At 38.3% G+C, this 144,179-nt stretch overlaps 3 protein-coding genes and 1 long non-coding RNA gene across 4 annotated transcripts; 2 read left to right on the top strand and 2 right to left on the bottom strand.

Annotated features, from left to right (window-relative positions):
* Positions 1 to 11,025: 11,025 nt before the first annotated feature.
* On the bottom strand, positions 11,026 to 76,980 carry LOC116707856 (LHFPL tetraspan subfamily member 6 protein). The gene is made up of 4 exons (XM_032545519.1): positions 76,668 to 76,980; positions 74,107 to 74,607; positions 18,497 to 18,595; positions 11,026 to 11,808 (listed from the first exon to the last, which is right to left on the bottom strand). The coding sequence occupies exons 2-4, from the start codon at positions 74,489 to 74,491 to the stop codon at positions 11,690 to 11,692; spliced, it is 603 nt and encodes a 200-aa protein (XP_032401410.1). The 5' UTR covers positions 74,492 to 74,607; positions 76,668 to 76,980; the 3' UTR covers positions 11,026 to 11,689.
* On the top strand, positions 27,836 to 28,328 carry LOC116707858 (uncharacterized). The gene is made up of 2 exons (XR_004336576.1): positions 27,836 to 27,995; positions 28,080 to 28,328. It is a non-coding gene; the product is annotated as an uncharacterized LOC116707858 (long non-coding RNA).
* Positions 76,981 to 77,884: 904 nt separating the features above from the next.
* Positions 77,885 to 105,992, top strand: cog6 (component of oligomeric golgi complex 6). Its single transcript, XM_032545869.1, is given in 20 exon segments — positions 77,885 to 78,083; positions 78,480 to 78,623; positions 79,071 to 79,142; positions 79,470 to 79,528; positions 88,379 to 88,421; positions 88,423 to 88,491; positions 89,314 to 89,396; positions 89,877 to 89,947; positions 91,441 to 91,534; positions 92,850 to 92,978; positions 96,141 to 96,232; positions 96,492 to 96,556; positions 96,671 to 96,762; positions 97,257 to 97,374; positions 98,128 to 98,259; positions 98,517 to 98,684; positions 100,075 to 100,182; positions 101,330 to 101,383; positions 102,022 to 102,101; positions 105,407 to 105,992. Coding segments are annotated over 20 exon segments (1,956 nt in total). The 5' UTR covers positions 77,885 to 77,948; the 3' UTR covers positions 105,555 to 105,992.
* An 8,519-nt stretch (positions 105,993 to 114,511) lies between these two features.
* Positions 114,512 to 121,363, bottom strand: LOC116707960 (uncharacterized). The gene is made up of 4 exons (XM_032545666.1): positions 121,177 to 121,363; positions 119,670 to 121,071; positions 114,739 to 119,231; positions 114,512 to 114,633 (listed from the first exon to the last, which is right to left on the bottom strand). The coding sequence occupies exons 2-3, from the start codon at positions 120,853 to 120,855 to the stop codon at positions 114,991 to 114,993; spliced, it is 5,427 nt and encodes a 1,808-aa protein (XP_032401557.1). The 5' UTR covers positions 120,856 to 121,071; positions 121,177 to 121,363; the 3' UTR covers positions 114,512 to 114,633; positions 114,739 to 114,990.
* Between the last annotated feature and the right edge of the window lie 22,816 nt (positions 121,364 to 144,179).

A 144,179-nucleotide genomic window follows, 5' to 3' on the forward strand; every position in this document is an offset into this window, starting at 1 on the left:
ATGTGTTAATCACTTTGTACCAAAGTCTTTGTTGAGAAATCACAACCTTGATGCCTTTTGTGTGGAGAACAGAGCCACATGAATTCCTCAGACAGCTTTTCTTTCTTTTTCTGAAACCAATTAACAGTTTACTTGGGTGTGTTGGGGAATGTTCTCTTTAAATCCACACTTATTTCATGTTGATATTCTTGTCAGTAATGTCACAGTAGATTTATCCATCCATTCCTTACTTAAACTATATGAAGCCCATATGATGTAAGAAAGCCCACACCAGGATGTTCCCACCTCCACATTCGTTCAAATATTCTGCAGCAAACTTCAAGCGTGAGTCCGACTCAGTGGAACTCTTTGCTATTAGTATGTTCTGTAAAGAATGACTAATTTTTGCCAACTTCTCTGTGCAACATGTTGGTCTTGAGAAACCTTTTCTTTAGTACATGTTAAACACAAATGCTTTCTAAATACTAATTGATTCCTGCTGGTTTCTTGGCTTTCCATGCCTTTTTTTTTGTCTCTTCTGTGTGTGTTAAATATGTATTCCTTTTAATGTTTCACTTCACAAAATATGACATCCGTTTCTGTGACCGCTTTGCATGTAAACATTAACCATGTTGTTGTACTAAAAATGTATTTAATGTGAAAAAAGTTAAGTTTAAGATATAATTAAGCAACACCAGTATCCTCTGCTTTTGTGGTAAGTATGTATGATAAACAGGATTAAGATATAAGAACGGTAGATGAACTAGTGTTTGTGATAAACTCTTTACACACCAGTAGTTGCAGAAATGCTTATACTGGAATTTACTTTTATCAAAGACCACCTAGGTGGAGGAACTCAGTTTGAACAACAATTTGAAATATGTTATCAAGTTAAAAGCAAAAAGAATCACCCATGCCTCAATACTTTTGTTGCAGAATAAAAGCCCCAGCATGTTTCTCGTGGGAGGTCTCAGTTGTGGAGAATGTTGATAGCAGAGTTGATTACAACAAACAGAGATGCAGTGTTGTACCAATTTTTAGATAGCAGTTTAGAAAGTGCTGGTTGTGCAAATCTTCTCTGTATAGGTCTCACATTATAGCCTGCCAGGGTCCTCAAATATTATCGCTCCTAATTATCTTGTGTTGAAGCACTCTATGGGTTTATGTTCTTTGAACAGAGACAAGGCTGTGAAGTGGTTTTTAACAGTCCAGTAATGGTCAGTGTTTCATGCAAAATGACGATTTTGCTAACTTAAGAAAGCTTAGTGTAAACTACCAAGAGATTAAATTTTTAATATTTAATATGGATATTACTGAACTTCCATAATAAAGAAACACTAGACCCTGCTGCCTCAGTATGAATTTAAAATAAAAAAGCTTGATCGATCAGACATCTCTAGGTGAAGAAGGAAAATACTTCTCATCTGGCCCTCAACATACCACTCCTCTATTTGAAGCAATTTGGAGGGTATGATGAAATAAAGTGGTGAAGAAGAGGAGTGAGGCGAAATGGAGGCCTTTGGAGATTTGGTTGTTTATCTCATCCTGAGAAAATTGATGTGTTTTTCATGAAGTGGTCCAGACGCGCAGCCTGCAGGTTGATTTAATTACAGTTGTCAGAGACAAAATGTCAAATTAGCAATGTACAAACCACACAGAAACATGCGTGGTTACATATTTTACCGTTTAGAGCAGCAATAAAACATTTCTAGCAGTGTTTTATACATCATCCTGTAGAATATTTATCCTATTTCTTATGAAAGCATTAATATTGAGATATATATGTATTTTTTTATAGTAGCTGAATGATTTAACCCCCTAAAATAATTATTTTGTATTGAAGGACTTTGAGCTGTTTAAAGACATTATAGTGTGTTGCTAAAAGTTTCATGGCCCTTGAACTTAATTACATTTTTTTATTCTATAACTAGAAAATTCTCTATATTTTGTTAGCATGTTATGTGATTGACCAACATAAGGCGGTGCAAAACTATGAAAAGGATAAAAAATAATTCTTAAAAATAAAAATCTGACTGGGTCATTGTTACACATAAGCATGTGTTCATCTGACCCCTTCCACTGAAGTGATTGCTCAGGGCTGGGAATATTTAGGCTCTTCACAATCCAATTAATTATGAGTCAGAAAGTTAGGATTAGTTCAGTTTTTGTCTCATCTGACCAAAGCAGCTTTCCACATGTTGCCATGTTGCCAACATGGGTTGTATCTGACTTTCTGTGTTTTCTCCCCAGAAATGGTTATTTTATGTAAATCAATAAATCAATCAGTTGATTATTTGCTAATTACGTGACTTCTAGTAGTAATTTAGTTAGAGGTATCAAAGTAAATTGAGGAATGGTCCAGAGACTTTAAATATTTGTGCAAAGCAGTTTTATTCAAAGACTACGTGGAAAAACTTTTATTATCATTTGGAGACTTTATAGTGATTCCATGTCCTGTATATTACTGAATGGTTTTCACATCATACCTGCACATTACAATCCAGGCTGTACCAGTAACCTGTTAGCTTAATGAGTGTTCGATTTTTGAGAGGAGGATAAGGCTGCTCAAGCTCAATCTTTCTTGATTCCCCTTGTTGGTAATAAGCCTGGCTGGTGTGTGTGTGTCCCAGAAATGAGGATGAAAGCAGCAGGGTAGGACTTTCAACACAAGCTTTAAAGTACTTGGCCCACTTGGCAGTCAACTGGAGTCAGTTTTTGCCCGATCCTCAAAGCATTGCATTGTCTTTTGATTTGATGTCTTTGTCTGTGCCAAACATTTGGCCTAGTTTCAAGTCTCCAGCAGAAGAAGCATAACAAAAATATGATGCTGGCACCAACAGATTTTCCAGCATGTTTAAAAATTTCATTAAGTAAAAATAGAATTAAATAAAAGTTTCAATGTTATTTTCCTTCCCTTTCAAAACTGTGATAATTTACATTGTTTTATTATGATAACATACAACACTGATAGAATTCATGGTGTATGCCTCTTGTTGGAAGTATAGCTCGAGGTTTAGGATTGTCATGTGAGGAAACAGTGGAAAAAGTTCCACGGGCATGAGTACTTTTTCAATCAACCATGCCATTTTGTCATTGTTTCCTGGCACAATGACTCGTGCGTTTAGGGATGTTTTTGGACAGATGTCCTGGCATTTTCCCGGAGTATCCTGTGGAATAAATCTGAATTCATTCCTCCGTACCAACGATGGCAAACCATCCTGGCTCAGATGTAGACAATCAGAACCAAATTCCAGTTCTTTAGAGAGCAGTGGCTTCCTCCCATTGCACCCCAGCCATTCTTGCCATTGTTTCTCTGTGTTCTCTTGATGGTGGACTCATGAATATTAACATCAGCCGAAGTGGCAGAAGCCTGTAGTCACTAAGAAGTTACAGAGGAATGTATTTGCACGATATAAGCCTGACAGTGTCTTGTTTTATAATCTGCACTCAGTCTTTCTCCTGAGATCTTCCCTGGTGCTGTGACTAATTTCCATGAGCTGGAGTTATGTAGATTACATAGAGACATCTCTTCGCTTTAAATAATGGCGACTGGCAAATGACACATTATAATTAATGTAACGTTCAAGAGTGCTTGACTTTCGTCCATAATTGCTTGATATCTAATTAACCTGCTTAAAAGCTTTTTCCAATTAAGTTGCTTTAATCTGCTTTGGTAAAAATATAATTACAATCTCTCTTGCCCTGTTGCTTTATCTGAGACAGTTTTATTTTAGGTATCCTAGACCAACAATAAATTACCAGTACACTGCAGTGCTCAGAGCTGCCTCATTCTATCCCTAATTGCAGCTGAAGTGCTCTTGAGCAGTGCACTAAACCCCAAACATCTCCCCAGGTGGAATGAAATGTGGCAGCCCACAACTCTAGGAGTCTTCACTGCCTCTTTAGATGCACTTGGCTGCTCATTAGAAGATTTGAAAGTGGTTTAAAGTGCTTTGATGAAATAAATTTTTTCTTGATGTACATTTGATCTTGATGAGTTTGTGATTATAATGTAACAACATGTAGAAAAGTATAAACATGTTGAAAAGCACTGCAACTGTGAGATAATTACTATTTTCTCTAGGAAGACACTTTATCTTAGAAGAACAATACATTCCTGTTGGTTTTATTGTTTTGGTGTTACTTACAGTACATTGACCCATTGACACTGCATAACAACTTTCTGGCCACTTGAATGAAACTCAGCAATGACTGGTGTTATTACAATTCTCTGAACTTTGCCTCCTGTCAAAAATCTTTGTTGACTTTGTTGGGTCTCCGGTGACCTAATGCAACAAGCAATATCACTTCACTCAAGCTGGAAACACCTGTGTGTGCACAGGTGCACAAGTGCACATGTTTCATAAATAAATCGTTGCTCTGTTGAAACCGAGCATCTTACCCTGCTCAAAAATTCGTTGCAAGTTTGCCCTTTACCTCTAGCTAACTTCAAACAAACCGCTAATTTAGAAATCCTGCTCACCACAAGCCTGCACGTCCCTACGGGTTAACCAGTGAACCTTGAGATCTAATCCGTCCATGCTATGTGTATGTGAGCTTTGAGAAACAGCCTCTGATTCTCGTTGCTGAACTGGTTTGTCTGGTGTGTTATAATAGATTCCATGTACTTTCATGTCTGTTTCAACATGTTTTCGTAAATCATTAAATCCAAAATTTAAAGCTAAACGGCAGATACTTTCAAGGGAAGAGAAAGACATATGAGTAGGTTTTAAATGAACTCTTTCCGGAGTGGAAGTGGGTTAAAAGTGGTCATGCATGCAGAGTGACAATACTGAAACCAAGAAGTGCTTCATAAAAAAACTGAATAGATGACATCATTCACACAAACACCTCACATCTGTCTGGTTGCTGTCTGGTTTGACCTGGTTTGATCTGTCATCAGCCACAGCTGAGTTTCCAAGAGTTCCTTCAAGTTGCCCTTGTTAAACTTGTAAATCTACGTAAATAACCTTAAACGTTTCACATTAATGACTTTTTTTAATGAATGTCTTTTGTTACAAAAAAAAAAAAGTAAGCAAAAACATGTTTCTCCAAAGAAAACTTTAAAAATAACCCAGGACTTATAATAAACTGAAATACTGATGACTGAGTTAAAATTGAAATGTTTAGCTGTCTTTTCATTTAATGGAATGATTGCATCTCGGACATTTTGAATGACAAAACTACCTGAGTTATAAGATATATTTACTACGGTTACAATGACAGTTTGCTGAAATTTTTGACCTCTGTCTTTTGTCTAAAGAAAGCCTTTTGAGTGGAATCTCTATTCATAAAATGTCCCATATTATTAAAGTAGAACTAGTTCTTGTTCTTGATTATATTGAAGTATCCAGAAAATAAGATCAATGTATAGGAAAGGATCTTAGATATGATAATAGTTTAATGTAGTTTAGTAATGCTATCCAATGACAAGGAGTGAGGATGCCTATTTTGTTTTGCAGTGATTGTTGAGTGAATCTCATTACATTCTTGTGTCATAATAAAAACAAAAACATGTCCTAAAAGGAATTAAGTTACTAATTTATTGTAAGCTTCAAGATTTTATCCTTTTTTGAGTCCCAGTTACTGTGATTCAGTATGTTGTGCATGAGTCACAGCCTGTACATTCAGCCACTTTATATGTAAATAACTTGCCAGGGGATGTTCAGTGAATTTCACCTGTATTTTTTTATTTATTTATCTGTTTTGGTCCAGCTCAGAGAGAAAGTCAGCTCAGCCCTTTGAACGGAGCGTAATTCCTAATCTGAATTGAAAGACAAATCACATTTGAGTGCAATTAACTAAATATGTATTCAATCCAGTGACATCCCAACTTGTAGATATGGATAAATGAATGTTGAAAGTTAAAGATCACAAAATGTTTAAGTTCTAAATGGTTACTCTTCTGGTGTAATATTCACTTTGCAATTTTTAATAGTTTTAAACATGAATAGTTCAACGTTTCCTTTTGAGCAGATTGGCCTTTAAGAGCAGCAGGGAACCATCAGGCAGAGGAAATATTCATTATAAAGAATCAACTCATGTAGATTTTTTAGTTCAGCTGCAAAAGTTTGTCTCTCCAAACGTAATTTTGAAATCAGCCATGTATAGGAAGGTAGAACACAAATCAACACAAGAAACTTACAGTCCTGCACACAAGTGTTGAGCTATGTTTCTTCTCCTTAGATTTTGCATCAAAGGAAAGAAACTTTCTTGATTTTTAGTCTCGAGATACAGTATCGCTTGGTTTTTGAAGGTGTTTCAAAGTGTTTCTTTGAGGACTTGCTGTTTTTAAGATTTTTACCCTTTCTAGCTGAAAACAAGCAAGATAAACAAGAAAAAAACAAAAACCCAATGGGGCTTTCTATAGCAAAAACATAAAGAAGGCTTTTAAATGTATGGAGTATAGAACATTATTTCTACATGAGCAAAGAACCGAAATTTAAATTGTAATTTCTAGAAATGTTCCTAAAAGCAAAACTTAATCCTGTTTTTTGGCTGGATCTAAACAGCACAGTCTGGAAACAACTTTTTTTTTTCCAAAGACGTTACTAGCCAAAACATTTTTGTTCTTCAAAAACTTTATCTGCTACAAATACAATTAGCATGAACATTTATATTTTACAAAGAAAATGCAGCTAATGAAAATTATGCAATAAGTAAAGGCACTTTATGATTCTAGTCATCCGTGGTCCATCAAATCTAAACTTTAAAGCTAACTATAAGTAAAAATGTGGAATTCAAATTGCTGCATCCTGGTCTGTGTGTGGACGATCTTTCCCTATGCATATTAAATCTCTTTAACAGGAGCATTAGATTAATTATTAAGCTCAGATTTTTATCACTACATTTAAACTTGGCTATAACATCCCAGAACTGATTTGGATAGTGCACTTAGTTTTATTCTTGACAAATTTCTCCAAGTCCCTCTGAAACCCAGGAGAGAGAGAACTGTTGTAAAATAAATCTATTATAGTTTCTGACTCAACTTGAATAAAGCACAGTTTTCATCCACATACTTAAAGACTGATAGTTTTTGTTACAAGGGTAAGTCCTGTGCAGCAATTTTGAAATTAAGCTCCCTTACTTTATTTGAAACGCAGTATTGAAAATGAATCATCCAAGTTTTCCTCCACTTTATATTTATACACTATGCATTCCAGGACACCTTTCCTTTGGGTGACACCATACTCGAATTACATAGGACTTTCCTTGTATGCTGATTTGAGCATTTCTTGTTCTAGCAAACTTTTATATAAGTTATTTGCAGACTGAAGCTTTGATATTAAAAGTGTGCTTCATTAACTTAGCTATGCCTGAAGGAATGGCTTTCACAACAGAGGCAAACTCTTGGTATTTAACTGGAAAGCACTTACTTTTCAGAAAATGCTAAAGTTTACATTTATCCCTAAATAACTCTGCAACAAATATTATACTTACATAACTTTGAAAGGTTTACTGGTAACTTAGAGACAGTAAAATTGCAACTTAGCAAACGTTTGACCCTTCTACCATATATGTTGGTTTATCTGTAAGAAACAAAACTGTGTCATTGGCAGTTGAGACATCTTAACTTCTATGCCAAATTAAATTATGACTGAGTTGTGTGAAATATTTGAGAATACAAGTTCAGTAATGATAAGGAAAAGCAAGAATATGGGGAGGCCTCTCATACACCTCTTCATATCATAAACCTTGTTGGAGATAATATATTTAAGCTGTTTATTTCATTATAAAACATTTTAATAACCTTGATAAATAACTCTCCAAAACCTAGAATTTGTAGTGTGTTCATTAGAGTCAAGTTCCTTATAAAAGTCAAAGAAAATTATCAAAACAGCTAAGTTTATAAAATTTGAAAGAACATTGCATAGCATTCAGTCTAAAGGTGGATCTTTCACTGGATTTTTTTAAATTTTTGTTTTTACAATTTTTCTTTCATTTGGAAATTGCTTTTAGATAAGATTCCACCTGCTTCAGAAAATATTACATAAAGTTTAATAAGTATAAAATTACCATATTTAGATCATCATTGAGGACAATTTAGAGAAACTTGTTCAGAATTCTATTAAACAATAAATCTAGATTTATTGTTTAATAATTTATTGTCAAAGCTGTCAAATATGAATTGTGTGTAGAACAAAACTAAACAATGGCAACATTTAGTTGTATTCTCCTCAGCTATAAAACTAACTTTCTGAAAACCTTAGATTCAAAAGCAACTACAAATCAGGATGGAAAACATTACTGTTTACTGCAGCTTTCTAAACTTTCCCCCTTTTTTTGTTTTGGCTTTTTTCTATTTTTTTCTATTATTTTCTAACTGATGAGCAAGTATACTTTCAATGTACTTCTTCCTTTAATTGTAATTCCTTCACCTTTGTTTGTTTTTTTTCCTTTTAATGCACTTTGAAGTACATTGTGTTGTTATGATTCGTAGGCGTTTGAACGTTCGGGTTCAGTTACTGTCTGCTTTGATCATTTCTTCTTAGTTTATTTTCTTATATCTTTCTATTTTAGTTTATTCATTGGGCAAAACACAAAAAATTCTCATTGTTGTGTTTTGGATTTGTTTCGTTAGATTAGTATTTACCTCTGTCTACTGTTCATGTTTAATTTCCTGTTTCATTCTCCTTGCGACCTGTCCCATGTGTCAATTATTTCTTCAATTACCACAGCCTGCTCCCTTCCCCAGCTGCATCCACTCACCAGTAATGAGCTCTTCTGCTCCCTTTAGTCATTTCCACTTCTCCTTCTAGTATTTGAGTTCCTTTCTCCCCTTCTATGTTTTCTGGATCTTTTCGTTTGCTCCATGGTTCCCGGTTTTGTTTTTATTTTCCTGAATGTGTGCCCTGGCTCCTGATGTTTTCCCATTCTCATTTGAAGTTGTTTTTCAGTTTCATTATTAAATACACATCATTATGATCCTACCGAGCACCAGTCTACATTTTGGTCCTTCCTCACACTCGCACATCATAATGTGTAGCCTGGAAAGATGTGAGGCAAAAACATAAGTATGACTTAACTTTAAATATCTTAACATTGTTGATCTTATCCTTCACCCGAGGTGGCTTTAAACGATCATATAAAATTTTGGCTCATATGAAGCAATATTCTGAGAATAAAGGAAAGACCATGAGCTATTTGCAAAGCACTAAACGGGGCACTCTGACAACACAGCACTCTTTTAAAAATGTAAGGCTTTGTAGAGCTAATTGAGTCTCTCTTCAACTTCTGTGTATCACTCAAGAGGGAGCAGAAGGTTGGTTGTCTGTTTTGAACAGAATAAATTTGGTGATGACTCAGTTCATTCGTCATAGTTGACTCTCCAAACAGACACAAATAAAATTCCGTTTGAAATATATTGAATCAAAGAAAATAAACTTTATCTAGGATTCATTTCATTTCAGAAAATGTTACATATAAAAGATGATTACTGGCCTGTTGAGCTTGTGATTTGTCTTAGTTGAAGGTCTAACATGAAAGCAGGTGCATTAAGTAAAACTGACTTTTTGAGACTAGCGACAGCAGCAATTAGCAAACACCTTAAACTGCATGTCTGCTGAGCTAAGAATGGAACCATTTCTCAATCCATTGCTCCTATGAACAGCTGTAAATGACTTAATGAAAGATTATTGTTATGATGATGACGATGTTATCCTACAGGCAACGTGTCGGGAAGAGTAAGAGCTTTGTAAAGAGACAGGACTCAATTTTAAGGCGTCAATTTACAAAGTCAAATTTCTTTTAAGTCATGCTTTACATGTACAACTACTTCTGTAAGGTAACTGAATGTAACGTAGTTACTTGATTGTGCTATAAAATGGCACTATGTGCCTGGAAAATACATATTGTACTTTTAAATGTTTATCAACTAAGACAAGGCTAAAAGTGATGCCCCCTTTTTAAATCAGATAGTCAATTTAAAGGACATGTCTTTTAATAAAAGAGGAAATAAACATCTTTGGGATGATCTGTGTATGCAAGAAATGTGTGGTCCTCACTACATAACCAAATTATTCTGACTAGAGTAAACGCATTCACTTGTCAGTCTCCATTCATGACTATTGCAAGGGAGTTTTAATGTTGGTTCATAAGAGCAGCTGTACTTTCAAGTTTGCACACATTTTACATGTTTTAATACAATCAGTCGCCGATTTCTCACACTGAAGGGTTGCACCCTGTCAGTCTGAGGTACCGGGTGTCGGAATCAAGGAGTAAGCGCTCCAACTTGACCCCAATATGTCTGCCTTTGCTGATGAGGCAGCTGGTTGACTCGCTGCAACAATCGCTGCTGATATCAATCAGCGCCGTAGATCAGAGCGAGAGGGAAAAGGAAGCAGAATGCAGAGGAGCTGTGCTAACATATTAAACATCAGATCGTGCACCCAGAGATATTTCTCAAGTGAGAACGGAAGGGAGGGGTGTGTGTTTCCATTTTCTGCTCAGTGCTGAGCATTGTGAGAAAATGGAACTGCTAATGAGGGCCAAAGCACAGTTGCATTGTAAATGAGCTGACTTTGTGTACACGCAGGCGGGGATAAGGTGTTTGTTAATCAAAGGAGGAAAAATCATGGAGGAGTAAACAGCTGAAAATAGAAGGTGAAAAGCTGGGTGCAGCTCGCTCCTCTAATGACACATAAGGCCGTGGTAACAGCTACCAAGAGGTTATCGTTATTGTTATTCCCACCATGCATTCAGGTTCAGGAACTGTGAGATACCCCCTGACATTGAGCTGGTAGGCTGCTGGGAGCAGAGCTGCTCAATTTCCCAGGGTGTGATTAGATCGCAGGCTTTGTCTGGACCACTTTAGGGCTTTGAAGCTGAGAAACCTGATCAAAAAGGCAAATTCTCTGACTAGAGGTCATAAGATTTAGCTAATTAATAACAGGAAAAAGGTTAAATTCACAGAGCTCATATGTAGCAAATGCTCCTAAGATAAGGAAGTTGTGGGAAAGGCTCTTTAGGAATGCGAAGGCCTTCCCCATTTTGCTCCAGGGCGTGCTTTAGTCGCTGCAGGATTTGTGGAAAAAACACACATGAAAGCAGGATTTAATTAAACATTTATTTACAAAACAAAAAGCATGACAAAGAATATTCTGAGAGTGAATACAAAACACGTGATAACATGATAAAATACATTACCATACACATTGTATATCTTATGGATGTGTTAAATAAACTCTGCTTAAATGTCTGATATTTGAAAAAAGGCTGAGCCAAGGAGGGTTGGCAGCCAATTTTCTGGACTGCTTTACATTATTACAGGTATTATTGCATTTCAGGTTGTTTAAGGCAAGAATGGGAGACACAGAGGAGGTGGGAACACTTCAGGAATAATGAGGGAATATATTTTCTGCTCTTTACAGGCCACACCATCACATTAAAATTAATGAATTGAGAAGATATAGATAACAGAAATAAAGGAAAACATAATGTAACAACTTTACTAATACGCTTGGTCCATACATCTTTCATTTAGGAACATCTTTTAAGAGAAGTTTTCAGAGCCATGTGTGTGCTGCATTATGAAACAGTCCCTGCAGTCGTCAGATGAGACGCGTCCCGAAGATTGTGCAGAGCACCGTAATGACTTGGCGTCTGCGGTGCCTGATGTGCTGTACTTGTCTGAGTCCACACAGTTGGAGTCCCCTCCCTTTTGTCATACCGCCCAAGGTCTCAGTCTGTCCCTTTCTCTCCGATTCTCTTGTCAGTATGGGTAATGCTTCTGCTTCTTCCCGGCAAAGCAGGACAGCCAGGTGCAAAGGAGCATGGCAGTGGCCGCACCCGCCCCCGTGCAGTAGTATGCCCAGCCGATCTGACAAGAACCTGCAGAACAGAGCAAGGGATTAAAGGAGAACATTTTTTTTTTGGTCTTGATTTCAGCTGCCTGTGAAGTTGGGTAGCTTCTTCGATGTCAGATATCTAAGAGAAAAATTTTGTAGATTGAAAGATATTTTCTAAAAGTTGTATAACCAGCAGGAAAAAAAGTCAAAAGTGAAAACTTTGACATAACATAATTTGATGCAGTAAGCGTCTTTATGTTGTCCTAGCTACACCACTTCTGTCTTATTTCAAAGGTTTGTTGGAACAGTAAAACAATGGTGTTATATTTCTGCTCATGTATTACATGACAGACGGTGGAAGCTTTTATAATGATGGTACATAATAAAAGAATAATGCTATTTTTCTGCTAGTATATATCATGATGAATTACAGATGGACCAAGTGGAGAGTTCCCCACCACATTCACATCAATTATGCAGAGCCTGCACCTTTTATAATGATGTAATAGACTCTCGGCTTCAGATTTCCTGCACCACAAAAGCTTCAACACAATAGTTGTTGTTGTTGTTGTCACAGTAGTAAAGTTACAGCGCTGAACTAAAATTTCACAATTAAAAACATTTATTCTTCCATCCTGGCAAATGAGATATAAGACTGTTAGTATTTAAATACTTGTTGAGGTTTAAGTTAAGCTATATATATATATATATATATATATATATATATATATATATATATATATACAGTACAGACCAAAAGTTTGGACACACCTTTTAATTCAATGAGTTTCCTTTATTTTCATGACTATTGACATTGTAGATTCACACTGAAGGCATCAAAACTATGAATAACACATGTGGAAATATGCACTAAACAAAAAAGTGTAAAGCAACTGAAAATACCCCTTATATTCTAGTTTCTTCAAAGTAGCAACCTTTTGCTGTGATTACTGCTTTGCACACACTCTGCATTTTCTTGATGAGCTTCAAGAGGTAGTCACCTGAAATGGTTTTCACTTCATAGGTGTGCCCTGTCAGGTTAATAAGTGGGATTTCTTGCCTTATAAATAGTTATAAAAATAAAGAAAGCCCATTGAATTAGAAAGGTGTGTCCAAACTTTTGGTCTGTACTGTATATATATATACAGCATACACTAAACATACTGTATTTTATAATCCCGAAAACTATAATGGTCGTTAGCAAACAACTGGATTTTCCACATATATCTCTGGGTATTTAAGAGAACATTTGGGGAAGGAACATCAACATTAATTATCCATAGTTTTATAATTTGGTGATTGTATGTATGTTTTTAAACTGAGAGTTATATTGCTAAAATTAATTGTTTCACTATATTGATTATTTTTCTAACAAACTGTTGGGGAATCTATTATTACAAAATAAAATAAATAAATACAATTTCTGACAGGTGTGCTGAAACTGAAAGATTCCCTGCGTCTTAAACAGCAGCTAGAAATGTTTCATTAAAAAATGCATAATATGGTGTATAATCTGTATGGTGTGTCTTGGGTATACTGTAGAATATGTTTGACCCTAACATGTTAGTGTGAGTTGAAAGGAATGGAGCCAGATGCTTAACATTTTTGTTCAGGCTGCTCCTACATTTCCCTCTTGCGTGTGAGAATCATTAAAACAAAAGTAAGGAGCAAAGTTTAACCTCATTCTCCAACAGTCTGGTATGCGACAAATTAATTTAAAGGACTTTTAGGAATGCTTTTGAAAGCACAACATTACTGCAGCATGTGGAAGTAACTTTTAGAGAGGCACGTTTGGAAAAATTACGCAACATTCGCATTGGCTTTTGATATGTTGTAATTGTTGCAACAACTTTCCATAACTATGTTGCTCATTTTAGAATTCTGATTTTTTGTAAAAAATGGGACAGATTAAATGTCTGACCTCATACAAACACATCTGTTGTACTAGATATTGATTTCAGGCCACTAATTTAAGTAATATTTTGGCTAACTGAACTGTGTTAGCTAAAGTTGATGCATGCATAACCAATAAGATATACACCATAATGTTATTATCAAATAGAGAGGCTTCAAGAAATTGGCCAAAACTTTAAAACTGAATCTTTTCCAATCAAGGAACGTACCAAACCTAAGAGTTTTCAGGTTAGACTAACAACAACACACTTTGGTCCCAATGCTGCTAGTAAGTGAAGAAGACTCAAATTGAGCTATTTTAAGCACGTAGCACGTAAAAACCTCAATTTTATCTGACATATGCAGACATGTTTACACATTGTTGAAATAAAGAGAGAGAGAAAACGTTTAAAGCAGAAAGCAGAACACAAAAGAGTAAAGTTGATATTTTATATTTTTGAGATTTTGACCTCTACTATTAGACATGCTGGATTTGAAAATCTACATTCTCAAAAGAATACATATAGACAGGTGTTTCGATATGACTAACTAACTAACCAACTAACTAACTAACCAGCTAACTAACTAAAACATTAATAAAATAATATTTTTCGGACTTTCCCTAAAACTCTGAATTTCCATTTAATTAAGCTTTTCTGTGTTACGTCTCTTCCTCTCTCACATAATCTCCTGGTGTAATGTCACCCCAGCTTATGAATATTTAATGATCAGTCACAGTTAGACAGATTTGCTGAATTGCACCAACATCAAATAATATTGTTGGTGGATGTCACAGCTTTTCAGACCGTTTTACCAACATTGTACACCTGATAAAGCCTTGGAGTCAACAGCAGCTGCTTTTTAAAAATATCATTACATTCTGGAATCTGTCCTCCCCATTTGCATGAGAGTATCATTCTGATGCATATTCTGTAATAAATCTGGTAAATATAAATAATTGTGAGGAAATCTGTAATGATTTCAGCAATAAAATTTAAGTGCCTTTGTGGTTCAGTCATACTGACACCTTGACCAATAATTTAAGAGTTATGACCATTTAAATATTTAAATTCAGATAGTGGGTTTAGAGCAAAATTAAAAAAAGCTGAATAGGAAGCTGAATTGCCAATTATGCAAGAAGCTTGTTTTAAAAGATATTATGACCTAAAATTGGATGGAAATAGTAAGCATTGCATGAATAAACCCTGTCACTTGTGTTCTCAGTGCAGAAAAAACCTTCAAAGATCGAACACAAGGTAATTATTTTGCTTCATTGTCACACTCCATAAAAAATAATGGACATTATTCATAAATATTTTTTTGTGTTTATAATTTTAAATGATCAAAGTGAGAATATTTCATTTACAAATACCCTGTCTGGTCAAAGCAGAGAGAAGTTTTGTTTTTTTATGCTTTTTCATGTTGAGATCTTCAGATGCAACACACACACCCAGCGTTGGTGATCTCCAAAGGCATTTTGAACTGTCGTCTACACTCCTCATGATTAATAAATGAGAAAGAGGAATTAATTTGTGTGAAGATCTGTGTGAAATCTGCTGCTCGCATGGGACAAAAAAAAGAGAGAAAAAAATCATCAGCCTGTCATGTCGCTTACTAGAGCAACAGCAGCTACAGTCTGAAACAAGAAAAAATTAATTTGCCAGGAGCAGCAAATGACACTCTGAAGCAAGCATGCTTGTTAACAATAATGCTCAAACAGTCTGCTATTTCAAAGAGGAAATCACAATGTGAGAACTGGATACCAAACATAATTACTTCTGATGGCATGCTCTGGATTTAATTGGGAAGGTAACTAATCAATGAATCATTGAGTTGATTAATATGGAGAAGGTTGTTATATAGATCCCGTCAAATTCAAATGTAGACATATTGACAGCTGTTGACTATACGAAGCTGTAATTTGTTTGACACAACCTTTTTTTTCTGCAGTGTTGGCTGTCTTTGAAAGCTGCAGAACTGCAGGAGAACAAGTATAATTGGTGTTTTTTGTCTTGTTAAAGGACACAGTGTTCACTGATCTTTCATCCAGCTGTTCTGGGTAATTTGTCAGAACAATTACTGACAGAAGAATGTACTCTCATGGCAGTTTGTGTAAACCGATGCAAAATAAACCTATTGATTCATGTTCTAAAACGTGACTTTCTTTGTATTCATGTCAGGGAACATGAAAAGGGGAAAACAGGTTGTGGTATAGTTCACGGTAATGAAGAGATATGGTGTTTGGAGTCAACCGACATCTGTCAGCAAGCTCTGCGTGCTTATATATAATCTATGATGTTGTCTGCTGAAAGAAACCAAAAGGCTGGTTAGCTTTAGAATTAGCACGAGCCAATCATGGGCGGGTCATGCCTAATAAACTGACCTTTACTTTATGTGCCCTTTTGGTTTTCCACAAATATAACATTAACCTGAAAGTTCCTCATGTATCTAAAGCTAATCAGCAGTTGCTTACAAAAAAGACTAAAGGCCAACTGGCTTGCAAGTGATAAAGTAGTAACTCCAGTGAGTAAACAGAGCAAAACTTATGAGCTCGTTTACATGTTTATTGCCTCTCAGAACTTACAGTCCAGCAGTGGCTATAAAGTCTGCTTGTCTTCTGTGACTTATTTGAATTTCAGAAAGATGGTTCTTGCCTGCCGTCCAGAAACAGAAGTGACAACATGCAATTATTGCTGGCCTATTTGAGGTGAACTAAATATAGCAGAGTAGTCTGGCATGTCACTGTTTTCACCAGGGCATTTATTATTGCTAAAGCAGAGGTCATGTCATTATTTACTAAACTGAAATTAAAGCTGAAGCAGATATCAAGAGGAGTTTAAGTTCTTCTAATCTGTCTCATACGATACTGTCTCGACATACTGACATTATTAACAAATATTTAGAAAACGTTTTTTTTTTTTCTACAAAAGTTACATATTGCAGCTTTAATTTAATGATGTAAAGTACGCCCCATTAGTTGACAGACACATTTGACTTGAGAATGGAGAAAGAAAAGCATTTATAGGTTTGCCACCTTAACATGATGGAGGGGTTTGTGATTCCCCCATCATAACACCAATAACACCATTATTCCTTTAGAATATTAGTCTAAGAGAAAAGGTCAGAATAAGAGCTACTATTCAGAGATTTTAAGGGAGAAAGACAACATTTGCTGGTGTACCCAACCCAGAATCAGCACTAGAGGGGGTTCGAAATTGTGTTTGTGATTCTGGGCCCACAAATGGAAAAGTGGCCACCTCCACATAAAGCCCACAGGAAGAAATGTGGACTAATGGTTGACATAAATATCGTTCTGCCTTTATAATTCCAAAAAGCAGTGTTAAGTATCTTTCTAATTGTCATGTAGTGAACTTCAACATTCACATTGCTGAAACTTGAACAGCAAAGTAAAAGAATAGATATTTTAAACTTGAGAATAATCTTTCTCACTGAAGAATGATGGACTTCAAATACTTTGGGGATGGTCTCATAATCAAGATTGATAGGTCATAAAATTGTGTTTCTAAGATCATTGCTAATGTCTTTCCTCCGTGACATTCATTGTGTTTACACAAACCTGTATACTCCAAGACAGGCAAAAGATAAAACTCTGTTTTAATGTACGTGGTCAGACAGATGATGGTCAGTTATTCGTGTGCATTTGGTTAGAAGCAACTGTACAGTATATTGAAATGAAAGTTTTTACATATAGCTTTTCCTTTTTTTTGTCTTATTTTTGTTTAATTAATAATATAGATGTGGAAATTATTGTGTATTTTTAGACAAAGTCAGCTGTTTAGAAACTAGTAAGGGACAAATGAGTGTAATTATATTCTATTTAATGGGGATTTACTTTATTTTTGAAGAACTAGAGTGTAATGATACTGTCAACTAAAATAAGTTTTCTTTTTCAAGTTCCAACTGGGCACAATGGTAATTAAATGGTTGTTTCTGATCTGTGATGTTTCAGTGGCTCTTGGTGGTAAAAGCACTTCCTAAGAAACATTTTATGTAATTCATAACACTAAATAAAGGTTATTTTTTATAGAAGCAAAACTACATATAATACCAGTTTATATTGAACATTTCCAATGTTGTGTGGAGTCTAAAATCCATTCTCATACAAGTGTCCATTAGAAAAGACTTGAACAAATTACAGAATTAATTTGAAAAATGTCATTAAAATTCAACACATAACTGCATTTTCTATTTAAACACAGCCTGTTTGTCAGTTGTACAATCTGAGCTCCAAATGTCGACTCTAAACACAACCCAATCAAGCCAGCCTAATGAAAAATTTCAAAATGGATTGTCTTGCGTTATTTGTCTAAATCCTACTAAATATCTCTCCCTTCTCCCCTCTGAAGTTTGCTGATGAAGCAGTTCTTAATAAAATATTTAAATGAAGTAAAACATTCAGCACTATTTGATTAGCATCAAATATAGGAGCAGTGAGATGAAAAGATCTCCTGCCTCCCAAGTGTCTGATAAAAAAGCATATTACTGTCTGTGAGTTAGACCTGATAATGCCAGCTGCATACAGAGCGCAAGTCGAGTTCCTAGTTATTCTCGGCACATATTTATAGCTGTAACCAGCAGCTCACCAGCTAGAGGAGGCTCGGCTGACTTTATATCATGAATTTTAAACACAAGGAAATCACGGCTCTACAGAATATGACAGCAAGAGAGGCAGGTGTCTGTTTTCTGAAAAAAAAATGGATTGTATGTCATTGCTCAGACAAAGTACATATCTCTTTCCTAGATTCTTCGCTTATGGGACTAAAACACCCAGTAAACACGAGACGAATTCATGAATTAATGAATTTGTAGTTTCTTACCCAATTTAAATTGGCCTGAGCTGTTGCTGCAGGTCTGCTGGACTTCTTCACTGTCCCATCCCAGTGGATAGAGTGCACAGCCCGACCCAATGAGCAGACCTAAAGAAGAAGATGATGAGAAAATGATGAGGCGGCTGCAGTAGAGGAGCCCATCACAGGGGACTCGGAAATATCACAAAACATGGCTGGAGGCTGAGAAGACACGGCTTATGAAAGGAAACCTGCATCAAGGACAGACTCTCATAATTAAGCTCCTGGAGGACGGTTGGCATTGCTTTATGGATGGATCCCTCAGGGTTTACATAATTTGGAAACCTGTCATTGATATTAATAAAAATACAAAGCAACATGTTGCGTTTTTGACATCATTATTTCATTATTAACAGTTTGCAAAAGTGTTCATGCCACTTTGACGTCAAGTTCAATTCTGAATATTCAATTTAATTTATCTGGATTTTATGTAGTCGACTTACACAAAGTATCACATAGTACTAATAATTCAGTTTTATTTTTATACACTTTTTTTTTTTATAGAAATAGCATACCATGAATTTATCTGGACAAGGTATTTTTTAGTTTCTAAGATAGCCCAAGATTGATCGACTGAAGAAAACCATCTTGAACATGTTCTGTAGATTTACTGCCTCCCCAACATAGTTGGCAGCAAACTGTGCACACAGTTTCCTACGGGTTTCTTCTATCTACACTTGGTAAAGGCCAGATTGTTTGGATACATGAATAATTGTTGCTCTTTTAATAAATTAACCTCATTCTTACCTATTCAACTATTCAGACAGTGATTCTTGAACTGTCTGAACTATAGTGCAAGCTGCACTTTTGTGAATGATTTTTGTAAACTCTTTTCATTTCACTTCCCAGTTATGCACCACCTTTATTGTTTATATGATAAAATTCCAACTAGATTATTTGCTATCTGTATTTACAACATGTCAAAATGTGGAAAAGGTCATGGTTTATTCTTATAAGCAACAGGAGAAAGAAGGATTAATTTTTATTCTTTGTTTTGTCCATGTCAGATACCAGCTTGGGCACAGCAAGCCCTAAACCATTCCCCCAAAAATTCTTTGTAAAATGACACGGATTGTGATTTCACACTTCATTCCATTTTTACTGCAGCAAAACAAAGCACTCCTCAGCCAGCAAATCATCAAACTCGTGCAAATTAACAGCAAACATTATGCAAATCGCTTGGCAATTTCTCACACAGGCAAGAGTGAAAAACACAAGCGTTTTTTTCCCCCGCTATGCAATAATTACTGTAAAACTCAGGAGAATCCTTGAGGGACTGCTTTATGTCAGTGATTAAAGAGACTTATGACTGTGCTTAAAGCTGCTCACAGAGACAAGAGTAAAATCTAGTCAAGGCCATTACATTAAGGATTAATATCCTCAATATTTGCCTGTAGCCAGGTCCTGACAAGTTATTCCCTGAATGTCAAGGACTGTCTCTTAAAATTATCCTGTGGGGGCCCCTTGTAGGTGGCTCTGCCATCACATTAGCCTAATCCTCTCTGATGCGTCTGCCCTGCTATCAGTTTTGGGATGTGAGGATGGCAGCTGAGGAGAAAAAAAAAAAGAAAAGCAAGAAAGCACTGCCTTCCAACATGATTAGCTGTACCATCCAAGGCTGCCTTATTACATCTAGACTTGATAAGAAACAGAAATTAATCCACATGCTAATGGAGATGGGCCGAACAAACCGACTAACATTTGGGGCGGAGTGGGAAAAGTGAAAAAGACATCTGTGTTTTCTCCCTCCCCATCAAAGTGCAAAAGGACAACGTGTTTCTGATGCAGTTGTGTGAGAAAAACAGAGTGTTTGACTGTGGTAGTGCTGCTAGAAAATCAATTCAGTGAAACTCTGGCATACTGATGAGAGCAAGGGGATATAAAACAGGCTTTGGCCAAGTCTGTATCATTACAGCTGAGTATCAGTGGGGGGATCCAGGGATATTCACATATGCAATAACTCACCCATTTCTCTTCAGAGCTTTAAGAGAATTTCAGATTAGTCTTTGCTGCACCCCTGAAAAATTACAACATTTAGCTGAGCATGCAGGAAGAGTAAAACACAAGCAGGGCGCATTAATCCCTTGTTCAAGCAGCCACCGTGTTACAGTGATAAACCCAACACCCAACATCCTGCTAGGTGGAAAAACACCCATAAACAGCAATTTGAATATTTTCAGTTATATAGTGTGATTTAATGTGCTAAGATTCAAGGTTGTAAGCATATAGACTGTAAAGCTTGCCAAAGTGATTACATATGCATGACTATTATTAAAGAAAATCTCCAATTCTCTTTTAAGTGCAAGACACAGATGCACCAGCATGTAATCAAATTGAATGTCTCTGCAGCAATACAGAAGATAAATAAAAACAAATGTGTGATTAAAAAAAATATTTATGTAAGCTTTCAAAGAGCAAAATTTCCATTTCTTTAAGAGAAAAAGCTCAACATGTCTGCTGAAAAACAATCAAACTATTGAGTCGCTGTAGACACAAAACACACAAAAAGCAAATAAAAACTTTTTTAAATTGTTTACAATTTTAAACAATTACAATTTTAATTTTAAAAAGGCAATCATTTGATTTTCTCTCTTAGACCGCAACCCCCTTCCTCCATTATTATTATTATTATTATTATTATTATTATTATTATAGTAGTCACAGTTCATGATTACAGACGCTCTCAGTGAGTGCTGCCATCTGGAGACATCCTCGAAAGCTAATTTTAGGAAAGGGGACCAGAAAAAAAATCAGCAATGAAGGGATTAAGCTTCTCGGCATCCCTGGGAAGGCTTATTATAGGCACTGGTTCGTGAATAAACAACTGTGGGAGAATGACAAAGAATTTGAATTCTATAAATGTCAGAAAGGCTTAAAAAAAAGCACTTGCAAGTTTTTTATACCCCTGTTTTAGCTGAGTTGGTGGAAATGTTTGTATTCTCAACTGATAGTCAAGGTCTGAAGCTGAAAAGTTGGAGAGTTGCTGCTCTAGCTTGTTGGAAAAAATGATGCTACTGATTGTCGCACCTAATTTACACTGCATGCTTCTCTGCTCCACTATGTAATGGACTCCACAGTAATTAGGCACCCATTATAGTCAGGGAGAGCGTTTATACTGCCTCCACAAAGCTGCGCATGACAGCGCCATGTGAAGCACATCCACGTTGCCATCCGTCAAAATTAGGACTGAACTTATTTTCCTGGACACCAGAGCAAGTATGGAGTCCTGTGGCCTCCTGGCCATGGACATTAACCAGATCTTACCCAAGCAAGACTGTATGGTCACTTTTCAGATTTATGTGTGTTTTCTGGATGCTTACATCCTTGTTCTTCAACTGAATTTGAGGGGGGGGAGTATGGGGTGCCCAAGATTCTTTTAAGTGCTACTCAGTCCCCGTACAACCACAGAAAGACTTGTGTCTACATTCTCGGCACAAAGTTGAGTGTGGTTCCAGCGGCCGTTGGATTCTGTCAGGACTGCCATTTCTCCCCAATTGTTCTCTGTAGCTTTTCTGGACAGCATCTCAAGGTTTACTGTGGAGAGGGAGTTGTCTGGCTGGGGAACCTCTGGGCTGAACTTTGATGTTTTACCTATGATTTGGTTCTGGTTAAATCAAGCGAGGACTTTCAATGTATGGAGGAGTGGTTTGTAGTCTGAATGCCTCTTAATGGAAAAAGGAGGACTGCTTCCTCCAAGCAGGGGGTTGGTCTTTGAGTCAATAGGAGGAGTTCAATTGCGTTGTTGATGATAAATAGAGTGAGAGCTGACTATGTTGGTTGGGGTCGTGTATGCAGTAATACAGGTCTTGCATCAATCTGCCAAGATGAATGAGTAGATACTGTAACATGATGTATACATTTCACCTCTAAAATCTAAATCATGAATGAATGGATGGATAATTTAAAAGCAGAAGGAGAATTCTCACAACAACAAATATATTAGTCAATTTCTTTCATTTGGCAAAATCAGAGCAGGTCAGACTACAAACAGTTGCTGCTTCCAGCAATTTTAAAATGAGAACTCTCTGATCCTGCAACATTTGAGTGGGTGAAATCAACGTAAGGCCTCACAATTCACCATGACACCATTAAGACAGACATGGCATAGAACAAATCACTGTGGGGGCAGACAAATAAAAATATGAACGAATCACTAAGGTGCGATTCAGGTCTGTGTCTAATGTGGTCCCACGTTCCTCGTTTGGCTTTTATCTATTCGATTTATTTATTTTTTCTGGAGATGGATAAATCCAGCAAATCTCATCCTCCACACTCAGTATGCGGGCTATTGAAAACTGGAGGTAGGAAAGCTGCAGACTGGGATGTGGGAAAAAGATTAGTAAGAGTATAAGACGTTCTTTCACAGAATGTTTGCGAGCCAAAATGTTAAAAACATGCAGAGCTTTCAGAGGCAACTACCTTTAGGCTGTTATTCTGCATGCACGCTGCTGTGCAGAGATACTTCCTGTCCTTTTCACCAAAGCTGACACCAACACGCTACAATTTGCACAAAAGAGACATTTGGGGATTTGTTTCATTTCACGTGTGCTTGTCAGCTGCTGGAACACCTAAGAGTTTCTGTAGCTGTTTGAGCCACAAATGAGTGCAGTCTGGGTAATTTGTTTCTTTAATGAGTTTGATAACCCACCAAAACTCTATCTATCTATCTATCTATCTATCTATCTATCTATCTATCTATCTATCTATCTATCTATCTATCTATCTATCTATCTATCTATCGACATAATCGAAGCATTTTTCAAATTTATAGTTTACTTTGCTTTATAATAGAACTTTGTTTTATAAATAGTTTTCTCAAAGGCATGCCTGGAAAAAGCTCTTTCTGTCATACAGGTGGAGAGTTTATTAAACTCTACAGGGACTTAAGGTAAAACTGAGTGCTTGGGTCAGTGTATGGGGTTAGGTTGCTAGCTTTAACTTAAAGTGATGTCAAGGTAGCTCTCAATCTACAAGTTACAAGGCAGGATCCTTTATTTTGGCTGTGGTCATTGGGTGTGGGGGCTTGCAGTGTTTGGGTGCTTTGGGTTTGTGAGGTGGCTTGCTGGGTTGTTTGCCCTCTGCTGCCTCATGGTGCTTACTGCTTCAGATTTATATCTGCCCCGTGCTGCTGTATTTGTAGGCTTGTCGAGATTAATTGTATGATAAATAAAATGAGCTCGATAAATCAAAATGTGGTCGATAGTTTCAAGGTGCAAGATTGATTGTGGGAACTCTCGCATCGGTTACTAGCCAGGCTCATGGAGTGGTACCACAGAGTGCAGTATGAAAGTCCCATGAGCAAGAGCAAGCCAGGAAAATGCTGGTTTAAAGTGAGGGAACACATCTGAATTCAAACCGAATGGCCGTGGTGAGCCACTTAACCTGCGGAGTCGGCATCTTGCATTTGTTGTAAAACAGAAGCAACTAAACATGGAAATACAACAAATATGTATCAGCACTAAAATTGTAATCATCTGATTCAGATGTCCACTGCTTGGAAAAAATAAAAATAAACTACAACCAGCGGTAGACTGTCTTACTGACAGTCCACCGTCAATGGGGTGTATAAATGACAAACCAAACACAAAAAGGCCAGCGCAAAATTAATACCGTTTATTTAAACGATAAAAGATGCTGCCCTTTAATCCTATTATAAAACCAGCATTTCAAAAACTGCTACAAATATTTGACACCCAGTACACAGTAGTAAATGTAAAAGTTTACACTTTTTATTAAAACAAAAGTCCTAACTGGCACTAAACAGTCTGTTTTCCCAATCTAAGCCTAACGATTAATATATTTTGAAGGGCAAGTTTGTTTACAGCGACTTCATAATCCATTTTATTTGTTTTTCATTTATTTTTTGAGATATTTAAAATGTCTTCCAGTTCCAAATCTAAATTTTCTTCAGAAATTAGTTCCTTGATCTTTGAAAGAGTGTATTTGCATTATTATGGCATTTTATACTATTTATTATTGCCCAGCAAAATTTGCTACAGTCAAAGGTCTACATGTTTGTTCTTCAAATTTGCTGACTTTTAGGGACTGCTCCCAGGCTTGGTTGAAGTGCCTTTGCTAAAGCCTCTATACTTTGACTTCAGACAACATCTGCCTTCATATCTGTGCGTAGATCAATAGAGGAGCATGTATCATTACATGAACAAACAAAAAAGCATAATCCAAATCAAAAAGCCAAATCAACAGAGAAAATTTTCACCAGACACAACCCAAGCCTGTATAGACAATCCAGGGAGATTGTGTAAAAAGGAATGGTCAAACATCTCTTTTTATATAGTCCAACTTTGTAAAAAGAAGTAATAGTCAGTATCAAAAATCATTTTGACACCAGGGTTTTTGTTTGAAACAGTTCTTATCTTTATAGAGAATTGTTAAAAAACCAATTCTCCCCTGAACTGAAATGAAAGAAAAATGGGTGGTATTTTCGGATATTTTATTATGAGACCATGCCAAGAAGAATTCATTTTAAAGCTTTTTACACATCTTTACCAGGGGGACCAATAAATGTAGCAAGCACTGTACACTTAGTTCTCTTGACTCACACTTTCTGAAAACTGCAACATGAAAGCAACAAGATTGAAACAACACTAAAGTCTTCATTTTACCACTTGCAAACCAGAGGTTACATTTAGAGTTAAAATTCTAATTTCCTTCAGGCTACTAAGAACATCCTCAGAAATAAAGCATCATCTATATGGACAACCAGATTTTTTTGTGTAGTTTTGTGTCCACAAAAACACAGACTGGAAATCTCCCCTTTTCACAAACAACTTAACTTTGCTTCAAGCAAAAGGTCGTCTCATGATGAAATTGTTGCAAGACTTCACAAAGCTACCACGAGAATAGTTCAGGATAAATTCAACAGAGGGCTGTTTTATAGTCAACGCGGCTGCTCCATCACACTGCAGAAGAGGACGAGTTATAAAAACTGACAACACTGTACTCTTCCTGAAAGGTTTATGGTGACTCCAAAGAACTAGTTTTCTTTAAAAAGCATCAATAACAACATCAGTTAAAAGTTTCATTTGCCTTCAGCTTTCTGGGAGTTTAAAAACGGGTCCATCAACACATATCTTGGAGAACTGTTTACTTTGCACTATGTGTTTTGCCAATAATCAATTTTTTTTTTTTGGCTCAGTTGCTATGGCAGCCAGCTGATACTTGATGGAGTTCAGTGGAGGAGGTGAGGATGAAGAGGAAAGGGTCAGAATGAGTGTACCATGCAGAATATAAAAGGGCAGGCCAGCTTATTCACAGATTGAGTTTCAATTGATCTATGCTTAGTCATTATCAGGCTCACTATCACAGGCCTAATGGCTCCTATGAAAGACTCATGTATGGACTGTGGAAGAAAGAGAGTTAGGTTGAATAGACTTAACCTGATACAATCAGCTGCACATATCCAACATTCAGTTCATGAGTTCTGCTCTAATATAGCAATCTTTATTCTTGCCTCAGATTTCATCATCATAGTCGAGTTGAGTTTTGAAAGGGAGGTTTGAATGCTTTAAAAAGCACACAGAGAACAGTCTTATTCTTCCAGGGCTGCGCTCTTTTTTTCTGTCAAAGCTTTTTACCTGAATGAAAAACTAACCCCTTTTCGTATCCCCTCACATTCTCTGATTTGCAGAGTTGCGATGCCTTTTGTCCGGCCCTCCTGCTCTCTTCGTTGAGACCCCAGGAATTTCTTTACCCTCCTTCATACTGAGACAATGCCATTCAAGGTTATCATTCAAGAGGCCAAAGAGGGCAAGGGGGAGAAAAGGCAGTCTGTTAAAGCTGGGGAGACTTTTGGTGGCCAGGGAATTGGGGTTGGGGAAGGGCTTGAGTAACCCGGATTATTGTAAGACATTCCCTTTAGGGTATGCGGGATTAAGTAAGGAAATCTGAGAGCAACTTCAAACGGCAAAATTACAGACCTGAAAAAACCAAAATAACTTTCACTCTAATATATCATTTGCTCAGACTTTATTTCACTTTTTTCTTTATGACAGCTAGTGATTTAAAAGTCACTGAAAAACTGCACATTCAGATCAGTTTGAGTAGATATTGTTAGTATATCAATGTCAGACTAACATTATCCTGTCTCTTGAAAACAGAAGACAGGAGACATTTTAAATTAAATACTGCATTGAAAACTTTTCCTATGTCACTCACATAAAGCTTTCAGAAGTTATTTGACTTGCCTGCTTTAAAAATGGATTAAAATGGACTAAAAATGTTTAGTCCATTTCCATCCGATCCAGTCGTCCGACAACCTTTGCAATCGAGCTGAGTCTTAGCCTAATTGCGGTGCATTGTGTAGCACTTGGGGTAACAAGAAGTGATTAACACCTCACAACTAGCTCTTCATTAGCATTCGTATAGTGGAACGTAAATCAAACCCCTTTGAAATTCTGGTGTTGAACTTTAGAAGCAGTGCCACAAGCCAAAATTATCTGAAATTCTCACAAGTCACTCACTGCAATGCTTTACAAGGAAGTATACGAGTAACCTTGCCTACTATGATTAAGTGCCACAAGCAATGTAATATGTTATAATTATGCCTAGATGTTGCCTGCTTGAAAGTGGACATGCGAGTAAAAAAGACAGGCAGAAATTTGAATATTTGAGATTATGATCTCAACGGAATATGGAACATTCTCTTCTTGTCAGATTTAAAGCTACGACGTGTCGCAAACACTTGTACTGTACAAACCGCCTTTGAGTCCTGAACATTGGGTTGTGCAGTGTGAGAACATGATTTGTGGGTTATAAATTATTGAACCCTGCATTGTGGTTGTAGAGTTTGAGCTGTAGTTGAATGCAACAACTGAAAATATGTCAGTGTAAGCACAGCCTAAGGAACCCTCTCGGCATGTTGAGGCCTGTCCGCTCCCTCACTTGAAACCCAAGGCACACATCAACATGTTCAGCATGCACACCTACATTTCTTATCATGTTTCAATTCTCTCTGTTGCCCGACTTGCATCAACACAGTCGCTTTCAGAAGGGCTTTAAGCCATGTGGCCACTGCTTCCAGGGAAAGCTGAAGAGCTTGTCTTTTTTTCTCTTTGAGCGAGATGGGTATCTGGAGTTTTGTTTGAATAAAGGAGAAAGAGATGGTGGTTTGAGTGGGTGGGAGCAAAAAAGGGAAGGATTTATTTAAAGTATGACAAGAATGTGTGATAAGTAATGTGCACAGCAAATCATTTAGCTGCATTATGCTACCAATGACAAGGACTAAGTGTCATTTAGCCAATAGTCTAGGCATTGATGTTGTATCAATACTTATTGATTTATAAATCTATAATTGTCAGGATTCAGGTTGGAGTGAGGGATCTTTCCAGAGACGAGCTACGCGGAGGAGTTTGACAGCCTGACGCACCTGCATTGGATTCCGGTAACCAGCGGCTGGCTTCTTAAGAAGCGGTGGAACCACCAGTCATCGCTCGATGGTTACCACTTGTTGGTCAGACTCAGCCTTAAGTTCTCGCAAAATCCATGTTAAGTATTGTCCAGTCATTTTGTCCTTTTTCTCTTCGTTACCTCTCAGATCTTGATCCCGCTTCCTGGAGCCAAGCCTGGAACTCCACCGGTCAGGCGCGTCTCGTTGGTTGGCACCTCCAAACAGTTCTGATCCGCTGCGGCCCGGGACCCCCGAACCTACCTGGACTCTCGTTCCCTCCTGACGTCCCCCAGTCTCAATTCTACCTCATTAAAACAAACCCTCGTAACCGTAAAAATCTGTTCTTCTGTGCGCACCTGCATGTGGGCAAGGAAATTAAAATCCAACATGACAATAATACTTTACTTCACAGCTGCTGCACATCACTGAAAAAGAAAATTACCTCAAAGGACATCCACTTTTCTTTGTTCTTAAGTTGATTTTTAAACTCAAATGAAAATAGAGGAAACAATATCTGACCAAGGCACCAACCTCAGAGCTTTGACACAAACAGCCTCCGACAGATCACGAGGACGGCTGCAATTGTCTCTAGGAAGCAAATCACCCCACTGCCACCAAAAAGGTCAAACTGATGAGTCAGACAGTGAAATATTTGGGCATATTAATATGAAATCCTCTTTTTCAGCTACAATATTACAAAAAATAACTGAATTTCATGAACTTCAGCTAAAACTGCTGGGAACATAAACACTTAGGAAGAGCATTTTTACTTTTTACAATCCTACTACCATCATACTTGGGAGGAGTTTGGTTTTGTTTGACACTTTGGGTTTAGGTTTTGTGCTATTTTTGATTCATGTTGTACTTTAATTGCATTTTTAATTATTATTATTTTAAAATATAAACTTAAAGTAAAACACAAAAAAACAACCGAGAATACGAAGTGGTGCAGCTTGGAATAAACTGTATATTCTGATAACCGATTCTTTAAAACACTGTTCAAGATTTGTGAAGCATTAATGCTAAAATATGCAACTAAATTATTTAAATTTGTCATGAAGATTTCAGCTCAATATATAGTGATGTTACTTCTTTCACAAAAATCTAAAGAAAACACAAAAGTGTACAGAATAAGCCAATGTAGTCAGTCTAATATTATCTACCTATGCAATAACAATTAATCCGACAGCATATACTGTGTACTTAACACAGTGTGTGATAAATACACAGCTGTGTGTATTTGCCAAGGGTCAAAAAAGTTGACACTTGGCACAAAATACATTTTACACGAATGTTGAGTGCAAATGATGCCTAATGTGGCTGTAAAAAATTCTTTTTTTTTCATTTTCACCTTATGGTTGAAAAGGAACGTTTTTTGTGTCCGACATTGTTTTTCAGGTTAGTTATTTAAAAATAAAACAAATTTAACTAAGACTTTTCCAAATAACAAATTACACCTTATGCTAAGACACTTGCAGGTTTTCTGCAATCTTCCCTAAGTGCCAACACGCTTGCATGGCTGTGACATCACTGCTTGTTTGCTTTGATGTACAAATGAAAATCTGAACAGCGCAGCATTTTTTTAAGGTGAACAGCTAACCTGTCAAATGACGAAATGAAATTATGATTATAGCTGTCATTTATCTTGCTGTTAACTGTTATCCTTGCACCCAAAACCTCATGCAAAGCATTAAAGTATGAGTGTGCTGTTTATAACAGTTGCTTTTAAAGAGGAGCCTCTTACAATCAAAAGTACTTGAATGTTAAACAAGTGAAGTTTTTTGAAATAAGCTGTTTTTATTCTGTCTCATGTGGATATTTTTCAGACCAAAAGAATCAAATGAATTCCAAAATTATGCCCAGTATGTGTTCACCTCATGCCTTTCAACTGTAACACTTTTGTTCCTTTTTTCTTGTTCACCCATCAGTCACCAGTGGTGGCCCCAGGGCGGAGCGAGCTGTTTGTTTCATTGATCTCAGTTCAGTGCTATTGCTACAGGCATTTGGGTAAAAGCTGGTCTTATCTAATCACACTATTCATTTGTCACAGCTCTTGCCTAAAACCAGCAATTAATAAACACACCAATTACAAGAGCAAAATTAACTCCTGCCTCATTAAGCAGTGGTCAAAACAGAATTAAAGGTCTACAGCTAAGGAGCACAAAGCACTGAAGGGATCTCACACAAATTGAAAACGGATTGCTCTGAGTGTGAAGGAAGTCATTTAATGGAGAACATTTTCTAACAAGGTAGGAAACAGAAGGTTTTTTTACTTAAGGGCATAGATTTTTTTTCCTGTTTTTTTCACCCTTTCCAAGAACACCTGGTCTCATCTGATCTCATATTGCAAATTGAACATTCTTTTTCCTCCTTAGGAGACATCAAATCAAAACCTGAGAAAGGTTCAGCAGCATCTAAGAAAAGATCCTCTCATTACTTCTACTAAAATGCAACACATACGTCTTTAACGATGTATAAAGGAGAATCGGAGGCATTAAAATAGTGAGAATGTTTGATTTAAAGTCTGTTTTTGCAACTGACTGCAACTACACTCTGTGCATTTTATATTCCTGTTTCATTTATCCCGGTAAATAATGAATTTCAAAAACAAATTGCTGCTCAAGTTTTAATTTAAAGTGGACTCACATATACATGGAGGTTGAGGACCACAACTGCCTGCATAGTTGAAGCCTGCAATGACTCAAGGACCCCCTCTGAGAATGTTTATAGCAGCATAATTTTATAGTTCAGACACCACTTATGCCCAACATACATTAATATATAGGAGGAACCAAATTAACACTACAACGGACGCTAACATAATTATTTATGCCTATTGCAAAAAGCAGTTAATCAATTAATTACATGATAAATAAAATGAAATTGATCATTTCAATTTTGATGATTTTTTAAGGTTTAAGGTTTTTAGTTGTGTTTGAGATCCTAGTCCAGTTGTCCACCATGTGACTGTCATTAATCTGAAAACGCTAAAACACTCTGCACAGTAAAGCCTGTTTAGTATCAACAGTCATTGAGTGGGAAGCTCTACTTCTACTGACATCTTCACGGTAAACTTATTTTGCAGCTGCCTACATGGACAAGCCAAATGCCTTCAGGGGAAAAGTGTCATGGCTGTCAGTGTTACTGGTGCATTAGTCAAGGCTAGCAGAATAATGAAGTAGGACTAACTCCAAATTTCTTAACTGGACCTCAGTTTAACAGGAAGATTGTTGAAATTTGGACACAGTTAGGTGTTCCACAAGGACAATCAAACTAAACAAGTATCAAAATGATTTTAGAAATTGATAAAAGATTTGGCTTCCAATCTCAGCTTTGTTAATAATAGGTAAATAATGCCTAAGAGATCCATTCAATTGAAAATTTATTTCTGAAGGATGTACAAGCATCCAGCTAGGGTTATGCAAGAAGCTTGTTGATGGCTAGAAAAAGAGTGTGGTTTGTAAAACATGATATGAAATCTTAAACCAGATTTTAGTGGGTGTGTATTTACATATTCAAGCTTTTTGGACCATTAGATTCAGACTTATGCACCCATTTTTTTTGACAAAGTTGTATGATCCTTCCCTAAAAGATGCCAATTTAACTACATCTTTAAAGCCCCACACTTAACACAACATTTGTGCCCGTGATGACTGCAAGCAAACGCTACAAAAACTGACACTGACATGTATACCAGACTGAAATGAAATTCAAAAATGTGACAAGGATTCTCTCCATGAGGGAAGAGAGTGGAGTGAAGAGAAGTTGAGATGCAAACAACAAAGCCAAAGGGTATGAAAATCCTCCTCAGGGTAGGATCCACATTATAGGGTCCTGGAAGTGTAGCTGTTCTAACTGGGTCATGTCTGATATGTTGAGCTGCAACCTCCTCCCACTGACACAGCCTGATCGAGAAGCATGGCAGTTGGGTAAATATACCTAAAGCAAAGCATTCCACTCTTAATTACTCTTTATAATGATCTGTAAGCATGCTAATGCCAGGCCTTCTGGGGAGAGGCATATCAAAAGATGCTGAAGTCAACAGTGTAATATTCATGGTAATCACATCCAAATATGCAATGAATGTTTTAGTATCCACCACGCATTACCGCCAGACTTCAAAATGCCTTTCTGACAGTACTGGGGCTCATCATGTGAGCAGCTTCATACCACAAACACAAAGAGCCTCCTTTCAGAAGACAATGCAACGCTTCAGGGATCGAGCAAAAATTGACTCCCACTGGCAAGTGGACTAAGTACTTCACAGCCTGTGTTTAAAGTCCCACCCTGCTGATTTCATGCCTGCTTCTGGGACACACACACCAACCAGGCTTAATAACCCCAGGGGGAATCGAGCTAAATTGTGCTTAAGCAACCTTACCCTCCTCCCAAAAATCGAACATTCACTAAACTATCAGGTCACTCAGACAGCCTGGATTTTAATGTCTGGGTGTGATATGAAAACCATTCTGGAACAGTAGAGATCTCAACAGGTCATGAGCCAACTCTAAAGTCTCTGAATAATGCTGAAAGCATTTCCATGACTTTAAATAAACTGCTTAGAAAAACGACTTAAACTGCTCTGACTTTTCCACATTTTGTCACATTACAATAAACTTTAATGTATTTTGGGGGGATTTTATGTTATAGATCAACAGAAACTTTCGCAAATTGATAATTTTCTTTAAAAAAAGAGCAAAAAAATTTAATCAAAAAATGCTAGAGCCTGCAGTAAACTAGAGATGGACTCAACCAGTTGTGGATGTAACTGCAATGGTATGTGGGTTTACAAGGAACTGAGGGAGTGTAAGCACAAATTAATGTTATTTTTCAGATTTTTCTTTACAGAATATATATATTTTTTTAAAACGTGCTTTTCCTTCTAATTCATAATAATACACAACACTGTATGATCTTATAATCCAAAATAAATGCATTCAAAATTGTGGCTAGAATGAGGCAAAATATAAAAAAGTTTCTTTGTTTATACAATTTTTGAATTGTACCCAGTAGAGCTAAAGCATTAAAACCTATTTAACATTATGTTTAATGTTAGATAAGTTCTAACAAAACAATTTTATTCACTTTCTTTTGACAGCTATGTCTGCTTTTCTGATCCAAAGATGTTCCTCAGTTTGTGACGTTGTTTTCTTTTTCTTTTTTTTGTCACACCCTTTTTGATCTGTACAGGAGAAATAACCTTTTTTGAGTTATCTCTTTTGCATTGACAGAAAGAGGTTATGCAGAAGCTCAAGTAGCTCCTCTTTCATTACACGCTCTTATCGTGACATTTGAGAGTCCCTAAGAATAAAAGAGAATGGCAGAAATAAGAGCATAATATATACATGTCAAATCATCTGAGAGCAGAACAATAGGGCAACAGGAGAGGGAGACGGAGATCAGGGTGTGCAGGGCATTTTGTATGGTATTGAATTGGAATAGCGATCCTATAATCATATATAATATCTGGTTATCCTGTCCGCTCAAGGATAAAAGTTATTTCTGCTTCAGTGACTCCACAGATTGAAAATAAACAGATGTCAAGAAAGGCTACCAGTTCTACTTCATATGCTTTGCGATTATTATTCTGTTTATGTAGCCATGCGGGGAGGTAAACTGAAGGAAGAAAATGTTACTGAAGAAACTATAACCTGCTGGCGATGGCTTACAGTGCTTTGACAAAGTGTTTGCCCTTTTACAGATTTTTCTGTTTAGATGTTTTCAGTCACACTTAAATGCTTCAGGTTATATAAATCCTCCCTTGTGAAACAACAATTGCCCCCTAAACCCAAACATTGGTTTAGCCACCCTTAGCAGGCAGCAAAAGCTGTCATCGAGTCTTTTAAATACTTGGTAAAAAGTATTTTCCATGTCTGTGGAGGAATTGCAATGATCTTTGCTGAATTGTTGCAAAGGTAAGGCATTATGCAAAATAAACTTTAAGGTTTTTATCATGTTACAATGTCATTCCCTCATCAAAAGCATACCCAGACTATTGCTTGGACTCATTTATACAAATTTGAGAAATTCTTGAATCTCCTGTATGAAGCATTTGGGGGTGCTTTAATGCACACTTATACAAAGATCAGTACATTTTACCCAAAACTTTGCCTTGGAGCTGCAGTCTCCAGCAGAGCTTCTGCCTCACAGAGCATCCCTCCTCACCCTACAACTCCCCCCACACAGCTCCAACAGACTAGCAGCAGTAGGAATAAGCAAACATTTGGTAAACTGAGCTTGTCATAAGGAGAAGTGATGTTGTGATGACATGCTGAAGAGGGAGTGTGCTGAAAAGGTAGGTTCTTAAAGAGACACAGGCCAATTTCTAGGTGTCAAATACAGCTATGAAGTGAAGTCAATTTTTTTCTAGGTTGTTATTAATATTTGCAGCATTTTCATTGTGGTTACCACTATGTGTCTGGAAAATGCATAGTACAGTCCATTTAATTTAATTTCCAGAAATAAAGTGTATTATGCATTTTAGCAATATTTCATTCTTATTTAAGTCTAAACTTGGGCTAGGACACTCCAATTCAAAAGTGAGAAGGCTCTTTATTCTCCAGTGGTTTAGGCATTGGAACACATCCTTGCTTTCCATTTTTACCAAGATTATTTTCTGTCGGTCAAATGCTCACTTTAAACAAGGCGACTGAGGCCTGCAGTGTTTTTGAAGGTTTTCTGGGTTCTTTTGTGACTTCCAGGTGAATCAACGATATGCCATCTTGGAGTAATTTTGGTAGGTCTGTTAGTCCTGGATGGTGCACCACAGTTCAATATTTTCTCTGTCTGAGCATTATGACTCACTGTGTTTCACTGCAGACCCAAAACCTTAGGAAGGACTTTTTAGCCCTTCAAAGACCAAATAGAATTAATTTACTTTGCTTTTCATCCGTTCTTCAGTGTTCTTAAATGTGTCACTTTATAATCTTATCCTATCTTTGCATACTTCATGTTGTCAGACAAGTTCTACTGAACCAGATGGAGTTAATCACCATAAATTAAAAATTTAATAGGGGGGCAATTACATTTTCATATAGGATCAAATTCATTTTAATAACAGTTTGTTACTTAATAAATGAAATAATTGTTTGAAAACTGAATTTTTAAAGTTTATTTATGTAGGTAATCTTTGATGTTAAAACCTGAATATGACAAACAAAACTAAAAGCTAAGGAAAGCTGTAGAAATCCTTCTACATGGCTCTACATCTTCTTGACTGAACTTTTAAGAAATCTTATATACAATAATAAAATCGACAAAAGAATAAATCAAGACATTTCATTATTACTTGTTTGCTTTGCTTTGGGGATCAAAAATGTCTTGTGATACAGCCTGATGACGTGTATAGACCCTGCAGGGCTTTTTTCTCAATGAAGTGTTGTTTTCTCCCAGCCAAACATGATGTCTTTATTCTTGCTTTAAAATGTTTCTCCATATGAGTGTTTATGCAAACTGAAACTATAACATTTATGGAAATCAGGCTAGCTCGATGCGAACACTCAAGTTGAGTACTTGCAGGTGGTGTACTGATGGAGCAGTTTCAGTGAGCCATTACAGAAAATGCAGAAAACACACCCGCGACTATGCGAAATGAATCCACTGTTTTTCTTCTTAATGCTCCCCTGTCTGCAATAGGAAAATGTGACTAGTTATGATGTAAAGCTCAATAAACAAATGAAGTGTTCTTCAGTGTGATGTTTTTTAATGAATCTGAAACTTTTAATGGGAATGAGTTCTGGACAAGTTTTCCGTTTTTTCATTTCGCTTTGCACAATAGAGGCCAAAACACCTTTCCTCCCACACAAACACATGGATTCAATCATGCAGAAGGCTTTCATGCCTTACGAGGCACCTTATCACATGATCCAGAGTTTAGAGCACAGCCAGAAGAATGAAGAGAATCGATATTTTTCAAAGCCCCTTTGAGATTCTATTTCTAAGAAATGTTCTAAAGTAAAAAAGAAAAAATGAAAACATTTAAGATTTGAGAGCAGTCCAACTTTCTACTGCTAAGCTTAATCAACATGGCAGTGAAAGTCAGGAAAGTTATTCAGATTTTGTTTTATCTGTTATTTTGTTCAGTCTTTCATAGAATATTTCATTTACTTAAAAAAATAAATAAATTCATTACACACTTGTGTTTGTTTCTGTTATTTAAAAAGGTCTAAATATTAGAACATTACTTAAAACACTTTATTGAGCCTTAAAGCAGAATGGTAATACAAACTTCAGGCAGAAAGAGCCTCTTGCTCCAGGGCAATAGTGCTACCAACTGCATCAATGTGCAACCCAGCTGGAAACACATTTTGTAGAAGATATATAACTTTGAAAACAAATTTAAAACTGGCAATCTTACAGAACCTATCTGAGGATCACTTGATCAGGCTTATTTGGTGAACAATAAAAGCCTTGAAAATAAATTAAATTTGTGATTCTGCTGAATTTTATCCAGTTAACATCCAATAACCAGGCAACTTCCAATCTTATTAAAACAGAACAGACTATTTCAGAGGTGCAGATAGGATTTGACAGAACTTTTTTGATATAGTCATCATGTATGTAATTTGTGACCTGGTGTGATTGACAATCTCCAGTTTGTTTCTACGGAAACCAACTCCCTAAACAGAAAGATTAGTGACGACATGCTAATTTTTAGCAATTTCCTGACAGGCTTATTCTCTTGTCTACTATTTAAGTGGTTTTATTTGCAACTTCCTCGAGATGCTGTGCTAAAAAGCATTACTCTATGGCAGTTATATGCTAGAAAGTGTTTTGCTGAAAAACTACCACTTTTAGTCACTCTAAATCAGTGGAAATGGTTTCTGTTAAGAAAGAAATCAGAAATTAGCTTCAAAATAGCTTGAAAATCACACATTATAGCCAAGGGTACATCTTTAGGGGTCAGCATTTTTTAAACATTATTCCTGTATCCCCTTTAATGAGACGTTTGGCAGCGAAGGAGTAAATTACAACCATGTCTCACATTAAGATTAAAATTATCTGCGATCTTCCTCAATTATACAAGTTACGCCCCAAGTTCGACTTACATTACAGAGGCAACAGAGCTTTATAAAGTCTCATTATAAACTTCCATCAGTATTCATGAACATGTGCGTCTCTCCCTATAGCTTAAAGTGAGAGATAAAATATGGGTTTGCTACACTGATGATGTGTTTGAGATCAGCTTTACTGGGATAAACTGTGCAATTTCACACTGAAATTAACTTTTTCGTTATTATAGAACTCTGGCAGATGAGGCAGAAGAGCTGTCTGTAATGTCCACAAAGATTGTTGTTCACTGTTGAATGAAGTCATTCATAAAATCTCCTCCTGATTGAATCAATTTGAGTGCTGATTGCTCCATGACTGAACCGCCCAAGATCACCCCACCCTGCATATCCCAACTGCAGACTTTCAGACATGATTATTATTTTTGTTTCATCCGCCGTGAATGTTGATTACTACACCTCAGTTATGGCAGTCTCACAGCCACTAAATAGCCTGCCAAGGACTGTCGAGAATGTACCGCTAGAGATTTCAGGGCTGGTCTGTGTGATTGATTGAGCCATAAAGTGTTTGTCCATGGGGCTAACAGGACTTGGATAAAAGATTAGAAGTCTGGTGAGTGTTGATTAATGCTACAGGATATAGAACTCTGGTCAGTGATGCTGAGAGACTTATATTAACAGGGTCTCGGCAGCAAAATACATCCAAGCTCAATTGAAGAGATTTGAAGTCAGAGAGAACACAACAATTGCAGGGTATCCCTGAGACGAAAGCTAAATCAAAAACAGAGCTGTCACAAGGTCATAATGAAACAAACATGTGAAGTAGGACAGCAGGGAATAAACCAAGCGTAGAGAAGCGAATGGCAACAGTCTGTTTTTCACCACACAGTGTCACAATTTTTCACATTATAGCCACAAACATGGCTATAATGTCTGTGTATTTTATTGGGATTAAATATGCGCAGATAAGAAAAAATATATATGGTTTTTCTTTTGTTTTATAAATATAAATCAAAAACATGTCTTATGAATTTATGATTGCTTTGACATGACTAAATAAAATTTGTGACATCTATCTGTCTGTCTATCTAGAGCAGTGTTTCCCAACCCTGGTCCTCCAGGCACACTGTCCTACGTGTTTTAGAGGTTTCCCTGCTTTAATGTGCCCGATTCAACTGATTGCAGTTCAACCAACGCCTGTTAATTAGTCATCAATTGAAATCAGCTGGACTGAAGCAAGGAAATACCTAAAACATGCAGGGCAGTGTGCCTTCAAGACCAGGGTTGGGAAACACTGATCTAGAGGTTTGTTAGTCAGTTTCTTAGACGGCACGGGTAATAAACAGTATCAAGAAGACAGAGGAAAGAACAAAGAAACAGTAGATAGCTCAAAGATAAAGCTTCAAGTTCCTTTCAACTTGTGGAGAAGTTCAAAGAAAGCTCAGGTTATAAAACAAAATCCAGAGCTTTGAACATCTCACTCAGTTCAGTACATCATTTGTAACAGGAGAAACTACACATACACAAAGACCGGGCTCAATGCCTGCACTGATAAGGAGAGCATTAATCAGAGAAGCAGCCAGAAGGACAACGAGGAGCTGCAGAGATCCACTGCTCAGATAGGACAGTCTGTTGGCATGAACGCAACCAAAGAAATCTTCAAAGTGTCATTTGTCACAGGCCATGTAGGGACACAGCAAATATGAGAGAGGGATGCACTGGTTACATGAGAACTAACTTGAACTTTTTGACCTACTTATAAAACATCATGTGTAGCAGAGCTGTAACTCTCTAAAAAACCAGTCCACAGTGTGAAAGTTGATGGAGGTGGGATCACGCTGGGATGCATTACTTCAGTATTTAACTAGAAATTTCACATCCCATCAGAGTTGATGGGAAGAGGGATCAAGTTAAATACAGGGCAATCATGGAAGAAAACCTCATAGAAGCTGCAAAAGACTTGCAATGTAGTAAAGATTCGCCTTCCAGCACAACAAAACTAAACATGCAGCCAGAGTCAAAGCCTAGACTGATTAGGAATCTGTTGGTAGATTTGAAAACTGTTGCTCACAGGCCCTACCAAGTCAATCTGACCTACACTGAGCAATTGTACCAAAAAGAATGGGGAAAAGAAAATTTCCAAATTATCCCAAAGGACCTGCAGCTTTGCTTTTCAAGGTGGCTGTGATCTTATTGAGTCAGGGAGGTTGAATACATTTGCATGTCACAGTTTTATATTGTGAAATAATTTGAAAACAATTTCATTATTTTACCTTCAGTTCTATGTACTACAATGTGTTGATCTGTCACATAGAATTTAAATAAAACATTAACGTGAGTTTATGGTGGTATCATCAAGAATTGTGAAAATATTTTTTTTCTTGTACAATGCATGTTTTTATCTTGATATTGAAAATCTAATGGGGAAAATATACATTTCTCTGCATATTTATACAGAACCCTGTCTGTGTCAAGCAAGGCCCCACCCCCTGGACTTAGGCTGCCTGATTAGTATTCTGTGAATTCATTTAGACACAATCGCTGATGTCTGGGAACATGGGAGTTTTTGATGGAGAGGAGGTGGAGTTCAGCCCCCCAGCATAAGTCTCTATAAAGAGGGGGGAGAAAACACCCCTTCCCCCAAACCTGAAGGTCACCCTGTCCTTACTCTGCTACTGATCTGATGATTAGACACACAGCAGTTTGGGGGATAAAGGCGGGGTTCTGTGTTAGAAACACATTCATCCATGTTGTGCTGCCAGTGGCGAGCATGATTCTGAACATGGTCAACTTCTAAGGGCAATCACTCAAAATTCATCACCCAGGAGTTATCGCTTTTCTTTCTTTCTTTTTTTTGATGCACAAATGAGATTATTTCTTCCTGTAGAGAATCCATCACTCACATTTCCCTAACAATTAAAATCAATGTTGAGATGAACAGTGGGAGGACGCACAAAAGGAGGAGAACGCCAGGTGAACTATTTCAGCCGCTCAAGCGTTTTATACATTTGGGAGGGCGAGAAGAGAGAGGGTTGCTGGGAGCTTTGGATGCATCCCAGCAACTTGGTGATGAATCATTCCTCAGGGAGGCACTCACACATTTCAAGCCAGATTAATAAAAAAACACCAAAAAACCTGTCCCACATGAGAGCTTTGCAATAATAAATCACAGGCATGCAGCCACGCTGCAAGAATCCAGTAAAGTTTTGCTTGGCTCTCCCCTCGCTGCTGGACTGTCAGTCTTGTGTGTGTCCCTCCTTTCCCCTGCTGTTATCACTTTGATATACTGCATCTCTTTTTCATTACCTCCCTATCTTTGGGAATAAATTCAAATTATAGGAGAATTATCAAAGAGAAGCTCAAACACTTCTCGGTATTGCTTTTATACGCCTTTTTGTCTTCCACATCAAGTTTATATTCTTAGGTTTATGGCTGCAATAAATGGTTGAAAACCTACGGAAATCTCAATACCTTTTCCATTAAGGTAATTACTATAAAATATAACAAGAGGGAAAGAGAATTCTGTGTCATATCTTTTTTGTTATCACTACAGGGAAGAAGTTCTTTGATCCTCTGTCTCTCACTCACCGAGAAGAGAAAAAAACACAGCCAGGAAATGGGAGCTGGACAATTTCCTTAAAGGGAAAATTAGCTGAACAGGGGAGGAAAAAAAGAAGTGAGAACCCCCAGCAGCAGAAGCATCCCTGACAGGAAAGTAAGCTGCTGAAGCAAGTGTCAAGCAAAATAAATTGTTAAAGTGTTTTGACAAACTTTGTGGTGTCTGAATTTGTTATGACAAGAGTGAAAATTAAGTTACCGCACACAGAGGATGCCAAATAGTGATCACAGGCATCAAAGTAATGCTGACTTCATCAGTAGAGCCAAAGTGTGTGAAGGAGCGAGCTTATGTGTGAGAATCAATTCATAAATGTGGCCCTCTTTGTTCAGTGCATGCTTGAAATTCCTTTCTGTATCTTAGCACAGTTTTTGTCATGGAGCCAAATCTAAAAAAGGTTTCCTCTCAGCGAGCAGCAGAGCATTTTGTCTCCAAAGGTCCCTTTCCTGCTTTTGCCTTCAAAGCCGAGGAAGGGCAGATGCATCAACTGAACAGCTCTACAGAGCCCTACCTAGGCAGAGCACTTTCATTTAGGAAGAAGGCTGCACTTCAAAGGTAAACCTATGGGGTCGAGAGGGAATAGAAGGAATAAAGAAGATCCTTTGCTGGGTAAGAAAGTATTCTGAGACTGACTCAAGCTGATCCATTAAGAACGATGGCAAACAGAAAAAAAGACAGCTGCAGCCACTCAAGTTCAGGTGAGAAAAACTAGATTTAAAGTGCTATTTAAATTGGTCTTATGATCTTTACTTTTAGTTTTACTGTATCCTGCAAAAAGTACTAAGAAGAAACATTTGAACCCACAAACCTCAAGGTAGAACACGCTTCAAAGTACAGTAAATAATCACAATTATCAATCAACCACATGAGTACTTTGTTGAATTACTCCTTTTGCTGAAGATTCATGTCTTTTGTGCTATGTCTATTCCTGTTTTGCACATTTAGCTACAGCAATGCCATTCTTCTTGCAACCTGAATTGTGGATCTCTGCAGCTCTTCCAGATCTTCCATGAATCTCTTCACTGCTTCTCTGGTCTCTGCTCTCTTTGCCAGTCTTTCAGTTAGGTAGACAGCCATGTTTTGGTAAGTTTGCAGTTCCATTTTTAGACTGAACATTGTTCCATGAAGCATTTATTAGCTTGGGATACTGTTTTAATTTTTTAAGGAACAGATCCTTTAAAAATCTTTGAAAAAATATAAAGTCAAACCACAAAAAAAGCAGAAGGTGAGATGTAACTATTATACAAAGTCTATCACGGTTGATTTATGACATGTATTTGAGCAAAGACTGCAACAAAGAAAGCTGTGTGTTCCTACAACTGTGACTAAGACGAGGGGCATATTGCTAAGGTTTAAAGGTAGCCATTACTGCTGAGAGTTGCAGCAATGGGATTAGAGGTACCCGGAGGGCACAGATGGCACTGAAATCCTTTGAGTCGTTATGAAAAGGTCACTCATAACACAGGAGCAGCCACCCACCCACACCTACTCGACCACCCACTGCCTGCTACCAATGGACTCTTGAGGCTGGCTCTTAGATGCCTCTACAGTCTTCTCAACAATGCTCCAAAGTAAGTCTTTAAAAGAGTCGGCAAAAGATATGGATTTAAAATGGTAAATGACAGTAGCTTGAGCCTGCAGTGTCAAAGACAAACACTGAATTCACTGAGAAGTGCCTTAGAGGAAAGAGACTTGATCAGATAGCTGAACAAAAAAGGAAGCAAAGATGCATAAAAGACACAGGTTCTGAAAGAGCAAAGAAATCTACTTTTGGGAACCTATTAACTTAACTTGAAGGGCAGGTTTGACCTTTTCCCATCTCATTTACACTTTAATTTTTCTCCATTACACTGCAAGAAATTATATTGCATTTGTTGGGTTACGTATCTACAAAAAGGAGACTGCCCTGTCCCTACTGTTTTGTTTTGATATACTGCTGCGCATGTTTATTTCCTGCTACCATACGGGTGCCTCCTCCCTGGGCATGGGTTCCTCCAGCAACACCATATGGCAAGGCCAACGAGGCAGGCAGTGCTCTGAAAGGCAAGCTCTATGTCTTAGTTGTTTTCTTCAGGGAATCTATTGTCATTTCCAGGTAATACGATATCAATCCAAAATACAAGTAAAACCATTTCATGTGTGAGCTACTAATAAAAATGATACAATTCTATGTAGAAACACTGAACAACAGCTGGTGACCCTATTCAACTTCTAAAAACCTGGTGTATTGCACATAATAATTTCTTTGCATCTAACTATACACCTCATCACAGACTACTTAACCTTTCTTTAGACAACGCTCTTTCCTAATGATCTCAGTTCCACGTCTAAATGAGCACTCTTGGTGATTTGCAAAACATCTACAATCACAATCAAACCAGGTCACACAGGGAAGCCTTTATGTATCAATTTCATCATACCAAAAGCCTGAACTGTGGCTACTCCTGCTGTTGTAAATGTCACAGAAATGTGTTTTCGGTGGAAGAGGCTATTACAGGGACACATGATCCACATCATAAAGGAATTCTACAAATCACACAAACATTTCTTTAAAAATCTGAATGTATCCGAAGTCAGAAGCAGTATTGTTGCTGGTTGCTAACATGTTTCCTTACCTGTGACAAAGCATTTATGTTAAAAATGTACCAAGAGATTGGATAGTGTTGGTCTATTTTCGGCTCAGCTCTGACATTAAGTGGCTAGTAGGAGACTCAAAATTCGAATCTTTTTCCAAATAATGAACACCCCTTACTGAGGGTGTTTCCGTACTTCACCCAAAGCCAAACAGTCAGCATGGGGTCAAGTGGTTGCAGGGCGTTCATATTTGCACACACCTTTCCACTGAAGTTGGATAGATGACCGGGGGACATCTATCCCACTTCAGTATACATCACGCTCTAAACATATAGATAAACGGTCAAAGCGCCACACCTTTCTGCAGACAGCCTCCTCTGTGCATGACTTTACAATTTCCATCCAAGAGTTCTGAGCCTTTTGACAATCATTACAGATACATCCTGAAGAATCATACAAATGTACATAATTCCTAACTGTGTCTGATAAACACTCCTCAAAAAGTATAGTCATCTGCAGATACAAAATGAGATAGTCGAAGCAGACTAGTTGAAGTAAAATACTAACAGTACTGTCAAAGCACATTTCTGCATAAAACATGGCCAAAAATTTCCTACCAATCACACAACACATTGCAGCTGCCTCACCCTGAAGTAGAGCTGGGTGGTGCAGGTTGTGCTTTGCCCTCAGTATGAAAAAGGCTTAGAAAAATTTGCACTTTTAATCAAACCTCCTATAAAAACATTTACCAACCTTACATCTTTGATACAATATTACCATGATGGGACAAATTTCCCCATGGAATTATCACTCTGACCTGAAAAGTGACAGCAAGTTGGTACTTTGCTCTAATTTCTGCGAGGTTCATTGCAAGATATTTTGTTTTTCACAAGTTTGTCTCAAAGTATCAGAAGTCACCTGATTTTTTTATCTGTAGCATATGGATTTAAAACTGACAGCCAACAGCTGCCAAAAAAAATCAATAAACCATTGGGAGCAGTACCGATGAAATAACTCATATTTACATCTACAGTAAAAAAAATTGTTTCATGTAGCTGCTTGAAAGTGTTGTCAGTGTCACGCTGTATATTTCCTCCCGTTTGAATTTGAAAATCTGATGTAAAGCATAATGTCAGCAGAGTGAATGTAGACTTCATCCAGTGAAGTGCAGGGAGACTTGAAAGTGAGCTACAGTACATGAGTGAAAGAAAGTACTGTCTGTCAGCTACAGCACAGCGTGGTTGAAATTCTTGCCAGGCCACACTGAGCACACTGAGTGAAAGTTGAGGCTTGGCACTGGGAGCAGACTGTTTCTTCCAAGACGCAGAAATTACAAGGTGCACTGAAACCCTATTTTTTGCTCATTGCGTAATAATAAAAGTTGGACTCAAACTTTTGCATATTACCTGGGGAATATTGCATCTACGCTTTGTCCCAGTTAACACCATTTTTCCCCCTTAATTTATTTTGAGAAATACAGTTTGTCCCATTTTGGTACAGCTGATGTAACAATGGAACAAGTTTGTGGAAGGAAGTGTGAAACCAACTTTGAGAAGAAACTCCACAAATAGATTAACTCCACCCTGCTGGCCAGACAGGAATGTGGAATATGTCTTTTTTATTGTAAAGACATAAGGATGATTTGGACTCCACAATTAAACTTTTCCTGAATAAACAACTGTCAACTGGAAGCTCATTCATACCAGTAAGGTCTTACCACAGCATGTAGAGTTTATAGATGGAACATGTTTAAAAGAGAGTTCATACATTTTAAGAAAAAAATATTAATGTTTTCTTTTCCACACTTATCTGAATGTGAAGATTAATTTTAATTAAACATTAGATATTAAAGATTTGCAGACATCTCCAGACAGCAACAGTCCCCCTTTTAATCACGAAAGAAAAAATATCTTTGCTGTAAAAAGATCTATGGTAAAATTGGGACTGTCTAATTAATTCAGCCAGTCCAGATTACATCCTCCAATGAACTCCTACAGTGTGAAGACGGTGTGATGGAGAGGCAGCACCACCCCTGACATCTGCGACAGATTACGAGTTGTAATGTGCCAATGATAAACGTGTTAACACGGGGCGGTGATGAATTTGACACAGTTTCCCTGTGGAACATGGATCTTCCATAACACGTCTTTTTACTGTCTCTACCTCCTGACGGCTTAATTGGTCTTCATGAGGACGCAAACAAAAACCTGCAACACAAACATCTAAAATTGTAAAACTCGCTGTCACAAATTGCTTTCTACTTTCCTTTTGCCTCTTGTTAAACATTTATTTGAAACGTAATTAGGCCCTGAGCCTGCTGTAATATCGGACCATAAAGTGGGATGATGCGTTTTATTACCTGAGTTAATTTTCATTGGGAATAAACTGTTTTTGCACAGTAAAAAACATGAGAATACAGCTCCCAGACTGATGGCATCTCCTGCTGCCAGGGATGTTTGGGTTGTGCTCCGTGCTAAACTACACGCCTTCATGGATGACTTAGGAGGAGAAATCCAAAGCATAAAAAAATGTGCTCCTTTCTATCCACGGTGGTTGACCACAGCATATGCTGCTGCTTATTATCTTACATGTCGGCTTGTTGTGCATTGTATTTATAGCGGGGAAAAACTTGATTTAGACTCGCTCCATCTGGTAATGTGCTGTGGGGATGGGTGCCACATCTTCCGTTCTTCAGTGTAAAGCATCTCCTCCTCCTCCCCCCATCCTTCACTGCTTCCTCGCTTTTATTTAAAGAAGACGGTGAGCAAGATAAGAGGGCTTCACTCTTCTCTCTCTGTTTTTCTGACACCAGCTGCTGCACCGTTTATGATGCTAGCTGGGAGGAAATGGGGAGGAGGGAGTGAAAAAAAAAATCCCTCCCACTTTCTTTGGTGGTATGTAAAGATTCCACAAGCGGCCTCCAGAGCTCCTTCCCTTCCCCCAGCCTCAGATCCCATCAACCTTCAGCAGTCCCTGAAAGCGAGTGGAAAACGGCAGAGGTAAAGATGCAGAGGCGAGGAGTGAGAAGGAAGTATATTAAATACCTTTCTAACCTTTGAATTCCACTCTGAATTTGTTTTGCTTGGAATAAAGAAATATGCAGCTGATTTGTGATGTTTTTGTACCTGTAAAGGTAACAAGAAAAGGCATCAATTTCTTCCATCTAAATTTGCTCAACAGGGAAGGTGAAATTATCATCTAATTAAGTGTCTTAAGTTACATATACAAAAGCTGCACCTTCAAGGGGAAAAACAATTAGATAAGTAAAACTGTAATTAGGGACTGGTCAACTCTCAATATGAAACTCAGATTCAGATTACTGACTGCATCACTCTAATGGTTACTAGGTTGCCCAGACAATAACACTTTTCAGTCTGGATGGTTTTACTGAGGGAAGAATATCTAGATTATTGTTAATATTTTCTTAGAGAAATTGGAATCAGCTAAAATTCAGTTCTTTACAAAAGCTGGAAATCACAAATCAGTCAAGTTCTTTTATTACTTTACCAATAAAAATAAAGTGTTGTTCACTTCAACCACTTAGACATGACCCCATTTCCTCTGTAACTACATTTTAGAGGGCATCATAATACCTCTTAATGGGAATGAAAGTCATCGCAATGGACAACTGGTAACGTGATCTTCCACCCATGACTGACACTTAGTTGAAATCTTTCTGTAAATGCTCTTATTTCATTACCCTCTAATGTATTCTTTACTCAGTGTACTAGAGCAGAAATAAGTGATACAGATGAAGGAAGGGAAGGTTCAGAGAAGAACTGCTATTACAAATGCCTCATTTTGTTTGATAATTGTCTGATGATTAAATAAAAGAGCTGGAACTGAACAATCTCTAATTTCTAATAACACAATCAGTCAGCATCTGTATTCAGTTCAAACAGGCTTCCTTTCCCCACATTGTTAGAGAATCAAATTTACTTGGGCTGTATTTGACTTTTACCAGGATAGTACAAATGCAGAGCTCTGTCTCCTTGTTGGGAATATGTCATTAATTTTATTGCAAAAAAAAAAAAAAACTTTTATAGAGTAGTTGCCAAAAGAAAGAATTCACAATTGACTCTGTCTGGATGTCACAGTTTGATAGAACCTACATTTTGACATGAGCCAGTATGAGATTTAGACTTTTTAAAACTTTATATACTGGACCATACTTGGTATTTGAGAAATGAGCAATGTATCAAATCATATTGATCAGTGCAATATTAGCCTGGATACAGTACAGTATTTAGTAGGCTAATTCAAAGTGAAATACATTTCCAGCTTATGCATTTGACCAGTTGGATGGACTCACACCATCTTTGATATGCATATCCGAGATAGTGTAGCAACTGAGATGCTCAGCCTCATTAATATTTGATGGAAAAGAAAGAGAAGGAAAATACTCCATCCATCCATCCATCCATTTTCTGTTCACCCTTGTCCCTAATGGGGTCGGGAGGGTTGCTGGTGCCTATCTCCAGAAGGAAAATACTCTTTAGTTGCAATTGATATTGTCAATGCAATATTCAAAAGTAATGTTCAAAATATTAATGACTAAATTCATTGCCTTTTGAAGTCTAGTGAGTGCACTGCACAAGCTAATCAATGTCTTCCAAATGGTAATTTGTTGTAAAATCTTTGCACAGTGAAAAACAAACACAGTGATGGGGAGCATCTTTTGCAGATTCTCCACCATCTGTATGAGTCTGCATGCATTCAGGACTGATTTGTTTGCTGTAAGCTACCAAGCTATGACTGAAATGTACAAAACGAAGAGAATATTTAAAATGTTTCACCGAAAATGTGCAATGTGTGAGCAAGCTTCCAAAACAAACTGGTGGCAGACATGATAACAGGAAGCTGCACAAACAGCCCCCGTTAGCGAGGCTTCCCAGGCTATTTGCTCATTGTCACCTCAGTGTGTGAGCACCGTCACGCCTGCTTGTTTCCTCTGAGGAGGCCATTGGGGGGGAAAAGGGCCATCTTCACTGATTTTCTTATCCATGCTCACCAAGAATGTGCTGGGGAAAGAGACAAGTCACTGGTGGCCAGATGAAAGCTTTGGGTTCAGCATCCCCTCATAACTCTGCATATGCAAGCACAGCAGGAGAGACATGATGCTGGTCTCTGCCTGTCTTAAAGACAAATGAGGTAGTGGCAATGGGCCTATAGGGCCCTGGGTTCCCTGTAGGTACCCCACTATCAGGCTGGTAGATTAGGTCTGGATCACAGTTGACATTCCACAGCAAAAAGCAATTGGATAGTGGAGAGAGTGTAGCGTTCTTCAGTGTGTTTCTTAAACTGGGTGTTCGCCCTTTGATTCGACATTTCACAACTATTGTATTTGGTTATAATAAAGATTAATTTAAAAAACCTTGGTGAGGTAGTGGCTTGTGTAAAAAAAATACAAGAGATCTGAAATTTGTCATCCATGAAAAACATGAAGATATTATATTATGCAAAGTAACAGAATTTCCACTGCATGTATACATAAAGGTCCTTTATATTTTGCTTTCAACAAGCAATTCCTTTGAATATTTTTCTTTTTTTAGTTTTCCTTTACATTTTAAGCCCAGTTTTTGTAAAGGATAGTTTGGAGTGTGTGCTTAAAAATGAAGGACAAAAGAATTGAATTAATCTCCTGGCTCTTAAACTGTAGCACAAGCATCACAGGTGGTACTTTTAACACAGTTAAAGAGTTATTTGCTAGATAAATACAAACCCAACAGCCAAAGGAAAAAAAAAAAAAGATTTGTTAAAGCACATTGACTTTGGCTTCATTATAAACGTCCCTACAGGCCATTGGAGTGAAAAAAGACCTTTGAGAACTCCTTTTGTGAGGTGAAACAGATGAGATTAACCAACATTTATCTCTGAAGTTGGAATGTGGGTTGTGGATGGATATAAAACCCAACCAAAATAAAAACTAGGTCCAAGTTTGAATGCCAGTGGGATTTACTAATTAATATTCTCTGCAACTGCTGTACCATTAGCAATACAAACTAAGAGCAAGGCTTCTTTGCTTCTTTGAACTTTCAATTACAGTGGCTGCACGTTCATTAAAGGAGGTTAGCGTAGTACTTTTTTAAAGAAAGATACACCAGGATAAACATTTTATAAATTTCAAGCTTCTTTCAATGAATTTTAAGTTCAAATCTGGAGTTAAAATGGCAGTCCTACTTAGGTGTAACCTCAACCTTACACCTAAGTAGGTGTAAGGTTTTATGAAATATAAATCCTGTTCATTGATTGTTATAAAATGTCTGTCAGGATGATGGTAGTAGGAAAAGCTTTTAGGTGGTACTCATAAAAAGTTTGAAAACCATATTTATGTGTATTTATTTAAATTGCAGCCAAATAACTTGACATTCACAGCTTCACACTCAACATATTCTGCATTACACAGATTGCATGTAAAAAATAATGTCTGCTGAAAGCTGTTGGTTATACTGAAGATATAACTGAAGGTTATACTGAAGCTATATCAGGTCAAGGATGTTGCAGAATGCATAATTCATCCTCTGCTCTAGCGAGGCCTCCAAGTAATTAAATAAACTGTCTAAATTGTGTTTAAAAACATAATGTCATTAGCATTTTGCTAACTACTCAGCATGAAAACATTATAAAATATTGTGACATATTTAGGAGTCTGTGGCTATATGTGTTGAGGCAAATATATTTTTAGAAACAAATGTAAAAACTATGTGTGATTTAGGTAACATATTGACAAACGATAATGGCAGTTTTCTTCATCTAGCTAACCCCAAGTTGGAGTTGCACATTGGGATGCTCTGCAGGAACTGTGGAAGGTGCTACATGTTCACACTGCTGATGTAGGACATGTAATACTGATGAAATACTGTGATATTTCTATGTAAAGTCTTTTCTGGTTGTTGGTATTGACAAATTTCTGTTCCCAAATGCCTATTTTTAAGAGGCTATTTCCAAATGATGTTGTGTTTGGAATAAAAATAAATCCAGTGTAGATCAGCCCCTTTTTTCAAATACACTCGACCAAGAAATTAGGAGGAAATTGTGTGTCCAAAGATCTAACAAAAATTTGTACATTTCTTTTTGTCTGATAATGGTTGGCAATTCAAGTAAAAATTAGTAAAATAAAAAGTCTGTGAAGCAAAAATCTTATTTAGAACAAGAAAAATGCTTGGACATTGATATATGATTACAAATCAAGTACCTGCCCTGGGAAGCCTCAAGCTTGTCATTTGTATAGTCTAATCCATTAGTGAATAATAAAATCATGTCCTATTCCCTAGTGTTTAATATCATTAATGAGCGTCTGCATTAGCAGTCATCAGTCCATTTTCACCATGTTCATTTTACTACCTCCACCTATTCCTCTTTCCCTGAAGATATACAGCCGACCATTTACATGCCAATGAATCACAGCCCTGCTCTGCACACGACACACCGCCCTTGGTTAGGAGTTACTTCTCAAGATCAAGGTCTAGCAAAGGGGTAATTATCACACGGGGTTGAGATAGAGAAGGATGTCAAAGGATGATAAGTTTAGGTAATGTGTGAGTTTGTCTCGTTAACTGCACGGCACATGGTGTGGAATCAATCGTTTGGTGCATTTTAAAGTCAGAAAGGGAAGGTCAATAGATGGGTGGCAGAAAAGGAATCAACAAAACGCTGCATGTGAAGAATGCAGATTAAGACGTTGGTGAGATGGAGAAAATGAAACATCTAGGCATAAAACACTCACTCCTTGCTCTCAGTATGTCAAATAGTGCTCTGCTGGTAGCTGAGGAGAGACTGTAGATCTCTCTTCACAGATCAATGGGTCCTGCAGATGCTGCTGTCACACGCCTGAGCCTGGTGCCCTGTTTGTGTTGGTCTCCACCCTGCACTGTTCCCACAGTTGCCATTGACTAACCACAGGGCTCACTAAGTAGAGGAGAAGAGTTGACTCAAAGCAATAAACCCTCAGAGAGAGGACACTCACGAGTTTCCAGCTGACAGATCTGAGCTTTGATCGTGATTACAAATTGTTGTGGCTCAGGACAGGTGTCTTCGCAATTCTGCAGTATCCTGCTGAGAGCCTATCAATAAGGAGTAGGAAAAATGACTGTCTGGACACAATACTTAAGCTACAACAAGCCCTCAAGCCCTTAAACCTGAGATACTTCTTTTTTACTCGCTGTTATCTTTAAAGTTTTCAGTTGCAACTAAAAGGAAGTTTGTAAAAACCCAGGAGGGTAAACTTTACTTCTGTGAAGGAAAGTACAAGGAAGTTTTTAAGAAGCCTGGTTACTTTGTACCTCCATTGGGGTTTTGTTTTCAGCTTTACTGACAAGGATCACATTTCAGCAATGAAAAGACACAGTGACCACACAGAAATCAATTGTAAAACTCCAGTGCCTTTTTCAGTTTGAAGTTTGCAGCGGAGGGTGTGTGCGTGTGCGCAATCGAAACGTCTCTCTTCAAACCCAACGCATGCCGCCGAGGGAAATCTCCACACACCAGTTGCCAGTAACTGGCCAACAACTGCCAGGGAGAAAAGTGCTGAGCTCCTCTGAAGTCTTTCACGGCGAGTATCTCTGAAGCACAGAAAACAAAGCCGTGGAATGAGCGGTAACCACATATTTACCATCTTCCTTTGGTGTATGCTTTCTTTATGTGGAAAGGATAAAAAAAGCAGCAGGGGACGTGAATCTTAAAAGAGGTACATGAAAGCTCCAGACTCAGGCAAATACAGTCGTTTAAAATGATAAGCTGTCAGATTTTCTTAAGTACCTTTGACTTTTTATTTCAAACAGTCCCCCTCCCCTTCTTTCTTGCTCATATACTCGTATTTTACACCCTAATTTTAAGATTTTAAAAGTGCTTTAAAACTTCGCTCAGCTATAAGCATGCTGGAAACTTTGAAGAGATAAAACACTAAAAGGGCATTAGTGGGTTGCAGAAATTGTTCAGCAGGATGGCAGAAAACCTACACTATGTGATGCTATGACCGTTTTTTAGCTGAATACTTCTGTTCAACTGTTCACACAACTTGAAATTGTTTTACTTTGTTTTGCAATCAAGCCACAAACAATTTATTCTACTGAAATTTTATGTCATGATCACAAAGCGGTAAATAACTTAAAAGTGTAACATGCATGTGTAAATCTGACTCTTTCACTCTGATGCAATTAAATAAAATCTAGTGTAGCCAAATACCCCCGGAAGTCACCTAAGAACTATATACAGGTCCTACTTCGCAAATTAGCATTTTCAGAATGAATCCTGTTATTTTGTGAAGGCCTCTGAGGTTTGTTAGAGATGATTATTAAACAAGATAAGGAATAAAACTGTGAAGAAGTTTAAAGCAGAGTTTGATTATAAAAGAACATACCAAGTATTGATTGTCTCAAAAGACAAAATGCAATGTAAAATATGCAAATGTCAGAGGTCACTACAATGCCCACTACTAAATAGATACAAGTCTGCAGTATGTGAGTACATTCTCCTACGCGTTTCAAAAATGTCCGGCTTGAGATGTCTACTAATTTAGTACATGTAGCTCAATTGTTTTTGTGAATGCTGCTACAAGCCTTGGACAGCTAAAGCAAACATGTAGAAGAAGCTGCTTTGGTCAGATGAAACCATCATGTTATGTTTTACCAGCATGCAAAATATTATGTGCACTCCACCACACCTGATTCAAATGGTTGTATTACCTCATAGAATGATTCTAATTGCAGCAGAATCACCCACTCATTTAAGCCAGGTGCACAGCAGCAGGGAAGCACCTGAAACATACAGGTTAATGGGCCCATAGGACCAGTCCTTTGGACCTCTGGTTTTGATCAAAGCAAATGCATGTGTTGGAACAGCCCTTTTTAAGTCCAGACCAAATTTAAAGCCAATTAAGAATCTGCGGCATGACTTGAAAGCTGGCATTCATATATAATATTCACCCAGTCTGACTGAGTTTGACATATTTTAAAAGAGTAGTATGCAAAAACATATCTTCTGTATATGAAAAACTGGTAGAAACATAGGCAAAAAGACTTACAGCAGTAATTGAAAGGTGAAGGTAAATTTTCTTTTGGTAAAGTTAAAGAAAAACATTTATCTCTTTTCCTTCACTTTACAGGTTTGTGCTACTTTGTGTCGGTCTCTCCAAGAATCATAAAATCTCCTAAGTAAAAAGGTCTAAGTTGTGTGAATACTTTTGCACGGTGATGTTAGTATTTCTTGCACATAGTTTCGAAAGAGGACAGAACATTTAATCAGGCAGAAATCCGGAGTAGGGATAAGAAGCTTCTTAAACAATACAGCTCACAAAGCTTTGTGAAGGTAATGAGAACATGCAGCTCATGCTGTGCAGTCTGATCACAAAGTTTGTTTAATTATACAGGAAACATTTGCAAAGATCAGTGATGATATTCTGCTTAGACCCAAGACGATGTTGCTGCATAGATTAGCAGCAAGTGAGCCGTTCCATCCACTGACAGAAATAATATCTAACTTCTTGTGACTGTATTAGAGCAAACTCTGAATTATTGCAGAGCTGCAGACACAGGCAGAAGGACACAATGCTAAGATAATGACAGTTACTCTCCAAAACCCAACTGGGTATTCCAGGACCTCTATATACCACATAACGGCCAGTTACTGCCTTTATTGACATTTTGTGTGTGCCACTGGAGTCAGCTAACAAGATATCTTTGAAAATAACCTTTCTGACGCTCCTTCCTTTGGGTGATAGCCATTGAAATCTACAAAATGACTCATGTCAAACTTACCCACCTCTGCTATGACCGCCACAGCCAGCATTACTAAGGAAAAATATCTATCTTGGTTTGTCAACTGAGATAGAAAGATGCTGGTAGAGATATGAAGCAGACAATCAGAACAGTAAAACCCACACTTTGTCCGCTGGCTTAACAGCCTGCGCCGAGTTAGTGCTGGTGTCTTCTGAACTTCCGTTATCTCCCATTTTGCACATGACAAGCTATTCGGCATCCATCGTGAACGGGGCTGAACGCTCGAGCCCACACTCTGGCCACTTGCCCGGTCTCGGTGGTTATCTTCAAATGTCAGGTGGTGGAGCGCATCACGGTCAGTCAGGAACACGTTGAGCAGAGCGGCTTTGACGGATTTCACGTTTTTAGCCAGCGGCTTTCACGGAGATTCAAAGATGTTCCGAAAATTAACTTTGACTTCTGACCTACTCTCCTTTTGTAGGAACAGTTCAGCCAGTAACTGATTTAGAGGATCGTTGTGAAGACAAGAGAATTGACATAATCTTCTTTTTATTAGGTGTAACTTATCCTTGAAAGAATCAGTTGGCATGGTTTGCTTAAAGAAACCAAAGTACCCCAAGGTTTTTAAAAAGGAAAAGTTTTGAAGTTGCTGAAATCGTTCACTGTAACATTCCTTTAAAAGCCTTTTAAATGAGATTCCAAAGGATGTGGGCAAGTAAGCAAAGTTTTCTCCATATGAATGGCATACACACAGGGTAAAACAGCTCTGTCCATCCCCCACATGTTTCTGTGTTGATGGGTGTTTTTTTTCCACTTTTCCTTTGATTTACAAGAAAGACAAATTTGAATGTCTGGAAATGTATCCAGTCCCAAAAATATTTGGAATCAGAGTCACATTTAAGCCATAAAACTAAAGGCTTCTTGCTTAACGTAGACTATACAGACTCTATACTCAGTTTTTACTTAAGATTTTAACCTCAAATCTCATGAATCTTTATCTCCTCTAATGCTGGGTAAAAGTAAGTGGGCAATATGGATCACTTAGGTAAGTGATTAATATTACCGATATGATTTGTCTTAAATAAAGTATAAATGACCAGTGGGCATGGTAACATCATACATACTATTTATGGGTTCTGTGTGGTGTTTCTCGACAGTTTGTGTCATCAAAAGGATTTAAGAGCAAGTTTGTCTGTTTTTATTGAACACTATTACAGTAAATAAGCTACACACCGCAGCTCAGTTTGAAACAAGAACATTATTCTGTTAAAGGATGTGTTTGTTTTATCAACCAGAGAGATTTGTGCACCCTGGGTTGTTGATGGGCAATAAAACCTGTTCCAGATAGGTATAGCTTTATAAAAATGATCACTTGGATATCTCTAAAAGTGAACGCTGTGTCTTTGGATCACGCTAAAACAAAATAAGCTTAACTTGAGTGCTACTGGCACAATGTTAAGATAATGTCTGCAAGGGCATTTGGTTCTTCAAAATAAATGTACGACCTAATTGATGCATTCAAATTTTTTTACTTTAACTGATGTTAACCTACATGTATTGTTTATCTTCAAAGATAAAAGCACATTTATAATTCCAGTTGGATAAATGTTATACATTATTACTTATAAAAAATTTATTTTCAAGATTTATTTTTTCCTACTTAAAAAAGCAGTGAAAAAGATATGGACTTTAACAGTTCATGTATTGAATTAGGATTACAGATAATGGTTTAAATTCAGAACCTATAACTACTTTGTATTTTAGGCAATCTAGATGACATGTGTCTAATGAAAGAGTATTGATTTCAGTGATTAGCACGTGAGATGTGACTTAGGAATAAAAGTGAACATCTCTGCTTGTATTACGCTAAAGAGCAGAGGGGACTGAATCTGTTCCATAAGAATTTGAAAACTACCACTAACTTTATTGCTAATTCTATATTTAGTCTATCCTAGTCACAATAACAAAATAAAAATGCATAATAAACAGATAATATTATAATTGTGTATTTCAAAATATTATTTTGTTAAGTTTCAGATGGCATTATACATTTTTTACAATTTAAACAGTGCAATATAAATATGTTGCAGATAAAAGCAAACTGTACTGATTTGAATTAAGTCTGCTATGGTAGAAAACTGGAAGATTTTCTTTCACGGTTATAATACCTTGAGAATCTCACACTGGCCTATGTCTGCTTTAAATTCGCAGTATACTATAAATGAGGCAAATTCAATTTCACTTTTGTCTTTGGTTTCCCAGCTTTAATGGGGAAAAGGGACGCTGAAGGAAGAAGGAGTGGGAGTTGCCTTGAGGGGAATTCCAGCAAAGAACAAGCATTAGACTACCCCTATCGAGACAGTCATGACAGAGACACATTCAGTAATGATCAAGGCTTAGCTGCCAGTGCAGGAGATAAGGAGATGTGAGTGATACCTCTGCTAACGGAGCGATACAGTAAAGCTTTAAAAGACCTGACTCCATATATAATCACCCTATAATTGGAAATCCCATATTCAGCCTCACCTTCACAGGTTTTGGTCTCAGTTATAACCTTGCTGCTTCCTGCCCAATTTGCTCGCAGTGTTACAAAGTTAGGCAATAACACCTTTGGACTATGTGACAGGGCTTATGATTTCATTTTAGAAAAAAAAATCTATACTCTGTGCTGAAATCAAAATAACTCAGACACAACAAGAGTAGAATTAATTTGATTTCATTTTCACTTTTGAACAGATTGAGATTACTTTATTCTGCCTGGCTTTAGTCACAGTGAAAGAAGCAACACAAACAGACAAATGACGGTGGTCAGTGTTTGCGTTATCTTGGAGCTTCTCAGCAAAGATTGGTGTTTTCATTACACTGCCGAGTCTATACGAGCTGAAAATAACTTCTACTTAATCATTTCAACTGATCCACACCATCTCCCGCATGAGACATCAACTCATGGGCCAGCTCAAGCAATAGCTGGAATATGTGATTAAAAAGGCCCGGGTTCAGGCTCTGTATGAATCTAAATCACACCCAGGAAAACTCTCTGCAATATTTGGATGTAACTAGAGCCAAGTTGCCATGGCATTGTAGGGAGCCCACTATGATAGGCCTGGGAACCACAATGGAAATCACAATGGCTCAAACCCAGAGACACAGCAGAGAGCAAAATCATTCTAGAGGATCAAAGAGCACCTTTGTTCCCACATTCCCCTTGGAACCAAGCCGAACTCAACTTTTAGCTGTGGTTCTCTGGGATATTTTGTTTTCACTGAAGCAAAATGAGCCTAGACAGGAGTGAAGCAAGAAGTAAATGAGGGAGCATGTGACTAATGGTAATAAAGTGGATGAAAGTGGCAGCAGTGTAGGTGGAGTAGGCATGGAGCGCAGACTTTTTTTCTAATGTTCTCTGCTCTTATAGCAGGTGAAAAAAACCTGCTACAAGATGAGGTATCACAGCTGACATCAGCGTCTGCCAACAACCACGAAGCTATTTCTAAATCACATCTGACTCAACTCATCACAGCAACAGTTTGGTTTATGATCCAATATGGATGCGTTTTTCTAATAACAACTGTTTGTTTATCAATAATCGGTTCCACACAGGCAGTTTTTCCTATATTTGGCCATCAGCTCTCAACAACCTTTATGAGTGCATACAAATAAGGGGGAAGCAGTTCTTTGTCCTGTTTATAGCCTCCCCCGACCCTCTGGGAAGAAGCTTACTTTGTGCATTCCAGAAACCTTATGTTATGCTTACACAAGATCTTATTATGAACCGAATGCCTTAAAATACAACCAACCACTTTGTCATCTGGTGAACAGCGTGGGGATTCCGACTAAGGGGCCTCTTATTTCAGAGTACTTTTGCAGCCTTTTCTTGTTACTTTGATACACTGTAAAAATCTGTAATCACAAAAAAATTATTTGGTTAATTTTTAGGACAGCTCGGTTATGGTGTTATTTGCATTCATTTTTCTAAAAATGCATTGATTTATTAAAAATGAAATCATATTTAGCTAGTTACTACATGCTTATTATTATTCAATACGACAAAAATAAAGAAATTTGTATGGAAATGTCTTAAGTTTTTCAGGTGTTTCGCAAAATAGACGTCGTCGTTCATTGTTGTACTCAAATAAGTCAAGAAGTTAAATATCAACATGCATTCCATCTCAAATATAATTTTACTTAAGTTGCTTAGGCCAATGTGGTAACCTAACATTATGTAATGTTAATTTTGTATTTGTGTCTCTCTATCTCTATTTTTTTCTATCAAGAATGTGATTGTAAAGTTTACAATGTTCAGTTTTTTATGGAAATCCAAAATTCTTTCTATATCATCCATATTTCCAAAATAATTTATTTTTTTACTAATTACAAAATAGTTTGGAACCTATTTAAAATAAAAAAGAAAAGCTAATAGCCAAACCACCTAGCTCTACCTTGTGAAGTATATGTAAATAAAATAAATTTTAAAAAGATTCATCAGAATTTAAATGTCTGCTGTAGCATAATGTAAAAGATAAACATAAATTTAACCAGTTCTGTTTCGTACAGTGGTCAGATATCCTGCCTGACTCATGCTAGAAGTTTGTTAATGGCAGGAAGAAGTGCATAATCAATATGCAACTTTGTAAGAAGCAGTTAAAAAAATATCAGTGAAGGTGTATATTTGTATATGAGCCTATATGTATAATTTTGAATATACAGTGTTGGGTCTCCACAGGCGTGGCTTTAACTGGTTGCTTCCTGCTTAGCCCCAGGCTAGATTCGGATTTATATGCCAAATTTAAAATAATATGAAAACCCCTTAACTGTGAATAAACAGAGGTTTAACTCAGAGACTTTAACAGAAACAGAAACTGACAACACAGAAACAGAAACACATTGGGAGACTTAGCATCATATTAAAATTACACTATATTTACTTTTACAAAGTAGGCTGCACAGCCAAACTGGAGTTTTATTGTTCAGGTTTGTTTATGTCTTCATGCTGTTGCTAAATATTTTCCTCTTATTCAAGTTCACTTAAAGGGCAGTCGCCACAGCGCCGTTTAACTGTTGAAGCCTGAAAACAATCTGCCCTGAGGAGGACCAAAATAGACTCGGGGAGCAGAGTGTACTGTTGGCAGAATGGTGGCCTGTTGCCTCCGAATCTCAAGGCAACTTGCAGCTCAAACTGTTTATCTTGAACAGCAGATCTCAAGCCATTAGAAAACTCCAGGGACTTTTCCACATCTTAAAACTTTCTCCATTTTCTCCTCTGTGTCTGCACCCCATGCTGCTGTGGAAACAGGATCCTATTAGAAAAGCCCACCCAACTGCTGCTGGCCAGCTGGAATGAGAGAGAACCCTGGGAAGTAAAGCACAGCTAAGTTCTACCCAAACAGTCAAAAGATTCCCAGAGTCTACACCATATACAGCCACAAGCTACAAAGGGGTGATTATTCACCAGCTTATGCCAGACTCAGAAAAAAGAAAAGGGAAAAAATGAGGGAAACACTTTTTTTTTCTTCTCCCAACATACTTAATTTCATGCGGCACATTTGGAAGCTGTCATTCTATGATAGTGATGAGAATGACATTTTGCTTATTACTGCAATTCACCAAAGTGCCCTTGGTGTGTTTTCCCCCCCGAGAAGCTTCGAAATTAACTTTAAAAAAACCCCACAATGTAAATGTACCAATTTCAAAGACATTCTTATTTGTATTGATCACTCGACAAACAAACTCAGTCACACTGTCTCTCGGGGGAGCTGTCATTTCTACTTCACATGAGCTGAATATGTAATGGGAGAAAAGAAGAAATTGTGGACTCTGTTATCATTCAAATCACAAACTAAACAAGATGTACGGATGTTCATTTGAACATCATGTCCCACTTTAAATGTGTGGTAGTGATCTGAGGCAAGCAGCAGAATATATTTACCCCTAAATTCCCAACATTCCTTGAGGCAGACAGGAGAAGGGGATGCCAGTCTCAGCACAGAGGTCATTGATACACTAAACCAAATGCAGACCCACAGTGGGTATTAAAATCTATACGCTCCTGTTACAATACCTTGTTTTTGTGATGCAAAAAACTGATTCCATGATGAATCATTTTAATACTTTTTCCACTGTTAAAGTGACATATAATCTGTACAATTCCACTAAAATAATACCAGTCTCTTAAAATACAATTCAATAATTCAATTTATTAACTTGAAATTACTTCTGGTGACGCCATTTTCATTTGCACTCAGAGTGGTCCCTTCTTCTTTGCCTTTCTAGTGGACAGCTAAAGGGTCAAAACTGAATAATTTGCAAAGTTTGGTTTCAGTTAAATTATGCAAAGGAGCAAATATCCAAATTTAAGGACAACTGAACTGTGTTACAGGTTAATCAAATTCACTATTATTGAAAGCAGGTGGGAACAGAAGACTACTAAATGCTGGAATTAGAATGTGCTGACTTATTAGCCACTGAATATTTACAGAGTCTTTTAAAAACACACTCAGAGATACGAGAAAATTAGCAATTCTCATTTCAAAGGGTAAACAAGCCTTTCAGACCTGCAGCTGCTGACATCAGATCATGACAGGATGCCTGACAGACAAACGCCTGGGCACAGGTGACCCACATCCCCCGCTGAGCTGATCTACAACTACTTTTTACGCCTTCCTCACCTGTTGTCGGTGTCTGGGAGTGTGACGGCAATTGTCTGGGTGACCTTTCCCACTGGAGTAAACTGATCTAATCCTGCATAAAATGGTGGAAACTCATTTATATCTTTATATCACTGAGAATCTTGAACACTTAGAGAAAAAAAAAGCAATAAAGCATTCCCAACTTAAAGGGAAAAAATGACTCTCTCCTATGAGAGTGTGTGCATTACCCTGTAGGATTATGAAGTGTATTTGTATCAGTAGTTTTTAAGGTTAAAAAAAACAAAACTAAGAGAGGAAGAACTGAGGCTGTTCTTCAGTTGATACAGAGTCATCTCTGCACTGTGCTTCATATTAACCTGTGAATTTGCCTCCATATATCCAGCACCAGTTCTGGTTTCTCATGGCTCTGCTACTTGACCTATCAGAGGGCAACACAAAAGAAGTATTGACCCCACATTCCCCTCTTCAGGATGAACGAGATAATTAACTGTAGAGTTAAAGGCATGGTGCCTCTGAGACTGTAAAACCAGGCCATGAATACTGAGCAAACTACTTTATCCCACAGGACTTATGGCCAATCTATACTTCTACATTTATTCAGTCTCTGACTCAGTGGAAGGTATCTGTAACGGGTCAAATGCGGGTTCCCCCGGTTATCTCGTTTATCTGCTATTTGTTACAACATGTGGTGAATGTTTTCCTCCTGGTCTTCCGTTTGTTCGCCTGCTTGAAAGGACTTTGTTCTTGTTTCCATAGGTGACTAAAGTATTGCTCACTGTGGGCGCAGGCTCCAGCAGTGGCATCAAACATGCCCTCCACAATGTGTGTCACCTCTGATACAGAGACGTGGAGCCTCCACCATCTGTTAGGCATCTGTCTGCCGGGTGATTCATCTCCTCACACATATTCACTGTTTCAGGTGTCTGTAGCAAGGATGTGACAAGTTAACAGCTATTTCCTCTGTCTTTTGGTCCCTATCACTGTTTTCTCTTCAACCAGAGAGAGCTAAAACAAACCCTCCCACACAAAGAGATTTTTAGCATGACTAAATTAATACATTATTAAAAAGACCAAAAAATACAATTCTGACGATGCAAATATTGTGTTTCTAGGCTACCACTTTGGCCCAAGTGACTTAAATAAAATAAAATCTGAGATTGATTCACATTAGTTGCATGTTAATGGTTAACTTCTTGTTTATTAGCCCAGAATCATTAAATTAAAACTCTATTTTGTGCAGCGCCTGTAAATGAACAACATTTCTGGGCACATTAGTTTGTTTTTGTTTTGTATATAATGGTAATAAGGATGCAATAACAGACTGAACATGGATATTTAAAAATGAAGGTTCCCGAGTCTGAAAATATTCAGATTTCAGCAGTGTCACTCCAACTTCTAATATTAGAATGTAAAGGCAAAAGCTGGAACTCCATAATATAAAGAAAACACTGGATTAAAAAACACTCGCTTAAAATTGTGACAAAGACACTGATCACGATTCACCATTTTTCTCTCTTTTCTTCTCCCACTCAGATAAAGTTCATCCAACTGGCCATATGCAGGGTGTGGATTCCTCTCACTTTAAATACAATAACCTACAAAATATTGCATCTAAGCATTCCTTGGCAATTGCAATATTGCACACATTGAAGTGATGACAGCTGCAATTTAATTTACTGTGCAGCTCCAATAAAAGCAGCGCTGTACAAAACTAAAGCTGCTTTCTATACACAAAAAAATGTAGCATTAATGGCTTTTCAGATTGTAGAGGTGTCTAATCTAGTGAGACCTAATGCCAAAGTCCTCAGATTTTTGTTTCATCAACATGTTTACATAAAACTCGGTTGTGAAATCTCTACTGGGAATGGACCAGAGAAACTGTATATGGAATGCCTAGCCATGCTGCCATACTGCCTCAATTTTTTTTCACTTTTTGTTAAGCTGCAGTCACAAATTTTATTTTATCTATATTTTATATTTCAAATCAACATAAAGTAGAGCAGAGCTGTAAAGTGGAAAATCTAAAATTCTGTTGCAACTCTGTCTTTTATTTTGGATCATTGTCCTGCTCGAGGGTGAACTTTCCCCCAGTTTAAAGTTTTTTGAAGCCTCCAACATATTTCTTTGCAAAATGTTACTGTATTTTACTCCATCCATGTTCCCATGAACTCTGACCAGCTTTCCTGTCCCTTCTGAGAAACAACATCCCTACAGCCACTACCATATTCCAAGTTGGGGGAAGTGTGTTCAGGGCAATGGAAAGTGTTAGTTTTCTTCCATACATAAAGTTGCTAAAAATGCTAAAAATGTGAATTTTGGTCTTTTGACCATCCACATGTTTGCCGTGTTCTCTTATTTGAACTAAACATCCAGTCAACAGATTCTCCCACCTGAGATGTGGATCTCTGCAGCTCCTCCAATGTTGCAATATACTGTACGTCTTGGTTGTTGTGTAATTAATGCTCTCCTTGCCTGGTCTGTCAGTGGACAGCCATTGTGTGATACTGAAAGGGTATGAAAACTTTAAAAAGGCACTGTATAGGTTTTTTCCTATTTTAACTCGGTAGTAAGAACCCTGAATGGTTTCTTACACCTATAGTTAATAACACAATGCTCATCAATCTGTGTTAATTCCAACTCCCCTCAACCTGCCAAAAAAAGACAAAACACATCAACAGAGCTTTCTACCCATTTTCTCAGCTCAGGTGTTGTGATAAAAGATGCTGCTGGTGCAGAACAAAATAAAGCAAGGGTAGCACGACTTAGCTTATCTTTAATGTGACAATATTCCATTCTAACACGCTGCCCTAAAAATGATACCGAAATGTTACAAGGTACAAGCTGAAGCTCTTTCGCAGAGACACACAACAGATTATCACTACTTGTTCACAGAAAACCGCCCACGTCCTCCTATCGACAGGCTGACATGCTCAGCTGAAAAGCAGCGCATATCTGAAAAGAACCTTGCAGCCCAGAACCCGCCACTGTGCCACTGTCTGTCATATTTTGGGTATTTTTTTGTTGTTTTTTGTTTTTTTTGACACACAAAAAAGGTGCAAAATAAAGGTTGTTGAAGGTTGATGAGTTTATGTCAGAGATATAAGTACAGATGGGGGATTCTGGAGGATTTTAAAAGGCAGACTAAAAAATATGATCTCACTGTAAGGCCTAAAAGGGTCTTAAAAATGTTAATTTCTTAAATGTCAACCTTTCTCCAATTTTTTTGGTGAGAAAATCCACTGGCAGAAATAATAGTTTCTGCCAATTGATATTTTAAAAAAATGTGTTGAGAAAACTGACAATGGCAAAGCTTAAAGAAAAATCAATGATTGGAAACCAAGATAAAAGTTTTAATTGGGGAATCTTTAGATCTGACTCAAAAAAAAAAAAAAACCTCACAGTAGCTACAATACACCACTAGATATTTTGGTTATTGATTTGTTTTTAAGCCGTTTTCTGTGAACAAACCAATCCTTCACTAGATTATTTTTTATACACAACCAAATTTCTATGCTTTCTGAATTCATTCTTCTGCTGTCAAACTCCCCCAGCTCTCTGTTTTTACAGCTGCAGAAATGCCAGACATGACTGCAAACACACCAGACATGCTTTCTGGACCAGTTTTGTACCCAGTGACAGAAAAAAAAACAGCTCAATATGCAGCACGCCTGCTGCTGTACCAGCAACAACAATGACTTAACAGAGGGGTTTACTGAAATAACCCTTCTGTCTCTTCTTTGGTTCCACACACTTCCTGTTTGACAAAACTAAATCCCTGCTGATGCCAGTCTTTCCGCCCTTGTCTCTGTTACTGTCTCTCTCGTTGTTTTAACATGATATTTTTTGTATCTTGTTCTTTTTGTTCTGTGTTTCTGTCCGAACCCTGGTCCATTCTTTGGGTCACTGGTTGCTGACCTCATCTGCAGGAAGGAGGAGATGAAGGAGCAGAGCAGAGGGACAAATGGGTGGACAGAAAGCAGGAATAGGGGGAAAGGTGAAACCAGAGCTAAAGACCGAAGGAACTGGAAATAATACAGAAGAAACAAAAACCGATAAAGGACAGAAAGAGGAGAATCTGAAGAGAAAGTGAGGATAGACTGAAGCACTGGGGAGAACAGAGCGCCTCTGGCACACAGGCTACGTTTCACGGCTCTCTGACTCCAAACATCCTCGTAGTCGGTGGGGGTTTGAGAGAACTGTACATCCAGAAAAAAAAGGCTACTGGGCTGAATGAGCATATTACAGTGCAAGAGTGGTCTGTACTTTAGGTGATCAATCAACCCAGAGGACGATAGATCCACTTTATAACCATTAGAGGCCGGAAACGTACCCAATGAAGAGCGAGAGAGCGTTCTAAACACCATTACACAAAGCTCATGTCCACAGCAAAAAAATAAAGTTGTGGTATAAATATATGTGCTACTGCAATCTCATTTGCTTTATGCATTCGCTGCACGACAAACAAGACAACGCCGTTCATCATCATCATCTTCATCCCACCACACTGGCAGGCCTGTAAGGAGGAAGGAATACAGCGCAACAGGGAAATGTTTATCCAGTTCTCCGGAAATGTGTTGAGATGTGACACCATTAAACAAAGAGTGTCAAGAGACACTGTTCCAGACAGAAAAATGAGCTCTTCATCCTGGAGCCTTCCTCATATGGATGCAATTTCATGTTGTTGTACCTCTTGAAAATGAGAGCCGGCGGTGAGAGGGGAGTGGAAGCGCAACATTCTGGAGCTGGGTGGGATCCAGCTGGCAAGAGCTCCCAAAGCCGGCACAAGGACAAAGCTCCTGGCGGCGCTGGTATAGCTCTGACACAGGACAACACGAGACGAAGCCAAACAACCTTTGGCAAAATTATGGTGGCAATAAAGGCCGCCCATCTGTAATTTATAGATGTGTCTTTATAACTATAACTCGTGCTCATGCCCTTGGTGTACCCTCTGAGCCTCAAAGGGAGTGCAGACAGACGTGGAGCAGTTAATTTCATGTGGCCTCGATGGCACATGACCAAACTTCTATATTACATGTTGTGTTTAACAGGTCACCTTTACTGGCAGTTTAGATACCTGGTAAGTTCTACATCTAAAGGGGTAGTTCAGGTTTTTGAAATGAAGTTTAGTTAAAAGTTTGTAGGCAGTAAATATCCAAATTGTTGGACTTGTTTGTTTAATAATATTGGAGTTTAGACAGCAGGGGGGGTCAAGAACAGACCATACTGCTACTGTCATAAAACATCCCTAGTCTCTAAAACAGTTTATATAAAGGATATTTTATGAAGCTTTAAATATCATTATGTTTGCATTGGCCACTTACTTAGTATGTCGTTACCCATAGAAGGAAAATATGAGACAAAGAGACTTTTTTAAAAACTGGGGATTTGTCTTCAATTGAAGAAAAGAAAATATTTAAGCTGGTTGGGGAGACTGCTGAAGAAGCTGAAAGCAACACCGAGGGAGCTTCAAAAGTTTACAACAAGTACTGGTTGTGTTTTACATGTAACAAAAATAGTTCATATTCTTCATATGTCTAGATTAAGGAGTACGGATAAAATACTCTATGGAAAACTTTTAGACGCAACAAAAAATCTCTCTAAACAAAGTGGCAGTATGTGTTTTGGCCTGAAGAATCCAAAGTAGGACCTTTGGACTATGACTCATGCCAAATGATCTATTTGGTACACAACCAACACTGTATATTACAGCCAGAATATTTTATCCAGAGGGAAACATGGTGGTGGCAGCATCAGGCTCTGTAGAGACTTCTCTTCAAATGGAACTGAGGTGGTTAAAGTTATGAATTGTTCCAAATACCTGTCAGATTTGGCCTGAAATCTTCACTTAAATGATTGCAGGTCGATCTCTGTGGTATCACCTGAAATGTGGACAGCATATGAAAGATTTGGAGACCATTTGCAAAGTGGAGTAGGCAAATATTGTCAAGTCAAGATGTCGAGTACTGACAGAATCATTCTAAAGATTAACTGCTGAAACAGAAAAAACGTTTTTTCAAAAGGTTTTAGTTTAAAGGTGTACAAAGGTATGCTACTGAGTTATCACACAGATTTTGTTTTTCATATTTCCCCCAACTAACCCTTTGAATCTTTTGTTTTGAAGATCCACAGATAATACTCTTGTGTGACTAACTGAAAAGAGAATGAAGCTTTTCCTGTTAGAGTAACTGTCATACATAAAGCAGAGTAGTAGTAAAAGCATTAAGTTTAGAGCAGCTGGAGTATATGAAGTATAGCTCCAAAATCCTCAGCTACTCTTTTTAAATAGGCATAAAACTCAGGCGAAATAGTTATATCTGTGAATCCTCCAGGCATATTGTTCCTTTCCCGACATTCCACACCAGTGTCTGCAAAAACGTAGCAAACAGAAGTAAACACAACCATTCAACCAGAAAACCAAATGGAGAAGCTTTCCCAAAAGGCACTACAGCCAATTATTTGATATTTCAGATCAACTGCAGCTTCAGTGGAGGCGGGGTGGGAAGTATTCAACCAGAGCTGCCAACAAATCTGTTCAAACTCTGGAGGTAAGAGCCAAAATGCTGCACAGTTTCCCTCCACAAACACAGCCTTTAGTTCGGGAAAAAAAAATCTGTGTTTTATCAGCTTTGGCTAGATGATTTTTTATTTAAACCTATTTGAAAGTTCAGACACTTTTAAGGTCAGAATCTAAAGCTTTGCAAGTGTTCAAAAGATAAATACGTGTCAACTGAAAGACAAGTTTGTCACTTTGCTCCAGAACGCTTCACAAGGAAATGGAGCCGCATGAGAAAACCCACATTTTCTGATGTGAGTTTATCAAAGAGCTGTCAGAACTCTTTACTAATGTATAATGTAATAGACATTAAATGCCTCTAATCAATAATTTAATCTCATCGCACCCTGACGACATTAAATTTCCCCTTATAAAACCAAACAGCTCTTTGTACTTTACCCAACGTTGACAGAAATATTCAGATTACAGAATTCCCTTCTGACCACAGCCCTCCCTAATGATAGTGAAAATGCTGCATGGAGCTATTTCAAACCTGAGCTTCATCCCTGAGGGACGCAGCACCTCGTAAGTTCACACAGCAGCAGCCTGTAAGAAAGTCCTCTGCGTCCCCACCGCAAGCTGTCCCAACAAACTCCCGGAAAAGGCCGTCATGCATTGCAGTGTTTATCTTGTTGTTTTCACCTTCATTTTCTGCAGACTCAGCAGTTTGTACACGTCCTCAATGAAATATGGTTTGCACCCTCCAGCTTCGAGCGGCCGTCTCGCCTGACATTTTTATCAGGACCTAAAATGAGTTTGGTTGCACTGATATTCTCTGCAGGTCAAAACAATATTTTTGAGAGATTCAGTCATGTTTTGAAAAAAATGTTTCAATTTTGATTCCTCTGAACCAGTACTGTTCAAATAATCTTTTTTTTTATTCACTGTCTGAAAAAGAAAAATAATATTTTTTTCACATGAATTAAATCCATTAGGTATCATATTGTTCTTGCTTGTTCCTGAATGGATCCCGATGCATGAAGAAAATAGGCAAGTTCCTGTATAAGTATTTAATGACAAAAAGGCTAAAAAACTCTCTTTTTTTAATAAATAGGTTTATTTAAAAACGTAATTGCTCCTAAACTTTGGCAGCAACATCTATCCACATGTGGATAAATTCTGTTTTATTGGTGTGATTGCTTCAAACTCAAACACACCTAAGTTTTGTTTTTTTTTAACATAAATAAACAGTTTAAGGTGACATCACATATCAATCAGAATTAACATCATACTTTGAATAGGCCACACTACATCCTTCATGTTGTTTTCCTGAGCCATTTATGTGGCTCAGGAAAACATTTTTATTTGCTGCAAAACACAAGTGACAGCCGACGGGCCAAACATTTTCTTTCAGACTTTTCTTTTTGAGGATATATCATGGTTACTTAAAGGAAGTCAAAGTCTTCAATTTCCCTAAAACAGCAAAAGCAGCTCCAAACCATCACGCTACAACCTCCATGTCCAACTGTAGGTTTGATTTTATTTTTCAGAAGAGCTATAGCAAATGCTCACCTTTTGTGTTTCTTTTTAGTCAGCAATGTCAGTCATTTTTGCTATACCCTCTTTTTTTATTGATGAATCATGGAAACTGTCTTTAACTACAGCAAGTGAGTGGTTCCAATTTTGTTTTGGGTTGTTTCTTGGATGAATCATCCATGCTTGTTTTGGACTTGTTTTGATAGACCGAACACTTCAACACACTGTTCCCTGTTTGTGGTTAATAATTCTTATCATGGTTTCTGGAATCCCAAAGACTTTCTAACTATTTATAGGTAGCCAGATTTCAATAATACGTTACTCATCTGTTCTTGAGTTTCTTTAGATCAGTGTGATGAGTTACTTTTTGACATTATTTAACCTACTTCACATTACCGTGTAAGTTCTATTTAAGCAGCGTCCTCATTCTACAGGCATAAAGATAATCAGGGCACTTTGGAATTTTACATTTTTTCAGACTATCTTTGTATGCTATTAAAATTTGATGGACAATCTGAAAAATTTAAAAGTGACAAAAAAGAAAATACTTTTTCACAACACTGTACTACAAAGGATAATGTGGATAAGCAGAACCAAAGGAAATACAGAACTCAGACAAAAATAAACTCAAATCCACGTGAGAATTTTTTCTGAAGTTTCAGTTGATTGTTTTTCTCAACAAGATAACCATTAAAATATGCATTGCTTTATGTGCTGAGAACAGATGCTGTTGCCTTTTGTTATTTTGTCATGCACTAATTAGCCCACCATTATTTTTGAAAGCAAAGCAACAAGGGCTCATATCAGGTGCAATGGAAAAATGGGTCAGACTTCTGGGCTTCTGGCATACACCTATCCCTTTCTCTGCCAGTTTGAAATTAATTTTGAGATTTAATTTTTAAGCTATCATTGGCTTTGGCATCTAGCAAATCTACAATATAAATCCCTTAAAGCCAGTCACACAGCGAGAGAATTAGACTGTCTCAGGCAAGGTTTGGCGATCTGAGGCAAAACCCCAGATGTCTGAGCCAGTTTGCAGCACATTTTGCTAAAATCGCCCCATGTAATCAGTTCTGAGAGGCAGCCACTGCTAGGAATTCAGAATTTGGAAACATCTGCAGATTTTATACTAATGAAAATATTTAACATTTAGTCTGCAGCACTTTTTGATGGTTAAACAAGACGACAATTTGTCAAACCTAGCTGAATAGGGAGAAAGAAAATTTTATTAAAAGTTCAGAGAAAATAACCTCCAATGAAATTTAAAAGGTAAAAACATTAAACTGGAATATAAAGAGATTCATTGTTCCCCAGCATATCTCTCCCCCATCACAGCACAACTGTGTTTGAATAAAGTTTAGCAACTGTTTTTGAGCCCTAACTCTACCACAGCTATTTCTTTTTGAGAAACATTCCTACAGAATAGGAAACAGATCAGATACCATCTCTGGTATAGCTGTGAGAGGTTCTGCCAGTCAGAAATACTTCAAATGAAAACTGATTCTTCTTATTACTATATAGTATTTAAAACTGTCTCCTATGGTTTTTATAAAATCTTTGATACCTGAAAAAAGTTGCTCACAAAGTTCCACGAACGTGTTGTGTTTCTGGTAGTTCCTAATTATTAGAATAAGAAATGTAAAACTGTCACTTATATTTAGGTAAAACCTGCAGTGTCTCACATGTCTTTGATGGTTTTTTTTTCTTGTTCAAGTCATGTGAAAATCAAATGTTCAAATGAATTATTCATCACAAGGCCTTTGCAGGTCTTCTCGGGCCCATGAGGAGGTTTCAACTATTTGGTTCAAGCATACCACAGCAGGGACAAGTCCTGCAGGACTCCAGCCACTGAGACCTGGAGTTGGACACCCCTAATTTAAACCATTCGATTGTAGCTCTAGCTGTAGGTGTGTCAAAAGTCACAAGTCTTTTCTAGCCACAAACAGATTTTCTTCCAGAATTCACTCGGACTAGCTACATTGTTTTTCTTCCGCTCCACAATAATGTGCTACTTTGTTTTGGCTTATTGCACAAAATCCCAGTAAAGAACACTGAAGTTCGTGGTTACCACTTGTCAAAATGTCAGAAAAGTTTAAAGGTATACAAATAATATATTGAGCCACTCTTGAAATGGACACACACAAGTACTTATTGTGATAGAAGGATACACACAATGTAGGAAAAATGGGGTTGAGTTGGCCTAAATCGTGACTGTTAAAAACAAAGCTTAAACAGCTTTTCCTCCTGCTGTGTGCGGTTCTGCATGAGGTGCCCGAATAGACAGGGCAGGCCTCTGCGGGAGGGGGTGAGGGACCAAATCCCCTAACAACCAAATCCGAGTCAAGAATCTTTAAATGTCTGAACCGCTCGCCTGTGCCACATCCGTTCCAGTGCGTGCACCGCTGTGGATGACTAAAACAAGAAACTGTGAAGCAAAAGGGGGGAAAGCTGTTTAATGTAAATCAGATGAAGCTCTCAGGCCTTTGATTTATGAATCTGATAACATTCCATGCTGCGACTAAAATCCACAACCATTAGCAACATTCACTTCCTTGTGCTGGGATGAAGCAATTGGAGAGTTTTCCTATCAGGAGCTGCGGTTAATCAGATAAAGAACTGATGAAACCTTTTAGGTCTGATCTGTTTCATAGAAATGAGATATATTGCAAGACAATCTCAGCTTGATATTTTATTTGTGGCAACCTCCACAACGCCCTGTCCTCTCTTAATTAATGGTCCTCAAGAGGTTCTGGGAAAACACAGAAGGATGTACAGGATCACCATCAAACAGCCAACCGCGAGGCTCACACTTCACTTTCACTGCTCGTCACATTTACTTTCTCTCCCTGTTCCCGCTAATCACCGATATCTGATCGCACTTCTCGGCCCCCACCCCCACCGCTTCCCTGCGGATCTTTATTTCTCGCAGCTAATAAGAAGCGAACGCCAAATGTTTCAATCACTCGTTTCCCCTCGGCCTCCGTCGCCCGCCTGAATATCTCGGCACTCTTTTGGAATTGACAGAAGACAATGCATGCAACAGCCCACTGAGCTTCTCAGTTGTGTCACTTCCAATTAGCCCTTCTGAGACATCTCTGCCCTTTGGCTCGCTATAGCATTCAGGATGAAAAGACCTGAGCGGTGTCTCTTGCATTGTATGCCGCCTTTCTTCACTCTCCCACTGTCTAAATTCATGCGTGTCTGGATTTGTGAGTCTGCGAGAGGAAAAAAAACTGCAAAAAAAAAGACAGACAGGAATTTTTTAATCCTGCAACCAAATATAGCAGCTTGCATATAGCTGTGAAGCTTAAAAGAAGCTTTCCTTATGTAAAAAGGGGAGACTTCAGAGTAACCCAAGCAGCCTTCACCTTAATCATCCGCCTTATTATACATCATTAATGCTAAAGAAATTCCCGAGAAGCTAAGCCTTTTAGAATTAGGACATGCTAGTCTTCTGTAGATTCTTTATTTGTCCTTCTGGAAAACGCAGCAGCTCCGTCAAATCAGCAGCTCGCAACCTGCTTCTCTGTCCCGTCACGTTTTAAACCCAAGCCGAAGTGATGAGGATTGTAAACAGCAGAGTGGTGAGCCACAGTATGCAAGCAAACGTTTTCTGAGTTAATGAGAGGGACTGGAGCGCCACAGCTTCTTAAACTGGGGCGAGGGGGAAAATTTGCAGCTTCAGTGGAAGCCTTCCCTCAGACCTCCTGTCCCGAGAGAGCACATGTGCAAAAAGCCAAACAGCGCACGCACACAAACAAAAGCTGGTGCCAAGCCAAGCTGGGTCTAACTTACTGCAAACAGACAAACAAAACGTGGTTTCTGCAGCGTCTGTTTCTCTGAGAGCAAAAAGAAAAAAAAAAAAACAAAAGGGCAGAGACTTCTTTAAAACTTAAAAGAATCAAACGGAGAACCGAATTTGAGCTCATTTGATGGCTTTCCATAACTTCACAAGGCAAGATTACCAGACGCAGTCCAAATGTTTCAGTGAACGGCAGCCAAACACTTGCAAACACAGCAAGACATTTTGCTTCATTAGAAACCCAGTTTGATGTGCAATGTTTAAAACTATTCTAACAACAATTTTGCTTCATTCCAAATATAAGTCTGCAGAAAAGAAAATGGAAAAAAATCTAAAAAGAACTTCAGAAGCATAACTAAAGCTCACAAGGAGACTTCATTTCCTGTCCAGCAGAGAAGCAGAGTTTACTGGGAAGTCAGCAGACCTACAATATGTATAAATCTTTTATTTCCTCACTAATGCTTTGTTGAAATCTCTATAAAACTATGTTAATAAGAACTTAAATACAGCCTTTAAAACTTGAATAACTTCCTCTTGAACTTTTTCACGTTTTGTCACATTGCAAAAAACAAACATTAATGTACTTTATTGGGATTTCATATAATGTAACAACACAAAATACTGAACAATTTTAAGGATGAAAGAAAAAGATACATGTTTTTACAGAAAGCAAAACTTTGTAAAACCACCTTGAGCTACAAGTCTTTTGGAATGTACCTCTTACTGTTGTGCACTACTAGAAGTTAACATTGTGACCAGCAGTTTTCTGATATCACTTGACTTTTCTCTTAACTTTCCACAGATTGTCAACTGCACCTAGGTCTGGACTTTGACTGGACCATTCTAACAAATAAATATGGTCTATTCCATTGTAACTTAGGCTGTATATTTAGGGTCATTGTCCTGCTAGGAGCATGAACCCCAACCCAGGTCTCAAATTCCTCCCAGCTTCTAACAGATTTTCTTCCTCCCATCTTTCCATTAAAGCTAACCAACTTCAATATCCGTGCTGAATCAAAGCATTCCCACAACATCACCCTACCACCACCACGTTTCAGAGTGTGAAATATTGATTTAATCACATCACCTTCTTCACAAACACATGTTTGTTGTGTTCCTTACACATGTTATGGCAAACCTTGGACTAGATGTCTTACAGATATTTTTTTCTACAATGAATTTTTACGTCCAGTATTCCATAAGGGTCAAATTGTGGAGTGCTTTGTCCACAGATTTTTCCACCTGCGCTACATATTTGAACTCTTCTTGTCCATTTGGAGTTGCTCTCCTCAGATATCCAAAGTTCAGAACATTATTTGTTTATTTTTTTTTTGTGTTGATTTTGTTTCTTTTTTTTTGTTGCTAATATTACAGTACGTACACACTAATGGAGTCTATTTTCTAATTCGGTAACTTCTGATGGTTGCACTGTATTATATTTAGTAGTACTAGAGTTGGGAAACTGAATACAATTTAAAAAGAAAATGAAAACCCTTCTTAATTATTCTTCTTTGTGTTGGTCCATCAGATGAAATCTTCATAAAATACAATGAATGTATTTGAAGTTACAATTAAAGGCAAATATACGTTTATAAAAATTCATGGCGAATTTCCAGACCAATAAGTTTTTAAATACAGTGAAAAGTTTTTTTTAATTTATTTATTTTTTAATTTATTTATTCATTTATTTATTATTTTTTTAAATCAAACTTAATAAGCTTTTCCTAAATATCAGCCCAAATCAAAACAGGGAAACCAGAGTTCAGCTTCACATCATTTTGCTCACCTCCAACAAACTGGATTCCACCAGCCACACGGCCAATCGTACGGGAGATGAGGTCAGAGATGCAGCAGCCCATCAGACCTGTGAGGGCCACCAGCAGGAGGAGGCCACAGCCCACGCCCGTCACCACCGTGCAGATCCTCCAGTGCAGGCTCGGGATGCCGTGGAAGGACGCGTAGCGCCCGCACTGCTCCAGCATCACCGTGATCTGCTTCTCCTCGTCTCTCACCGGGTAGGAGCAACGGCGGAAGGTGCCAAAAGACACAGGCTTGTCCATCTGCGTCCCCAGCAGCCAGTAGGGCATGAAGAAGCCAACACAGGAAGCAGCGGCACATAGCAGGGACAGCAGGGCCCAGATTACACCCGTGCACGTCAGACTGGACGCCATCGTAAATATGGTCACTGAGCAGGACAGCAGTTAAACGAGCAGTTGCTGTGTCGCTGGAAGGCTTGAAGCGAGCATTTAACACGTGCAGTCTTCACCTACTCATTGACTCTGGATCCCTGTCAGGAGGAGGAGAAACAGCCAGATTGAGTGCTGACGCACAGACTCTCCATGCAAACAAGTTGTCGGGTTGTAAAACAGCGAAAAAATAAATAAAATTAATCAGCTGGGTAAGGGGAAAAATAGAATTGCGTTATCCGGTCATTATAAAAAACAGAAAGTGTCAAAGAGGTTATTATTTCTAATTAACAGCCCTCCTCTAATGGTTAACTTTGTGATTAATTGTTGTTTTTTGCTATAAAAAGTAATTAAATATAGACAGAGATATAACAGAAATTGGTTTGCTGTTTATGTTAAAATCCAACGCCTTATGCAGTATAGATTAGACATAATTGTGATTTGATTAATAGTAAACAAAACGGCGTCATGATCAAACTCAAACAGCTGCAAATGGTTTAATCAATTCAACTTAGATGAGCAAATTGAAACTATTATTTTTGTATTTCATTTATTTCCATTTTTATCTACCGCCAAGTAGAAATGCTTTTTTTTCCTGACAGATATAGATTTTTTCTTTTTTTTTTTGACTCTTATTTTGACCACTTTAGATTTTTTCACATATAAAGAGGAAAAAAAGTACTGCAGGTTATTTTATATAAGTAATGTTTTTGAATTCAGCAGCAAATGAAGATATTACAAGATTGTCCTTATTAATGCATCAAGCACGTCAAGATAACTCCTAACTGATGTTGATTAAACTAAAAAAAACACTAAATTCTTGCTGTTGGTTGATGCACTCAATCACTGAAACCTATGGGATTTCTTTCTTTGATTTGTTTAGCAAATGCCAACAAAATGTTGATTGTTCAATATTTTACCTACCTAATACTGACCAGAGTTTATAAAGACAAATTTTAGCTGTTTCTGATCACTGAGTGACTGACTGCTGCTTCAAAGATTATTCACATATGTGTGATTTTTGTTCATTACTCAAACGGTTGCAAGATAAAGATGCACCGGCCAGACTTCTCTGGGCCAATTTAGATTTCTGATTTTCTTGGAAGTCTGACTGATTCAACTATTCTGTTTGTTCTTTAAAGGGCAACACATTCAACAGTTGAAATCTGCAGGATTTTTTTTTCATAGTAATGGTTTTGAATCCAACAGAACATACAACACATGCATACCAATCTCCTAACTATGTATCCAGTTTTTCTACAAAACTAAAAAGATTACATAAAATTACATGCTACTGATGGGTGTGTTTGTTGCACCAATAATTGTGGGACTTCATAGTTTTGATGTAACTAATCAATGGGAAAAATAAATCAAATTTGTCCAGCAGATCACTGTTCAGAGTCAGTTAAAGGAAAATTGGACAAATGTGAGCTCTAATTGATAGATACAACCCTGCAACATGAGGATTTAATTATTTTTCAGACTTTTTCTGACCTATAACAGTTTCCCAACACATAGGAAACAAAATCATCTTGCTTCAAGTTTTGATAGAGGAGGTATTTTCCAGCACAAAATTAAGGCATTAGACATTTCTTTCCATTTGCACTTCAAAGCATATTTGTCCTCAAACTTAATCTGATTTTTATCCAACTCGAAAAAGAACATCAAAACACATGCTCTTCTACTAAATAATAATTAAAAAAACTATGCTTTTCATCATTTGACAAGCTCTGATCAGATCAAGGAATTGGCAGATTCCCACCTCTGGCTGATTGATTGGTGCATTACTACAACAATGTCATGTGAATAATACTTGTCAAAACTTATTCACATGTTTGATTTGTTGCCTTTGCATACACGTGTTAGACATGTTGTTTAATACACAAAGTTACAGATTCATGATAAACTGTAGCATTTTATAACACACGCACGTGCCATAGAAGAACTTTAAACACTGTGCCTTATGTATTGTTAATTAACAACTATGCACCACCAACATAACCTGATCCTGAACACATTTAGCTGAGAAATGGGACTTCAGGTCCCTGCAAGAGCTGCCGCTTCTTCACGAACATGCAGGGATCTCAGGGGTGACCTCATGCTACACAGATTAGATTGTTTCAATAATTAAACGGCAAAATGAAAAAGGGTGAAATCTTACATGTTGGAAGAAATCCGATGTAAGGTGCGCTAGATGTTGGACAGGGTGTTTACATCTGCAGAGTCCAGCTGTGTTTGGGTCTTAGAGGAAACTTTTCTCCAGCCGAGCAGGTGAGAAAATTATTCCGATCGAGTAAAGAGTCCAAAATGCGACATATACAAAACGTCTCCGCAGAATCCGCACACAAATCACTTCCTCCTCGTCGATACAGGCGAAGCGTTGAATCAATGATTTACTCCTGCGCTGCGCGGAGACAGACGAGCGGAGCGGCGCTCACTGACCGGACTCCCGATCACACATTCCTGCTCCCAGAAAGAGAGAGAGAGAAAAGAGAGAGAGAGAGAGAGAGAGAGGCGGGGAGGAGGCTGCTAGGAGGTGACCATCAATCAGACAAATCCCCACCCAGGGGCCAGAGTCAGCGCCCCTCCAGTTGCATTTACAGATACTTTGAAAAGCAAAATTGTGTCATGTATTTAAGTGTTAAGCTAGAGGAACTTGTCTAAGAATATTTAAGAAACTTTTAATTATACGGAAGAGCTTTCATTGATAAGAACTTTTAGCCATGCAATTGTTTTAATTGAAATTATTAAACGAGTCCATCACATTTTCAAGATTGTCAATGTAGAATTTTTAAATGTACCTAAATATCTTAAAGTGTCTCTTATTGTGTCACTCTGTTCTCATCAAGCAGGGAACTGCATGTTTTATAAAAATCTCCAACATGAAATTATGATAGTTATATCTCCCACTGTCCATAATAAAGCATATTGTGTTAGATATATCAAGAAACCTATAGCAGTGCAAGAAAGTTGTTTGGTATAAACAACTTAGTAGGGCAGAACTCAGAGCTGCCAAATTTTATGTTTGTTTGGTCAGTGTTTAATAGATATTTTAAAAATAAGTAAGTAATGATTAATACACAAGATATTTGTAAAATTGTTCAATTTGTTTGGAAGCATTCACTTAATCAAATCAGTTTGCCATAATTTCTCCAAAGTATTTTTGTCCTATTTGATAATGTTTCCTCACGATATGACCGTTGAATGAATCTGTCATTTTCTTTCTGAGCTGAACCATCTAAAATATATGGATAACACAGAAAAAGTATTTCTGTAATATTATCTCTTTAATGTAAGTATTTTCACAGCACTATGTTTACACAACACAATGTTAGTGGCAGTCGGAACGTTGTGACGCTCGCCAAGCAGTCCGACCGAACGTTAATTCCACACGGACCAAAACAGTCTTCGGATTCAGTTGACGTGGAAGTAGATTTTCAGAATGGCAAATACTAAAATAGAAACTTCAGTCGATAACGCGACTATATCTTCAAATTCAAATATGCCTTCTCAGCCTAATAACCCACTATCGAGGAAGCTGAATAAAATCCTGGAGACCAGGCTGGATAATGACAAGGTATGCTGGAAGAAGTTTAGCTTCCTGCTAGAAGGCTAAGAGCAGCTGCGCCTGTAGTTTATCGTTTTATTAATGTTATATGCTCATGACAAGCATTAAATACATGTGAGTAATTATCTTCGCGTTAATATATGGTCTTTCGGACGAATAAAACCCAACCGAAAGGCTAACAATTGTATTTTAACTATTAGCATTAGCGTCGCAGGTAATTTCTTTTGGTTATTTTATTTACTTAAGACATTAAGAATCCATCACTGTGAGAAAGCACACACAAGTCCCTGAATCCGAGCTACCATTTATTTATCTATTTATTTTAATTGGTGTTTTTTTTTGTCTGTTCAATTCTTAATTTAAGCACTTTAAGTTCGATGGATATTTTGTTTGATATGTTTTCAGGAGATGCTGGAAGCTCTGAAGGCGCTGTCTGTATTCTTCACCGAGAACAGTCTGCGCACCAGGAGAAATCTACGAGGTGACATAGAGCGGAGAAGTCTGACGATTAACGAGGAGTTTGCACGGATATTTAAAGAAGTTAAAGAGGTAACAGAATTCCAGTTTAAAAGAAAACATTCCCTTCCGGTTAGTTTTCTTCCCCTATTCGTTCCCATGCGTTCCATGAGAACGAATGTTTTTGCTTCTTTTTCGCTTCGTAATCAAACCATTTTCTACCCATGCTGGTAGACATTGCTTGTCTTTTTATTTTCCTGGCTGTTTTTTTTAAATATATTTTTCGCTCACTAATGGGATCAGACCTATAATCAATGGAACTAAACAATAAATAAGTGATGATTCGTGTAAGTATTTATTTCCAATATTAGTTTTCAAATATCAGTCATGAAACACCTGTTAAGATTGATCTTTTATGTTTTAAATGTTCAGTTTGTATGAACCATGCATTCAGTAAGACAACCTATCATATTTATTGTATTTATGAACACTTTTTCCAACCAGACTTTGTTACCAGACTTTGTTATTCATTCTCTGTAGGAGCTTGAAAGTGTCCATGAGGATGTTCAGGCCATGAGCACGTGCTGTGAGGAAATGACCAATAGATTAAAGGTATGAAAGTCTGATTTGTATTCTGTTTGTAGTTTTTAAACATTTATTTTTATCACCATTGTTGGAACAATACATGGCGAGATACCTGCAATTACAATTACTGATTTTGAGAAGGAATCATCTATCTGTAAATGTTTTAGCTGAGTAATGTTTTCACTAATTAATTTATGATGGTGTTAACTTTTTCTGCTTTGATGTGAATGTTCTGTAAACTCTATGTGCTGCTGCCAATATTCTATTGTAAAATATGTTTTTAATCCTGGTGAAATAAAGGTAAATAATAATAAAAATAATAATAATTATAATAACACACTTTCTCTTCAACAGGCTGCGAAAGAGCAAACTCAAGACCTCATTGTAAAAACTAACAAGCTGCAAGGAGAAAAGTGAGTTCATTATTTTGCTACAAAATAAATAGATAGATAGAACTTTATTGTCATTGTATGCCTAAGGCAATACAATGACATTTTGTTGGGAGCAGATTGTTAGGCAACAAAAGCAAAATTGTTCAGAGTATAAAATTTAAAGTTAAATAAGCAGACATAGTTAAAAGCAACACATTATGTACATGCATATGTTTAAAGTCAGTTAATTTATATGTCCAGACATAACTCCAGTCTTTAATTTTAGGAGTAATAGTCATTTTATAGATTTTATAGATTAGTAAATCTGGTCAAATTGGCAGTTTAAATATGTGCCTGACTGACAGTGTAGCAGTTGCATAAATATTGAATTAAGTGAAAAGTATTCAACAAGGTATCATTAAGTGTAATTCAGTTTACTTTGTCATCAAAAACCTTATGTCAAAATCTGGATTTCATACTAAGACACTATGACTATGGAAACAGAGAGTTATCCTTATTGTAAGTCACTTATCAGCTATATGTCAGAATTTTTTCTGATGGAAAAACTCATTTTGGAATAACTTATTCCATCACATTTCATTGTCATTTCCATTAAGTTTTTTTTTTTCTTTTTATTGCAACATTCTATATACAATTAAAAAGTCAAATTATTTAAGTAATTCATGTTGAAAAGCTGAAAATAAAATGTATTAATTACGCATTCAGTGATATATTTCAAGTGTTTGTTCCTATTTATTTTGATGATTATGACTTAGTTAATCTTCCCAAACCTTGTCCTTTCATTAATATGCTTGGTTGCAGCACACTGTGAACAGCTATAGCTTCTTTAGCGTCTAATGACTTTCTCTCCCTATGGAGTCTCTCAATGACTGATGGCCACCTGATAAGCCATCAGTCTTTCCTATTGTTGCATATGTAATTAATTCAACATTTATGTATTAAAAATCAGTTTTTAATTGGTCTTATTTAATATTTCAAATTTACACAATTATCAGAATGATAAAAAATAAATGTTTAAAATTTGTAATTAATCTATCTGAAGTGAGTTTTATTTTTTTTATTGATTTTCTGAAATAAATTTGAGTTTTCATTCTGGTTTAACTTTCGTTTTAACAGGAACTTGTCCTCAGATTCATAATCTCTTTTTTAAAGACGTCTGAGCCAAAATGATATTGTTGAGATGTGTCAGTACAGATCTGCAACCTTAGAGCCTCATCACTGAAGTCAGCTTATTTTTGTTGTTTAAAGTAATATGAAACATGACATTTGTTTCTTCTTCTTCTTGTATCCAAAGTGACTCAAGCTGTAATTTATGCCGACTATTACACCCCTCCAAATACATCAACTTTAAAGTTTGCTTGCTAATAAGTTGAAGATTTTCATACTTGCCTTTTGCAGTTTGAATGATTTGGGGAAATGCTGTAAGGGCTGATTAAAAAGCTGTGGGAGGAGAACTGAATAATTTATGAGGACTGTTATCAGTTCTACAGATGTATCATAACTTATGTTAAGGAGACCAACAGTCAGCCTTAATGAAATAGGTGTTTGTTTTTGTCTGAATGTTAGGCCTTGATAAACTTCAAAGGCCTGCTGTAGGACTTTGTGTCTGGGAGTGTGCGTTTAGTTTTGATGATGACATAGTTTCAAAAGAATCAGTAATTGAGAGCTAAAATATTTAACCCATCATAACACTGAGTAAATGTGCAAACAGATAAGATATCTTTAGTGCTGTATGTTTTCTTAGGCTTAACTGGAAGGAGCTAAATGTACAAGGAGTGCAATATGATGCCTGATTTATGTGAATTCCTAACCTTTCTTCAGCAACTATTTGTTTGGAGACAAAATGACTTTTAAAAAAAATGTGATACATACTTTGAGACAAAATACATTTATTACTGTGTATGAAATGCTTTTAGTTATTTTCTCCATATTCCATTATATTTTTTCCTCCCAAAAATCTTATTTTGGCTGTTTTTATTTACATGTTTTACAATTATTTTCATTCAGAGAATTTAATCAGAATGATAATGCCAAAAATATTCAACAAGTGTAACATAATATTAAAAAAAGTTTTGTGCGAAAGATTTTGCAGAAATGGCAGACTATGTTTATTGTGCTTTTAATAATGCAGGAATTTCTTACAAAGAATCAGGTTTTCCAAGTTTGGATAAGTTAAAACATTTTTTAAACACTTTATTCCTCATTCTGTTATCTGCAAGTTTAAAAAAAAAGACAATTTCTTAAAGGAAATTAACAACAAATAAAATTTAATAATCATGTCTTAAACTTTAAGGAAAATTCAAGTCTCTAAAACTAACTTTTATTAAAGACATCTTTTGTACTTAGTTTACCACATCACAGCTTACATTTTTACAAAGAGAAAGATATCTAAGGTAACAAGTTCTGCTTTGAAAGATATGTTTTATTCAAGATGATCTAGTCCTGATTTTAAAATTGTGTCCAGAAATATATAAAGATTTGAGTCTAAAAATGTATACAATTAATGTGCATGACCAACAGTGCAAGGAGCTGTTGCAAAATATGCAAGGATTTTTCAAAATGACTTGTGAAAAATACAACTTCCTACCAAGGTGGTTTGCACCGTGTTTTACTGACATAAACACAACAGAATTTACCAGAATGTCCCATTGCCTTCTTCCAAAAGAAACAGATTTGCACCATTGTCTTACAGCTAATCAGTTCTGATATATTTATTGTGGGGCTGATACTGTGTAGTCCTCTGCTCAGCACAAGGTCAACATTTTAGTTGCTCTAATTCATAACATGTCGTATGGACAGGATGTGGAGTTTGCATTCATTGTTAGGGTTTTATTAAAAAATAAAACAAAATGACAGCTTTATCAGCTTTTGCGTATCATATCTTAATGTCTCACTCTTTGCGCCATCAGTAGTGACAGCGGCGGGAAAATATTCGACCTGTTCTTGTCCACTGGGAGTTGCCTTAGGCTGGGGTTCATTAGCATTTGTAACAGATGTGATCAGTGACCTTGTGTTTTGACATGAAGGTAGGGGTGCTGCAGAGGTTGATGTAAATTTGTGGTGAGGGACATTTGCAGACATTAGCGACAGTACCACTGCAGTTCACGCTCCAGCGCTTCACCATCAGCACCTTCCTTATAAAGAGGTGACAGAGATGGAGAAGCCTGAAAGTTGAATAGACAGGCAAGCAAGAAAAGACGGGAGTGGAGACAGTCACCAGGGAGCACATGTAGGAAGCGAATTAAGACCATGTACGTTTTGTGACGTGCATTTCCTGAAGTACTCAGACGCTTGACACAAGTGTCCTCCTGAGTGCTGAGTGGTTTTTGTCCTTTTTCCTGCGCAGCGCTCCCTTCGGGACCTGCTGTCTGCCTGTGTGACATTTTCATGCTTAGAACTGCAGTGACCCCACAGCCACATTGACTAGTCTGCACACACTGGGCTTTGACCTTGTCTCTCGTAATTTTGTCTCAGAAGGGCTGCCGGCAAAACCGTGCCGGCAAGCTGTCGTCCTTCAGTTTGCAACGAGTTGGCTCTCTGCAGTCTTCTTGGTCAGATCTTTTTTCAGGTCACACAAGACTCTGCAGTCTATGGTTTTTCTCTTTATGTTCCTTTCTTGTTGATGCTTATTACAGCAGTGTCACATTACTCATGGGGCAGTTCTGTTGGGGGAGAACAGTGGTTTCCAAGCCTCTGCTGATGTTCCTGATTTGCCTTTTCTTTGCCTCTTATCTGCCTCATCTGCTCGCTACATTGTGTCATTTGTCAGCTCTAATGAAACAGAAAGAATCTGCTGATAAAGTCTAGTTCGTGGAAGTGAAGGTAGGGGCTGTGAGGCAATGAGCTGCAGCTGACCTGGCTTTCAGTCACCAGGTTCTTTTGTTTTGGGTTGGCACTGTTTAAAGGTGCTGTCATCAAAAGCGCTAAATAGATGTTGTGTGTTACTCTATAATGAAATACAATGCTGCCCACCTGCTCCACTCTGTAATCTTTGCATTAACATGGCATGTAATCATGCAAACACGTCTCATAAACTGATGTTTCTGTTGACAACGTGAACTCACAAGCAGCCAAAGCCAGAGGTGATGGTGTGGTCTCCAATGCTAATCTGTTCATGCATCTTTTCTGGACCTAGCTCATTGTATATCCAAAAGGGAATAAAAGCATTCAGTGTCCTGCAAAAGTGATGATTGCCCTTGAACCTTTCCACATTTGGTGACGTATGAGCACAAACCTCAAAGCATTTTATTTAGATGTTATGTGATGGACCCACGTGCAGCACATAGTCTTGAATAAATACCTGAACAGTGTGATTTTTATTATCCCTCTCTAAGTCAATACTTGCAGCACCTGTACTTTGCTGCAAATTACAAGTCTTTTAGGGTATGGCCCTACTGTTATTTCACATCTAAAGACTAAAATGTTTACCCATTCTTTGCAAAGTAGTTCAAGCTTACTTTGATTGGATGCAGAGAATCTGTAAACAGCTATTTCAAATCTTATAACAGATTCTCAATTTGAATTAAGTCTGGGCATTGACTAAGCCATCTAATACATGAATATACTGTACTTTGCTGTAGTACCACTCTGGCTAAATGTCACTTTAATGTCACTCAGAAGAAATGTTGGTATTCATTTGCATTTACATGTAAATGACTACTATCTGTCCTGTTGACAGATTGTTTGTTTGTAAATAAGAAATATTGAAAACTGCATATCATTTACTGCATAGTAAATGACTTTACTTTGCGTCGGCTTTTCACACCCCATTGAAATGCATTGGGCTATTTGATTATAACAGGACAAAATTAGGAAACATTCAAAAGTTTGAATACCTTTTGCAATGGATTGTAAGCTCACAAAAATTCCTACTAACATGTGACAAATAATCAGACCTTGAGCCTTGTGCGGTATGAGAACTCTTGTTGCTGAAGAGAGCGAATGTTCTCAGTATGACTTTTGTACAGTTCATTAATAAATAAAGAGGGGTGAAATCCCAGAGAGAACAATGACTGATATCAGAGAGTGCATGCAACCTTCGTAATATGACACTTGAGCATTATTAAAGCCCAGCTTGGTGCTAATGAGGCTACAGCAGTCAGCATTCCTTTGTGTTTCCTGATGTAACTGCATGCGCTCTTTGATCACGGTGCGTAACTAACCATCTAACAGCTCTGTGAATGCCAGATTTTTATGCAATTCTTTGAAATGCCCCCCATAGATTCTCATGAATATTCAACATAATTCACATCTTATGAGCTTGTTGAACTCTCTCCTTTATTACAAAGGGCTGTTGTTCACTTTTCCTTCAGTTTTCTTTGGTAATTCATAGTTGTGGCTCTCTGATCAAGCTGCACTATCAGCCTAGTGTTGTGAGATAATTAAATGGGCACTGCAAATGTTATAGGGTGTTATAGTTCATGAACAATTTCTGTGCTTGAACAGACTGAATCTATCGGGCTAAATCTGAGCATGCTCACATGCAATAAGAGACGTTTCATCCAATCACAGCACTCTTCTTTAATATTGCCCTTGCTTGAGATTAATAAAATAAGCTTGTTGACCTCTTTTTGAAGCACTAGTACAAATATGTTGCGTAGGTTGGATTGTGTTATTTGTTGATCCAAGTATGCTGCATTTCTGTGGTATTCAGTGATGTCAGCCTCGAGGAGAACGGATCATGTCCGGACAGAGGTTTATAAAATTACCCCTCCACTTACTCATTTCTGTTCTTGCTTGTTCTAAAAGGAAAGTTTGTCTTTGACTCTACCCAATGTTCAGGTTCTCGTTATTCTGATTTATGATATTTCCAAGTTGGTCATGTTTAGTCTTTCTTTATGTACGAAATTTAAGGCTTTTCTCAAGGCAGCTCATACAGGGTGTCCACACATCCTTAAAATGTCTTAAATTTGCATGTCAAAAGTAAGGCCTTAAAATGTGTTAAATTCATTTAAAAAGATGTAAGTTAGCTTTTAAATATGTTAATTACAGGTCTTAAATGTTGTTGTGGCAGAACTATTTAAATTTTTTATTTGCTTTTCTATGGGGACTTTTCTGTAAGAAAAAAGTTTTAGTTGCATGCAAACATCTTCATTTCCTGCTCCAGGTTGTTTAGCCTACCGGTAACAAACTGCTATAATACCCTTGTTACCTAGGGAGCTAACTAGCTTTTTTGCATCCATCATTGGTAAGTGCAAGTTGGCTGGATGACATCCACTTTCGCTACTAGCTCACTTCTCTTGCCGACCCAGTAGGAGGCTATGTTGAAAACAACTTTTAAGGGTCCGGGTCAGCTTGATTGTAATGCAGCAACATTTGTTAAATTTATAGGGTTTTTTTTTGTCCTATATTTTATTCAAGGTGGTATTAAAAAGATCTTCAAAAGTCTTAAGTTAGGCTTGATATTTGTACAGATACCTTGTCATAAATGTGATGCTTTAAATTTATTTATAAACATCCCAAAAAATACATAATGTGGAAAGGTTCAAAACAAGTACTTTTTGAAGCTCAAACAAATTGGACCATGCTGCATTTGATATGGGAACTTAATTGAGTAGTAGAATAAGTTGTTTACTTAGATTTTCCACTAACATGTAAACAGGTCCCATTTTAATAAACTGCATCTGACAGTGTTATTTATTTTCATTTAGATTAACCGCATACAGTTCCTTGCAGATGTGTTCAAACCCCTTGATTTTTTTCCCACATTTTGTTGTTTTAGAAACGCAGATTACAATGTTTTTCTTTGGGATTTTGTGTGACAGATAACGCAAAATTGAGCATGATTTTAAAGTGAAAGGAAATGAATCTGTGGTTACAAAATTGCTCACAAATATAAACCTGAAAAAAGTGCCATTTGTTTGAATTCAATATTTTGTAAAATCACTTTTTGCAGCTCCATGTCTTTTGGTGCACATCTCTCCCAACTTAGTATGTGTAGGGATTGAAATTTTTGCCCATTTTTCTTTAGCAAAATAGACCAAAGTCTGTCAGAATTTGTGAGAAATGTCACTTTATAAGTCTTGCCCTAGATTGTTTGCGAAGTTTAGGCCTGGACTTTATTTGTTCCGTTCTGCTGTTATTCTTTAATTTACATTAGATTGTATCTCGGGCTGTATGTTTAATGTTTCTATATTATTCCAGCAGGTTTTCTTCTAGGATTCCCGTCTATTAAGGTTTATGCATCCTTTAAAATTCAGTGACCAGTTTTTTTTTTACCCATATTGAAGAAAAACATCCACACTGCATGATTCTGACTCCTCCATGTTTTATTGTTGGGTGTTTTTCAGCGTTTTTTTGTTTTTACCACACAAGTTTTTCTATGCAAAACAAAAGGTTGAAATCGACATTGTATTGAAGTATTTATTAACTAATTGATTTCTAAAGGTAGTTGATTGCACTATATTGAATATAAATGCATGCTACACCTAAGAACATAGAATTACTGGATCCAGAGTCGCAACAGTTAGAGGTCTTACTTTATGACTCCTTGTGCAGAATGTGAAGCAAGCATGTTCACATACTTCTAATATATGCAATCGTTAATATAATTAATGACCTCATTAGCAAAACAAGTTTTTTTTTTTGTGCATTCAGTTGTCTGTTGTGATCCATGCTTTTTAATCCGTTTTGTTCTTTGTTTCTAAGATCTTGTAGATTAGTGGGTTTTCTTTCCGGCTTCATTCCTTTTAATTCAGAATATTTTTAATTATTTAAATACGAGCTTCTTGTAATTGCAGACATTTAAGAAATCCCACAGTGAAAGCACATATATCCAAAGGCCATTTTAATTATTCGCAGGAGTATTTTATCTCTGTGAATTTTGAGGGGCGGGTGGGGAAACATTAATATTCCTCTTACACTTTTGATTGTGTTATTTTTTTTTTTTTAAAGACAACTGTGAGAGCATGCCAAGTTTAACGGTGTATCTATTGTCTTTGTATGTTTGGCAGCTAAAATAGCAACACGTAAAATCACAAAGGGCGGAGGAGCCTTGGGGTGCCTCTGTGTCAGGCTTGGTGCGAGCCACAGAGGGAAAACTGAATCACAGAGTTCGGGAACCGTTTTACAGTCCCCTGCTTTCAGCAGCCTGAGCTCGAGTTGTAGGTATGCGAGAATCAAAGGTTAGATAATCACCAGGTTATTCAGCTCTACCAAAATACTCCGGTGATTTACTGCTCATGGTTGGCTCTCTCTGTGAATGGATGGAAAATAAACGGGATGGTTTGGCCAGGAAGATGGGAACAGAGGGAGGACCTGCTGTTGTTCTGCCGCCCTGTGACGAGTTCCCCGTTTGACTGGGACCGTTGCCATGGTCTCTATTGTGATGAGGCACTTCCTGACATGATAGTGATCGCTGTTATTTGCTGGCAGGGGTCCAACTCTTTTCTTTAGCTCTTGGCTTTTGTCCTGCTGATCTTCCCATTCCTGTGGATGATATTTTTCACTCAGTGTCCCACCCTGCTGAAAGAATGTAGGCAGCATAGGAGCATATATGGGATCTGTAGAGTCTGACTGCCATCTGCTGGAGATCCTTAAGCATTACATGTTGTTGACAGCATTCCTTTTTTTATGTGCAATAAAAGCCTGGGGTGTTCCTCCAGCTTCTTCAGTTTTTTTTTTTTTTTTGACTCAAAGAATTGAAGGATGAGAGAATACACAGATGAAACTCAATGATAGACTAAAGTGTAAACTCTTACATGTAAGTGGTAAATTCTTCATAAGAATTTGCCATGTAAGAAGAAACGTAAACCAAAATCTTAAATACATTTACTAAAATCTAAATGAAAAGAATGTGTTATATGTTGAAACATTTAAATAAAACAATAACAAATTAAGTAAATGATTTTCTCTTTCTTTTTGTCTCCGCAGCCAACGACTTGAGGTGAGAGCTCAGGTGGCTCAAGCTTTTCTTCGCCAAGTTCCAGCTGTCCAACGAGGAAATGGCCACACTGCGAAGGGCTCGAGACGCACCTGTTACAGAGGTAATCTTTATCACAAAGCCCAATGAATCAGACCATGTGAGCAAAAATGATGTCCTGTACCTTGCAAAAGTGTTCACATCCCCTGAACTTTTTCATACTTTATCACATTACAATCCCAAAATGTAGCATATTTTATTTTATGTGGCAGTGTCAACTCAAAGTAGAAAATGTTCAAATGTTCCAAATGCTTCACAAATGAAAATTTGAAGAGTGTGTGTATTTTTATGATATGCTGTGATAATCTGCTGTTATCCCAGTGGATTTTTATTAGGGAAAAATATCTGCTGGGATAACAGTTTGACACCTTGTCGTTATGACGACAAACTGATAAGGCATTGAATCTTGGGTAGGTTCACAATTTGATTCGTTTACAATTGAGCAGCCAACAGTGTGAGTATAGATCGATTATTGAAAAGACACAAAACTTCCACCCCAACCATCCAATAAAAACAACTATTCTGTAAGAATTAATATCTAATACAATAAAATGTAAGTACAGAATACATAAAACTGTAAATAAGGCAAATAAATGGGACTGGAAGACAATTTATATGGAAAAGTACAACAAACAAAAACAGTTAATAAAATAAATATAAACACTTGCAACCAAAACCGTAAACAAAGTTGCCCTTCAAAATGTTAATAATCAGAATGGAAAATACCAAGCTCATTTCAATTTATCATGCAATTAGTTGCTTATTGCGATAGGCTTAAATATGTCATTACATCATTACTTCAAAGCCCTGCCTACTAAATGTATGTTCATTAAGTTCTTGATTGTCTTGCTAATGAATGTGATGTGTTTGTTGCTTAATTTCTCAGGATTTCTTCAAGGTTCTCAGCCGGGTTAAGCACATCCACGAGGATGTGAAAATCCTCCTACGAACCAACCAGCAAACCGCAGGGTAAGGTTCACATCTGACTGCACAATGTCTCGCAATGCTTCACAATCAAAGTATAGACAGGCCTAACTTTAAGGGTTGAGGTTAACTGTCTTTGAAATGTGATACTTGAAAATAGAATTTGTTGTTTGTCCAACAATAATTGGGCTCCCATTGTTTTGTAAATATGTCAGAAGCTGAAGAGTTTGGGATTCACTTGTATAATCCCAACTATAAAGCATGTAAAGAAAACTTTAAGGAAGAATTTTCAATGAATAAACAGCTTATAATATGCAGAGACAAATCTAACACTTCAACAACAGCATAAAGCAGAGCTGTGCCAAGAAGGTGATTCAGTGAGGCGTGCAGTTCTGTCAGCACTCTGAGTGTCCTGGCCTTCATCCTAAGTTGCCAAAGATTAGTATTCATATCACTGTCAGTTTAACACTCTGCTACAAGTCATATGTATGTAATGTCTGTCCTTGGCATGTGTGCCCGTTCTAGGTTAGAGATCATGGAGCAGATGGCAGTGTTGCAGGAGACGGCGTATGAGCAGCTTTACCGCTGGGCTCAGAGTGAGTACTGCACACGATTACCATCAGCTGCATGGTGACAACTCACTGTGGACCAACAGTATGTTCATAACTTAATCAAAAGTCAATTTCATTCCTTAGCCATTGATTTATTATTTTTTTTTATATTTCTAAAGTCTGTATTAAATATAACAAATGAAAACCTGTGCTTTATTTGCACATTGTGCCTTGCTAAACATTTTATATTCCTTTATCTTTTTTGCAATTTATGTTCCAGATTCAAACTTCTGTTTTCTTTATATGGATTTTACATGATTGATAAACACGAAGTAGAACATTTTCATCTTTTTTTGAAGATCAAAAAAAGATTAAAGCTTTGTGCCTGCTGAAGGAAATCACTCCCACAGTATGATGCTCCTACGACTTCCAGATGACTTGTGTCTTCTGAATTGTTTAGGTGGAGAAAACGCAGCAAATAAAATTTTCCACAACTTGTCATTTTTTAGAAATTAAACTGGAAATTAAATCTGCACCAGATATATTGTATCATAATTAATAATTAAAATGTTCATATTAGCAATATCACAATCTCAAAGAACTGCTTGTGCGCTTTTTTTGTTATAATTCTATATTCTATAATAATTCTAATGTCTTACATTCAGCTTCTTCTTGACAATTTGACCAGTTGGATGGCATTCCACTCCCTTTTATGCCCAGAGCAGATATAGAGCTTAGTGACCAAGATGCTGAAGCTCAGAGAGAGTAGAGACTTCCTGTGATGATGGGGGAAAAAAATAGAAAGGAGTGTGGAAAATGTTAATAATCAGTGTTGTCAATAAAATATTTCACCAGGGCAGGACATAGAGTGCAACTATTATAACATCATTTCTTGTCTTCCTAATATCTTGCATTGCCACTGGAACTAGACTGTTTAAATCACCAAAAAACTGTTATTTATTGTTGTGCAGAAGCAAAATACAGAGAATAATTTAAGCAAAGCACCCGTGCCCCTGGGACTAGTTGTACTTCACCAGTAGAAAGGATTTAACATTAGCCGTTCTGAATATTCGAATCAATATGTCAGTGTTTTCTAGGGCTAAATTTTACACTCCTGACTGCTCAGGACTGTAGATAATGTTTTATGTGCATAGGATAGTATTTTATTTGCTTTGGAAAGGGTAATTGTTATATGTATTTGCAAAGTACAGAGACATTTTGATAACAATTTTATTTCCAGCATAATACTGGAGTCTATACCTGCTTTTTTATGTCTGGATAATTGTTCAGTTTGTTTTATATTGAATAAAACTGACTTCTTAGCAAAAGCCCACGAGAAAACCTGTTAGCAAGATGACTTGAAAGCTTTGATTTGCATGTGCTCAGGAAGGTAGCACATACTTTTGTTCACTTTTGTGATCAAAAGTATTCAGAAACTCTAAGTCTTATGTAGCTCAAGATGCCTACAATAAGAAAAATAAAATGAGAGTTCAGAAAAAAATGCATTCTGTGATTCTACTTTTTTTTTTTTTTCCCAGATGAATGCCGGGGACTGACTCAGGAAACGTGTGATATTAGCCCAGTGTTGACTCAAGCCATGGAGGCTTTGCAAGATCGACCTGTTCTTTACAAGTAAGTAAAGACACACTCACAAATCTCACAAACAGAGACATCTTTGTAAAAATAGACACTCTAATCTGTTTACTGACCTGTATGTTACACTTGGAATCTGTGATTTCTTGGATCTATGTTTATTTCACCATAAGTCTATTCTTTGGCCAGTCCTAAGTAAATTGTGAAACCTCGGGGTATTGTTGCTGCTTTGTTCCTGGATAGAACAACAAGGTTCAGTTATAAAACACCAAAGTAAGCAGCCTGAAGCAACACAAAATGTCACCCTCAGCAGAGAGCAGATCTTCTAAAATTAAAAGAAAGACATCTAAAAATACAAAATGTTTAAAACTTTCACGCAAAAGGATTCATGACCGTTGAACTTTTTCACCTTGCAGCCATAAACTGCAATGCAATTTTATTGTGATTTTATTTGATAGACCAGTGCAAAGTAGTGCACATTTTCGAAGCAAAAGTCTTGAGATTATTGCAGCGGTTGATCTTATGTGAGCATTTTCATGTGTTTTGAATGGTCCAGTCAAAATCCAAACACAAAATCTTAGCATAAAGAGAAAATAGTACTCTCTAAGCTATTTGACTACAGCTACTTTAGAAAGAATAATATGCAAAGTCTCTGTAGTAGACACAACACAAAAGACTTGCAGCTGTAAAGGCAGCTAAAGGTGTTTCTACGAAGTTTGACTCAGGGGAGCTGAATATAAGTGCATATATTTTATTTATTTTTTTTTCCTTTTATGTCAGAATTATGTGCTACTTTGTGTTGATATATCACATAAAATTTTAATATAATGCAATGAAATCTCAACTTGACAAAATGTGCAAAAACAATCAAGTTGAATTCTATTCTATTCTATTCTAAAAAGTGAATACCTTTGCAGAGCACTACAGATATAGACCTATTTAACAAGCGTTTATTTTTGTCGTGAAAGAGGTGGTAAACAGCAAAGAAAAGTTTGAAACTTCAACATGTTTTTTGATGTTTTCAAGGCTAAGCCCTTGTGTCTGTGTTTTCGGATGTGCACCTGTCTCTGTGGTCACAAAGTGTCCAAGGTCGCCCTAAGGCTGAGGATGTTGAGGCTGGATCCTGTAGCTCTCTGTGTCTTAATTTAGCCAGCTATCTTCTGTTTAGTCTGTCGCAAAGGTCCTTACCGCCAAGCCATCAACACGGCTCCAAACTCATTCTTTATGGAAAAGCAGGCCCCAACTGTTGATCTTAGGAACTGACCACAGCTTACAGTCTTCACAACAACACCATGGCTGCTGTCTTTTCTCATGAGGTCCGGCTGTTGAATATTGCCTCCTCTTGTTTGTTCAGGTACACCCTGGATGAGTTTGGGACCGCGCGCAGATGTGCTGTGGTGCGAGGCTTTATCGACGCCCTGACCCGCGGTGGTCCAGGGGGCACACCACGACCCATAGAAATGCATTCACATGACCCTTTGAGGTACATCTTCTGTCTTATAGAGATATCACTCCTAAAAAACACTTTGGGACAAAAATACAGAAATAATGATGACTTTTTGGGCAAAGAGAGGCTTTTTGGTTTAATAGATTTTAATTTTACTAATTGGTGTTTAAGCAGTCATATCTAGACTAACCTTTTTTATGCTTAAACCACATAAAAATAAAATCTGTGGAAAAAACAGGTAAACAGTAAACTAGCTCAAAATCTCTTCAGTTAATGTTGCTTTCTACCATCTGTTTTCCTCCCTTTCTTTTCTGTTTGTCATCCTACACTTGGATGTTTAAAGCGACCATCACTACCTTACAAATAGAAAATCCCAGTTGCTTCCTTTATTGTGTGAATTAAAAAGTGAACAGTTCAGATTTGCAGAACAAAAATATGTGGCTGTGCACAAATAATTGCATTGGTTTGTCAGTCCTATTGTAAACTTTCAAATTCAATCATATACATTCAGCCTTAATTTACTAATGTAGATATTTTTCTGATCCTCACTCTCACCTTGGATCACAGAGATATCTTTGCACATTAAAAGTGAAAGTATATTGAACTTAATCCTGTTAAGGATGATAGATACCACTTTTCAAATAGCACAAATGTACTTATTTAAACTAGAACACATTTTTTAAGCATTTTGAATGTGCGACGGCTCCTCACTCATTTATGTATAATCAATGTGTTCTGTGTCCTTAAATAATCTCAGACTGAGCTGGAGCATCTCATCTTGGGTTCTCCTGGGATCTTACCAAGTGTTTCAGGGCTTTAACTCGCTGAAACTGATGATTCATGGCTGGGTGTATATTTAGGCTAGCTTTGAGGCTGCAGAACAAATTAGGAAAACATTAGGCGGTTGCTTGATGTTATTATATGATGGATGGGATATGAGTCATATAGTGTAACAGCTAGCTTAAAGGGACAGTATCATTGAAAAACAACTTTTTTTAGCTGTATATTAGGTTATAATGTTATTACCTCATCAAAAACATACTTGGAGTGTTGCATACATGATTCTTTCATGCACATTTGAGGAATCCTTGAATTCATTCAGGGGTCCCTAAACACTTTCTCCCACAAAGTCCCACCTACTTCCGCAAACTCCTCCTTGGAGCTGCAGTGTCCAGCCGAGCTTCCGCCTCACTCAGCTCCTCCAGACTAGCAGCAGAAGCAAATATCAAACACCTGGTGGAAGTTTACTGAGCCTATCATATGAACTACTTCTCAGTCAAACGTTCCAAAGGACGGTTGTAAACAGAATAATGGATAATCGTTGTTGTGGTAAAGTGCAGAGATACAGTGGCCCATTTCAAGGCGTCAAGTTATGTTTGGTTTACACAGCATTTTCTATTACAACTGAAAGTAACAGTTTCTTAATTGTGAGTGTATGACTTTATATTTTTGAGTTTTTTGATGTAAAGCACTTAAAACTGCCTTGTTTCAAAAATGTGCCATACAAATAAATTTGATAGATTAATTATTCAGCCTTTTAAGCCTCTACTTGTCATTTCTCTAAAATTGACATAAAAAAATATTTGAAAGTGCTTTGATGAAATAATACATATTTACTATGTTTCTATTTTTGACAAATATGCTCTTAATGAGACAAAGTAATTGTCCCAAAACCCCTTATTTTACAGTTACAGGAAAAGTTATTGTGATAATTGATGTATAAATAAATCAGATTTAGTGCCAATCTGGTTATAGGTCATCTTGCAAAATCTTGGATTGTGCCTGTTTCCCTTTGCACCATATCTTCTCCCTCTTTTACCCTGGAGCCAAACAGGAGATTTTCTCAGAATATCAGCTCTGTGTGGAACACAAAAATCCCTTCCACTTCATCGGGGACATCAGCATTTCTCAGAACATCAAGTTCTTTCTCACTTCCTATGTACTGACACCCACAAATTCACGCCATCTTGCCAAGTTTAAAACAGCAGTAGAGAATGTGTGAATCTTAAAACTGTGTTTTTGACTTGTTTGATGTAAAATAACAATACATTATGTACATTTTTGGGTCTGAAACAGAAAGGTGAGAAACACAAATATTGCTTCTGCCTTGAGTTGTAAATGAGCTATTCTTATTGTAAAAATGCTTGCAACACATGTATTCAAAAATAGAAACAGGAAGTGGCAGAATTTTAACAATATTTTTTTCATCACTGCATTGCTTGTGTTTATTAGAGTTTATAGGTATCACTCTTTCTATTATGCTTCCCTGAACCTTTATCATGAGCCTTTCATCTCCTCTGTTCCATTTGTTGAGATACTTTTCATTGTATATAGAACTACACTGTTTAAGTAAATTATGCCCATATGGCCTGTATTTCTAGCAGGAGTGTTTCTGCTTTGGACAGAAATATTTATAAAGGGCATCATCATTTCATAAGGCCTGTCATGATAATAAATTTAGCTGGATAATACACTTTCTCTGAAAATGTTGTAATAAACAATACTGTAATTTTCAGACCAGTTTCAACTAACATAATAATAATAGCATATTAGTACAAGTGTACACCCTCTCAAAGATAAAAACAGATCTTTAATTTCTAAAGAACATTTAACACTGGAACTGGAAAACATTTTAAGTATTGAAATAAACAAAACAACCAAAACAGCAATAATCAGAAACAGATTGTGAAGTCTCTGTAACCAAACTTGCATTTCAAAAAATAGTAATTATTCAGCTTAGATTAAAGGGTGCATCTCTCTGTTATTATTTTAAAAATTAAGAGGTAAAAAAAAGAAAAAGATTATGACAGAATTTTCAGTCAAATTCCCACAAAAAAGTAGAGTGCATTCTCTGGTGAGAACTGAATTTAATTTTAGTACCGATTAAAAAAATATTTAAAAATTGAGTTGTGTTATTTATTTTATGCCCGTTTTTAGTCTATTTAAGCATTTTTGTGCACGCTGTGAAAAAGTGCAACTTGAGTCCTATATTTAATCATAGGAAGGTTAAATATTTGTTGTTGGGATTTTTTAAAAATGGGAATTCATCGCATAAGTGAGCTCAAGAACAACCATTACTTAAAAAGCCAACAACTCTTGTGTGTGACAACAAAAATGAAAACTTGGCTGTCCTTTCCTAGAGGTATTTCACTACTGCCTGTGTATTAGTACTGATTTATTTTTTTTTTTTTTCTTTAGATATGTTGGGGACATGCTGGCCTGGCTGCACCAAGCAACTGCCTCAGAGAAAGAGCATCTAGAAGCGCTACTAAAACAAGTCACTCTACAAGGTATTTCAACTTTGAGGGGTCTAATATTTTATGATCTGATTTCAGGATCATGTGATGAATGTAAAGCACATGAATGTAACCAACATTTTGTAGGTGTTTTACTAAATTATATTGAAATAGTTTATCTCAGTTACTGAAGAATAACCTCCACGAAATAAATGATTTTACTAGTGAATGCCTCTCTTACCATTGTTATAAACACATGCATTAAAGCTGTTGAAGCCTTGATTGAGTTTTTAATTCCTTCCCTTTGTATTAGGTGTGGAGGAGAACATGCAGGAAGTGGTGGGGCACATCACAGAGGGGGTTTGCAGACCACTGAAAGTGAGCAACCAGTTATGTTTTAAACGCCATTTTAGTCTGAGCCGCCTGCACGCTGTGTTTTTTGTCAGGTTTTGCTCATCAGCCCAGCTGTTCTGTTATCGATCTTCTCCTCAGGTACGGATAGAACAAGTCATTGTGGCAGAGCCGGGTGCTGTCCTCCTCTACAAGCTCTCTAACCTGCTGAAGTTCTACCACCACACAATCAGGTATTTGAATTTTTGCTCCAGGAAGCAAATGAACAGTCAGATTTCTGTTTTTAAAAAAAACAAAAAAAAAGGAAAACATATTTTTTTATGATCCATTTTGTAATTTTCTCAGGTTTTTTGTAGGTTTTTTATGGCGTGTGGCAGCTTGAACAGTTTTAGTTCTGTCTGTTGTTGCAACGTATTGTGATTGGCCAACAGAAAGTAGTGTCTAATCGTGAGGTGGAAGGAAAATGATGCAAGGTTTTCAAAGTCTTTCAAAAATTTGAAATTTGACATTGGGGAAAATTGGGAATGTTTTTGTGTGTAAAAACCTTTATTTTGTTTCCACTTTACAATATTTCACTACTGTAGTTCATATATTTCTGATAAGATATCGTTGTAGACTGGCAAAATGTGCACAAAGTGAAAGGACTGGGCACTGCCTGAACAGAAATGTTGTGTTGTCATTAAAACAGTCAGAATCTTCTAACTTTCCTGATTGGATCTTTGCTCAGCTCCATCATTGGGACCAGTGTGGCCTCCATGCTCATCACTATTGAGGAAATGCACCTCCTGAGCAAAAAGATGTTCTTCAACAGCCTGAGCCTTCATGCGAGCAGACTAATGGACAAGGTGCTGGAAGAACATGGCAATTTCATTTTCTATTTGTTCAGACTGGTATTAGAAGAAGATTGATAGGAACATATTATCCTGCGGAGAAAACAGAGGCTTTATTTTCATAAATAGAGATGATTTGCAATGTTCTTTTGTGAAAATGCTGAAATCACAGTGCAGCAGAGTTTAGCTTTGCTCCTTGTGAACATGCGTATTTCTCCTTTAGGTGTAAACTCTCAAAGTCAACAAGGCTATTTCTGCACCACTTAAGCTGGTAAACAGTTTCAGCCTCCTGGCCACAACAGCAAAATGGCGCTAGCTGCCAAGAAACGCTCTCCTTCGAACTGTTTAGTTAAATTGGCTTCCAAATGTACCGTAGCACGAGCATGAGCTCCTTCATTTTCCACGGTGGCTCTGCTCTGATCAATAGCAGTTACAAGAATTATCCCTGTGGCTCAGTGTTAATCAAATTGGATGCCCTTAGGTTTTGGTGTCAATTTCAGCTAATCCCAGGAACACAACCTTTTCATAATTTGCTCTATTAGGTGGACAAAGGTGCCCTTGGTCAGTTCTGCAACCTGTGTACTGAGCCCAATGAAATCAGAACTCTCTTCATCACAAAAGCTTTGTAGATTCAAACCCAGAGAATAGAAGATTTTTAGTGCAAATAAGTTTTTATGTGTTTTTATATTTTTAGAAACAAATTTGATTGCCTTCTATGATATTTCTCCTGTATTGGTGTTATATTTTACACTCTGTGTGTATACGCAGGTGGAGCTGCCGCCTCCGGACCTTGGACCCACAGCATCCCTCAATCAGACCCTCACCCTCCTCAGGGAGGTGCTAACATCCCATGACTCGTCTGTAGTTCCTCTGGATGCTCGGCAGGCTGACTTTGCTCAGGTAAAAATGCAACTGCAAATCTCTAATTTAAGCGTTGAATTCAAATCTTTTAAAACATCACTTGTTTTTGTTTATCAATATGGGACCAGAAATGCAGGATATCTTTTATGCTGTGATTACCCAAAAAATTTTTTTTGGCATGAAATAGATTTGACTTTGTCAAAGCACTGACTGTTAATATTTGAAGCTCTCTTTTCATTAAAATCCTATCTATTATACGCTGTTCTTCATGTCTTGTCTTACTTTATCTGTTTTAGGTGCTTTCTTGCATTCTGGATCCCCTCCTACAGTTATGTACCGTCTCAGCCAGTAACCTTGGAACAGCTGACATGGCCACTTACATGGTCAACTCCCTGTATGTCATGAAGACTACATTAGCTCTGTTTGAGTTCACTGACAAGAGGCTTGAGATGCTCGAGTTCCAGGTATATCCCGATTATAAGCAATCATCTCTTAGTGAATAGGGCTGCACTATATATCCCAAATGTATCGTCATATCAAGAGAAGAAAATAGACTTCCATAATAACTGATATCATCAGTGCAGTATTTGCCGATATTGTATGTACTGTATGTATATTCAAAATTAGGTATAAAGCTAATGTTAGCTTAAATGCTATCACTATCATGTATCATGGTGTCTTACCGTATCTTACACGGTAAGACACCATGTCTTACCGTGAGATATAAGACATGGTGGCTAACAGTTAGCCACAATGCTAGCAGTTAATGTTAGCATGATGGTTAACATTAACTCAGTCCATTCAGTGAGTTAACTAGTTTTTATGTAAAAATTAGCTATAAAGCTATAATGTTAGGACAGTCTTCTTACCCTTTGGAGCTATCTACATTTTTTCATGCAATAACTACAAGCTTCAATTTATTTTAAGATTTTATGTGACAAAACCACCCAAAGTATCATATAATTGAGAAGCAGATGGAAGATTAAATTGAGTTTTAACTGTGAGTAATTTAATCTCAGTATTAAATTACTCATCTGTCCTGTGATGACCTTGGCTTTGGGAACAAATGGTATCATCAACACAGCAGACAGGTCAGCTCATGAAGTTGTGGAGAAGTTTAAAGTAGGTTTAGGTAATTAAAAAATTACAGAAGCTTTGAGGCTTTTGTTGTACATACGCAAATACTGCATGATAGAAGCATCCCTACTGTGATACATGGTAGGGTCAGGACTAAATTGTGTGAATTAAAAATTTTCTGTTTTATAATTATGTACCAGTTTGTGTCTTTCTGCTTGTTAAACCTCATAGAAATTTATAAAAGATTGTGGTTTTACATGACAAAATGTGGACAGATTCAGTGGGTATAAATACTTTTTCAAAACACTTTATATGACAATGTGTTGATCCATTTTATTTGTCAAATATGTCAAGATAACAATAATTGTTGTGGTAAATCATGCCAGTCTGAAGCAACAGTAGATAACCATGAAACACAGTTATCCAGCATAATGGCTCAGCTTAAAGTCACGTTGACTGTAGGCTTATTGTAAAAAAAAATAAATAAATAACTATTCCTATCCCTCTGATTACAACCCACAGCTGAAAACTTTTACTAAAAAGATTTAATTTGCCGTCTCATGAAAGCGAATGCGTCATGTATTGTTGCTCGTGCTTAAACGCGCCATCCATCCTTTTATTTTTAGCACGTCTTTTGTAATTGAGCACCACAAGAGCCTCCATACAAGTTTCAGTATCAATAGCACGGTAGTTCTCCATTAACCACAAGTGCCATTGATTCACAATGCATGGAATCAGTTTTCAAGCCTCTCTCTCCTTCTGTGTCGCATTTTTCAGATTGAGGCTCACCTTGATACGCTGATCAACGAGCAGGCGTCCTACGTGTTGACCAGAGCTGGACTAAGTTATATTTACAGCTGCGTGCAGCAGCACACTGCTGAACAGGTCTGAAACACTCACATTTTACATCCATAATGGTTCTCTTGTTTTTGTGGGTGTTTTTTTTAAATGGTATATGTCCCCTGAAGTATGGTTTGTGCTCTCTCTTTGGGCTTCAGAAGTGTTTATAGGCTTTCCTATTGCTATGGTTACCACCTGACCTGCGTCTTTGTTGGAGCATAATGGGGTTTTTATCAGATTTACAGATGAGAAAAGGAGAGAGGAAAGACAGATTGTGTCATGTTCTATTAAAATATACTGGCCTCTCCAGAAGTGTCTTGTGCAGATAAGAGCCCTGTCCTGGAGCCTTCCTCTTCTCGTTTTAGCATTTTCTATTGGGCTGAGTGAAACTCATAGTTGTGGTTTAGCTTGCGAGTCCTGCCCTTGGGTCATGTAAGGACACACCACGCCCCACTGATGCTACTGCTCGACACAGAACGGTTACAAACCATCATTTTCCTGCAGACCTCAACCCTACCTGGGTGGCCTTCTCACTTCTTCCTTATTGTTGTGTACTTTAAATGTCTTGCTCCTTAGTCTGCTGGACTACATCTCAGGTATTAGTCACAAGCAAGAATCCATCCTAACAGTTGTTAATATTATTAAAGCATTATGTTTATTCCTTATTGTTACCCTTCATGTAACATTTTCTTTTCTATCATACATAAATTAAAAATCGGAAATAAAGCTGTGGTGTGTTCCATTAAAAAATCCTGCAGCCTTCAGCGGAGGCTTTATGATTGTTTAAATGTCCGTAATTTTCCCGTCATTTTGAACCTTGCACTTTCTTTTATTTGCTGGATTTAATGTGGGCAATTTAGGCATTTAAGCTTGCCTAATGTAGCCGTTTTAGACTTACAGTGAAAGCTAATTGCCTTAAAAGTACCCGTTGCTGTGTACATACAGGCAGTATGTATTTGCTTTGTCTTCTTTGCATTTGTATTCAGGTGAAGGCTTCCCTTGTTCTCACATCCAAACTCACAGGTTCAGACACATAATATTTAGTCTTACTTTTATTTACATGTAGTTTCAGTTATTCTTATAAAAAATACATCTTTGCAAACATAAATAAATGTAGTTAGTTATTGAAGTTCTAGTGATTGAGTACTGTTACTGTTAAAGTGAAATCTAATATTTGCTTCTATTTTCCCAGGGTCCTCTGTCTCTCCTCCCCAGTATGGACGTCTCTTCGGTGAAAACGGCAATGGTGGGTTGGCCTATATGTACAATTAAAGCAAATTTATCTTCATACATTGCAAAACTGAACTCTTAGAAAACTTGTCCTCATTTTGTCTTGTTATAGTCTCTCGCCTGAACATATTTAATTAAGATGTTATGTGATGAACTAACCTGGTAACAACCTGCCCCTTCATACATAGGGTCTGGACACTCTACAGTACTATTGAGAAATGACGATTGTTTCTTGGAGACGTAGACTTTATTGAAGTTTTAAATTCTACTGGATTGCTAACGTTTTGCCATGACATATGAAATGTGGCAGTTCAAATATATGAAGCTTATGGGAATTGTGTGCACTGTAAATAATCATCGTCACTGCAAAGAGAGAAGTTCACTCTGATACTACTAACTAAAAATGCAGAGCAACTGTCTTCAAAAATCACCAAATTAGTATGTAGGCTCCACCAGTCTGGTGTGTAGTTGTCCACAGATTGTCTTCCATGTGTTGTATGAATGCTTCAGAACTTTGTTAAAAAAACAAAAATAAAAAAATAAAATCAAAGGGGAACAACCTAATTAAAATACATTGCCATTTGTGATTTCATTGGGTGTAAATACACTTGTAAGGCACTCTATACCTATAAGGTTTCTTTCATTTCCGTACAGGTCCAGTTTGATCGGTACCTATCATCACCGGACACTCTTGTGATGCCGCAGCTCAACTTCCTTCTGAGCGCAGCCATCAAGTGAGTCTGAAAGAACACACAAGATGAGCTCAAATTTTTACCGCATTACGTGAAATAAAAAGGAGATTTTAAAAATAGAACAGGAGCTTTTACCTAATGATGGTCAACATTTGTTTTTCAGATGTAACAGAATCATTTCAGCCTACTGAGCAAAACACTCGACTAAATGCACGAGGAGTTCGGACGCTAAATTGCTAAATCCACCAACACACTGAGCAAATATTCAGCTGGACTGCTTCTATTTGTCTCACTGATCAGAAAACGCCCATGCTTTTAGCTCAATCCAGCTGCTGCGTTTCAGGGTTCTTTTTGCGAGTTGTGCTTACGGGGAAAGCGCAGCAGGCTTGAGAAGCACTCTGTACCTCAGGTTAATGTTCTCTATTAATGGACACAGCAGAACTGATGTGCAGGACGCCATTAATTAGCTTCTGCTCCATTTCTCACTCATACTCGTAGCCTGAAATCATTCGTCATCCCTGCCAAGCTCTCATGCTTCTCTGCTCACATAAATACACAAAAACACCCTGAAAAACGCTATAAATGGGGAAGTAATCATTTTTTTTTGGGCTTCCTTTCATTTGACATTTTATGATGTTACACTTGGTGTGGTAGAAGGTGTTATAAACTCCACTGTGGTACCAGGCTCTCTGCGGGCCAATTAAAAATATGGATCCTCAAGAGCCTGAGAGGGATACAACCGTGTGCTCCAGTCCTCTCACTAGGCTCCTATGCATTTATGCAAAACTTATTTATTTATTTTTTGTTTTACTTTTCCTGAAATCTTAATTAGAGTACTTACCTAAAATATAATAAATGCAAAAAGAAAGAAAAGCAAATAGTGATAATATGGAAGTAATCAAATAAAATTTTTGTTCTATACATTTTTATTATTAATTTTACAAAACATGTGGAAATGACATCATAGTTTAGCCTAATTCACATCTTCACACATTATGTTCTATCAAACCAATTGTCCTAAAATGTCTTTCTGCTGTGTTGAAAATGAAAAAAAGCTTAAAAATTCTCTAAATCAGCATATATATATTTCAAACCTAAATGACATTATCAGTCAATCCAGGTGGGTAATATAACCGATAGTAATAATAAATATTTAGATGCTTTTGTTTGAGCCAGTCAGCTGTGAATGTGATCTTTATCTATAGATGGCAGTGTGTACCAAACACTGTCAAGATTTGTATCAGTCCTGCCGGGATATGCACACGGAATAAAATTCTGACTCACTCTGACTGACAGTCCATTGGAAATGTATTTATCAGATGATTCTCATAATTTGTATACACAAAATATTAAACTAAACTTAAATTAAAATTCTTCATATAAATCAGGCCCCAGGCCCAATTTAGTGCAATTACACCTGCAATTCTTTTTGGTTTTGTCTCCAACAACCTTACACATCTAAAGACCAGATGTCTTTTCCCATTCTTCTATGTAAAGCTATTGCTAAAGTTCAGTCAGATTAGATGGAGAGTGTCTATGAACACCAGTTGTCCAGTCGCAGATTTTAAATTAGATTTGGGTCTGGACATTGTCTTTTGCCTCTAACAAATTCCTTTATTTAGTTACATTCATTTTCTGTTTACTTTCCCTGCTCTTGCTAAAGAAAAGCATTCCCACAGCACAACTCTGCCAACAGCATGAATCCAGCTGGGGATGCTGTGTTTGGACTGATGTGTTGGTTTTCCACCATACCTAATGTTATCCATGTAGATGAAGTAGTTAAATTTTAGTTCCCCCTGACCAGAGCAACTTCCTACCACATGATTAGTGGGAAACTTTAACAGGAACTTCCTTTTGCTTTCAACAAAGCCTTTTTTTCTTACCAAAACGAATTACAGATTTACAGAGTGCATGACTAATAGATGCCTTCTTAACTGGGGATGTGCAGTATATTGCGATTAACATTGGCTGACGTTGGAAAATTTACATATTCTTATTGGTCATGACCAATAATATTTCCATCTTGTTGCCGTTTGTGTGTTTTTTTTTGGTATTTATTTGGGTTTGTGGCCATTGTAGTGATGCAGCCGGACTGTGGGGGGTATAACTGAAGTAAGGAGCCATTGTCAGTGGTTTGGTCTTTTTTTTAGGGTGTCAAAAGGGCAGGAAAATAAGTCTAACATTGGTGACCGAGGGTGTCTGTATGTCCTTAAAAAGTTTTAAATATATGTATTTAAAATGAAGGCATTTAGGTCTTAAACTAATTTAGAAAATGTAAGTTGGCCTTAAATGCATTAATCACAGGTCTTAAATGACCCATGACCTGCGACTACTAATGACTTACACATAAGGAGTCACTAATCTGTGGCAGTAGTCCTGCCGATTTTGTGGTGGTAGGACTATTTAATCTTGTACTTTCCACTCAGTTATTTTTTCTTGCAGGTCTTTGCTCGCAACTCAAACCTTCGTCTAACAGAAGACTTTTTCAATACGTTCTATGACTCGAGGTTGTTGAAACTACTAGTATTTAGCTGCTAGCTTGATTTTTTGCGTCTACTATGGGCAAGTGCAAATTTATCGCTTATTGACTGAACAATGTTCGTGTTCACCACTGGCTCACTGCTGTTGCCAACCCAAGCACTGCTACGTACATTCTGCGCACAAAAGCTTGGCACTGCGGGGGTTAAGACTGTAGAGATACATATGCAGTGAGTAGCACACGGCTGCTACCAAGAGCTACAAGCAGGTCCCGGAAATGTAACAGTTTTGCTCCCCTGAAAATGATCACTGCCACTGCTACTGCTCACACTGATCTAAGAGCAGCATTTGGTGCGACACAAACTCTGAAGTCGGAGTTAGTGGATTTTAAACTTGGTGGTAATGCATCAGTCATAGCTACTGAGGTATTTTAATGTAACAAAGTTACAATGGGGGAAAATACAGCAGAGAAGGATGAAAAAAAGAAAAGGAATAGAGAATAGAACCAAAGAGAGAATAGAGCGCCACAGATGCAGCTATAAGGAACAACATTAAAAGGAGCAATCTTTAAAATGTATTAAATTTGAGTTGGTGAAACCTGTAGGATAACCGCAACAGTAATATCGGATATCAATATTGGCCCAAATGTAAATATCGGTTCATCCCTACTATTTACAGATTCTAACCTCAGCACCTTCTTATGAATGCAAGTCCCACTTTTCAGGTTTTTAATTGTGACATAAATTTAGAAAATCACGTGTAATTTCCTCTTCACGATTAATTACATTATATCAAATTTAGAATCTTTCCACTGAGCTATGAATTGTTCATTAAGCGCAGCCTCTCAAGTGTTTTGTCTGTTTTTGCAGGGAGCAGATTTTCCGTCAGTCCACAGAGCTGGTGTGCAGAGCCTATGGAGAGGTTCACACAGCTCTGACCAGCCCGGCTAACGCCTACAAGGACCCGGAGAACCTGGTACCCAGATCACCTCAACAGGTCCAGACCTTGTTGTCTTGAGAAACCTTTATTTGCCTCGTCTGCTTCAAAGACTGCACACAAAAGAGGCATGCCATCTGTGTAGCGTAATGACCTAAATGTGAATAACAGAAACGGGATGGGTGCAGCTCCTGCGAAATCAATGACGTCAGAGAGATGTGCCTGTATATAAAGCTTTGTGTGTTTGGAATTAAAACTTCACATGCGAGTCATGTAACCATTTGTTCTGTGACTCCTTTGTCTTTTTATATCCTTTACACATTTTTGTATTTTATAATTGCAGAAAACAACAAGAGCTTTTTATATATTTGGAAAGCTGAGCTCTACTTAAAACAAATGAAAACACTCAAGTGTAAGACTTTTATTGTTTTCCACACATAGAAGCGGTCAGGAAGAATTTAACAACAACGCCAAGAAGAACTTCTGAGGCTTAACTGCAAACATAAAGTTGACTTTAACATAAACATGTTTGAGATGTATGATGAAATTCAAACTCTCCTAACCTAACTATCTGGGGTGGGCTTTAGATAAAAGTCCTAAACCAATAAAGATAAACTTAGTGTTTCTGACCTTTTATACACACTAATGTGACATTGAAACATAAATGGTTTAATTCACTTCCAATTTTTGAAGATAATAAGGAGCTTGTTTCCCTTTGATATTGAGAGATTTTCTGACTTTGTGAAATAAAACATGTATGAAGTCTAAATGCGACGTGTAGTGCTTTACAAAACTATTCACGCCCCTTCAACATTTTCATAACAGTAATTGTTAAAGTACTTTTTAGAACCTTACAACCAAAGGTGGGGGGGGGGGGGGGGGGGGGGGGGGGGGTTGATCAAAAATATCAATGCCAAGTTGGTATCTGTATATTGTTGATTCTAGCGTGGCCAAAAAGTTCCAAACATTTTGGTCTCTTCTGATGGAATCTCCTCAATCAACATGTTTGCTGTGTCTTCTTCACAACTTCATGCTTTGGTTCTCTCTCTCTCTCTCTGATGGTATAAACAAATTGCTCTCAAGAAGAGATAATCAGCCTCTTTGTTGTTGATTTACTTGGCCCAAATAAAGCCCAGCCTTTATTGTTGATATAAATAGCTTCTAGATTTAGGAAGTACAGTTCATCCCTGTTATGTTTTTAATCTCTTAACAATAAACCTAATTGTCGCTTCTGGCACCGTCTCGCAATATATCATTATAGATCTAACACAAGCCAGCCAATATAATCTCCAATAAAGCAGCAGTGAAACGGTAAAGATAAGTGAATATTGATTCAACGTTCTGCTGTTGCTTTCAGCTCTGAGAGGCAGTGTTTCATTTTTGCTATCTGACATCAGGGTTCATGGCAGCCAGCCCAAACCTGGCAGCACTTTCTGCACAGAGTCCCAGGATTTCCCCCAGCTCACCGGATATTCCTCGGATATCATTGGCCGGGACATCGAGTACTGGGAATAAATGGAATACCACAAAGTTCAGCATCTGGACAGCGTTGTTAAACCCTTTAAATAGTAGGGGCTCTCTCTTTTTTTCCCAGTTCTGCTTGACTTTGTCTGGACAAAAACAGAGAGCCGGAGTCTGCTACACAGTCCCTGTCAGAAAGTGGGATGGAGTTTTAAAAGTAGGAGTATTTTAATAACAATCCACTTTATGAGTAATAACACACCCACTCAGTCACAGATGTGTTCTGGGTTCAGAGTCTGGGATCTTTGTCCTCTCTGCGACTTTATTAAGCAGTTGGCAGAATTGATGGAGTCTCCACAAATAGGCAGGTAGTTGTGACCACAGCAGCGGACATTCATCCCATCATCCGCTCCATATGACACCAGTTACCGAGCTTTTGCCTGCTGGAGCATGAAACCAGCAGGAGCCCGGGTTAAAGGATAATACCGCCATTTTGGGATTTCTTTGTCCCTTTCTGCAGGGCAGGGACAAGTGACAAGAGGACAAGTTATCTTTAACTTTTACATGTTTTGATACATTACAACCCCACATTCCTAAAGGTGAAAAATTATTTAAGATTTTCTGTTGTCCAACAGTGGTGTTGAATTGTGAATGAGAAAGAAAGTGATTCATGATTATTGGCACTTCTTTCATAGATGCAAATCTAAAAAGTGTGGCATGCATTTGTGTTCAGCGAGCTAGATTTCTTTCACAGATTATCTGTCTCATATTGCACTGTCACAATATAGGGACGGCTTAACAAATATGGAAAAATGTTTTTTATGAAAGTTATGTGTTGCGGCTGAAATGGCTGAAAGCAAATGCATGCCACACTTTTCAGATTTTTGTTTGTAAAAACGGGGGGGGGAAAAGTTGAAAAAAGCAGGTATCATTTTTCTTTATTTACTGCAATAGATGCTACTTTAAAGTTTCAAATCAAATCAAATTTTATTTGTATAGCACATTTCAGCAGCATGGCATCTCAAAGTGCTGTACATCATAACAAACACAAAAATACAAAGTCATGCAACATAGAATCAACAATCAAAACATTACATTAAGTCAAGTGCCATCATTAAATTCATAATTGATTATGTTTGAAAAGCAACTCTAAACAGGTGGGTTTTTTGTCGAGATTTAAAGGAGGTCAGTGTCTCAGCTGTTTTACAGTTTTCTGGAAGTTTGTTCTAGATTTGTGGTGCATAGAAGCTGAAAGCTGCTTTTCATTTGGTTCTGGTTCTGGGGATGCAGAGCAGACCAGAACCAGAAGACCTGAGAGGTCTGGAAGGTTGATACAACAACAACAACAACAGATCTTTAATGTATTGTGGTGCTTAACCGTTCAGTGATTTATAAACTAACAACAGTATTTTAAAGTCTATTCTTTGAGCTACAGGGAGCCAGTGTAGGGACTTTAAAATTGGTGTTATGTGCTCTATCTTCCTGGCTTTAGTTTGTGGTTTTAACAAGAGAACTTTTGAAAAAGTTCAAGAGGTGTTGTAAGGTTCAATTTTAGAAGTCTCAGGCTAAAGCTTTTTTCCTGTTTATTTCAGTTGACATCATGGTGCACGTGTCACTTTTATAATTAAATGATCTTTTTACAAGTAGTTGTCTTACATAAGTGTTAGTTTTGTCTCATAGCATAACAGTTCTCTAAAGAAAAATTTGTAACCTATTTACAAAAAAATTAATTCAGTGTAAATACTGGAAGCTTTATTCTTGCTTTGGGTTTAAATTTAGATAATATATTTAGGCTGAAAAGTTAAAGGTGTATCAGTGGGACAGAAAAGAAAATAAACTTACTACCTACAGGTAGTTTTGTCTATCAGTGAGACCACATTTCAGGGAAAAGGGCTTCTGTTTTGCAGCTCTAATCTTCTCACACAGATAACCTTCTATCCAAAAGGAAGCTGTTAGGAAATCAATTACGAAATGATGGACTTTGTGACACTAAATATTCAAGTCAGCACGGCGATGTGCGCAGTGTTAATGTATCATCTGTTTTGATGAGGCTGTTTGTGTCACAAACTGTCCCGTACCACCACTGCCTCGTGCCCACGTTCTTCTGGTAAACTTTGAACACAAGCTTTCAGCCCGAGAGGGCAGTTTAGACACCCAGATCTAATTTATCAGTCCTTGGACATAACATGGGTCTCTTTCAGTTCTTGGAAAATGTTTTGTTTCTCAACTTCACGATCCCTTACAAATTCTTGCTTTTGAACTAGACCAAAAACCATGTGTTTAATATGGTTCCACTGGCAGCTTATTTTACTTATAAATAGTACTTTTTCATCAATACTTGACACATTACTGCCAGACATGTGGAATCAATCATTAACAAGAACTTGTCTGACAACATCAAGCAGGCTAAAAGAACTTGAAAACCATCAAATCTTTCCCCAATTTAAAGAAATTTATTGACATCTGTTACTCTTAAAGGGTTGCAAAAGCCGTTTGAGATTGTCATACACTCATCTAGTATATCACCAAAAAAAAAATCCCTCATAGTAACATCCAAAGCACTACTGACGCATTCATGATTCAGCACTAAGAAAGAGATTAGAGGAAAAATTAAACCAATGAGAAAATTCCAAGGCCAAACATTGGTCTTCTTTGGAAAATATCTCATGTAAAACTAATATTCAATTTTATAAAAGCAACATCATATTGACAGAAAATCTGGTGGTAATATGATGGTCTGAACATTTCAAAACAAAATTGATGAATTCAGAATTCACCATGAAATTTGCTGTCTGGCATAAAATCCAGAAAGAAAATATCTGGCCATCAGTTTGTTCCATTTATTTTTCTAACTTGGAACTTGGAACTTAGAGTGGGGAAACACTCTAGTTGAGATGCATTTGGAGTGGCCTAGTTAAAGTCTGGACCTAGGTGCAATTTAAATGCTTTGGTATGAGCTTAAACCAAGATTTCATAATAAAAATATCACAATATTGCTAAATTAAAACAACTCTACATGCAAAACTGGACTGAAGGTTTACCACAGTGGTTTAAAAGACTCATTGCCAGTTATCAGAAAAACCCTAATATATAAAATTATCGTTTAAAAACTGCATTCTGTATTAAATCAAGATAATTTTGTCTGCTATTAAAATTTATTTGATAATTTGAAGCATGTAAGTATGACAAAAAAGCACACAGAAACAAAAAATCTTAGAGGAAAACACTCTTTCACAGCACACAACTTCCAGTGGTTGTCCATTTCACTATGGAGCTGAATTACTTTGTATGTTTTCTCTGCTTCTCCTTTGTTATTCTGAGAGGTTACCTTATGTCAAAGCTCCCTCTCTTCAGAGGCTATTATGTAATTTGTCTATTAGCACAGGAAGGGGAGCACAGTGAAGTACTGACTGAAACAGGAGTGCTCCGTAATTAATTTTCCCTTCTGATTGTCTGCTGTTCCCATTGCCCCACTCTGCCATTCATTCACTCCACTCACCCATAATACAGCTTTCAATGCTTCAAAGCTGCCTCCAAAGTCACCACTTGCCACTTGTGATTTTGACACATAAGACGCCCTTATTAATGCACATCCATCTGGCTGTGCTATTGACAGGCCTGCACACCCCGGCTGACCAGATGCATGTCCAGGTGGCCTGATAAATAGAGCACATCGGAGCTACTAACAGCCCAGTGTTTGGATAGTTGTGGGATGAGAGGAGAAAGCAGAGCTGACTGGCTCTTTCCAGCCAAAAATTAGCCAATGACGACGCTGTTTTTCCCGCACACTGTTGGAAAAAAAAAAGGTCGGACCCCCTGATGGTGCCCCAGAATGCTTGTACACTATTGCGTGTGGTTGTGATACTTCATTGTGTAAGCTTTTTTCCTCCCAGCAGAAACATGTTTGCTTTTGCTGGTATGAACACTTTGTACTGAGTGCTGACTGCACACACGCTTGTTTAGAAATTTCCAAATTCTGTCATTAATGACCACATTTTTCCTAGTGTTGTTTGAAAATCTTCACTTTTTTTATTGTCATTCCTGATAATTAAATGGGGTGTTAAACTAGAGCAAATTTCAGCTCAAGTTTTCCAAACTCATGAAGCTCTGAGACTGACAGAGACCTTTTCACACTCAGAATCGAGAACAAGAACACGCAACAAATTTGCCGTGACTAATGCATCTGTGAGCAATCCGATACTCTGTCAATCATTACTCACACAGTGAACACTGTCTTCGATCTCGCTGGCCTACATGCGGCTTTGGCTTGGCTTTCTTCAAAGCTCGGTCCTGTGACTCTCCTCCCGAAGCAAAACAACTGGGCCAAGTTGTGTTTATGTTTGAGTGGGGAAAGGAAGAAAGACGGCGATTATACGAGCAGGAGTTGATGTGGCCACTGGGGTCACGGCTGCAGACCCGGTGACCCCACTTTCATGTGCCCCCTTCCAGTCTGGGATGGTAAACAAACGGGGACCATCAGAGCACGCTCTGGCTGCATCTAACACACCTGTTGAATTGTTGCCACACGTCCCTGGATGGTGATCCAACAGTCACCAGTCTCAGGTGGCAACATCCTGCGTGATATCAAAGATTTTCAATGGTGTAGAATAAAACTCTTTGTTGTCCCACTGTGGGGAAATTCCAGAGCAACAGCAGCAAAGTGACAGGCAGTCAAAGCATTTAGCTTCAAACAAAGAAAATAATATATAAAAACACAATTGGAAACAACAGAAACAACAGTTTTTATTACAGCAGTTAATAAAAACAGTGTACTCCAATAAAAAGTAACATCCAACTGAGTAGATGTACAAAATATGTGTGTATTTGTGCATTAAAAGCAACAGACTATTTACAAAAAGTAACAATAAAATCATGCAAACAACAGCAGGGATGTACACACATTGAGTTTATTGGGAGCAGTGATGGTTATAAAGTCTAGCAGCTTCTGGGAGGAAGGATCTGCCGTAATGGTTCTTTGTGCATTTAGGATGTAGCAGCCTGTCACTGAAGGAGCTCTCCAGTTCAGCAACAGAGTCATGCAGGGAATGGGAGAGATTGTCTAACAGTGATCTTATTTTAGCCAGAGTCCTTCTGTCTCCCTCCACCTTCACTGAGTCGAGACGGCATCTTAGAACAGAGCTGACCTTCAAGATGTGCTTATCTAACTACTTCCTCTCAGCAGTAGATAAGCTGCTGCTCCTACATACTACACAATAGAAGATGGCTGAGTGCTTCCTGCATGCCAAGGCTACATTCACCCAGCCTTCTCATCCCACTTGAAAAAAAATCAATGCAGATTTTTTGCTGAAATCTGCTTTTTTTTATTGCTTGGTCGTTCTTAATACTAATTAAACCCGACCGCAGGGAGACGTGTGTGAACGGTTTACATCCCAAATGCGACCCACATGCGCAGGAGAATGTTAACATCACACATCCATGCGCCATTTGCAGAAGTAATAATTAATGGAACCATTAAATGGCATTAAAGCCAGATAAAATGCGACATGACAGACACTTTGAGATCAATCGAATACATATCCGAATTAATACCAGATAGTGCAGAGATTGGATATTTGGGTGGGTGAAAAGATCTGAATTAGGTCTTTCAGACTGCAGTGAAAGAGCTGGATACAGATCACATATGGGCAAAAAAACCTGATACGGATTTCATTTCCCTGCTGTGCAAACATAACGGTTGTTTTTCTGGAAGGTGGCACAAGTCTTTTGAACCCTCAACAGGTTTTCTTCCAGGTTAAATATGTATTTAGTTCCTTTTATCTTCTCATCAACTCTGTTAGTTTTGTCACAGTTTTCTCAGGTGAACATTATAACCACTCTAAAATATGTTGGTTTAGGCTTCTGACTATGTCCATGTACTTCATCAGCACCGCTTGGTAAATTGTAGATGGTTAATATCTGCTGCTATAGCCCGGATACAGGTAGGAGAACTGATAATTTCACAAAACCTGACTTCACTGACTTAAGACAAGAACATTTTTGGAGAATTTTGTGCCAAACCACAAAGATCTTATCACTCTAGGCCTAAGTTTGAGTTTGCCATGGGTCTCATCCTTTACCCTCTGCACCATTTTAAGGCATCTCTATTTTCGTAATAAAGTCAAACTAAACCCACACAATCTTGCATCCGTCTACAGTATAGAAACATGCTCAAGCAGCAGTTCTCCTTAGAGAGGCAGTTACTAAATCACCCAAAGCCACAGCCCTTTACTCACCTTTCCCCTAATAGCCCTTCACCTTTGGAACCACGTGAACCGAGCCTGTGTGCTGACTCCCTACAGTGTGCGCTCAAACACTCTCACACACTCAAAGAGCTTAGCAAGGGAGAGAATCTGAGCAGCACATACTAACCCCACAACCTCATGCAGATCTTTTTTCAAAATGCATAACAAGATAAATGCCCTAAAGGTTAAATATGTTATTTTTACTGTCTTATCCCCTAACTAAATGAATAAAATGATTTCATCTTAAGTTTCAGCTTAGATGTCACTCAGTGCATATGACTCACGGTTAACTTTTCATGCTGCTGACGTTTAAAAATTCTTGTTCACACCTTTTTTGAGCACTGACGGCACCAAGCTGTCGGCTTCTACTGGGCTCAGGACTGTGCTCACAGGTCCAGAATGAACATGTATGTTGGCAGTGGCTGTAGTCCATCCGTCTGTGGCTTTTACCAAATGACAGGTGGAATCTCAGCAGTTACTTCTTCCATTTCCTTTTAGTATTAAATAGGACAATTTATTGACAGGACAAGTATTTGTTTAGGCAGTCCACAAAAACTGAGCATTACAAAAGAGTGGTTCACTGAAGCTTTTTGGTCCATGTTAAGCCCATGTGTTGTTAAAAATAAACATTGAATAATGCACCATCATCATGATGAAACAGTTTTGGCAGCATCCTTCTTGGAGCTGCATTCTCCAGCCGACATTCCAAACTAGTGGAATGTCAGCCGGAGAGTTGTTTACTAATTGTTGCAGGGGTTTGCAACAATTAGCAAACACCTGCTGGAACTGTGCGTCATCATACAAACTACGTCTCAGTCCAACACTCCTAAGAAAGATTGTATAATGAGAATAATGAGATGCATTGTTGTGATGACGTGCTGAAGGCGGAGTGTCGGAAAGAGCAGGAGCTTCTTAAAGAGACAGAGGCAGATTTCAAGGCATCAAGTGGCGATATCAAATTTCTTTTAACTTATGTTTGATATAAACAGCTTTTTTAAAATGACAGAACCTAACAGTTATGTGATTCTGCTACAAAATTGTACAACATGCCTGGAAAGTACATACTATCCTGCTGTTTAAGCTAAATTCTTGAAGAAAACCTGTTTGGACCTGCAGTCAGTCCAGACCTAAATCCAATTGAGAAGCTGAAGGCAACAAGTGAACATTTTTGCCTATCCAATCTGTATGAGCTTGAGCTATTTCACAAAGAACAATGAGCACAAATATCAACTTGTCTTTCACTATGCAAATCTGATACACATACCCCACAAACTTGCAGCTGTGATTGCAACAAAAGCTGTTTTTTCAAAGTCTGATGTAAAACAAACTCATTGTACTGTCTTTCCCACTTCACCACGAAGTAGAGGACCGGCAGCAAGGTTCAACACCTTTCTTCCATTAACACACTGAAGACAATTCTCTTTGTCCACAGGTTTACTAATGCAGAAAGTGTGAAACTGAAATAAATACAACAAAAAATACGATTACAACATGCACCATTTTGTTACAGTAAAATATAGTGAATAAGCTAAACATAAGTAGATAATAAACAGTATACATACAGACGATAACACGAAAGACGAAGGATGGAGGCAGATGGACGTGGATAATGATCAGACGTCAAGCACCATGTAAACATCCACCGATTTTTTACTTCCTGTGACGTCACCTGCTATTTACAAAATCTCCTGTTGGGGGTGCTAAAACTACACTTACAACAACACTAATACCACTCTAACAGCACACTCCCCGCCTGGCATAGATAAATGCCACTATCAACATTGAATAAGAAACACTTCTAAAACAATTTAGTCCTACGGTGGTGATAACAGAAGAATGAGCTCCGTCACTGGCCTCAGAAATACTTTAGTTCCATCCTGCCTTGACACCTTGACCTCTGCTTTGCGGACCTTGTTGTCTTGACTGGGGAGAACTTGAGTAATTATTCCCAGGGGCCATTCATTCCTCTTGAGTTGCTGGTCCCGTAGAAGCACAATGCTCCCAGTCTCCAGATTCGTCTGATTGTCGTGCCACTTCCTTCTTGGCTGCAATGTTGACAGATACTGTCTTCTCCATTTGCTCCAGAAAGTTTGGGCCAGATGTTGGACTTGGCGCCATTGCTGCTTACAGAGGTCCTTAACATTAGGGTCTTCAGGTGGAACTGATGGAACACCCGTCTTTTGAGTTAAGAGGGTAGCCGGGGTGAGTATAACTGGGTCACTTGGATCAGTAGACACTGGTAGGAGAGGCCTTGAATTTATAATCGCTACCACTTCTGCCATCAGTGTAGTAAGCACCTCATGTGTCAAACTTGATGTCCCAACTTGCAGAAACATTGAATCCAGGATTCTTCTGGCTATGCCAATTAACCTTTCCCACGAGCCACCCATATGAGATGCATGTGGGGGGTTAAAGACCCATGAGCAGCCTCTGTCTGCCAAATACTTCTCAACAGATTTGGAGTCAATATTAGATGGGATCTTTAGGTCTGCTGATGCACTCACAAAATTTGTGCCTCTGTCCGATCGGATCTGTTTCACAGGACCTCGAATGGCCAAAAATCTCCTGAGGGCATTGATAAAGCAGGAGGTGTCTAAAGACTCGATAACCTCAATGTGAACTGCTCTAACAGCCATGCAAGTGAATATCACAGCCCATCTTTTACTATGGGCGAGACCACCCCTTGTACGCCTTGCAACAACATTCCATGGGCCAAACACATCCAATCCAATGTAAGTAAATGGAGGGTCCATGGAGAGACGATCTGCTGGCAAGTCGGCCATCTTTTGTTGTGGAGGGACACCACGGAGCTTTCGACATGTGACACAATGATAAATGACATTGCCAACCAGTCTCTTCAAACCAATAATCCAGATACCTGCTGCACGAATTGCACCTTCGGTGAAGTGACGGCCTTGGTGCAGGGTTTGTTCATGGTAATATCGGACCAACAGTGTGGCAATATGGGTCTTACCAGGAATGATCTTAGGGTGCTTTTCTTCCAGAGAAATTTCTCCATGTCTCATCCGACCACCTACTCTTAGGATGTTGTGTTCATCAATAAAGGGATCCAGGGCCTTAAGAGGACTTCTTCGTGAGATCACTTGACCGTTTTTGAGACAGGCCAATTCTTCAGCATATGCCTCTTCCTGGACAGTCCGAATAATGACATCCTCTGATAGATTGAGCTGGTCAGGTGTGCCTGCTTTCTGACATAAGTGCCACCTTTTACACTGTCTGTTTTCTGTGACCGTATGAAAGCTGATTGCAACATGAAGAAGAGTAGCAATGGCACGTCTCAAAGCTTGCCAGGTAGAGAACTTAGAAAAGCGATGGGAACCAAGCAATGTAAGAGAAGCCTGTGTTTTCAGAGTGGAGATTTGGGGACGGACTTCAACATCCACGTTTGGCTCCACAAGCTCAAAGGAACCTTGCTCTAAAGATTCTTGTCTAGGCTCAGTAAGAAAACTAGGCCCTCTAAGCCAAGAGGTATTTGAGAGAAAGGCAGCTGGTACAGATCTTGTTGCACAGTCTGCCGGATTTTCTACTGTTGACACATACTTCCACTGCTTGGGATGGGAGGATCTTCTTATGCGCACAACACGGTTGCTAACATATACATAAAAACGCCTTGTTTCGTTATTTATGTATCCGAGCACCACCTTACTATCAGTGTAGAAGGTTGTTGCATCCACATACACGTCAAGTTCAGATGATATGAAGTCTGCCAGCTCTACAGCCAGTACAGCTGCACAAAGCTCAAGTCTGGGAACTGTGTGTTCAGGTCTGGGTGCCAGTTTTGCCTTCCCCATGACAAAGCCAGTTTGTATATTTCCTGCCTCATTCACCACCTTGAGATAGGCAACTGCTGCAATAGCCTTGGTTGATGCGTCCGAAAAAACACACAGTTCTCTTGTCTTTGCTGTTGAAAGGGAAACTTCGGTATAGGGTCTTGGAATCTTCAAGCTACTTAGATCTTGCAGTGAATCTCGCCAAATCATCCATTGTTCCTCCATCATGTCAGGAAGGCGAGAATCCCAGTCTACTCTTTGCTGTGTCAGTTCTCTCAGAATGTACTTCCCTTGGATGGTCACAGGAGCCACGAATCCTAAAGGGTCGTACACACTGTTTACCACAGACAAGACGCCTCGACGTGTAAAGGGTTTCTCTACTTGATCGATTTTGAATACAAATGCGTCAGACTCCAAGTTCCAGTTCAGTCCCAAGCGCCGTTGTTCAGGAAGAACGTCTGAGCTTAGGTCCAAATCCTTCAAGTCGTTTGCACGGTCTTCAGCAGGAAAAGCTTCCATAACTTCTTTGTTGTTAGAAGCAATTTTGTGGAGCCTCAAGTTAGAGTTTGCTAGAACATCCTGTGTGTTCTTCAGCAAACTGACTGCACCTTTTACAGTAGAAAAGGACTTAAGTGCATCGTCCACATAGAAGTCACGGTTGACAAAGTCTTTCACTCCAGGGTCATGATGTGGTTCCCCTTCCATCGCAGCTTGCCTAAGGCAGTAAATAGCGACTGCTGGACTGGGGCTGTTTCCAAACACATGCACTGTCATGCGGTACTCGATGACTTCCTGTGTAGGGTCGTTGTCCCTGAACCAAAAAAACCGTAAGAAGTTACGATCCTCTTCCCTCACAAGGAAGGAATGAAACATTTGTTTGATGTCTGCAGTTATGGCAATGGCTTCTTTGCGAAATCTCATCAGAACACCAAGGAGTAGATTGTTGAGGTCTGGTCCTTTCAAGAGAACATCATTTAAAGACACCCCCTGATGCTGTGCACTTGAATCAAACACAACACGAATGTTGCCAGGCTTCTTTGGGTGATACACCCCAAAAATAGGAAGGTACCACCGTTCCTGGTTTAGTTTGAGAAGTGGAGCTACTTCAGCATGTCCATTTTCAAATATTTTTTCCATAAAGGAGAAGAAGTGTTGGCTCATCTCCGGTTTCCTCTCTAGGTTGTGTTTGAGAGAGTGAAATCGCCTAATAGTCTGCTGTCTATTATCAGGGAGGTGCTGTCTTGGCTGTCTGAATGGTAGAGGAGCAACCCAGCTATTACTAGCATCCTTTTTTACTCCTTGTTTCATTATTGCCATGAAGGCAAGATCTTCAAAGGATGAAGCTTGTTTATTATCTTCACTGGTAAGTTGGAACACTGTGCGACCTAGCTCAAAATCTTCTACCTCATTGACATCCTTTGATCTTTTGGGACTGTATCTCTCTTTAACATGTAGAACACTTGGACAGGGCTCAAAAATGGTTGTGCGAGCCTGTTCGAGAATGTTGGTGAAATATGTGTTCACGCTGAGTGGCTTATGAACACGCCCAAGGCAGACTTTGCCCACAATCACCCATCCTAAAGCAAGTTTCTGAGCATAGGGAGCTTCTGGTGGGCCATTGATGCATTTGTGAACCTTATGAAGCCTGATGATGTCACGTCCAAGTAGGAGCATAATAGGAACATCTGGTTCGAGTTCTGGGATGAGGTGAACGATTGGTTTGAGATGTTCATGATAAAGAGCAGCACTCGGTGTTGGAATTTCTGCTCTGTTGTCTGGTATCTCGTTACACTCCAGCAGACTTGGTAGTAGCTGCACTGTTTTACCATCCATTGACTCTATACAGAAGTCTGAAGCTACTCTTCCCATATTTTCAGACATTCCAGAGCAAGTCTTTAGTGAGTACGAAGCAGCCGGGCCTTGAACACCAAACGTGTCGAAGAAACTTGAGTGTGCCAGAGACCTGTTACTCTGCTCATCTATGATAACATAAGCCTTTATGGCTTTGTCACTTTCTCCTTTAGGATAGACTCTGGCCAGGCATATCTTGGAGCAGTTCTTGACTGCACGGTCTTCTCCACAGACTGAAGTGCACTGGCTAGTAACTTCTGAAGTTTGAATGGGTTCTGGCTCCCCGCCGTGCTTTATTGGTGGTTGGGTGTCTTTAACCCATGGTGCCTGACCTGGGTGTAGTGCTGAAGAGTGTCTGTCACTGGTGCATTCAGTGCACTTAACAATAGTTTGGCAGTCTCTGGCAGTGTGTGCTGAGGAGTTGCAACACTTAAAACAGATGCCATTTTCTTTGAGAAAAGTTTTCCTTTCTTCTAAAGGTTTTTCCCGAAATGTACGACATTTCTGTAATGTGTGGGGCTTGTTATGTATTGGACATCTCCTATCTGGATCCTCCATGTTCTTTTTGTATCTGTTGTCTGAGCACGCAGCAGCTGATACTTCTGTTTTGTGAACTGAGATTTCCCTTGTTCTGTTTTTCCATGGAGGTCTTTGTATGTTAACTTTAACTTCATCTTGACAAACAAAGTTGAAGCTAGGATCATTCCTTATTTGTGCTTGATTGTAGATGAATGAGACAAAGACTGAGAATGGGGGGAACGGTACACAATGTAATTGTTTATAAGAAGATCCATGAGAGAGCCATTTTTCTTGTATACTATAAGGTAATTTTTGTGCTACTGCATGTACACCTCTAGGAGTATCAAGATAAGAAAGACCAGGCAGATCTCCCTCAGCCTTAGCTGCATCTAATTCCATCAGTAAATCACTGAGGTCCTGAAGTTTGGTGTGATCCTTGTTTCCAATTTTTGGAAAACGATCAAGTCTCTCAAACAATGCTTTCTCAATAGCTTCAGATGCACCATAAGACACATCTAATCTGTTCCAGATCATGTTTAACCCTCTAGCTGGCTGGTTTATATGGATAGATCTTATGCGTTTTGCATGCTCAGTTGATTCACTTCCCAGCCATTTGACAAGCAGGTCCATTTCTTCATCACATGTTAGGTTTAAGTCTCTTATGGCATTCTGGAATGAACGTCGCCAGGCCCTGTAGTTCTCCGGTCTGTCGTTAAACTGTAAAAGACCTGTTGTAACAAGTTCTCTTCGTGCTAGAAATCTGACGAAGTCTGTCATCTGCGAACCAGTTGAGTGAGCAGGCTGCTGGAAGTTGCCACGTTGGGATGTGGGACGAGCTTCCATTGCATTGTTCGTGTCACATGGTTGCTGATTTACAGTGGGACTGTGTGCAGGCATTACAGAATCTTGATCATTTTCTGTTATAGTTCTGTACTGGTGCTCCATCTGTTGCGATGAGGTGGCGTTGACATCCATTGTGATAAATGGGTTAAGGCTTTTTTGCTGTGTTTTAAAAACATTAGCAACAGCAGTGCAATCATCTCTTGGTGGAGTGAGATGTGGCTTGTACAACGTATTGTGTGAAGGTTGTTCTAGAGGTAGCCGTTGTGACTGTAAACACGGCGCATCGTGTGATTCCACATGTATGTCTGCTGAGAGTTTAGCCTGGTTCTCCACATACTCTTTTGTGCGCTCGGAAGAGTCAACTACTGATGAGATGAAAGGAAGCCTACAGCTGTGTTTTCCTTCACTTGCTCCCACCACTGCTTCTAAAGCTTCTGCCTTTGCTATGGCTGCAGCAGTCTCCTTTTCTATAGTCAACATTTCCATTGAAGCTTCTAGACGAGCTTTTTCCATTTTTAACTTCATTTCTTTTTCTGCAAATACTAAACGTGCCTTTGCCGCTTCAGCGTTAGCCCTGGCTTTTGCAGCTGCAGCGCTAGTTGCTGTTCCACTGGAACGAGTGGATGACATTGATGCATAAGACCTTGTCTTTAATGACGCTGACTTTGTCTCCATATTGCAGGTCGGTAGAAGCTGTATTGTGTGATGACAGTTGCTGTAGTGACACTCACTGGATTACCTCGTGTATAACGTGCCGTCTTTTCACTGTACTGTCTTTCCCACTTCACCACGAAGTAGAGGACCGGCAGCAAGGTTCAACACCTTTCTTCCATTAACACACTGAAGACAATTCTCTTTGTCCACAGGTTTACTAATGCAGAAAGTGTGAAACTGAAATAAATACAACAAAAAATACGATTACAACATGCACCATTTTGTTACAGTAAAATATAGTGAATAAGCTAAACATAAGTAGATAATAAACAGTATACATACAGACGATAACACGAAAGACGAAGGATGGAGGCAGATGGACGTGGATAATGATCAGACGTCAAGCACCATGTAAACATCCACCGATTTTTTACTTCCTGTGACGTCACCTGCTATTTACAAAATCTCCTGTTGGGGGTGCTAAAACTACACTTACAACAACACTAATACCACTCTAACAGCACACTCATGTTAAACATTTTACTTTTTAATTTGAACCACCACATATCCTTTTCTCTCCAAGTCTTGTTACTTTGTGTCAATCATCTCATAAATTCCAGTTAAGTAGATTAATGTCTGTGGATGTGATGTGATAAAATGTGAAAAAATTCAACGTCTATAATTAAATCTTTTGCAAGACTGTGCAGATGACCAGTCAAACATCACAACTAAAAAGGTCGACAAGTCTGATCATGTCTCCAGTGCATTGCTAGATAATGGTTCCTTATTTAACATCAATGTCTTTTAAACCAACAGTTTTTTTCCCACTTCACTTCACATGATAAGAAATGCACAGCTGAAATCTGAGGATCTAAAACTACAGTTGCACAAGAGCGGATGAAAAATATTTGTGTGGGAATGTGTGTCAGCAAAAAGCCACTCCTTCCCATTGTAGCGTCTGAATGAGCAAGATGCCGTTGGAAAACATGAGTCACCAGACCTACAACTCATAGCAATAATATTTAGCATGAATAGGGAATTTGGAGCAGTTTGCCGAAGGTAGATTGGTGATTAGTGGCTTTTTACTCAGACTGGGTGTGGCTGTCCATGACAAAAACTGTTGCCCTGACATCATTAATCCACTCCAACGCACGCATTCCCCGCATGAGCCTAGTAAAAAGTGAAGCCCAAACTGAAAGTATGGTGCAACTAATTCAGGAGCAGAACCAGAATGATCCGGATCAGTCACACTAAGAACATTACCCTCTTCTACGTACCAATGACATATATCAAAGGTTGATGTTAATCATACACTCTAGCACGGATTATTTAAAAAGAAATGCGTTGATAATCACCCTGATCTGATACTTGGGATTGGATTGGGACATTCCTATGATGCATGACCCAGATTTTTTGTGTGTTTTTGGCAATCATATTGCTACAGTTACTGGCTGAGACAAAACTGGTTATGTAAATGTTTTTAAACCCGGTTTTAACAGTAACATACCACATTATGATTTGCATTGATTTAGCTGCTCTTCCTAGTGTGATTCAACAATGATTTTATGATAGAATGCTTTCAAAACTGTAATTTCTTGAATGTAAACAAAAAGCATGCCATCTTGTTCTATTTTGGGGAAAAAATATTTATTTTTCACAGGCTGTGTTTGATACACAAACATTTGCACACATTGAAGTGAGTAGTCATCATTCAAATTTACAAATTTGTCTGTGAATCATGGCTGAATTGAGGTTGAAGCTCAAGCTCACGGTGTTGACTCAGAAAATGAATCACGGAACCTGCAGCGGGCCCAGATTCTCCGAGCAGCTGTCCCAACAAACCGGGTGCCGTGGCCTGGTCCACTACGGGTCGTGTTTTCACGACGGGGTGGGATGAATGCTGGAGGGTCACTTTCAAATCATGGAAGCAGATCAAATCCGCACAAAGAAAAACAACCTCTGGTGTTTAACCTAAGTGCACAGGAGCAAAAGAAAGGGTGTTATTCCTGAATGGCTGCCTTGGTGATTGAACTCTCCAGCTATTTCCTCCCATTCATGCATGGAAAGGTCCTGACTTTCTCCTAAGTGGTAACTTGGCTCTAACATATGATTTTCTCCAGATTCATCCAAAAGTAGGAAGCTTTGTTTGACCTTAAATAGGAAATCACAGCAGGAAGTCAGATAAAATTTAAGAATAAAGGATTAGACTTTCACAAAGCACTTTCCCGCATCTGATTTATGAGCATTTGGGATGTTTTTGACTTTGTTTGGTTCTTTTAAGGCTGTCAGCCAAAATATCACAAACATCTGTTTTCAGAAGCTTTGTAAAGCCTGCCTCTCAGTTTATGGGTAGCGCACAGAATGTCCTCATCTAGGTTTAGCATTTTTCATACTCATATGTGACAAAAACTCAACGTTTGTGACAGCGTGAGTCAAAATGTTTGAAAAAAAGAAAGAGTTTTGAAAGGTATGAATTATAGTTGTCGTGGAGACAGTGTGTGATCTTAGCTTGATGTTCTCATTCGTGGGTGGCCCAGATATGTGAGTCACAGAAAAAAAAGACCACTCACTTAGCATCTGCTGTCACGATATGAGAGGCTGTAAACTCTGCATTTTTTTCCCCCTTTTGTTCCCCAATAAGAGGCCATATGGTGGAGCCCTCTTTCAGCCGGTGCAACCCTCGAACTCTGCTGTCTGGACTCGTCTTGTCCAAGTTCAGCTGAAAGATGAGCAAACACTGAGTCAGGGCCCAACACATGCTGCATTTTTTTTCTTGAAGATAATCAGCTTCCAACGTAGGCATGTATCATGTTTTTTTTTTTTCTGCACTTAGATGGATAGTGTCAAAAAAATGCACAGTGGAAACAAGTGCTTTTTGATACAAGTACATTTCTCTTTTAACTGCAGTCTGACATGTTTGAGTTCCATGTAGACGTTCACTTGTTAAAATTAACTTTTACATATAATCTACTGCATAATTAGTTTCTGGGCTGTTATTGAATGATTCACTGATTGTTTTTAACCTCTAACCTGAGGGAAATGCTTTTTCTACAAAAAGTTCCTGATTCTCTTTTCAGAAAACTGTCAAACTTAGTATGTTGCATCAAGAGGAAACAAAGCTAAGACAATTAATTATCTAGTTAATTGAGCCATAGTATCATGTTTTTCTAAATAATTATCATCAAATTCCTGAATTAAAATTCACAAGCATACCAGGTGTTGGTCTGCTTTCTGATAGTTTTGTCAACTAAAAAGTTTATTTGTTGTTCTAAATATATGAATGATTTTATTGACTTTTTTTCATTCCTCTCTCCTACAGATTAAGGAAACTTAATCTAAACTTAATCTTAATCTTAATCAAAATTTAAACTTAACCTAGCAACTTTTAGGACTTCCAGTAGATACTTCTCAGTTAGCAACTGAAATGCTTATGGCTATCCTTGTGATAGAGCTGCACAAAGAGCAGCTGAAACATATTAAATTTTACAATGAATTTTACAACAATACTCTCTCTGAAGGCCTCCACAAGCTCATTCCATATTCTCATGGCGTTCACTCTGACTTCAAACAGTCAGGAGCACAACAAACTAAACACCTGAGATTTAAACAGAGCAAGCTACTTTTAAAATGCCAAAGAACTGCGTTGTGGGGTTGTCCTTTTTAATCCTCACCAGAAATTGCTTCTTTTTTTTTTTCATTACACACTGTTTTGTAAAACTGTAAAATTTTATGGGAACTTTTGGAGTTTTCATCGTTTATTTATATAACTGGAAATAGTCTCTATTGCTACAATTAAGAGCAAATATCCACATGTTCAAATATATTAGAAAAACACAGGATTCTATGTGTGATAATTAATTTCTCATGTCTGTCCAGCGCACTGTTTTCAGTGGTGAAAAGTTCAGACTTTTGTGTCAAGATCTGCCCCCAACCAAAATGCAATTGAAAAGATGACACGGGTCAAAAGTAAAATTTGAAGGCGCTAACCTAAAGATTGGGTTGAAAAGTTGTAAATCAAATCAAGCCTCATTTTAAACAATGTCTTTGAGACTAAACTTGGATTTGTCAAGAAAAATACATTTTAGGCCAATTAGAAGCATGGACTGGTAAAACCAGTAACTGACCAAAGTAATTAAATAAATATTAAGTTGGGTGGTGATTAAGTGACTTTCAAACACCTAGGAGCTACAAATCTTTCAAAGGAACTTGGATTTTTTCAAGTTGTGGTTCTTCTCTCACTTTTTCCAATCCCAAAATGTGAAGTCAGTGTTTTACAAACAAATGTCAGCAAATGAAACCAGCCTGTCTCCCAAACTGGCAATTCAACCAGCTAGAACAACTTATTTATAGAGGCCTGGTTAAGATAGTTGGATCAAATGTTGGAAATTCCCTTATTCCAACATCAATTGGAACTTAGTTAATGTAATATTTTTGGCTAGTTTAGGGATAAAAATCCATTTATTAAAACAAACTGTGAAAAAGCGGTTATTGCAGAAATTCACTTGCTTTAGTCAAATGTAATAAATTTCTCTACAAATTCACTAAAGACTGTGTTCAGAAAAAAAAACATGTTTTGAGGCCTTTTATCCTCTGTGAAATATCTGTGGCTCTAACAAGCTCAGGGAGTGAAAAGAAGGGAGCCCTGTAGCCTTCCCACCTGCTTACTGGCACAAGCACCTCAGGGAGCAGGTTTGGATTACAACTTGCCTTAAGCGCTCCAACCCCATGAGACATCAGGCCACAGAAAGCCTTGTCCAGACTTGCCAGTGTACAGTAGGATTGAATCCCACCCTACAAGTCAGGCCTGTTTTCTTGTGTCTAGCCTGCAGCTTTACGTGGGATAATTAGCCAACTCTCAAGGATGGGTGAACCATTGGATTAAGTGTAACACCTGAGCCTCTGCAGTAAAGGGTGTCCTTGTGGCAGTGTGAAAAACCAGTTTAAGGTCTGTATGAAACCACTTCATGGTTTTCTTTTTGCTTTTTCTCAACTTATTATAAACAGATTGATTATGTTAAAGAAGAAACACAGTGGGGAAAAAAAAACTCTTGGAACCAAGTCAAATTTAGTTTAATAACTAAAACACATACAAAGTTGATAAATTCCAACCAATGAATTACAAATAGTTATTAGTCACAAAACAATTGTTTTTTCCCCCTCTTTTTTTCCCTCTAAATCACAAGAAGTTTAATTACACAAATTATTGGTCTTTTTCATTCTGTTTCATAGTGGCAATCTTAAATCGCAAAATATGTTCATATTTTATTGAAAAAATTAAGTTTAGTCAGTCGCTCATCAACAGTGGGACAACAGCATGTACGTATTTAATGTCTTCTGACTAAGAAGCACAGAATACAAGTTGGTTTGTAAACATTTCTTTCAAACATTTTAGATATTCTGTACAACAAAAATCTGCAAATACACCTATGTTCCATAAATTATTTGCTGTTATGTCCCAATGAAAAATCTGCAAAACTGTTTACCTTGATAAGTAGTTAATTTCTGATCCACTCCAAAATTCCTTTTTTGTTATTTTGCTTGGTTATCCTAAGTAATTAACATTAATAAACGTAAAATAAACTTGGGATTCCTTGCAGTCTAATGCATTGGACCTTATGATTGCTGAAATCCCTAAAGTGGAGTATCATTAGTTGGAGGCTTTTGAATCCAGTGGGCGTAAATCTCAATTAAATCACAACAAAAAACATGAGAGCCTCCTCAAAATAATAGAGTTGTTCTGCCTAAGATTTCAAAATCCCTGTGATCCAGTGTATTGTGTTGCACTACATCCACCATGCACAATCCTTTGGGGACTACGAATATGTGTCATACATATTGTAAGTGTCTCCTAAATCCAACAGTGAGAGGCATTAGTGAACATTCCTGACAAATCCTTGCAGAGATCACTGTAGCATGGCTGCATTACAGGCAGCCCTGTGGGTATCAGCTGGGAAAACAACTAGAGACTGATAACAAATCAGACCCACATTCCCTCCAGAGCCGTGCTGAGGGGCAAAGCAGACCGCCGCTTTTCTCATGCACAGAGAGCCGCAAAGTTTCGCTGCAAGTGTGAGGCCTGCAGAGGCCGAGGGTTGGCGGCGTCTCACACAACTCCTCCGCTTTGATACACATCTCATGTTGCGACCAGGTTGCATGCGGCCGTGTGAATGCCTTCGCGAGAGCTGAAAACAAAAACATACGTCTCACTGACTTCATTCCGAGTCGGTTTTAGGCGAGTCTGTTTCCAATAATGTGAGGAATGGTTTGGAACTGTAAAGCCCAGGTGCTGACAGATCTCCCTCCGAGCTGAGCAAGGCTTTGGGGGTCCATGCTGCGCAGGCCTGGCTGGGCCCTGCTGGACGGCTGAGTACAGGTTGCTCAGCAGGCTGTGTTGTCTCAGCCTTCAGCCAGGGATGATAGATGGAGCTGGAAAGGCTCCCAGAGAGGGGGTGAACACGTGTGGCAAGCAGTGGCAGGTGGTGAGCGCTGACTTGACAGCAATTAAATGTACAAATCTTTGATTAAGCGCGGTGGAAGGCAGTCATTAGCGAGTCTGAATTGGCTCTCTCACAGGCTCAGCTTCAGTTTCTCTCAAGGCACACAAACACAGACACACATTTCTTATCTCAGCTCTAGCACTAATTTATGACTAGAACTTATTGAACTGAAACAGTCTTCATGTCAGTCTTATTCTTTTGATTTCTAAGAGCAACACACTCAAACACAAAACAAAACAAAAAAGATCAATAAATTGAAAACAGAAATTGCTAATCTCTCTCTCTCTGTGATCTATGTATTTTTTGTGCTGGTATCAATAAATGCACATAAAAATTACATGTATCAAAGGCTAATGTTTAATATAAAATGCACTTTTTTGGATTTTCTCAAGAAGCAGTACTTGAGAAAATAAAATAATAATAATAAAAAAACACACATGAGCATGTAAACATTTCCACAATATTGGTTTGGAACCTAGAATCTTTTTGCTGAAACTTCAGTTCTTACAACTTCTCTACTATCCATAAACAAAGTGCAGAAAACACTGCAAAAAAGTTTTTAACTTTTCATTCATTGCTAACTTTTCAAACAGGTAAAATGACAATTTTTATTTCTAAAGATGGTGCCATATTAGTTAAGATCTAAGTCTCAAGATTTGTACATCCATAAACTCAATATCTGTCCGCTCTTTCTATGTGACAGCTAAAACTTTGTCAGATTATGCTATTGATTCTCAGTTGTATTAAGCTCTAATCTTGGACTAGGTAATTATAACATTTGCTTTGGTCAAAAGAGTTCCATTATATTCAGGGTAAGTGTACGACTAAGTCTAACTAGCTCCGCCTATCTCTCCATCAACTGAAAACCACATGATGTAGCCACTACCATGTTTCATGATGGAGAATTTTGTTTGTTTGGTTTACTTGTTCTTTTTGGAAGGTGCACCTTCAAACCCGTCTCAAGTCTTTTGGAGCCTCTTTAACATGTTTTCTTCCAGAATATTTAGCTCCATCCGTTTTCCCATGGAAACTTCCTAAAATTCCCATTAATGCAAATGTTTGTTTTCCAACAAACGTACTCTAGCTGCTCGGGGACGTCTGGACACAGTTGGTTGCTCAAGTTTTAGTGGTAGCAGAGTAAAGTGGAATACAAATGAACCCCACACTTTTTAAAAAATGTTCATTTACAGACTTTTAAATGAAAATGCAATTGAAAAGCCAATTTATTTTAACTCTTACTAGTCACTAAGTGAAACACGCTAGATAGATTAAATCCACATGGATGGGTTGGTAAGCCTTTATTCCTTTTAATTATGATAATTTTTTACTTACAGCTAATAAAAACATGACATTTAAAATAAGAATATTACATCAGACCAATATTTTTTTAAAACAGAAAAAACATGTTTAATGCCTTATTTAATAAACGGTTCCATGTACTTTTCTAAGACACTTTACTTGGAAGGATGTATGACTTTACATAATGTCTCATATATCTAACAAGGCCCTTTAGAGTTGCCACAGTCTTCCTGAGGGACTAAGAGAGGTAATTGCTACCTCCTTCTCACCTCACTAATGAGCATAAGGTTATCTCTTACTCCAAGGCTCTTCTGAAATATCTCACTGTCTATATCCCATAATCCCATTGTCTAGGAAACACAGGAATTTTTATGTGGCTTTGTACCTGAGATTCCTCCTGTGAATTCTGTCAGCTCTCAGTTGCCACACAGGATTACTTAACATCTATCAAGTTTCAGTGTCAATTGCACACCCAGTGTCTGCTACCTGTTATTCATATAAAAATGTTTGCTTAATATTGTTAATAGCACACGAAAAAAAAATTACACTGCAAATGTTGTAGTGCTAGCTCTGCATGTTTCATGGGAGTCTGTAACCGTGGAGATGTGAATGTTCTTCCTCCCTGTCAGAGCCAGGAGACACTGCAGCTCATCCCACAGGACCAAACTCATCCAGTGATGAGCTAATCAAACAAGGACTTAACTGTTCCACACCTGTGGGAGGGTAAATCATCCCAAGTAAATGGTGTTCTATGTTATACAGGATACATTTTACTAGAATCATACGTTTTTTTCAGTGCAATGAACTATTTCAGTTTAGCAGTTTATTTTATTAACACCAGATACGGAGGGAGACATAATGATAGCAAAATGAATTCAACTTTTTGTCATATTTGTAAATGGTAGAAGATCAAAAAAGATTGATTTTATATCTAACAAAGCATTTCTGTGCTGATCTGGTAGTTCCCTCCAAGCAGTAGCTGTTTCTGATACAGGCGACCAGGGCAACTGCCCAGGGCAGGGGGGGGGGCGCCAAACAAGACAGGACCGCCTTTGAGAAACTCCATGATTCCAACAAAAATCCCAGGGCTTTTGGAAGACAGCCATGCCCACAACTTTACACCAATAGTGAGCTTTTGCTTTTCCACTGATTCATCCTTTGTTTCATGTCACATACACTTGGATTGATCGCTGCCAAAAAGCTCAATCATAGTCTAGTCTGACTAGACCACATGGTTCAAGTTAAAAATCCACGTTTGTGTTTGTGTTGGTAGGACTCAAATGATTTTTCTCCTGGCATGCTTAACAAACAACTGGTTGGAATGAAGATATTATCTAATGGTTGTTATGGAGACTCTGTGGCCTTAAGATGCAATCTAATCAAACCTGGATGCTCAATCTTTCTAGTTCGTCACAATTTTAGTAATTGTTAAAGTTTATAAATGCGTTCACTGGCTGTAGATGCAGGCAAGTTTAGATCATCAGCAATGATCATGCACCCACTTCCCAAAATATGGTTTATTTTCTGAGTGAATCCCTGGTCCAGAGGCTTTTTGACATGATTTATTTAAAATGTAACTGTCAGATCTTAGAGTATTTTATAAGATAATTTAATTTACAGTAATTGTGGAATTGTTACCAATATCCACTTTTACATTTAAATCAACCTTTACATAAACTGTGACTGAACTAAAATTAGAGCTTAAGCATATAATTCATATATAAACAAATATTTATTATGTTGTTTACTGTTTGATCATTGTACAGTATATGTTCACTATGTTTTTGTACTGGTCATTGTGTAATATATATATGTTGTCAGGAGCAACAGATAGAAATGACCTCTGAGATTTACGATCTAATATAAATCATACTTTCCTTTGAGATTAATGCCCCCATTCATGGTTCTTGTTAAAATAAGCAAACTGTTTATGTGATGGTGATTTTCCCTATGAAAATCTTTGTTTTGAAGGAGGTGAGACGTTGCCACACACCACTTCACGTCATCATATTAAGACACGTCATGACAAGCTGTCAATAGCATTTCCTGGGTCTTGTTTCATTTCCCCTTGTTTTGCTGCCCACCCCCTCCAACCTCCTCCTCTTCCTGGAATACGCTGGCCGGCCTAATCACAGGAACCGACCCAGGCTAGAGGTGCATGCCTTTGCACATGGCAGCACAAATTAAAACGTCTCCTGCCACCCGCCTCCCTAATTCCCTGGCACTATGCCCTGGCCAGTCCCTCGAATTACAACCAGGCCTCCGTGTAGCGTAGCCAGCATGGGGCAGGCCAGCTTATTGACATGGAGCCCCTCCCTGAACTCTCCGAGTCAATAACTGAGTATCTCAGAGCACATGCATTCGGCCAGCCACATGAGGGTTAACCTCATTGTCAAAGGCTGTAGTTAAGAGCTTGGACCTGCAGGAGGGATTTTTTTGTGTCCACTAGTTACCACACAGAAAGAGAATTTGAAGTTCAAGCTTTGGTTGATGTTTAATCTTCTTTAGGAAGTGTCGCGCATTTCTTGAATGAGAATCTCTATAGATAATTCTTGAGCTTGAATCCAACTTAAGATATCCCTATAAATAAATCAGAAAGTTTAGGTTTTGATCTTATCAGCATCTTAATTTTTATTTGTTTAATAAAAATTAAAAGTTTTATTCTTAAGGTAAACAGTGGAATTGTACAACAAAAACATAATTGAATAGTTGCAGAGAACCAGTGGAGAGTAGTCACAAAATCCCATTCAGGCTGTGCTTTTCTTTATTCATAAACGCATTAGAGGTCATTTTCAGTCATCTTCTTACCCAGGAAAGACCAACTTTAAAATTTGGGGACAACTTTCTGAAGGATGTCTTTATAAATATGTACGAGATACGACAAAAAAATGTATTAGAATCAGCTATTTCTAATATTAAGCAAGATTTTTGTTGACAAAGTAGAGCCATTAAGTAATGGGGTTCCAGTGTTGAAAACTTTATAAACATTCATTATGGGGATGAATGGCTTTACTCTGTTTTCCAAAGTGGAAAGATAAAACAATAAAACACTGTACTGATCCAAAACAATAAAAGAGGACATGCAAAAATTACATTAATTACACCTTTTTTCTATACCACACAAGGATGAAATTACACACTCAAAAATATGCATAGATTGAATGTCCTTCAGACAGTTTTAGACACTCATTATGAGAAGTTCTGGCATAATTCTGAGTGGATATTTCAACACTTTTAAGCATCTGTACTCCACCATTACCACTGGTTTTGCTAAATTGACTTTTGGCATGATGCCAGGAACACACTAGACAGTGTGATTTGGTTTAAAAGCCTCATTTTGACTATTCCAAACATGTCATTGTGACCAAATAGCTCATCCTTAGTATTGTCTAACAGTAAAGTAATTCTAGGTAATGTTTGTTGCTTGTTCAGTTGGCAAGTCACAAGAGTCAGTTGAGTTTGAAGGAATCCATTTTGGACCAAATACCTCTTTCTAGGTTGTCACGGTTTCAAGATAAAAGTTCTGGTGCTCCACTTCATGTTGGGCTTGAGCCTTAGTGGTTCTTCGGTTGTTCTTGACCATCCTAACCAATTTTCTTTCATCTAAGGATAAGTACAATAGGACCCAAGAGTGTTGGGTGTTCCAAGAATGCAACCCAGCCCAAAACTAATCGAAACCAGTTTGGAATTGGCAAAGCAGACTGATATTAAGCTTATGGAATAACCCATACCAAAATGTTTGGAAATTTTGTGAACTAAATCTAGAGTCCAGATATATGTCAGGAAAACCGCCAGATTAGAGAAACAGGAGCCTGTATGAATGATTTTGACAGGGTTAGAAAGCTTGCAATGCACTGAAATGCAAGAACCTTGGAGACTTAATGGCTCATCCCACAATAAATAAGGCTAAAAGCTAGAAAAACTAGACCTGTGTCCCTGAGTTTTCAGAAGTACAAAATGTATTCCCGCCCTCATGGAAGGCTTTGCCTTACTTCAACAACATAAAGGTGCTTAACCCAACAGCACAACTCTGTGGCAGAGAGCCAAATTAGTCAAGTGAAGGAAAAAGGAAATTATTTTAGATTTCTTTTTACATTTAACAGGATTAGTACCTACTTTAGAGGTTTTTACAGACACAAGGTTAACATTTTGCAGTTGGAGACTGTATACCATATGGCACCATGGATTTGTATGTGGAGGGAAAACATTTTAAAGTGAATTACCTTTTATCTCAAGTTTCTTGTAATTTAAGTAGTGGAATAAATTGAATATGCTGATGAACCATCTTTGTTGTTAGCTCAAGGAACTTCTGTTGCACAAGCCCGTAATCTTACAACATATATTCATAATAAACACATGGAGTGCATACAAAGTGAAAGGGGCGTCTTTAGGATGAGCTTGCATTCTATAATGAACGATGTCTCTCTGTCTTGTCAGAATCGTTATCCACAACAGCAATGAGATAAATTCTGTGGTTGAAACCCGATCGACCGCGCAGACTCACAGCTCAGTGCCAGGCTTTCTACACGAGAACGCCGCTTTGTCAGGATCAGCGGTCAGTGTTTGTCGGCCGCTCTCAGCGCTGTTGATGGTGTTGTTTTCAAATGTCCTGCTGATACTCGCCCACGAACGTACCCTGAATGCATATTATTAGGTCGGTGCTCAGGTAAGCGATATGTTCCTAGATAAAACGTAAACAAGCCTGAAACACCTCATGACACACATGAGTAGAAGGGACACAGAATTAAATGCTCTCATGAATAATTTCATCAGTGGGTGAATGAGCCTCTGGAGCAGCAGGGAACTGTCTATATCTTGTCTCTAGCAACTGAAACACATGAAATATGGCAAACTGTTAAATAATACCTAAGGGATTTTCTCAGTTAGATTAATTTATGTTTAAAAACTCAATATAATAGTCTTTCAACTCCTATGTAGGCTGACAGATGTCCTGTAAATCAAATCTTGATAAAAAAAACAACCATCTTCTGAACTTTTTAAGTACACGGCCTTGACAATGTATTCATATCCCTTTGAACGCTTTTACATTTTGTCATTTTACAAACACAAATTTCAGTGCTTTTTCTTTCTTTTTTTCTTGTTTTCAAATGCAAACCTAAAAGGCTTGGTGTACATTTTTATCCAGATTGACTCTGATTCCTTTGAATAAGCAAAAGGGTAACCATTTGCCTTAGTTTAATAAGGTGTTCTGGTCAAATGACGCAAAAACTGAATGTTTAGATCTAAATGGCAAAGCACAGTATGGCAAAAAAGGCACAAAAAAATGAATTCACCATACTAGCAGAATCATAATAATGGCAGAATAATGTGTTGGGGACGATTTCAGGTTTTCACGTGAAAGCCGGTGTAATTTATGTTCTTATTTACAATTGAGTGTTAATTTGTGTTGTTTATTAAATACATTAACATTTGAGGTTAGACCAGGAAAAAATTTGAAAAAGTTAGAAGGTTGGCAGAAGCATTTTTGCATCATCCCACTATCTTGATGACATGGTAGACATTAGAGGGAAGCTATTTCAGTTACATTTTTGGTGATTTATTAAGAATATTGGGGTCATATTTTGGGACTTTTTGCAGTTTTTCTTTCTAGGCTAGTTTAGATGAAGTCAAGCCCAAGTTGTACCTATTCTAGTACAATTTTGTCATTGCTGTAGTGCTTCTACTTGTTAAAAGGCCAATATGAAAATATTTTCCCCACTCTTTACATTGAAAAACCAACATTTTCATGTTTGTTGTTGCTTTGATGTGGTAAAAAGAAAAAAACCCATCTGAAATGGAAATAAACAGCTTATTCTAGTAACTTTAGCTATGTTATGTGTTCTAGCCATGTTGGGTCTAAACTCAGAATTGGCAAAGAACCTGGAACTTTATGATCCACGGTGTCCTGTGTGACCCATGGGGTCATTGCACAGGGCTCAGTGATGCACAAGGGTCATCAAGCTTTCAAGAAGTACTGCAAAGAATCCCTAATCATTTCAAACACATTGTATTGTGTAAAAACAGAACATTTATTTTAAATCTTCTGTTCACTGATATCTTGTTGCATTGCATTACACTCTCCTTTTTTGGTGGCTTTTTGTTGAGGTTTGCTGGCTTCTTCTGCACAACAACTAATGCGTGCATAATCTGCCATGTGCATGTCTCAGAAGAAGACTTGTATACTTTATAGTAGTGATGTATTATCCCACAGCAAAATAGAAAAAATATGGGAAAAACATGGTAAAAGGGTGTTCCTTTCAGTGAGAACGGACATCTTTCTGTGGAAACCGAAGAACCACAGCTGATCGTTGTCAGTCTAAACATCTCAAGGCAGGCAAAAAAAAAACTAGCACCACTCTGTTAGTGTATGGGAATTAGGTTGCTACTCAAAATGCAAATTGAGCCGCTTTCCTTCAAATTTCATGCACTAAACCCCAAGTTATCGTCACACACTGCAATCTTGAGACCTTGTGGTTTTTACTTTTTGTTTAAGTGTGAAGATGCAGTCTGTGTCGAAAAGTTATGAATTTGTTTTTCTTCCCTGAATGACAAAAACGTAGAGCCAATGTTTACTCTTTACGTTTATTTTATAAGATGGACCACACATTGTGAGTGGATACTGCTGTTCACAGTTAAAAATATACACAGACACCTCACACCCGCACCGCTTCATGACAGAAGGACCCGACCATACCGATCGGTGAGGCGGCTAACATGGACCCAGCATTCAGGAGGTTACCTCCTAAAGGGCAGAGCGGCCCGAGGCGGAGGTCCGGCAGGGAGGACAGGGAGCTGGCTGAAGCCCTCGCCGACCTGCAGCGGGAGCTATTCCGGGGGACAAGACTGGTGTTGGCACCCCCCGGATATGGCCCCCGTCGATACCTCCGTCCGGGAAGCCAGCGACCTGAGCCGCCGGTGGAGCCGGCCCCTCGTCGCTTTCCGGAGCCGCCACCTCCGCTGCCCGCTCGGAGACAGCGACGTGAGCCGCCGGCAGACCCGGTCCCTCGTCGCTTTCCGGAGCCGCCACCTCCACGGTCAGCCCGGAGACAGCGACGTGAGCCGCCGGTGGACCCGGCCCCTCGTCGCCTTCCGGATCCGTCACCTCCGCTGCCATATCGGAGACAGCGACGTGAGCCGCCGGTGCACCCGGCCCCTCGTCGCTTTCCGGAGCCGCCACCTCCGCTGCCCGCTCGGAGACAACGACGTGAGCCGCCGGTGCACCCGGCCCCTCGTCGCTTTCCGGCCCCGCAGCCGTTTCCCAGGCTTCGCTCCGGCTCACCTCCGCAGCCGTTTCCAAGGCTTCGCTGCGGCTCGCCCCCGCGGCCGGTTCCAAGGCTTCGCTGCGGCTCGCCCCCGCGGCCGGTTCCAAGGCTTCGCTGCGGCTCGCCCCCGCGGCCGGTTCCAAGGCTTCGCTGCGGCTCGCCTCCGCGGCCGGTTCCAAGGCTTCGCTGCGGCTCGCCTCCGCGGCCGGTTCCAAGGCTTCGCTGCGGCTCGCCTCCGCGGCCGGTTCCAAGGCTTCGCTCCGGCGCACCCGAGGCCGAGTCAGCCGGCGTTCCAGCCGGCGCACCCGAGGCCGAATCAGCCGGCGTTCCAGCCGGCGCACCCGAGGCCGAATCAGCCGGCGTTCCAGCCGGCGCACCCGAGGCCGAATCAGCCGGCGTTCCAGCCAGCGTTCCTTCCGAGACCCAGACCCCCAGCGCTCCGACTCAGACTCCCTGTGTTCCTCCAGAGACTCCCTGTGTTCCTACCGAGACTCCCAGTGTTCCTCCTGAGACCCTGACCTCCAGCGTTCCTCCTGAGACCCTGACCTCCAGCGTTCCTCCTGAGACCCTGACCTCCAGCGTTCCTCCTGAGACCCTGACTCCCAGTGTTCCTTCCGAGACCCAGACCCCCAGCGTTCCTTCCGAGACTCCCTGCGTTCCGACCCTGACCTTCTGCGTTCCTCCTGAGACCGAGACCCCCAGTGTTCCTCCTGAGACCGAGACCCCCAGCGTTCCTCCTGAGACCCTGACCCTCTGCGTTCCTTCCGAGACCCCGACTCCCGAGATCCTCTACGTTCCCTCCGAGACACCGACTCCCGAGACCCTCTACGTTCCTTCCGAGACCCCGACGACCAAGACCCCCTGCGTTCCTCATAAGACTCCCAGTGTTCCGACTCAGACTCCCGGCGTTCCCACTGAGACCCCCTGTGCTCCACCAGAGACCCTGCCTCGGGGGGCTCGTCGTCGCCGTCTGTGGGCGGCCCCCGGGACTCATCATCGCCGCCTCCAGCGCCGCGGACGGCCGCTGGACCGCCTCCGTGGTTCCCGCCTCCAGCGCCGCGGACGGCCGCCGGACCGCCTCCGTGGTTCCCGCCTCCAGCGCCGCGGACGGCCGCCGGACCGCCTCCGTGGTTCCCGCCTCCAGCGCCGCGGACGGCCGCCGGACCGCCTCCGTGGTTCCCGCCTCCAGCGCCGCGGACGGCCGCCGGACCGCCTCCGTGGTTCCCACCTCCAGCGCCGCGGACGGCCGCCGGACCGCCTCCGTGGTTCCCGCCGCCGCGGACGACCGCCGGACCACCTCCGTGGTTCCTGCCTCCTTTGCCTCCGCCCACCCTGTGGGTAGTTTTTTGTTTGTTTATGGACTCTTGGCCCTTCTTGTGTTTCCGCCCACGATGGTGGGTAGTTTTTTGTTTTTCTGGACTCTGGCCCCCCATCCGGCGCCCCTCCGCCCACCCTTGTTGTGTTTTTTTTTTTTGGGCGTCTGGTAGCCGCCCTTGAGGGGGGGGTACTGTCAGGATCTGTGTTTTCTGTGTTCATTTAGAGTTTTTTTGTGTCCTTGAGTCTCTTCGTTGTCCTGTCCTCCCCTTGATTGTTCCCAGGTGTGTCTCGTTCTGTGATTACCCTCCCGTGTATTTAACTCCACCTGTGTTCCTTGTTCCTCGTCGGGTCCTCGTCAATGTTTCGTCAATGTTTAGTCTCCTCGTGTTCAGTTTGTGTTACTCCTGCTCGTTGTTTGGACTAAGTTATTTTCATTAAAAACATCATAATTCATCATTCCTGGGTCCGCTGCCTCTGCCTCACCACCTCACACCCGCACCGCTTCATGACACAGATTTCAAGTAGGAAAATATGTGATCTATTTAAAACTCGGAAAACACATTAAACAAAGTGCGTTGTGATCTTTTACTTTTCCCCCTGAATATTTTCAGCCAATATTTATTTTTAATCCTTCTATTCGACTGTTTCTTTTATTCCATTTTATGATATACTCTTAAGCATATGATGTTTTTTTATGTTTCTAAAGATGAGCATCTGTATTATTTAAAGATGCCTTACAACAGCATTCAGATGAATTTTTTTACTTTACATTATGTCACTTAACAACCAATGTATCACTGGAATTATCTGGATTCAACCTACAAAAAGTAGCATACTACATGACATGGAAGAAAAAATGCATTATTTTTTGGTATTTATATGCCCTTTAGTCTTCTTTTCCTTTCAGCTTTTTCCCTTTGGGGGTCACCATAGCGAGTTATCTGTCTCCATGTAACCCAATCATTACCCCAATATCTGATATGTATCAGTTTTGGTTACACTGAACTAAATGAAGTTTAGTGTAACCAAGTGCCTCTAAATCCTACAGAATCAGTAAACATGGGGAAACCTGCACAATCTATTCTCAGTATAGGTAGCTGTTCTGTGAAAGCATCAGAAGTTTATAGGAGGACATTAGTGAACAAACAGAATAATTCAGACTGAGAAACACAGCAAATTATTCAGGGTTGAAGCAATGGAAAAGTTTAAAACAGACTGGATTATTAAAACAATATCCCAGACAATTAACATCTCATGGAACACTCATTCAGTCCATTTTCAGTTTTGAACAACTGCAAACTACAAATGGAAAAATAAGTTGAGAGAGAGTATTTGTTGTCGTCTCCACAAATCTCGTTTCTTTCAGAAGAATGGCAAGAAGAAAGTCATTGCTAAAAAAATAACCACAAAAAAGATTTTTCCACAGGGCATCATGCCGAAAAAGTTGTTCTGACCAAAGAAGAACTGTTTGGCCTTAATGACCAACCCCATGTATGGTTGAAAAATAATCGGAACAAATAATAGCTATAAGGAAGAGAGCAGCGTGAGCTTAGTGAAGACGTAAAGAAGAAGCTAAAATACAATAGTTTAGATCAAAGCATATTCACATGATGAATTGCCCAATCAAAGTACAGACCTAAATTCAGTTCCGAATCAGTGGAAAAAAGGAAGAATTCATCCAGTTTGACTAAGCTTGAGCTTTTCTGTGAAACAATGAGCAGAAAGCTCATCTCTGGATGCACAAAGCTGGTAGAGAAAAACCCTAAAAGATTTGCAGATAAAGCTGCTGCAAAGTGTGGTTCGCAGTGTTGACTTGTGAGGCTGATTACAAATGCATAGCACTTTTTATCTGTTCACACATGTGAAAACTATTACTTTCCTCCCTTTTTCCAAATACCTAAAACTTCATTTTGGTCTATCTAATATGTTCCAATAAAACACAAAAAGTTTAAAAAGTAAGAATACTTTAGCGAGGTATTGTCAACAAACCAGATTTCCCCCCTTCTTTCCCTCCTTGTAGTTTTTTTTGCAGCTATGCCACACAGCTTTCACTGTTTACATCCTGCTCTCTTTTCAAGATCTTGTTTATTCTTGACACTGCCAGTGTGTGACTCTCTTGACTTTCCTACTATCACTCTAGAGGAAATGCCATGAGTCGCGTGCCAGTCACAGCTAACCTCAAACCCAGGCTTGGGTGGAGAGGGGCATTTTTCTTATAAATCATGGAATATGCCTGTGGGCGATCCATTGGCAGGCAGAGTGAACAGCCGCAAATAGACACCCATTACATGTAGTAACAGCTTTTAGCAACACAAAGACTGACTTTAGCAACCATTGCCTGTGGTATAGCTGGAGAAAAAGGGCTCCCATTGTCTCTGTGCAATGCTGACTTAGTCATAAGATATTCTCAGACGGTCAAATTTAATCCATCAGATATGAACAGTTTAAATTCACATCTGTCCGTTTTCTTCTCAGCACCATTGGGTTTGCAAGTAAGACAGAAACTCCCTTAATGAACCCCCTCTTGAGATGTCAGTGGGCTGGGTTTGACATTTTTTGGTCCTCAGTGAGACACGCACAGACTCTGCTCTGTCTGGCACCATTACCCGGCACTACGTGCATCACACGACATAAACAAAGCTCTCTGGGATGTATATCTTATGCCTTGATGATAGATACTGAAATACTGCTGGAGGTATTAAACAGGGGCACAGTACAAAGGCAGCAAGGAGCTAAGACTGATGTGGAATGTAACCAACCTGGAAGCTTGACTCATATGGGGCTAATCAGTTCTAGTGAAGCATAAATTACAAAGGGGAGAACGGCGATGGTGGGCACCGCGGTCACAAACTGTAAAGATAAGAAAAAAAAAAGTGAGGGAGACGAAGACAGAATCAGATCTGTATGCGTATGTCATGCCTGTTAGGCATCTTATCTGTGCTGCAGAAAAGGTCACGTTGGGACACAAATCACACCACCATGTTGGGCTGTCTCCTTTTAACTTTAAACAGCAGAACTACATCTGTTTCTCCTTTTCTTTTTCCAGTTCTGTGTGTTTCTGTCTTTTTATACCGTTTGCTGGCTCCAGAGCAGTCGCTGTTGGACTGACTGATGTCTTGTAATGCAGCATTAGTCTTCTACAGTGCTTCATACATTTAGGCAGTGAAAACTTTAAAACTGTGCTTTACAAAAGCCTTCCTACTCATTAATCATTTTCAGGCGTTGTCACCCTATGACCACAAACGTCTACATATTTTACTCAGATTTTATTTGACAGAGCAACCTCAATTACTCTATCATTTTAAACTAAAAGGGACAGGATACATGGTTTTAAATGGTTCTTGTAAACAAAAAGATAAAAAATGTGAAGTACTTTTGCATTCATTCCCTCTTTTAGTCTGATAAAATCCAGTGGATGCCCTGCAGGAAGCATAACAAATGTTTCTTTTGTTGGTAAAAAGTGCTCTGGGTGGATGAGAGCAAAATGAAACTCTTTAGCCTTCACACCAAAGATTATGTGTGGCATAAAACTAACACTGTGCCACATCCAGATGCAGATCAGTGATGGGGAAATCATGCTGTGAGGGTGATTTTCTGCAGAAGGGACAGAGAGGTGATTAAAGTTGAAGGCAAGATGGATAGAGCAAAATGTAGGGTAATCCTGGACTTTTAAGCATACAGCGAGAGGAACAATGAAATGGTTTTAATCAGTTTGTGTTCATGTGTTAGTATAGCACAGTCAAAGTACAGACATAAATCTGATAGAGAATGTAGGGAAAGACTTGTAAATTGCTCTCAGATGCTCTTCATCCAATCTGATCTCAATAAGATATTCTGAAGTGATACACTTTATGCAGATTTATGCCAAAAGAGATATGCCAAACAAAAAAATGTACATGTGCCAAAAAAAAAACAAAAAACTGGCACTAGCCTGCATGTGTATCTTTTATTCCTCGTAGAGTAGTACAAATATTGAAGAAATGAAAAGCTCTTCAATATTTTACATAATTTGATCTAGTTTGACTGTCCAGTCTGTTAAAAACGCAGCCAGCAGAAAACTTTACCAATGATTGCTGAATATTGAAGATAGAGTGATATGAGACTTTTTGAAACATAAGCCAGTGGAATTTTTCTTCCTAAAAATAAAAATCTACCACTTGCTTTTGAGTATGGTGTCTGGGGAAAAAAAGAAAGAAAATAGAGAAATTGCAAACAAAAACACATACTTTTAAATCCAATATTTTTGTCAAGTTAAATGGAAAAAAACAATTCTCAGTTATTTTTTTTTTATAAATGAAGCATGGGTCTTTAAAAGGTGGTGATTTCTGTGTTCCACGCTGGCACTTCGCTGGTAACATGTTCCCATTTGATCCATGCCTTTTGGGCCTGATGCCTCTGTGAGACTTATTTGTGTCATTCCCAACTGATCTCCATGAGCACACACTGTCTTATGCACGTTCAGGCTTGTACGAGACCTGGGAAAGATATGTTTGACATAGCACAGAAGAAGAAGAAAAAAGTTGCAAAAGAATGCTTTGTGTTTTCACATTTTAACCTGTTAAGACCGGATGCAGCACATAGATAATGTGGAATGATGCAGGATTTTAACTTTTTCTGCAGGGGTTTTTTTTGTCATAAAAATGGACACAAAAATATTTATGCATTTCAAATCCTTTTAAAATGTTTTTCACCTTTAATAAGATACATTGTGAATAATTCAACCAAATAAGCAAATCCTTAAGTATTCAAAACTAAAACAAGAAAGACATGTCATCATAGCATTGCTTTATTGTTCTCCTCTTCAAACTTATACAAGTTTTGTTTTTCTTATGTTGTTTTTTCTTATCTGATTAACCTGATATAAACTTCCTTTGATTTTTTAAGATTTGTCTCAGGCTACTTATTTACATTTGCACCATTAATTTGCAGAGAGGTCATAAAGGATCAAAGTGACCTCAATATACAAAGGGATCATTCAGAAGAAGGGTATAAAAAATCCTTTATACAAATAAAAGACAATTGAAGATTGTCAATAAATGAATAAAATCCATCCATCCATGTCGGGGTTCGATTCCAAAAAAAACGCCACTAACTTTGAATAACTTCAAACATTTTTGACAGTTTCCATTTGGTTCTCAGTGTAATGAATCAATTTTAACAGTAAATTCATATCTGTCCAGTTAAAAGCTGACGTTTTAATCAGCCATAAATGTGTTCCTACAACATTCCCAACCGACAGTGCGGAAATTAAATTGAACAGATAGTCATGGCATCAGCACTTGAAGATGTAAGATTTATTTACTGGGAATCTCCTAATGGCCACAATTTACTGCATTACAAAACAGTGACAACACTATTTATTTTCTTTCAATTCAAAGCAGGAGCTGAAGGAAACACTCACACTACGTCTGTGTCCTGACACGGCCCCAGCCATCCAACCGCATTTTGTCTCCTGGCACCCAGGGGTATGTAGGGATCACATATGCCTTTGGCAGGAGTTCACGCCCACATTCCTCAGCTATGTGCTCACACGCATTTTCTTTGCTCCAGCCTCCCTCCCACTTTGCTCTGACACCAAAAGTTGGCTCACATTTCTTTGCATTATAAAGAAATACAAACACTATGTTATTTCCTGGACAAATGGGGGGTGAAGTATGCATTTTGCCACCTCTCTGAAAGTCACTACCTAGGCTGACTCATACAAGTTGACTCCAAAGGTTTTTCAAGCTTCTTTATCACGCCACAGGGATTTAGTAGGGAAGCATATTTAAATGTTTTTGTTAAACATAAAATGCAGGAATGGGACTAAGTCTTTTTCTAAGCCAGGGATTTTCAGATGACTAGTCCCCGGTGGCTTATAGTTTTGGGTTATCTATTACTCAAGTCAAAGTCAAAGGCAACGGGGCCACAGAGGCTGTGCATTTTGCTGTCTGGGGTGAATGAGTTCATGGGTAGGGGGTGCATGGTGAGGAATGTGTTTGTAAGAAAAAGTCAGGAGGAATCATTATAGGGAAGCAATGAGACGCCAGAAATGGGAGCAAAGCATGATTTCTGATTTTTCTGTTTTTGGGGAAAAAAAGAAGTCTCTGCATGTGGTTTAAATCTTCCATTTTTGCAGGCAGATCTCATATGCCTGTGTGACATTAACTTCTTTCCAGTTTCCTATACTCTATGGAGCTGATTAAGCCAATACTTTGTAAAACTACTTTTGCTTTTCTGAAGACTGAATTTTTATTTGTTTATTGTTCTTTACCAGCGTGATCAGGTGTGTTGAAACAAGGAAACATCAAGAAGTTTCAGAATTAATGCCCTAGAGCAGGGGTGCCCAAAGTCGGTCCTCGAGGGCCGGCATCCTGCATGTTTTACTTCTCTCCCTGGTTTAATGCACCTGGATCAAATGATGGCTCGTTAGAAGGCCTGAGAAGAACATTGACATGCTGAAAAGGTTGTTGGTACTACCAGACATCTGTGAAATTGTTTGCTGCAGCTGTATGATGTTGTCTCCTTAGTCTTAAGCAATTTACAGACTATAACAGGTTTTCATCCAGAATTGTTTTGTATTTAACTCCAGCCTTCTTTCCATTAAGTCTAACCTGCTTACCTGTCTCCTGAAAAAAGCTTCCCCGCAGCATGATGCTGTCACCACCATAGAGATGGTGTGAATCTGTCGCCGTTTGTGCTGAAGTGTACTTCACGGAAGATGATAAAGGAGGAAAGCTTGGTTGTGATCTGGGGCTGCTTTGCTACATCTGGCACAGAGCGTCTTGAATCTGTGCAGGATACGATGAAATCTCATGGCCTTAAAGACAGAGTGTCTGCCTAGTGTCAGAAAGTTTGGTCTCAGTTACAGATCATGGGTGTTCCGACAGAATAATGACCCAAAACACAACTTAAAACTCCCAAGAATAGCTAAAAGCAAGACATTGAACAGATCTAAACATTACTGAAGGTCTGTGGAAAGAGATGAAAC

The sequence above is a fragment of the Xiphophorus hellerii genome, chromosome 18 (genome assembly GCF_003331165.1).
Source record: "Xiphophorus hellerii strain 12219 chromosome 18, Xiphophorus_hellerii-4.1, whole genome shotgun sequence".
NCBI lineage: Eukaryota > Metazoa > Chordata > Actinopteri > Cyprinodontiformes > Poeciliidae > Xiphophorus > Xiphophorus hellerii.

Bases quoted from the DNA above. Each gene is read 5' to 3' on its own strand.
- LOC116707856 (XM_032545519.1), bottom strand. From the start codon at position 74,491: ATGGCGTCCAGTCTGACGTGCACGGGTGTAATCTGGGCCCTGCTGTCC. The intron at 18,596-74,106 runs GTGAGCAAAATG...CTTCTTCTTTAG, and splicing joins TGGAATCCAGTTTGTTGGAG to GTCTGCTCATTGGGTCGGGC. The intron at 11,809-18,496 runs GTAAGAAACTAC...TCTGTTCTGCAG, and splicing joins CTCAGGCCAATTTAAATTGG to GTTCTTGTCAGATCGGCTGG.
- LOC116707960 (XM_032545666.1), bottom strand. From the start codon at position 120,855: ATGGAGACAAAGTCAGCGTCATTAAAGACAAGGTCTTATGCATCAATG. The intron at 119,232-119,669 runs GTGTACATGCAG...GCAACTCCTCAG, and splicing joins TTATCTTGATACTCCTAGAG to CACACACTGCCAGAGACTGC.